Here is a 144,179-nt window from a genome sequence, read left to right as displayed (position 1 = left end):
TCATGGGATATGTGTGAGGCTGAGTTATGAAATCTTGCCAAACCAGAGCCAGGTTTTCGAGTCCTGGGAAGCTCTGGTGGGGATTTAGCAATCCCCTCTATCACCCCAAGCAAGTCTCCCTCAAATGCTGGCACAGTTGCCTTTTAGAATTGCAACCACATCATTTGAATCTAATATTTAGGTCCCAAGTACTATTTTTTATGATGCTATTAATGCCATTTTGCTATAGTGTTTCAAAGATTACATATTGTGAAAATGACTAGTCATCACACAACTATATCTCACCCGCCTCAAGATGACCTGTCTGAAACAAGCGCAATGATTACCAGGCCCAGGAGAAACCCAGCACAGCTGGCTTGTCAGGGCATACACCCTCCACCCACAGTCCCACTTCTTTTCTTGACTTGACTCATCAACCCCTCTAATACTGGGCTGGGATCAGAGCAAGGAATCAATTCCTTGCTTATCTACCCAATATTGTTATTTTTAAAACTGCTGTTCTCTCTCTGTGAGAATAAAAGTGTCTTCCGGGGATAAAGGTGACTGAAGTGGAATAGATACGGCTCCAGGAGAATGTCATCTAGAGCCCCATTGATTGTAGCATCCTGGTCTTTGAGGAATTTAGTCGATCCCGTATACAACCTGCTGAGTCTGTGGGTGTGCAGGAAAGAGTTAACAAAACAGCCCCAAACTGCTGTCCTTGAAAAGGTCTGCTTGCCAGGCTGGCCCTTGGCTGGTATCTGAGAACTCAGACTTTAGGAGAGTTCTCACTGATAGGAGTGGCTCAATGTGCTTAAGCTATTTGTAGAAACAATATGGTTTATGACAAATCTTTGCTTTGCTTCTGGGAGTCTGGAATTTCAGTACATGTCCAGCAGAGGCTGTCTGCAGGACCAGTACCCCTCGCAAAATTCTCTGAGCACTGAGTCTGTGATGAGCTTCCCTGGCAGGCACTATTTCACACCTGTGGTCACAACTCACTGCTGAGGGAATGAACATATTCTATGCGATTCCAATAAGAGAGGATCTGGAAGCTTCTGCCTGGTTCCCCCCGTGTCTCACCCCATGCACCTCCCTTTGCTAATGGCGTTTGGCATCCTTTTGCCCTAATAAATCATAGCCATGAGTATGTTTATATTTATATGCTGAGTCCTGTGAGTTCTCCTAGTGAATTACTGAAACCGAGGGTGATCTTGGGGACTTACCACACACAGGGCAGTAAAAACTCCTCAACAGCAATGTAATGTCCACCACATATGCAATGACTTAAAACCTATCTATCCTATAGAATGCAAGCTCCATGAGTTCAGGGGCTATGTTCTGTTCATCACTATCTTTAGTACATGGTACAGTGCGTATAACACAAATGGTATTGACTACCTTTTCTGAGGAACTGACTGACTACACAGGATGGGAGGAGCAGTTCTTAGCCAGTGAACTGTGGGCAACTATATGCTATGGGTTTGAGCCCAAATTTGACTTCATTTTTGATCATGTAGATAAGTGACCCAAATTGTGGGACAATATTTTAGGCTAAGTACCACATCATACACTGTGCAGCCATCCCTGGCATAGGTCTAGCTCATATTCATATGTTACGAAATGTGATCCTGCCTATTTTCATTCACCTATAGCTCCCCCGTGTACTGGGTTGGAATAGTACCTCCCCTAAGTTCATGTCCTCTTGGAACCTCTGAATGTGACCTTATTTGAAAATAGAATCTTTACAGATATAATGAGTTAAAATGACGTTAAACTGGGTAAGTGCGGTGGCTCATACCTGTAATCCAAGCAGTTTGGGAAGCCAAGGTGGGCGGATCACCTGAGGTCAGGAGTTCGAGACCAGCCTGGCTAACATGGAGAAACCCCGTCTCTACTAAAAATACAAAAATTAGCTGGGCATGGTGGCGGGTGCCTGTAATCCCAACTACTCAGGAGGCTGAGGCAAGAGAATCACTTGAATCCGGGAAGCAGAGGTTGGAGTAGCCGAGATCGCACCACTGCACTCCAGCCTGCCTGGGTGACAGAGTGAGACAACAAAACAAACAACAATAAAAAGAGGTTAACCTGGATTAGGATGGCCATAATCCAACGATTAGTTTCTTTTTAAGAAAAGACAGATGCAGGCAGACACAGAGAGGAGGAGGCAATGTGAAGACTCATAGAGGTGTGGTAAAATGTGGAACTTGACTCCAGAGGTGGGGCTCAGACACCAGACCAGCCTGAGGACTAACTAAAACAGGGCCAGGGCAAAAGCGCTTTCAATCAGTCAGGACCACCTGGGAGTTACCGCCTCTTTCCATGGCAATGACCCAATGATTACTTCTTTCCTAGAAATTTCTGCATAAACTATCCCTTAATCTGCATGCAATTAAAAGTGGATATAATTATGACTACAAAACTGCCCCAAGCTGCTACTCTCTGCGCGCGGAGTAGGCCTGCTCTGCAGGAGCGGTCACGAAGCTGACACACTGCCTCTTCCATAAAGCTGTTTCCTTCTACCTCTGGCTTGCCCTTGAATTATGTCCTGGGTGAAGCCAAGAACCCTCGCGGGTTAAGTTCCACTTTGGGGCTCGCCTACCCTGCATCAGAGAGAGAAGGCCATTTGAAGGGGGAGCCAGAGACTGGAGTGATGCATCTACAAGCCAAGGAATGTGAAGGATCGCTGGCAAATGCCAGAAGTTGAGAAAGAGGCGTGGGACAGATTCTCTCTCAGAGCCTCCAGAAGGAACCAACCCTATTGACACCGTAATTTCAGCCTCCTAGCCTCCAGAACTGTGAGAGAATCAGTGTCCATAGTTTTAAGCCACCCAGTATGTGGTATTTTGCTATAGCAGTGCTAGAAGTGCTGATACAGCCCTTAAATACTGAGCCTTGTATGGGATGAAGATTATTCTTTTTCCTTTGCACTCCTGGGAAACAGGCAAGTATTGTTGAATCACACTGGTGTACACTTTACATTTTTGCCTATATAACTTAACTTAATACTGATATCTGTAAACATAGGCCTTTATTCTTGTGTACAAGCTCCTGTCTCTAATGAACCTGCCTAGATGGTTTTCTTCAGCCAGGTTTGATGTTAAAAAGAAATTACTCTACCAAAACCAATTATCTTGTGTAAATATATCTGGACAACTCTTTGGAACTTAAGTATTCTTTTTTTTTTTTTTTTAATTTCTTGTTTGGAAGAAATGACACGATATAAATCCAACAAGCATATATTCACCAAAGTACATTAGAATTATTTTCCCCTCTGTGAAATCAGTGAAGACATTTGTAGAGAGTGGGAGAAGAATCCTGCAAATGCCACAGCAATAAGCAGATCAGAATAAACTTCAATTTGAAAAAAATATTCAGGGGCAGCTGACCAGCGGTGGGAGAGGGGAGGTGAAAATAAAAGCACGTTTATTTTTATGCATTAATAGATGGATAAAATGTGGCTCCAAAATGCAGCCCTGCTTGGAGTGATGCGCCCCATCCTACTGGGATCAGAGTACAACAATGTTTTCAATGACATTCTTCTCCTGCCGTTGGCTAATCAACAACATTTACTAAGTGCTTATTCTGTGCTTATGACAGGTTAATGATCATCATTATCATCATGAGATAAATTACCAATACGAGATTTTTCTTTTCTTTTCTTTTTCTTTTTCTTTCTTTCTTTCTTTTTTTTTTTTTGAGACGGAGTTTCGCAGTTGTTGCCCAGGCTGGAGTGCAATGGTGTGATCTCAGCTCACTGCAACCTCTGCCTCCCGGGTTCAAGTGATTCTACTGCCTCAGCCTCCCGAGTAGCTGGGATTACAAGTGCGAGCCACCATGCCCGGCTAATTTTTGCAATATGAGATTTTTTCTACCAAACTTGCTTCATCCAACTCAGGCTAGAGGACATTCCAAATTCATTCCCGTAGGGAAGAGCTGTTACAGTAGCAATATGAACCAAAATAAGAGTCAATCTTAGTTTTTCAGTTTTTTTAAGAATAGAAATTTTTCCTTGTTTTATTTACTTACTTATTTTTTAGAGACGGGGCCATTGTTTTGTTGCCCAGCCTGGATATGACCTTCTGGGCTCAAGTGGTCCTCCTGTCTCAGCCTCCCCGCTAGCTGGGAAAATAGGCATGAACCACCATGCCTGGCTTAGTTTTTGGATTTTTTTTTTTTTTTTTTTTAATTTGAGACAGGGCCTCACTGTGTCACCCAGGCTGGAGTGCAGTGGTGTGATCTTTGGTTTACTGCAATCTCCACTTTCCAGGCTCAAGGGATTCTCCTGCCTCAGCCTCCCAAGTATCTGGGACCACAGGTGCCCACCACCATGCCCAATTAATTTTTGTATTTTTAGTAGAGACGGGGTTTCACCTTGTTGGCCAGACTGGTCTCGAACTCCTGACCTCAAGTGATCTGCCTGCTTTGGCCTCCCTAAGTTCTGGGATTACAGATGTGAGCCACTTTGCCCGGCCAGTGTTCGGATTTTAAAATAGACTTTTACTTTCAGAGGGCAAGAATGGCGGATCACTTGAGCCCAGGAATTTGAGACGGGCCTGGGCAATGTGGTAAAACCCCATCGCTACAAAAAATGCAAAAATTAGCCCGGCATGGTGGCACATGCCTGTAGTCCTGGCTACTCTGGAGACTGAGGTGGGAGGATCCCTTGAGCCCAGGAGGTTGAGACTGCAGTCAGCCAAGATCGCACCACTGCACTGCATCCTGAGTGACAGAGCGAGACCCTGTCTCAAAACAACAACAAAGACTTTTGTTTTTAAAATATGGGTTTTACTATTTTTTTTTTTTTTTTTTTTTTTGAGACGGAGTCTCGCTCTGTAGCCCAGGCTGGAGTGCAGTGGCCGGATCTCAGCTCACTGCAAGCTCTGCCTCCCGGGTTCACGCCATTCTCCGGCCTCAGCCTCCCGAGTAGCTGGGACTACAGGCGCTGCCACCTCGCCCGGCTATTTTTTGTATTTCTTAGTAGAGACGGGGTTTCACCGTGTTAGCCAGGATGGTCTCGATCTCCTGACCTCGTGATCCTCCCATCTCGGCCTCCCAAAGTGCTGGGATTACAGGCTTGAGCCACCGCGCCCGGCCTAAATATGGGTTTTACTATTATTCAGGTACGGTGAGGCCAGCAGATGAGGAGAGGACCACCATTGAAAAAGATTGTTAAACTTTCTGATCCCAAGGGGAGGGGGTGCGACCCCCAAGGAGGGCCACAGGGGGAGCACCAGGATCAGTCAGGAGGCAGCAGGAGTGAGGCAAAAACACGGGCAAGGATTGGCTAGTTTGAACAATTTCAGGGGACTCTGGGGTGGAGGGACTGCCCTGAGGTGTCTGGTATCTGGCCCCGTATTGGTCCCAAGTATGGAGGAGGTAAAGGAGGTGGTGGAACGAGCGGGCTCTAGATGAACGCGTTTGCATGTGAAAGGCACACTCAAGGGAGAATCATTTACTGTCTCTAGGAATTGGCTAACCCTGGGAGGGGCAGTCTCTCCAGGGTCAGCAAGACCCAGTGAAACTGCATTTGCAGAATTACAAACAGTGAGAGAAATCTAACATGACTGACTCCATCTTGCTTCTAATCTCACAGGCTAAATTGCTTTTTTGCTTATTCTAGCACAGAGGCCATGATAACTCATGGCTATGGATAACTCATAAGCAATGAGAAGAATTTGGTTTATAGTTAAACTTGGAGGCCAGGGAAACTAACCCCACTCTTTGTCCGGAGATTGAAGCTGCATTCATAAGACAAGGTTAGACTTATGGACTTTGCTAATGAATAGGCAGAGTTAAACAATGACCTGCCATTGCTTAGCTTGTTTTCCTATAAGCTGCTGACTGCCCCAGAGTCATGTAACTGGGATTCCCGAGATTTATAACTGCCCCAATGACTCCTCGATAACAGCACTACTGTGAAACTTAAAAAACTCGTTTTGAGATATTTTCGGTAGACCAAGAGATGCCACCTAGTCCTGAGACATTCCTCCCACTCACCCCTCCTGGAAACTGACTCAGGGGCATGAAGACAGTTTTAGATCCCCTTGTGATTTCATCCCCAGCCAATCAATTGTTGCAGTTCCCCAGCCCCGTGCCCTCCAAAGTACCCTTAAAAAATCCTAGCCTCCAAATTCTCAAAGAAATGGGTTGAGAGATTTCTCCCTGTTCTCCTCACCTGGCCGGCCCTGTGATTATTAATCTCTTTCTTTGCTGCAGTACCTGCTGTTCTCTTTGGAGTATTTACAGGGCAGCGGGCAAGAAGAACCTGTCAGCCTGTGACACCAAGATGTCAAAACATCAGAATTATAGAAAATTAAAAGGCATGATTATTACGTCGGGTTTTTTAAGTTCAAATGGATACAAAAATAGAGACAATAGTATAAGGAACTCCATTTACCCATCTTCCAGCTTCAATAATTATCAACAAATCCTGTTTCATCTAGTCGCTACCTACTCTCCATCTTCCCCATCATTGGGTTGTTTTGAAACAAATCCCACACGTCTAATCATTTCATCCACAACTATTTCACTATTGTAAAAGAAAAGGACTTTTTAAACATACAACACTATTATCATACATTAAAATTAACAATAACTCTTTACTACCATCAAATATCCAGCCAGCATTCAAATGTCCTTAGTTACCTTATAATATTTTTCAAAGTTTGCTCAAGTCAAGATACAAATAAGATCCATATTGTATTTCATTGGCGTATCACTTGAGTCTCTATTAATTTTAAATTCTCTTCCTTATGGTATTAGGGTAGCAATATAAAGAAAAGGTAAGAATCAAGTCTCATCTTACGACTTTCACCATAGCCTTTTAAACATCACAGTAGAGATAGTAGTTAAAAGTGTTTTGAATCTTAAGCTTTTGAATATCCTGTTTTTTAAGGATTCAGAGTATAATATTCATACCATAAACAGCAGATGCGGAGAAATACTTGCTGAGCCATTTTTTTTTCCTTGCCTCAAAGGAATTTAAACTATCTGGGAACTGGGAGAAGGGTCAGAGCTGGATGGGAGAACAACTGAGTTGGAGAGCAACTGTCTGAATGGGGCTTCAAGCCTGCGTCGGCGCCTCTCTGATAAGACCACCAGTGGAGAGTGTGGAAATAGAATCCCTAAATATGTTTGGGGATCAGAAGTGTGGAAATAAATAAAGAACAACCAGATGAGAAGAGGCAAAGGCTATTTATTCAGAGCTTGCTACAGCAGGGAGTCAGCCGCTCACTGTTACTTGCGCTTGGCAGCAACTCCAAGGCCGGCAGAGGAGTGGGAAAGCTTTACAGAGGAAGGAAGGGAGGGCTTCAGGTGTGCATGGATTGGAGGCTGTTGGTGTGGGAAGCTGGATTGACTCCCTAGAAGCGGGGTGTCCTATGTGGTTGCTTAAGGGTATTTACCTTTCTCTGGTTAGTACTGAATTGGAAAGAAGGACAAAAATTAGGGAAGCATCAGTTGTTAATCAAATCCTGACCATTTTTGGCAGAACAAAAAGAATTATTGTTTGCGTTCCTGGATTATTACTAGGCATAGTGATCCGACTTCCTACAAGTCTGAGTTCAGGCAGGCTGACTTCCTGGCTGGCTATTAGAGGTAAGGGGTTGGTTTCCCGGGCAGGTTGCTGCAGGCTGTGGGTCAGTTCTTTTTTGTTTGTTTGTTTTAGAAATGGAGTTTCACTCTTGTTGCCTAAGCTGGAGTGCAACGGCGCCATCTTGGCTCACTGCAACCTCTGTCTCCTGGGTTCAAGTGATTCTCCTGCCTCAGCCTCCCGAGTAGCTGGGATTACAGGTGCATGCCACCATGCCCAGCTAATTTTTTGTAGTTTTAGTAGAAATGGGGTTTTACCATGTTAGCCAGGCTGATCTCGAACTGCTGACCTCAGGTGATCTGTCTGCCTCAGTCTCCCAAAGTTCTGGGATTACAGGTGTGAGCCACTGCTCCCGGCCCCTCTTTTTTTTTTCTTTTTTTGAGCCAGACTCTCACTCTGTCACCCAGGCTGGAGGGCAGTGGCTTGATCTTGGCTCACTGCAACCTCCACCTCCCAGGTTCAAGCAATTCTCCTGCCTCAGCGTCCCCAGTAGCTGGGATTATAGGCACGCACCACTGCGTCCAGCTGATTTTTGTAGTTTTAGTAGAGATGGGGTTTCACTATGTTGCCCAGGCTGGTCTTGAACTCCTGACCTCAGGTGATCCACTTGCCTCGGCCTCCCAAAGTGCTAGGATTACAGGTGTGAGCCACCACGCCCGGTGCCAGTTCTGTTTTTATACAGGGTCTGGCCATCGTCTGTTTATATATTCAGTCTCTCAGAGGGTGGAGAGGCTGCCTGTGCTGCACTTCCCAGGTGGGCCTTGCTGAGTTCTCCTCCTGCCAATCAGCTGTGACAGGCATAGAGCAGATAGGTAAGGAACCGATAAAACTTCCTGAGTGAGTGGCAGGGAAACTATCCAAAGTTCCCAGGCTCTTTCTCAGAGCTTGGCAAGTGCTGAGAGAGGGCCCTGCTGTCCTGGGAGGCCATGTCCTCGGAATAAAGAGCAACTGGCCCGGTTCCATCACCGGAGACCAGATGGGAACAAGGGGCTTGTTACTCAGTGCTCAATCTTTGCTCTTTAACGGTCTTCTTAAAAGCATTTTTTTTTTACCGTTACAAACATTACACCATTTCAGTCTGATATGGTTTGGCTTTGTGTCCCCACCCAAATCTCACCTTGAATTGCAATCTGAATTGTAATTCTCTGGTGTTGAGGGAGGGACCTGGTGGGAGGTGACTGTTCTCATGATAGTGAGGGAGTTTTCAAGAGAGCTGATGGTTTTACTTTGTTTATTTTTATTTATTTATTTATTTGAGATGGAGTTGCGCTCTGTTGCCCAGGCTGGAATACAATGGCACGATCTCAGCTTACAGCAACCTCCACCTCCCGGGTTCAAGCAATTCTCCGGCCTCAGCCTCCCGAGTAGCTAAGATTACAGGCACCCGCCACCATGCCTGGCTAATTTTGTATTTTTAGTAGAGAGGGGGTTTCACCATGTTGGCCAGGCTGGTCTCAAACTCCTGATCTCAGGTGATCTGCCCGCCTGGGCCTCCCAAAGTGCTAGGATTACAGGCGTCAGTCACCACGCCCGGCCACGAGAGCTGATGGTTTTGAAAGTGTTTGGAAGTTCCCCCTTCACCCTGCTCTCTCCCCTGCTGCCATGTAAGACGTGCTTACTTCCCTTTTGCCTTCTGCCACGGTTTTAAGTTTCCTAAGGCCTCCTAGCCGTGTTTTCTGTTAAGCCTGTGGAACTGTGAGTCAATTAGACCTCTTTTCTGTATAAATGACCCAGTCTTAGGTATTCTTTATAGCAGTGTGAAAGCAGACTAACACAAGTCCCATGGTGGCCCTGTGTATTAGCTACATTTTCTTATTTTCTGGCATGTGGGGCCTTGGTCCTGCAGAGGCTGCCCCTCTGGGGCTAGCTAATTCCTAGACAGTAAAAGACTCCACCAAGAGCATGCCTTTATACAAATCAACCAATCTGGAGCCCACACCTCCAACCGTCTCCTTCATCAAACTCTCCCAGCCAAGCCAATAATCCCCCTGCCCCAAATTTCCACTGTACCAGGTACCCAGACAACTAGGGATTACCCCTATAGGCCAGAGCCCTTTGGAGTTACTCACACAATGCAATCCTAAACTCCCTCTGCATATGTGTGCTTCTTGCGACAACCCTGATAAAGGCTCCAGGCCATGCTGTAGCCTTTGTCCCTCTTCTGCCTCCTCAGGGTCCCTGGTGCTTCCCTGTGTGGCATGCCACACCTCCCATTACTAGGAATCTGGGAGTAGGAAGTCCTTCCTTCATGACAATCATTTCTGTGTCTGCAGGTCTCACTATACCTGATTAAAACAAGTCCCAAGTACATTTTAACATACCCTGTCAGAAGATGCTATGGTCTGAATGTGTGTGCCCCTCAAAACTCCAGTGTGATAGGATTGGGAGTGATTAGGTCACGAGAGGGGAGCTCTCATGAGTGGGATTACTGCCCTTATAAAAGGGGCCCCAGAGAGATCCCTCACTCCTTCCACCAAGTGAGGACACAGATAGAAGGCGCCATCTTTGAACCAGGAAGCAGGTCCTCACCAGACACTAAATCTGCCTGTGACTTCATCTGAGACTTCCAGCCTCCAGAAATGTGAGAAATCTTTTTCTTTCTCTCTCTTTCTTTCTTTCTTTCTTTCTTTCTTTCTTTCTTTCTTTCTTTCTTTCTTTCTTTCTTTCTTTCTCTCTCTCTCTCTCTCTCTTTTTCTTTCTTTCTTTCTTTCTTTCTTTCTTTCTTTCTTTCTTTCTTTCTTTCTTTCCTTTCTCTCCTTCTTCCTTTCTTCTCTCTCCTTCCTTTCTTCTCTCTCCTTCCTTCCTTCTTTCCTTTCCCTTCCTTCCCTCCTCCCTTCCTCCCTCCCTCTCCCTCCCCTCCCCTCCATTCTCCCTCCTCTCCCCTTCCCTCCCCTCACCTCTCCCTCCCCTTACCTCTCCCTCCCCTTACCTCTCCCTCCCCTCCCCTCCCCTTCCCTCTCCTCCACTTCCCTTCCCTCTCTTTTCATTTTTTTTCTTTCAACAGGGTCTCATTCCTTTCACCCGGGTTGGAGTACAATGGCATGATCTTGGCTCACTGTAGCCTTGACATCCTGGGTTCAGGTGATCTTTCCACCTCAGCCTCCCGAGTAGCTGGGACCACAGACACATGCCACCGTAGCCAGCTAATATTTGTATTTTTTATAGAGATGGGGTCTCCCTATGTTGCCCAGGCTATCCTCAAATTCCTAGGCTTAAGTAATCCTCCTGCCTCAGCCTCCCAAAGTGCTGGGATTACAGGCATGAGCCACCGCACCTGGTGAAATAAATTTCTGTTGTTTATAAGCTACCTGGTTTGTGGTATTCTGTTATATCAGCCTTAATGGGTTAAGACAGAAGGTTTTACTATTCTCATTTAAAGATGGGTTAACTGGAAATTGGAGCAGTGCAGTATTTGCTAAGCTGGTGAATTGTGGAATTGGAATACAAATCCAGATGATTCTCCTACCTTCACCCAGATGCCTAAAGAGGATGGCCTCCACCATGTTCTTCACAGATGCTTCCTCTGCTACTCTCATTCTCAAAGCTTTGGTGAAGGCCATGTCTTCTGGCCTGCTGAGAGCCACAGTTAGGGGCGGGGCAGCAGGTATGAGGTGTGATGCATGAGGTCACACATCACTAATCTGCTACACGGTCCCATCTCCCCAAGTCCTCAGGTTCCTTCCTCCACACCAAGGAATTTCTGGCCTCTCAACTTCAGTTGGAGGCAACCTCCACTGGATCCAGTGTTTAGTCCATCCAGTGAGAAAGCTGCAAGAATCCCTCCTAGGTGTGCAGACTTCCTAGCACCGTGAATCCAGAATCTCAGGTAATCTCACCATATACTTTCTTCCCTTTTTGGTCTAGCCTCTTAAGGATCCATTCCCACACCCATTCTCTAGAGTATTGGAAGGTCCACAGACTGGGCATTTCTTCTGCTGTGAAACTAAACGTTGTCTTGGAGCCGTCTTTTTTTTTTTTTTTTTTTTTTTTTTGAGACAAGATCGTGCTCTGTTGCCCAGACTAGAGTGCAGTGGTGCAATCATAGCTCACTAAGCCTCCTGAGTTCAAATGATCCTCCTGTCTCAGCCTCCTGAGTAGCTAGGACTTTAGTGTGCGCCACCATGCCCAGCTATTATTTTTTGTAGAGATGGGGGTCTTGCTATGCTGCCCAGGCTGGTCTCAAACTCCTGGGCTCAGTTCATCCTCCCGCCTTAACCTTCCAAAGCGCTAGGATTATAGGTGTGAGCCACTGCACCTTGCCAAATTGTCTTGAATTGACCCCCCAGGGCAAAGTAAGATCTGACTCTATCTAGGTTAGGAGATGAGAGATGAAGGGAGGGTCATGAGGACAGCTGACAGCTGAGGAGGTCATTCCAGGGTCTTCAGGCAAGTCTGGGCCAGCCTCATTAGAGAGGGGAGGAAGTCTACTTCTTCTAGATGGAGGGACTCTAGATGGAGTTTTTAGAGATTCAAATACTCTGAATCACCCAATTTTTCAACATCTACGTTTTAAATAGATTTTTGGAAATTCTGATTTTGAGAGGCCATTTCTTCTCTTAATAGCTCTGGTTAGATTATTGTTTTTATCTTGTTTTATGGCTAATCAGTAACCTGCATGGGAAACAACAGTTCTGCCGTGTTCTTGTTATTCCCTTGTGCTAACATCATACACATCTTTTGCCTGAGGTCTATCCATGGGTGTTTTAATTTGCCAAGGCTCTGTAACAAAGTACCACAAACTGGGTGGCTTAAATAACAGAAATTTGTTGTCTCACAGTTCTTGAAGCTGGAAATCCAAGATCAAAGTGTCAGCAGGGTTGGTTTCTTCTGGGGCCTCTCCCCTTGGCTTGTAGATGGCATCTGCTCCCTGTGTCCTCACATCATCTTCCCTCTGTGTGTGTCTATGTTTAAATGTCCCCCTCTCATAAGGACGCCATCATATTGGATTAGGGCACTCTCATGACCTTACTTGAATTTGATTACCTCTGTAAAGACCCTGTCTCCAAAATAAGGTCATATTTTGAGGTACTAGGGGGTTAGGATTTGAACACATAAATTATGAGGAAACAAATTCAATGCATAACTTATACAAATACATTTTTTATTCCAACACAAATGGGTGAAAAGTCCATTGGGAGAAATGTAGAGCCACACAAAAGAAAACATCTTGTAACTTGGCAGAGTTATTACCAACAGAATCAAAGCTTTGGATAGTCAATGAAAAGCAACATTTTACAAAACAGTATTAAAATAGCATGCATTTAGGCCTTGCCAATTGCTTCAATTTTCAATTAAAAGGATATCAAAAATCATTACAGGCCAGGCGCGGTGGCTCACGCCTGTAATCCCAGCAATTTAGGAGGCCCGGGTAAGTAGATCAACTGAGGTCAGGAGTTCAAGACCAGCCTGGCCAACATGGCAAAACCCCATCTCTACTAAAAAAATACAAAATTTAGCTAGGCATGGTGGCAGGCACCTGTAATCCCAGCCACTTGGGAGGCTGAGGCAGGGAGAATTGCTTGAACCCAGGATAAGGAGGTTGCAGTGAGCCAAGATTGTGCCACTACACTCTAGCCTGGGCAGCAGAGTGAGACTCCATCTCAAAAACAAACAAACAAAAAAATCATTACAAACAAAGAAAATAGACAAGTGCTTCAAAACAGTGGTTCCCAAAGTGCAGTCCCCACACAGCAATGGCAGCGCCTTGGAACTTGTCAAAAATGCAAGTTCTTAGGGCCGAGCGTGGTGGCTCACACTTAATCCCAGCACTTTGGGAGGCCGAGGTGGGTGGATCTAAGCACTTTCGGAGGCCGATGTGGGTGGATCACGAGGTCGGGAGTTCGAGACCAGCCTGGCCAACATGGTGAAACCCTATCTCTAAAAATAATACAAAAATTAGCTGGGTGCAGTGGTGCACACCTGTAGTCCCAGCTACTCAGGAGGCTGAGGCAGGAGAATCACTTGAACCCGGGAAGCCGAGGTTGCAGTAAGCTGAGATCGTGCCACTGCTGTATCTTGTGTTTGGTTTAGGGAATTGCGGATAATATTAACTTTAATATACATTTCTTTGTTGACAGTTCATCAAAAAGGAGGTTTGCGATTGTTCCCTCTTTATTTAAAAATTGACATTTTAGGTTTCATTTCTGCATAGCAGATGTTGCTTCCTTAATGGTTGTGTTAAAATTCATTTCTATTTTAAAAACTTGACCATATGATGTTTCCAGGGAGTATAAACCTAACCAAACACCTGTTCTAATTTTTCTTGGTAAAATCATTGCTGTTGCATTAACATTCAATAAGATTTTTCCAATGGATATCTTCTTAAGATGCTAGGGTATTTAGTGACACCAGTTCCATCGACTTATGTTAGTTTAGGTAACATTAGATATCATAATTCTTAAATTGGGTTAACTAGCTGATAAACTAATTATCAACAACTCTTTCAAAATAAATGATAGTGGGAGGGGCTGCCACAATTTCTTATTGTAGTAAATTTCCTACTTTCCCCTCATGGCCCCTCACCTGCTATCTATGGCATATGACCTTATTACCTATGCACCATGTTGGGGCAGAGTCAAGCTACATATTATGGGTGGACAGTGCAGATGGTGGCATTACTACAGTGATGTGATGGGAACTGACAGGGCAGCCAAATACAGATTATTGTAACTCAGCCTAAGTTTTTCTTGTAGCTGGTGGGCGTAGCAATGATTCAGAAAGAGCCTTTCTAGAGACACATAATCTAGAGATTTATTTTTCTTTATTTATTTATTATTATTATTATACTTTAAGTTCTAGGGTACATGTGCATAACGTGCAGGTTTGTTACATATGTATACTTGTGCCATGTTGCTGTGCTGCACCCATCAACTCGTCAGCATCCATCAACTCATCATTTACATCAGGTATAACTCCCAATGCAATCCCTTCCCCCTCCCCCCTCCCCATGATAGGCCCCGGTGTGTGATGTTCCCCTTCCCGAGTCCAAGTGATCTCATTGTTCAGTTCCCACCTATGAGTGAGAACATGCGGTGTTTGGTTTTCTGTTCTTGTGATAGTTTGCTAAGAATGATGGTTTCCAGCTGCATCCATGTCCCTACAAAGGACACAAACTCATCCTTTTTTATGGCTGCATAGTATTCCATGGTGTATATGTGCCACATTTTCTTAATCCAGTCTGTCACTGATGGGCATTTGGATTGATTCCAAGTCTTTGCTATTGTGAATAGTACCGCAATAAACATACGTGTGCATGTGTCTTTATAGCAGCATGATTTATAATCCTTTGGGTATATACCCAGTAATGGGATGGCTGGGTCATATGTAGAGATTTATTTTTCAACGAAAGTAGTGAAACAAATGAGGCTATATTCTACTTTTTTTTTTTTTGAAACGGAGTCACCCAGATTGCAATGATGCAATCTCGGCTCACTGCAACCTCCACCTCCCAGGTTCAAGTGATTCTTGTGCCTCAGCCTCCTGAGTAGCTGGAATTACTGGCACCTGCCACCACACCTGGCTAATTTTTGTATTTTTAGTAGAGTCCAGGTTGTACCATGTTGGCTAGGCTGGTCTCAATCTCCTGACCTCAGGTAACCTCAAACTGCCTGCCTTGGGCTCCCAAAGTGCTGGATTACTGGCGTGAGCCATTGTGCCCAGCCTACATTCTGGTTTTAAATGGGAGAACCTCCTGGTAAATAAAATTTCTTATCTCCTATACAACATGGTAGTAAATAATTAACGTCTTTGCTTTAAAAAAGGAAACTGTTGAGTAAGCAAGACAGTTACTTTAACTTTAAAGTATTTGAGTATATTTATCATGACATTTAGGGATCAATGTGAAAAAATATAATGAAAATAAAACTTTTTGGTTACAACATGATGAGTTAATTAAGAAACAAAATTTGCAATAATCATACCACTGCTGATTATTATAAACCTATTATATTTTAGGATTCACATAATCCATTTCTAGAATTCAAAGAAAAAAAAGCCCATCCAAAAAGTAATAGGTTAGATTATATGTAAAAATTGACATGTAATAGCTTAATGTAAAAATGGACAATTTCTGCATTATACAATAAAACCCTGTTTTGAAGTATAGCATATTCATAGAAAATTTCAGGTACAGTAAAGCCAACAGATCAGGAGACGGCTGCCATTGATACGATAACTTGTTACTCATAGTTCCCAAGAGGCAGGGGCATGACACACCATGGGAGATCACATGAGAAGCACCAGTGTCAGTTAATAGTCAGAGGGAGGGAGAGGGACTGTGTACAAGGGCCTTTATTACGGTTTTTCAAGAAAGAAACAGGTGAGACAGGGTAAACAGGCTTAGGATTGACTACTGTGAATAATTTCAGTCAGTTCTGGGGTCTAGGGGGCTCTCCCTGGTTTTCTGGTACCTAGTTCTTGTGTTATTAAGACAGATGGGTAGGGGGCCTGGAATGTGAAAGCTAGATAAAGGAGGTGGCTGGTGTGTAGGCCCTGGATTTGTTTGTTGACGTTTGACAAGTATGCTCAAAGGTGAGTCATTTACTATCTCTAGGAATTAGTTAACCTTAGAATGGGCCAGCTCCTTCAGGGTCAGCAAAGCTCCGAGAGGTCAAAGCAACAGAATAGAAAATAAAAGACATGCTTAACACATTCTACAATATCAATTTAAAAGCTAAAAATATAATATAAGCTTCCCAATGTATAGAATATGTTCACCTCAAAGAACTCTAGACCGAATGACTACTCATACCTAATAGTCCCACGTGGTCACAAATTGATATCCTCATTGTCTCTATGTCACATGGAAGTAAGATAAGAAATAAAGGAGCCTCAATTCTTACATAATTGTAATTGTTTTAAGAGAAAAGGAGGGTTAGGAGGTAGAAGTTATAGAATAGTAATTTTTATAATAAAAAATTATTTTTCATATAGGCATTTCAGTATAAAGGTGCTGTTTTTATTATAAAGGCAGAGTTGAACAACCAAAATACCACTGGGCAAATCCAATACTTGATTATATCTAGTTTTTTTTTTTTTTTTAAGGTTTATCTTTTCCTATTATTACCACTACTCTATTGTTGGGAACACTCTCTTTATACATATTTCTCATGTTTTTCACATTTATCACTCAATGTTATGATAAAGAAAACACAAACTTTTAAAAAAATTTTAATTTTTTATTTTACTTTAAGTTCTGGGATACATATGCAGAACATGCAGGTTTGTTACATAGGTATACATGTGCCTTGGTGGTTTCCTGCACCCATCAACCCGTCATCTAGGTTTTAAGCCCTGCATGCATTAGGTATTTGTTGTAAGGTTATCCCTCTCCTTCCCCACCAACCCCCGACAGGCTCCGGTGTGTGATGTTCCCCTCCCTCTGTCCATGTGTTCTCATTGTTCAATTCCCACTTATGAGTGGGAACACGTGGTGTTTGGTTTTCTATTCCTGTGTTAGTTTGCTAAGAATGATGGCTTCCAGCTTCATCCATGTCTCTGCAAAGGACATGAACTCATTCTTTTTTATGGCTGTAACACAAACATTTTTGAACAAAATAATAAAATTACTCAATCAACAGCATTTTTTAAAGCAAAGAACATTAATTTTTATTACTCTGTTGTTGTATAAGGAGGTGCGTAATTTTATTCACCAGGAAATTCTCATGTAAGAAGGATACTCTTTACCAAGGAGTTTAGTAGAGATTAGGGTTTGACCAAGAGGAAGGAAGTTCTAGAGAAGGAGAGAAGGAAGAAAGAGAGGCACCTTGGAAGGAAAGTGTCTGGGAGAGTTTCAGGAGGGAAGTGAGAGTGAGAAGAGGTTCAGAGGCGCAGCGGCCACTGAGGAATTTGAAAGAAGTAGAAAGAAGAAGCAATGGAGCCTCCTCATTGGTCTTGGAACTATAAAAATAACATCTGGAATTACTTTTAGTGACTTTTTTGGTGTTGTTTTTTTCTTTGAATCCTAGAACTGGATTATGTGAATCCTAAGATATAATAGGTTTATAGGAATCAGCAATGGTATGATGATTGCAAATTTTGTTTCTTTATTAACTGATTCTGTTGTCACCAAAAAGTTCTATTTTGGTTATATTTTTTCACATGTATCACTCAATGTTATGATAAATATACTCAAATGCTTTAGAGTAACTATGTTGCTCACTCAACAGTTTCTTTTTTTGTTAAGGCAAAGGTGTTAATTCTTTGCTACCTTGTTGTATAAGGAGGTAAGGAATTTTATTCACAAGGAAATTCTCATTTAAAACTAAAATGAAGCCTCATTTGCTATTTTGTGTCCTTAACTGCTACAATATGGTACTTTTCAAACTAAGGAAATTTCTTTGATTAGTATAGTGTTTTTTTTTTTCTATATTGAGTTGAGAAATCGTTTATTTGGAGACAAATTAACTTTTCCTTTTTATATACATGTTCAAAGTTTGTTTTTCTCTGATAATTGCTACATTTCTATTTTGAGTAGTATAGTTGTGTTCTTTTAGTGGCTTGTAATATGGTTAAAAAGATTATACTTTTTGCTTTCTTCCCCCTTAACATATGTTTATAATAGACTTCAGAGATATTTGTGTATTTTCTATTTCAGATGTATGGTTTAAATAACTATATGGAATCTATGATAATTATTGTTCTTTGAGAATCTAATCCATGTGGTTACAAAGTAGTCATATAACTATAACTATCTGATACTGGTGAACCTGGAGAACACATTTCTTTTTAAGTTTGACTGTGTTTTTGTCTTGATAACATGCCATTTTTGGCAGTTGTTCATCAAAGGAGATCCCCATGAAGTAGCCACTGTAGGCATCAGATATTAAGTAGGTATTAAAGGAGGCATCTCTTCTAATGAAATTCAGGAATCTTTGGGGTTTGTGAGAAGAGGAAGAAGAAGAAAGAGCACAGCCCCTTTCCCAGACAGTGTGGCTGGCCAGCATTACCATCTCAGAGCTGGCCGTGACAAGCGCCATCTGCCATGGCGGTTCAGCTCTGGCCTTTTTCCAGAATGGCAACATCAATGCTCTAGTTCCCTGTGAAAGTGGAGAAGTTAATTATACTTTAAAACTTTTTTCTGTTGCCTTAAAGATGCTGACTTTCATATATAGGTAAGAATATACATGTATAAAATGCAAGAATTATGTGATGAATTTTCACTTGAACGTGGGCATTAAAAGTAAGTTCTAGAGCCAGATTGGCTGAGTTTGAGGCCTGGTTCTGTTGCTTACCAGTCCTATGACAGGGGAAGTTACACAATCCTTCTGAGCCTCAGTTTCTCATCTGCAAAATGGGAGTGGTAAGAGTACCTACAGCACAGTTGTGAGAGCTAAATGAAATTGTGTAGGTAAAGCATTTAGGAGCACACAGTAAGCATTCAATACATGCTATTATTATTATTATCATCATCAATATCACCAGTCATTTAAATAACAGGCTTCTTTATTACATTTGAAATAATTTGTTGTATGGTATAATGGGAAGATCACTGGACTTGGAGTCAAAATCAATGGTTTCTTGGTCCCCATTTTACTATTATTCCTCTGTGATGCTTTCAGCATGCTTCTTATCCTCTCTGGGCTTCAGCTTCCTCACCTATAAAATAGAATGAGATAATGCTTAAGTCCTCTTTCAATATATTATTTGCTTCTTTTTATGACTTGTATTAAAACTTACAGTTGTCTTTTTAAAAAAACCCTGCCCTAATACTAAACCTAATACTAAACCTAATACTAAAAGACAACTAGTAGTATCTATACATGCTCTCTCTCTCTCTCTCTTTCTTTTACACACACACATGTGCACACACACACATAGAGTGCGAGAGACAATCTTACTGCGGGATTTACTTTATATGTCCGTAGGCTGATGTGAATCATTGAGCAACATAAAAATCGTATTGGAGGCCAGGCACGGTGGCGCATGCCTGTAATCCCAGCACTTTGGGAGGCTGAGGTGGGTGGATCACAAGGTCAAGAGATCAAGACTATCCTGGCCAACATGGTAAAACCCCATCTCTACTAAAAATACAAAAAAACTGGTTGTGGTGGCGGGCACCTGTAGTCCCAACTACTCGGGAGGCTGAGGCAGAAGAATCACTTGAACCTGGGAGGCAGAGGTTGCAGTGAGCCAAGATCATGCCACTGCACTCCAGCCTGGGCAACAGAGCAAGACTCCATCTCAAAAAAATATATATATTGGATTTTTCTTAAGGTCATAGTGATACTGCACTGCAGAAAATGACTAGTGTTTTCTAGCTTAATACACACACACACACACACACACACACACACACCCCAAACCCCTAACATCTTACAAATAAGACCTTTCCATATGAGTCCATAATTTTTTGGCCTTTCAACTTGATTTTTTTTTAAGATGGAGTCTCGCTCTGTTGCCCAGGCTGATGTGCAATGGCACCATCTTGGCTCACTGCAATCTCCGCCTCCCAGGTTCAAGCGATTCTCCCAGCCTCCTGAGTAGCTGGGACTACAGGTGCACACCACCACACCTGGCTACTTTTTTGTATTTTTAGCAGAGATGGGGTTTTGCCATGTTGGCCAGGCTGGTCTCAAACTCCTGGTCTCAAGTGACTGGCCCGCCTCGGCCTCCCAAAGTGCTGGGATTACAGGCGTAAACCAGCACACCCAGCCTAGCCTGGTCATTTTGATGTAGATTAGTTTTGACTTAGCCTTCAGAGCTAACACCGTTAATCAAACAACTGACACTAAATGTGTATGTTTTGAAAAAAGTTACCAAGATAGTTTGAGTTCTCCTGAAAGTTGAGCCTGAATCAAAGGCTTGGAGGAGGGGTGACCCCAGGAAATAAGGGAGTGGAGAGAGGTAGATTAGGAAGTAGGGAAAACTGATATACAGGTGAGTTATCCAGGTGATAGAAGTACAAGTCCACCTGGATCTCTGAGTAGTGTGGGTCTCTGAGTAGGTAGCCTCTCAGAATTGTCTCTCTGTTGGATGAAACCCTGGGGCATTCATCATCCACCACCAGTTCTGTCCATCCATTGGTTGGGGTTGCCCTAGGAGTGTTAATTGTCTTGTACGTCCAGGCTGTGTTTTGTAAGGGCCTGGTGGGCTCCTGGGAGTTCAGTGAATGATTTGAGGCAAGATGTGGAGACTAAGGTGAGAGTGTGGGGTGGGCTCCATAGGCGTATCTGAACTAGCAGGAACTGTTTACTGCAGCTGTGACCAAAATCAGAGGTGAGTCAAGAGGATGGGACACAGGGCACCAAAACAGGCTGCTACAATTTCCCCTTAATGTGGCCACCTGCTGTCTCACCCTGTTTGGGACACCCAACTTTTCCTTGGGCCTCTTGCCTTCATTGTGGTGGGAGTGAGTGTGAGGAATGGGATGTGGGGGGCACTGGGTTGAAGATTAGGGATATCCATACGTCTCTGGTGAAAAGTGTTTAATTTTAAAAATGAAACTGTTTTTACAATGGTATATTGTTATTTTGATGTGGGGGTGAGGGCAGGGGAAAGGCACAGACAGCGTAAGGCTGAGGGTGAGGGGCATGCAGTGTCAGGGATGTTTGTTTGAAATATTACTAGGCAATAAAAAATGGTGTTTCTTTATTTTGATGCAGCATTTTGATAGGATTGACAAATGGCCGAGGAAAATGTCATGCCTTCCACCCCCATGTCAAAATGCCTGTTCTGATCAGCAGCGTAAGCACATTCCATCCAGCTGGATCTAAAAGAACTAAAATGTAAATGATTTTGGATAAGTTAATATTTATGCTAAGTTTTAATTGTATATATTTAAGGTGTACAACATGATGGTTTATATACCTACCTTGATATACATATACCTAGTGAAATAATTAGTCAAGCAAATTAATATATCCATCATCTATCTCATAGAGTTACCTTTCACGTACATGCACGCTTGTGTGTGTGTGTGTGTGTGTGTGTGTATGCTAAGAGTATCTCAAATCTACTCTTTTGGCAAATTACCCATCTGTAATACAATATTAACTATAGTCCTCATGTTGTACATTAGATCTCTAGACTCATTAATCCTGTGTAACTGCTTTATGCAAATATTTGTATTGAAAAGACAAAGATACTTGGAGATGCATATTTGGGTGACATATCATTCTTTCCATAATTATGAAAAGGTTGATCAATATTTTGACAGAATCATTTTGACAATGATAATTCATTGCAGGCTAAAAAAAAATCCATGTGACTTTCAACTTTTAAAAATTACCAGATAACATTCCTAATAGATACTGCCACCTCTCCTGGCCCCATCCCCTCCCTGATTCTCATCTTTTCCTTCATTCCTTCTCTCTTCTATAAGAAAGTTATTTTAAATATTTATGTCTTCATTTATTGTTTTTCCCCAATAAATTTACCACATTAGCCATTTTTAAGTACAGAGCTGTTAAGTACATTTATACTGTTGGTTGTGCAGACATTACCACCATCCATCCACAGAGATATTTGCATCTCGACAAACTGAAACTCTGTACCCATTAAATAATAACTCCCCATCCCCATACCCCAGGCAACAACCATTCCACTTTCTGTCTTTATGACTTTGACTACTGTAAGTACCTCATATGAGTGGAATTATACACTATTTGTCTTTGTGTGACAGGCTTATTTCATCTAGCATAATGTCCTTGAAGTTCATTTGTATTGTGGCATGTATCAGAATTTCCTTCCTTCTTAAAGCTGAATAATATTCCATTATATATATATATATATATACACACACACACACACAAACAAACACACATCAAATTTTGTTTATCCATTCATTTATTGATGGGCATTGGGGTTGGCTTCTACCTTTTAGCTGTTGTGAATAATATAGCTATGAAAATGGGTATACAAATAATCTCTTTGAGACCCAGCCTTCAGTTCTTTTGGATGTATACCCAGTCATGGAATTGCCAGATCATATGATAATTCTACTCTTAATATTTTGAGAAACTGTCCTTCTGTTTTCCATAGCAGCTACTCCGGTTTACATTCCCATGCACACAGCATGAGAGTCTAAATTTCTCCATGTTTCCTCATACTTATTATTTTCTGGTTTTTCAACAGTAGTCATTCTAATGGATGTGAAACACTCTTTCTCCTTCAACTGGTACAGGATGTGAGGATTCCAGTTGCTTGGAATCAGTTGTCCTGGAGAGCCTCTGGGTAAAGGAAGCCAGTAGCTCTTGGCAGTGGTTACAGAAACAAGACACAAGATACCCTGAGCTAGAAAATGCATTGCTGTGCAGAAGTTCATTGGGATCACACGAAATAGGCTCACCACAGTCATTTATTGTGTTTTAATAGATTCGCTCAGGATAAATGGGAAAACAAAACCTCTTCAGTTATGGTGCTGTGATAGGCATGAAGAAAAGCTGTCTACCTTGGTTTTGCTCCAGTAGTTTTGCAAGAAGTCAAAAGTAGTGAAGATCTAGATACTCTGGAGGGTGTCTGGGGAGTGGGGTGGTGAGCAGTTAAACTTGCTATGAGTTATACTTCGGTGAAATGCTTCCTTGGAACAAACGCATCTATAATTCTCATTAATGTTTTTCATGGAGCCTCACGGCAGTGAAAGAAAAATTTCCAATGTGACAGCATATTCAAGGTGTGGTCTTGGGGTTTCAGCCAGCTCCAGGAGCATTGGCTTTGACCTTCATTTTTTTTTTCTTCGCTTCTGGTGAGGGTGATTCCAGGGACTTTTTAACCTCCTGTCTGTACTTGTGACTCACTCTCTTTGCACACACAGAAGCAATTTCTACTGTATGGGAAAGGTTCATTTCCCCATGACCCCCACATTTTGTTTTTCAAGTGCTCAACAATTAGGAACAAGTTTATTGTCATCCAGCTGAGGCAGTTAAGTGGGAGCATCACACCAGTATTTGTGAAGGAGGGGGCTTAAATATGGGTAACAGAGGAATGTGATGTGTTTACGCCGGAAACAACCTAAGACATTAAACTTCCTCTTCTCCTGATCCTACACCTCTCCTTCCCCATCACCAGTGGTTAGGCAATAGGGTGACTGTTATGGGCTGAATTATGTTCCCCTCCCCCCCCCAGTTTATATGTTGAAGCCCCAACCCCTGTATCTCAGAATGTCACCATATTTGGAGATAAGGTCTTTACAGAGGTGACTGAGGTAAAATGAGATCATTAGGGTGGGCCTTAATCCAATATGAGATGTCGAATGGAGACACCAGGGGTCCTGGGGCACAGAGAAAAGACCATATGAGGACATAGCAAGAAAGTGGCCATCTACAAGCCAGAGAAGGAGGTCTTGGAAGAAACCAACCCTGCCAACACTTTGATCTTGGACTTCCAGTCTCCAGAGCTGTGAGAGAATCAATTTTTGTTGTTTAAGCCCCTCAGTGTGTTGACTTCGTTCTGGTGACCCTAGCAAACCAATATAGTGGCCTTGTGCAGGTGAGACAGTTGAGAAAAAAAAGCAAAACTGGTTTTCCCTCTTTTCCGGGGTGTGTGTGTGTGTGTGTGTGTGTGTGTGTGTGTGTGTGTGTGTGTCAGAGAGAGAGACAGAGAGATTAGAGGGCGGGGAGGGGAGAAGAGAGGAAGCAAGTTAACTGGAGAGAGAGCAGGTGAGTTTTCTTTTGCAGAACAGAGTTAATGAAGTGGCCACTCTGCCTTCCCTGTGAACCTGGGAATTTCCACTCGTCCCTCCCACCGCATGCAGCGGCTTAATTGCCAACCCACGAAGCCCCAGTAGGATCCCCCAGGCCCGGCAGAGCCTGGCCTACGGTCCTGCGGGCTCTCCGCCTAGCTGCTCGGTACTCCTAGGGTGATGGGTCGGGACTTGGTGGGAGGCAGAGGGACTTCGGAGGGCAGGGCGGGGGCGAGATGGCCTCTGGTTTCTGTGGACAACTCGCTCAGGGTCTCAGCCACGGACTCGCGGCGCGGCTCTGCAGAGCGAAGCAGGAGCTCGACCCTTTCGCAGGGAGGGAGGGGGCGGAGGTGGCCGCACTGCCTGAGGGGTCCTACCCCTCCGGAGGACGCGAGGCAAAAGCCAGGAGGCTCACGACGCCCCCTGCGTGTCACATGACAAGGTCAGCCGGGTTGCCACCAGAGGGCACCAGCGGCTGGGACCCGCAGGAAAGGGAGGAAGAACAGGTGAGGCGAAGGCGAGAGCACCAGAGGGCGGCCTGCGGCCCGCGCTGCTTCGCAGAGGGGCCTCCACCTGGACAGTGATGGAAGTCAGAGCGACTCAACAGGACACATTCGCACCATTTGCACAGCTGGGTGAAACGACAACCCCTCAGCTGGGCTCAAATTACCTGAAGGGTCTGCATCTCCAACTGATTAGCTTTCGGTTTTCCTCCCGGGCTGCTCCTAGGGCACCCAGGGGGAGAGTTCCACACAGCAGAGTCATTAAAATTACCAATAAAAAGAGGAAAACTGCTACATATTTGTTCTGATTGAGCTGAGAATCCTGAATCCCGAGAATCCTGAAGTAGAATTGGTTCAGGGACCACCATTGGACAACTACTGTGTAATCCTCCGTCATACAAATGAAAGTCTTCTTATGGGTGTGCCCCCCATGGTGTGTCTAGAGGCTGGATTTTAGGACTAACACGAGCATGGCTGTGCTGTAGTTTAACGCAGAAAATTCCAATGTTAGGGCAGAACACTACTAGACGTAGTAAAGAGGGCCACTTCATAATAATAAAACATCATATTTAGCAGGAAGAGAGAATACTTGTGTGTGCTTAGTAACAGAGCTTTGTGATATACCAAGGAAGATGGACAGAACCATTAGGAAAAATAGACAAATCCACTCTCGTAGTTCAATATTTTTAACACACTGTATTAAGTCATTCTTGCATTGCTATAAAGAAATACTGGAGACTGGGTAATTTATAAAGAAAAGAGGTTTAATTGGCTCACAGTTCTGCAGGCTGTAAGGCAAGCTTGTCCAACCTGTGGCCCACAGGCCTCATGTGGCCCAGGACAGCTTTGAATGTGGCCCAACACAAATTCATAAACTTTCTTAAAACATTATGAGACTTTTTTGCGATTTTTTTAAAAGCTCATCAGCTATCGTTAGTCTTAGTGTATTGTATGCATGGCCCAAGACAATTCTTCCAATGTGGCCTATGAAAGCCCAAAGATTGGACGCCCTTGCTTTACAGGAAGCATAGCGGCAACTGCTCAGCTTCTGTGGAGCCTCAGGAAGTTCACAGTCATGGTGGAAGGTGAAGTGGGGTAGGCATCTCACATGGCAAATGCAGAGGCAAGAGAGGGAGAGCTGGAGGAAGGTGCCACACACTTTCAAACGACCAGGTCCCGAGTGAACTCAGTGTGAGCGCTCAATGATCACCAAGGGGATGGCCCAAGCCATTCATGAGGGATCCATCCCCACGATCCAAATACCTCCCACCAGGCCCCGCCTCCAACACTGGGGATGACAATCAACATAAGATTTGGGTGGGGGCCGGGCACGGTGGCTCACGCCTATAATCCCAGCACTTTGGGAGGCTGAGGTGGGTGGATCATGAGGTCAGGAGTTCGAGACCAGCCTGGCCAACATGGTGAAACCCCGTCTCTACTAAAAATATAAAAATTAGCTGGGCGTTGTGGCACGCACCCATAGCCCCAGATACTCAGGAGGCTGAGGCAGAAGAATTGCTTGAACCAAGGAGGCAGAGGTTGCAGTGAGCCGAGATGGTGCCACTGCACTGCACTCCATCCTGGGCGACAGGATGAGACTCTGGCTCAAAAAAAAAAAAAAAAAAAAAAAAAGATTTGGGCTGCGACAAATCTCCAAACTATATCACAGACTTTTCTCAATTATTGAAGATCAAAAGATTGTAAATCAATAAGGACATGAGTGATTTCAATAATACTACTAGAACCAATAATACTATAATATAACATAAAACCTTGCATCTAAAATTTGGAGGATAAATATATTTTTTACCAGTACACCTGGAATATATACAAAAATTGACCATGAATGAGCCATAAAACTCATCTCAACAAGTCTCAGAGATCACCTATTTTGACTCTAGTGCAATTAAGGTAAAAATCGACAGGAAAAGATAACAATTTTGTGTGTTTGGAAATTAAAAAAATAAAATTCTAAATACCCAGTGAATTAAAAGAAGAAAGCATAAATTCGAAAATATTAAAAATAGAATGGTAATAATACTACACATCAAAATTTAAGTATACAACAAAAGAGGTATTTCACGAGAAATTTTTAGCCTTTAAAGGAAAAGCTGAACATTTAAGAAAGGAAATAATAAAGAGAAAAGTAATAAAACAGACAATGAAGAAACAATAGTGAGTATCAACAAAGTTAAAAGCTGGCTCATTGAAAAGGCAAATTTCTGGCAATGTTAAATAAAAGAAAATCTGCAATTAGACATATGGTAATAAAATTGCAAACCATCAAAGACAAAGAAAAAATGTTAAAAATGTATTACCCAATAAGAACAAAATTATACTGTCAGTAGAGGTATCAAGAGCAAAAATAGAAACCAGCAAAGAAGGAAACAATATTTTTAAAGTGCTGAAGGAAAATAGCATCAATGTAGAATTGTACACCCAGTAAAACTTTTTCAATGAGAAGACTGAAATACAGATTTTTCTGATAAATAAAAGCTGAGAGTTTATCACCCACAGATTGTCACTAAGGAATTTCTAAAAGATATACCTCAAGAAGATGGACAACAACTTCAGAAGAAAGAGCCAAGATATCTAGTTGGGAGGCCGAGGCAGGCGGATCGCCTGAGTTCAGGAGTTCAAGACAAACCTGGCTAACATGGTGAAACCCTGTCTCTACTAAAAATACAAAAATTAGCCAGGTGTGGTAGTGGGCACCTGCTATCCCAGCTATTCAGGAGGCCAAGGCAGGAGAAATGCTTGAACCGGGGAAGCTGAGGTTGCAGATCGTGCCACTGCACTCCAGCCTGGGGGACAGAGCGAGGCTTTGTATTAAACAAAAAAGAAAAAAAAAAAAAAGCCAAGATATCTAAACATATCTAAACATAGAAAAGGTACAGTAAAATATAGTATAAAAGATAGAAAATGGTACACCTCTAATAGAGCATGTGTTAGTCTGTTTGCATTGCTATAAAGGAACACCTGAGGCTGGTTAATTTATAAAGAAAAGAGGTTTAATTGGCTCACAGTTCCTCAGGCTATCCAGGAAGCATGGCACTGGCATTTGCTCAGTTTCTGGTGAGAGCTTCAGAAATCATGGTGGAAGGCCAATGGGAAGCTGGCATATTGCATGGTGAGACAGGGAGCGAGAGAGAGAGACAGCAGGGAGGCGCCACACTCTTTTAAACCACCAGATCTTGCATGAACTCAGAGTGAGAACTCACTCATTATCATGAGAGCAGCACCAAGTCATTCATGAAGGATCTGACCCCATGACCCAAACAACTCCCACCAGTCCCCACCTTGAACACTGGGGATTACATTTCATCATGAGATTTGGAGGGGACAAACATCCACACTATATCAGGCACTTGTCATGAATGGAGCTTGCCAGAGTGGAAGTTGCTCTGGATGAGTCAGTGAGTGGGTGGTGAGTGAATGTGAAGGCTTGGACATTACTGTACACTACCAAAGGCTTTATAAATGTTGTATACTTAGGCTACATTAAATTTATATTTAAAAATGTGCTCTGACGTTGGCTACAATGTTACTAGGCAATGGGAATTTTTCACCTCTATTATAATCTTATGGGATCATTGTCTTATATGCAGTCTGTCATTGACTGAAATATTGTAAAGCATGTGACTGCAGAATGTTTGTTTTCAAATCAGTCCAAGGGGAAAAATAAATTGGTAAAGAACCTTAATTAATCCCCAGGAATTAAAAAAAAGAAGAAAATATACACATAAACACACACACACGTGTGTATATAAATGTATAATAAATGTATTAATTTAAATCTTATTTGGTACTTTTTGTTTACCCTACTCATATAAGATGTTGGAAGTAATTTAACTATATCAGAAAAAATACAATGATATGCTATTTTTAGAGACACACCTAAAAGTTAAGGACAGAGAAAGATTGAAAGAAAAAATCTCTATAACAAAAGAAAAAATATGTATATTTCAGGTAACTTCCTTCACTATTAGAGCCAGAATTCTGGAGTCAGGCTAAAGGTTTCATGCTTCTTGCCCAGATGCTTGTTCTCCCAAGTGCCATGTGTGTGCCATTGCTCCTGACAACACAAGAAGTCAGTTTTCTAGTTTCCTAGGAAACTTGAGTACAGGGTCTTCTCATGCTGGGGCCCCATCACAACTGCTGTGGATCTCCTTGGTGGTTCATCAAGAGGCATGGAAGGATGCTCTTTTTCTCAAGTATTAAGAAGTCAAGGATGACAATATATTTTAAGTGCTGAAGGGAAAGAATTGTCAACCTAGCATTGTATACCCAAGAGACCTGTTTTTTCAAGATAGGTGACTTCATCCCTGTAACGTTGTTTAAAATTATGTCTTGGCCAACGCCCTTTGGGTCCCCTCCCATTGTATGGGAGCTTTGTTTTCACTCTATTAAATCTTGCAACTGCATACTCTTCTGGTCCGTGTTTGTTACAGCTTGAGCTGAGCTTTCACTCGCCGTCCACCACTGCTGTTTGCTGCCATCTCAGACTTGCCGCTGACTTCCACCCCTCCGGATCCGGCAGGGTGTCTGTTGCTCTCCTGATCCAGCGAGGTGCCTATTGCCATTCCCAATTGGGCTAAAGGCTTGCCTTGTTCCTGCACAGCTAAATGCCCGGGTTCGTCCTAATCGAGCTGAACACTAGACACTCAGTTCCACGGTTCTCTTCCGTGACCCACGGCTTCTAATAGAGCTGTAAAACTCACCGAATGGCCCAAGGTTCCATTCCTTGGAATCCATGAGGCCAAGAACCCCAGGTCAGGGAACAAAAGGCTTGCTGCCATCTTGGGAGTGGCCCACCACATCTTGGGAGCTCTAAGAACAAAGACTTGCCGATAACATTTGGTGGCAACCATATGGGAATTCTCCAAAGCGTTGGGTAATATCAGACCACTTTCACTTGCTATTCTGTCCTATCCTTCCTTAGAATTGGAGGAAAATACCAGGCACCTGTTGGCCGGTTAAAAACCATTAGTGTGGCCGTGGGACTAAAGACTCAGGTGTGAGGCTTCCTGGGAAAGGGCTTTCTAACAATCCCCAACCCTTCTGGGTTGGGAGTGTTGGTCTGCCTGGAAACAGTTTCTGCTTTCACAGTTTTCCTGGGGAAGCCAAGGGTCAACTACAGGCAGAAAGCTATCATTCCGAACTCCCAGCATTAGCTGCTTGAGATCATGGCACAGCCAGAAGTCTCTACTCAACAGTCGCCCATGCGTGCGCCCCTACCTTTCCTTTTGACCCACATCTCCTGGGTCCCTACCACGACTTCAAAATTCTCCTTACCTCTGAATCTACTTCCTCTGATCCCTGCCTCCTAGGTACTGACGGTTCAGACTTTCATTTCCTCTAGTAAGTTGTATCTCCAAAGGGATCTAAGGAAGCTCTATGCTGCATCCTTAGGCATCTGGGCTATGAACCCAGGGAGTCTTGTTCCTGGTGTCCCTCCCAATTTAGGCATATAGCTCTTGACATGGGCAGTTATGTGGGACCCATTCCCCACCACCCTTGCCAGGGCCTTAGAACGGATGACCCAGTATTTTAACAGCTGGAACTGGGTCTACAGCAACCTAATAGATCAGGATGAAAGCGAATTGAGTAAGTCAAGGCAAAGAGAGAGAGGGAGGAAAGAGAGGCAGAGAGGGGGGTGTGGGAAAGAGAGGCAGAGAGAAAGAAAAAAAAAAGAGAAGTAGTAAAGAAAAAAACAGTGTGCCCTATTCCTTTAAAAGCCAGGGTAAATTTACAACCTATAATTAGTAATTGAAGGTCTTCTCCGTGACCCTATAACACTCCAATACTACCTTGTTGTCAGTGTAAACAAGGGCATAGCCTGAAAACACTGAGACCACTGACAACCTGTAGCCTTCCTATCAAAAATTCTTAACCCAGTAACCTGCGGATGGCCCAAATGCATTCACTCTGTAGCAGCAACTGCTTTGCTAACTGAAGAAAGCAGAAAAATAACCTTTAGAGGAAACCTCATTGTGAGGACACCTCACCAGTTCAGAACTATCCTAAGTCAAAAAAGCAAAAAAGTAGCTTACTAACTCAAAAATCTTAAAGTATGGGGATATTCTGTTAGAAAAAGGTGACTTAACGTGAACCACCGAAAATTCCCTTAACCCAGCAGATTTCCTAACAGGGGATTTAAATCTTAATTACCACACAAAGGTCCGACCAGACAGAGGAGGAACTCCCTTCAGGACAGGACGATGGATGGCTCCTCCCAGGTGATTGAGGAAAAAACACAAGAGTTATTCAGTAATTGACAGGGAAACTCTTCTAAAAGCAGAGTTAGGAAATTTGCCTAATAATTGGTCAGCTCAAAAGTGCTAGCTGTTTGGACTCAGCCAAGCCTTAAAGTACTTACAGAATCGAAAAGACTCTATCTCGATCCTGACTCAAAAGGTTACCTACACACTCTCTGAAACGAATTTGCAATTTGCGTAAGAACTGTTGTTTATGGGAATGCATCTTGATGGGGCAGCTGGGTTGTTATGAAATACTCAGGAACCCAGCCCAGCTCTAGGACTCACCCCAAGCACAAAGGCAATGTTGGGCACGCTGGTAAAGGACCACTAGAATCCAGCAGCCTGGACCCCTTTCTTTGTGGTCAAGAAAGGCGGGAAAAGGGGTGCAGGACTGCGACATCGGTGAGCGTAACTAATCCGATAACCAGAGGTCCATGGGTGGTTATGCACCATGGAAAGGAATAAGCATACAGAACGCTCTAGGACTAATGTTAATCGGAAAATGATTAGGGGTGCTGGCATCCCTATGTTCTTTTTTTCAGATGGGAAACATTCCCCTCAAGGCAAAAATGCCCCTAAGATGTATTCTGGAGAATTCGGCGCAGTCAGAGTGTATGTACCTTTTACCCTGTCAGACTTGAAGCAAATTAAAATAGACCTAGGTAAATTCTCAGATAACCCTGATGGCTATATTGATGTTTTACAAGGGTTAAGACAATCCTTTGATCTGACATGGAGAGATATAATGTTACTGCTAGATCAGATACTAACCCCAAATGAGAGAAATGCCGCCGTAACTGCAGCCCAAGAGTGTGGCGATCTCTGGTATCTCAGGTCAATGATAGGATGACAACAGGAAAGAGAGCAATTCCCCACAGGCCAGCAGGCAGTTCCCAGTGTAAACCCTCATTGGGATGCAGAATCAGAGCACGGAGATTGGTGCCACAGACATTTGCTAACTTTCGTGCTAAACGACTAAGGCAAACTAGGAAGAAGCCTAGGAATTACTCAATGATGTCCACTATAACTCAGGGAAAGGAAGAAAATCCTACTGCCTTTCTGAAGAGACGAAGGGAGGCATTGAGGAATTATACCTGTCACCTGACTCTATTGAAGGCCGACTAATCTTAAAGGATAACTTTATCACTCAGTCAGCTGCAGACATTAGAAAAAAACTTCAAAAGTCCGTCTTAGGCCCGGAGCAAAACTTAGAAACCCTATTGAACTTGGCAACCTCAGTTTTTTGTAATAGAGATCAGGAGGAGCAGGTGGAACAGGACAAACGGGATTAAAAAAAAAAAAAAAAAAAGAAGGCCACCACTTTAGTCATGGCCCTCAGGCAAGCGGACTTTGGAGGCTCTGGAAAAGGGAAAGCCTGGGCGAATGGAATGCCTAATGGGGCTTGCTTCCAGTGCGGTCTACAAGGACAGGTCCTTTTAAAAAAGATTGTCCGAATAGAAATAAGCCACCCCCTCACCCTTGCTCCTTTTGTCAAGGTAATCACTGGAAGGCCCACTGCCCCAGGGATGAAGGTTCTCTGAGTCAGAAGTCACTAACCAGATGATCCAGCAGCAGGGCTGAAGGTGCCCAGGGCAAGCACCAGCCCATTACATCACCCTCACAGAGCCCCGAATATGCTTGACCATGGAGGGCCAGGAGGTTAACTGCCTTCTGGACACTGGCATGGCCTTCTCAGTCTTACTCTCCCACCCTGGACAACCATCCTCCAGATCTGTCACTATCCGAGGGGTCGTAGAACAGGTAGTCACTAGATACTTCTCCTAGCCACTAAGTTGTGACTGGGGAACTTTACTCTTTTCACATGCCTTTCTAATTATGCCTGAAAGCCCCACTCCTTTGTTAGGGAGAGACATCCTAGTAAAAGCAGGGGCCGTTATACATTAGAATTAGGAGAGGGAAAAAGGGTAAATATATATATACAGACTCTTAAGTATGCTTACCTAGTCCTCCATGCCCACGCAGCAATATGGAGAGAAAGGGAATTTCTAACTTCCGAGGGAACACCTATCAAACATCAGGAAGTCATTAGGAGATTATCATTGGCTGTACAGAAACCTAAAGAGGTGGCAGTCTTAAGTTGCCGGGACCATCAGAAAGGAAAGGAAAGGGAAATAGAAGGGAACCACCAAGGGGATATTGAAGCCAAAAGAGCCGCAAGGCAAGACCCTCCATTAGAAATGCTTATAGAAGGAACACTAGTATGGGGTAATCCCCTCCAGGAAACCAAGCCCCACTACTCAGCAGAAGAAATAGAATGGGGAACCCCACGAGGACATAGTTTCCTCCCCTCAGGATGGCTAGCCACCAAAGAAGGAAAAATACTTTTGCCTGAAGCTAACCAATGCAAATTACTTAAAACCCTTCCCCGAACCTTTCACTTAGGCATTGATAGCACCCATCAGATGGCCAAATTATTATTTACGGGACCAGGCCTTTTCAAAACTATCAAGCAGATAGTCAAGGCCTGTGAAATGTGCCAAAGAAGTAATCCCCAACACTTCAGGCCGTACGTTTCAATCCCTCTATCTTTAACCTCCTTGTTAAGTTTGTCTCTTTCAGAATCGAAGCTGTAAAACTACAAACGGTTCTTCAACTGGAGCCCCGGATGTAGTCCATGACTAAGATCTACCGTGGACCCCTGGACCAGCCTGCTAGCCCATGCTCTGATGTTGATGACATCGAAGGCACCCCTCCCGAGGAAATCTCAACTGCACGACCCCTATTATGCCCCAATTCAGCAGGAACCAGTTAAGAGCAGTCATCAGCCAACCTCCCCAACAGCACTTGGATTTTCCTGTTGAGAGGGGGACTGAGAGACAGGACTAGCTGGATTTCTTAGGCCGACTAAGAATTCCTAAGCCTAGCTGGGGAAGGTGACTGCACCTACTTTTAAACATGGGGCTTGTAACTCAGCTCACACCCAACCAATCAGATAGTAAAAAGGGTTCACTAAAATACAAATTAGACTAAAGCAGGAGGTAAAGAAATAGTCAAATCATATATCGCCTGAGAGCACAGGGGGAGGGACAATGAACGGGATATAAACCCAGACATTCAAGCAGGGAGCGGCAACTCCCTTTGGGTCCCCTCCCATTGTATGGGAGCTCAGTTTTCACTCTATTAAATCTTGCAACTGCAAAAAAAAAAACAAAAACAAAAACAAAAGAAAGAAAACAAACAGAAAACCCCAAAAAAACAAACAAAAAACAAAAAACCAAGAAAATAACAACTATGTCTTTTTCTCCTTGTTTCAACCCAACCACTCTGAACATATTTTTTTAATCATAGAACTTATCCCCATCTGACATATTGTATATTTTTCTTATCCATTTAATTATTATCTCTTTTTGTCTTCCTCTCTCCCCCAGGAGAACACAAGCTTCAGGAGGGCAGAGATTCCCAGGGAATAATACATAGAGTCCTTCAATAAAGATTCCTGGAAGTTCAGGTGTTACTCATGTCATAAGTACAGTCTTAACTTCACAGAAGGATGTACAGCGATAAAAAATAATTGTTTTTTACAATCCTTCCTGTTATCCAGTTATCACAGGATTAGGTCCTTACCAAGGAGACTGTGTCTGACTTCTAGGCCAGCTCAGGCCCTGGCTATCTCTTCCTTCATCACTGCTTCAGAAGGAACCTGTACAGATAACACAGCCATTTATTCTTTCTCTTCTGAGTTTAAGTGGTGGTTTGGCTTGTTTTAGGAGTGACTTTTAAAGACAAAAGTTTTGAGATCCTAACCAATTGGAGATGAATTAAAATTGAGATAATGCATTTCTGATTGAGTCATTATTTTTTTCCCTCAAAGTGTCGTTTATACAGTAACAGGTATTTCCTTGGCCTCTTGCTTGAATCTTCAAAATAGTTACAGAAAAAGGTGATTAACAATGATTTTAAGGCTCCAAGCAGTCCAGCTAGTGGAATTACCAGGAATGCCTTAAAATTCTGCCTTGTAGCCTAGTGTGTACATGAGTGTGTGTATGTGTGTGTGTGTGCATGTGGGGTGTGTATGTGTATGTAACTGTGTGTGTGTGAGCATGTGGGCGTGGTGATATGCATTTGTGAATGTGTGTATGACTGTGTGGGATGAGTCTGTGTGAAACTCTTTGGGATCCCTCATGACCACCTCTCCTTCCTAGCAGGACCTGACTTAACGCTCAGGTCACTGTGGAGATAACCCCTGCCTGCCTCCCTCTACCCCTGTAGCCTCTGCTGCCTAGTGCCACACAATCTTGCTTAGGAGGCTTTCTCCTTCCACTAACACCCTGTGACTCCAGGCTGCCATTGCCTCTTCCTTTGAGCTTTCTCTCAGTATTGCCATCAACTTCTCAGGGAGCTGCTACCTGGAGTCTCGTTGGTCCAACCCAGTTGCTTGCTTGGCTGAGCTATAGGAAGTGGCATTGCATTTGTCTACCTTAGGACCACCTCTTCCTCATCCTCCCTCTGTCCTATCCCTTCCATTTCGACCTTTAGGGAGTGCTCCACTCCTTCACATCTAGTTTCTTCCTCTCTATTTTGGTGTTTATTATAATCATATCTTTTCAAGAACACACTATTCCACAAAATAATACATGAGTAGTTTCCTTAATGCAGTATTTATGCTTCTGTTTCATAATTATTATTATTTCTTTCTTTTTTTTTTTTTTTGAGACAGAGTCTTGCTCTGTTGCCCAGGCTGGAGTACAGTGGTGCGATCTCAGCTCACGGCACCCCCTGTCTCTCAGGTTCAAGTGATTCTCCTGCCTCAGCCTCCCAAGTAGCTGGGATTACAGATGCCTGCCACAACACCCGGCTGATTTTTCTATTTTTAGTAGAGATGAGGTTTCACCATATTGGCCAGGCTGGTCTCAAACTCCTGGCCTCAAGTGATCCACCCACCTCGGCCTCCCAAAGTGCTGGGATTACAAGCATGAGCCACCGTGCCCAGCTTACAAATTATGTTTTAATGGCTGATAGTGATGTTTCCCTCTATTGTAACTTGACATTTTAGCTGCTTAAAACAAGAAGCTTATACTCAGTAAACGCAAACACTTTTCTCCTCTAGAGGCTTTTTGTTTTTTTTGGCATTTATAAACCTCTCTTTGGACACTTCATTTTTTTCCCCATCCTTATGCAGCAGAGTATGTTCAGCTTTTGGAAACAATACTTACCAGTTTTATAATTTTGCTGGTTCTTGTCTCCTCTTAATTGCTCTTTGGATTTTCTCCAAAATGTTAACATTTATTTCCAATTAAAAGGTGCCAAAAACATGGCCACATTTCTTCCCCTATCTTGGAGCTAAGCTGACTTGCTTCCTAATTGAGCAAGGCATGAAACTCTGAATATAGCCAGTTGAGCTGTTAAACCAACAAAGAATCAAATTTCGAGCTCCAAGAAGGACATTTTTATAATATATTTTGAAAAATTTCAGAGACAGAATCTCACTCTATTGCCTAGGCTGAGTGCAGTGGCACAATCTTGGCTCACTGCAGCCTCAAACTCCTGGGGTCATGCGATCCTCCCACTTCAGCCTCCTGAGTAGCTGGGACTATAAGTGTATACCACAATGCCCAGCTATTTTTTTAAATCAAAAAACATTTTTTTAATAAAAAATTTTTTAAATTTTATATGTAGAAATGGGGTCTTGCTTATTGCCCAGGCTTGTCTCGAACTCTTGGGCTCAAGTGATCCTCCTGCCTTGGCCTCCCAAAATGTTGGCATTATTTACAGGTGTGAGCTACCACACCTGGCCTGGTACATTTTAAAATTGGGACCCACAGTCCTTTCTCTAACACAATGGCTCTCAAACTTTAGAATCAGCTGGAAAGCTTATTAAAATGGTGTAAGCCCAGGCCTGTCACATACCAAATTAGAATCTTCAGAAAGTAGGGTCCAGGCAAGTCTGGGAACCACTACCACAACATGTAAATAACTGAGGATTAAGGGCCTATTGCTACAGAATCTTGAGATTGAAATTGTTGCAATTTGAATGATTTTATTCATTTCAATAAGGGAAAGAAAGAAGGGGACTAGCAATTAGTGAGTGCAAACTTCAGCGCCTTTGCACCTCCTGTTTTTGCTACCTGGGATGCTCTTTCTCCACATGTCAATTTCCTGTCTCCTGCTCAGCAGTTAGTGTCAGCTAGAATGTGCTCTGATCAGAGAACTGTTCCATGACAGTCTTTTTTATTTTTTGAGATGAAGTCTCGCTCTGTCGCCCAGGCTGTGGTGCTATCTCAGCTCACTGCAACCTCCACCTCCCAGGTTCAGGCGATTCTCAGCCTCCCAAGTAGCTGGGATTACAGGTGCGTGCCACCACTCCCGGCTAATTTTTGTATTTTTAGTAGAAGTGGGGTTTCACCATGTTGGTGAGGCTGGTCTCAAACTCCTGACCTCAAGTGATCTGCCCATCTTGGCCTCCCAAAGTGCTAGGATTACAGGTGTGAGCCACTGCGCCTGGCCAATAGTCTTGTCTAAAGAAGTATCACTTCTTCTCACTCCCACTTTCTATTATTTCAACCTGTTTCGTTGCCTTTATAGTACTTAATAATCATTGTCTGAAGTTATCTTGTTTATAGCTTTATAGTTTATTGTCCTCTTCCCCTATTGGAATGCACTTCCTAAATCCTCAAGCCTAGGACAGTACCTGGCACGTAATAGGTGCTTAAAGGTGAATGAATGAATAAATACTCTAGGTTTATTTATTCATGATTTCACTGAATCCCCATGGCTACCTAGTAAAGTAGACATTGTTCTGTCTGTTTCATGGTTGAGGAAACTGAGGCTCAGAGAAAGTAAATAACTTAGGCCAGGCACAATGGCTCATGCCTAAAACCCCAGCACTTTGGAAGGCTGAGGCAGGAGGATCATTTGAGGCCAGGAGTTTAAAACCAGTCTGGGCAACGTAGCAAGACCATACCTCTACAAAAACTTAGCTAGGTGTGGTGGTGCACACCTGTAGTCCCAGGAGGCTGAGGCGGGAGGATTGCTTGAGCCCAGGAGGTCAAGGCTGCAGTGAGCTTTGATCATGCTACTAGAGATAGGGTGAGACCCAATCTTTAACAAAAATAATAATAATAATAATAATAAAATTAAAAAAGAAAGGAAAGAAAATCACTTGCCCCAAAGTCATTTGGTTAGTGGCTTATGTTACTGGAATTTGAACCCAGGTCTGCTTGACCTCACCGTCTATGTTTCTTCTAGTAGCACATATCAAGCAGTAGGAGATGCTGTGCCCAGTTAACAGAAATGGAAATGATTTCCCTGTCCTCAAGGTGCCTGTAGCTCAGTGGGATGACAGATTTGTAAACACATATAAAGACAGGCAAGGTTTAAACATGGTGATGACAGCTAATGTGGTAATGATGATGCTTTGAATTGCCCTTTTCTCTGGGAATGGCACCCCCATCCATCCAGTTTTTCAGATAACTGTTTGTTTTATCACGAATGGCCATCCAACCACTAAGTCCTGTTAATTTCTACCTCTTAGTTATGACTCAAATTGCAAGGGATATGGAAATATATCCTCATGGACATGTTCTTCAGAGAGGTGGCCGTGCTTCTTCAACTGATCTACTGCAACTGCCCTGTTACTTCCTCACTCATCCTCTCTAATCCATTCTCAGTCTGCAATCCATCTTTCATTTCATCCATTCCGGAGTCAGACAGTGCTTTGTAAAACAAATTTTATTTCATCTCTTTGCTTAAGACTCAAGAGCTACACACAGCTCTTAATGTAAAGTCAAAACTTCTTGGTGGCCCAGTCACTCTTTATTCTCTCAGCTTCTTCTTCTTCTTTTCTTTTTTTCTATTTTTGAGACAGAGTCTCACTCTGCAGCCCAAGCTGGAGTGCAGTGGTGCAATCGCCGTTCACTGCAACCTCTGCCTCCGGGGCTCAAGCGTTTCTTGTGCCTCAGCCTCCCAAGTAGCTGGGACTACAGGCACATGCCACCATACCTGGCTAATTTTTTGTATTTTAGTAGAGATGGAGTTTCACCATCTTGCCCAGAGTGGTCTCAAACTCCTGAGCTCAGGAGATCTGCCCGCCTCAGCCTCCCAAAGTGCTGGGATTACAGGCTTGAGCCACCGCGCCCCGGCCTCTCAACCTTTTCTCTTATCATTTTGTCCTTTCTCACTCTACATTCCAGCCTTCTGCTACTTAATACAATATCAACTCTTGCCTCCTGACCTTTGCACATGCTGGATGATTCCTTCCCTCACTCAAGCTGAACATCTCCTGCTCACCTAGGAAGCCCTCCCTGATCACCCAAGTTGAATTAAGTGCCCCTCATCTGCGCTTCCAAAAGACACTATTCATCCTCACATCATGACACTTATAAATGATATTGTAATTACTTTTTTGTCTATATCCTTCAAGAAGGCATGTTCATCATTGACTGTTAGTGAATAGCATTGTGCCTGACATTCAGAAAATGCTTAATACTTTGTTGTTGTTTTTGGCACATGAAGGAAGTAAGTTGCTGGTGATATAAAGGCATTTGTGATGGAATTTCAGGCAGGAGGGAAGGACCTGTTTTGATAGACAGAAACCTGGTCCTCTGTCTTGTCTGCAACCACTGCCATAACAAAATACTACAGACTGGGAGGTTTAAACAACAGAAATTCATTCTCTCATAGTTGTGGAGGCTAGACATGCAGGATCAAAGTGTGGGCCGAGTTGGTTTCTACTGAGGCCTCTCTCCCTGGCTTGTAGATGGTGTCTTCTTGCTGCGTCCTTCTGTGGGCTTTACTCAGTGTGGACTGTTGATATGGTTTGGCTGTGTCTGGACCAAAATCTCATTTTGAATTGTAGCTCCCACAATTCCCATGTGTTGTGGGAGAAACCCGGTGGGAGATAATTGAATCACGGGGGCGGTTCCCCTGTAATGTTCTCCTGGTAGTGAATAAGTCTCACGATATCTGATTTTATAAGGGGTTCCCCTTTTGCTTGATTCTCATTCTCTCTTGTCTGCTGCCAGGTAAGGCGTGCCTTTCACCTTCCGCCATGATTGTGAGGCCTCCCCAGGCACATGAAACTGTGAGTTTATATACATACACACATATATATTTAGATGGAGTCTCGCTCTGTCTCCCAGGCTGGAGGGCAGTGGCGCGATCTCAGCTCACTGCAACCTCCACCTCCCAGGTTCAAGCGATTCTCCTGCCTCAGCCTTCCGAGTAGCTGGGATCACAGGCGTGAGCCACCACAGATAATTTTTGTGTTTTCAGTAGAGACGGGGTTTCACCATGTTGGCCAGGGTGGCCTCGAACTCCTGACCTCAGGTGATCCACCTGCCTCAGCCTCCCAAAGTGTTGGGATTACAGGCGTGAGCCACCATGCCCAGCTGAAACTGAGTTTATTAAAGCTCTTTTTCTTTATAAATTACCCAGTCTAAGGTATGTCTTTATCAGCAGCATGAAAATGGACTAATACAGTAAATTGGTACCGGCGTGTCTCTTCCTCTTCGTGTAAGGACACCAGTCATATTGGATGAGGCCCCCCTCATAACGGCTAAGCATATACAGCCTTATTTTAATTTAACTGCACCTTTAAAGGCCCCATCTCCAAATAATCACATTCTGAGGTACTGGAAGTCTGGACTTCAACATATGAATTTCGTGAGGGGACAAAATTTCATAACACTCTCTTACCTCCATGTGGACAAGCTGAAGGTCTGTGCCAGCTCTGGAGCTCCCTGAAGAATGGGTTGAGGCCTCTGTTGTGAGCAAAACAGCTTCTCCTTCACCCATTTCCTGCCTTCTTCATTTCTACCAGGTGGATCTCCTGGTATGGCATTACATTACTAAAAATGGCAGATAAATGGACTCCATGCCACTCTGTCTTAGAATCTGTGTCCAGAGGGCCTTTCTATGACCCTCAAATTACAGGACACGATGGCTACTTATCTGCATATATTACAAATTCTGATCTCTGCTTCGGCAGTATCACACTAAGTAAGATTGAAGAATTTATTCTCTGAGGAGCAGCACCATTTAAAAAGAAAGATGTGATAATATTACCAGTCTGAGGGGTGACATTTGTATAATCCTCAGTAGCTGAAAAATGACAGAACAAAGAGTATCAGATGAAGTTTCAACACTGAGACCCATTTTATTACCCGTTTTCTGTCTCTTTAGTTCCTTTTTGGAGTCATTGCATTGCCAAAAATATATGCAATCCTATTTTACCTTTAGAGATTCCTTTCCAACAGGTTGCTGGTTTTGTTGATCAAATAGGCCTATTCACCGAAAGAAAATCTGAATGCTTACCACTGCACATGTACTTTTCTGTTGGTCTTTAGGTTGTGGTTTTTGAAATCTCACGTTATTTGACAACACCTTCAAGAGAAGAAGAGTTATGCCTGACTAGTACTGGCATTGTAGATGGCAGAATATCTCAGGGTACGTAGGAACTGGTTTCATTGATCCAAAACCTAGCTTTCTTCCCCTCCCTGAAGGCGTTCCTAAAAAGTATGGGAAGAAAGTAGTAATCAATAAGTTTGAAAAAATTAAAATTCTTACTATATGTCTAGGTGGATTCTGGCTCAGTGTTTGTTTGGATAGCCCAGGAAGATTCATGTAGGGAGTGATGGAAGGTTCTATAATAGCTCCTCCAGCATCTTCCCTTTCCTGCTTTGCTCCAGGTGATGACTTGGTTCTTAGAGGGCTGCTGTCAGCTATTATGAGATGAGGCATTAGCTAATAATAGCCTGTCCTATGAGCATCTTGCCAGGAATTTGTGTAGCCCTGCAGTCATTAAAATTGTGAATTCAATTTTGGATTGACAGACTGTGCCAAATACGACTTTATCCAGAGTATACTTATTGAAGTCAAAACCTGTTGAGAACTCTAAAATTACCAGAGCTGATGCACTCTGAATCACATAGTCCTGAGAATTGAGGTGTCCTGAAAGCACAGGGTGTTTTTTTCATTAAACCAGTAATGAATTTATTAATTCATATATTCACTCATCAAACATTTCCTGAGTCCTGTATCAGGCACTGAACCTGATCCTGGTAACAAAGACCAATAAGATGGTCTTCACCTTCTAGGAGAGGGGTTGGCACACATTTTCTCTAAAGGGCCAGAGAGAAACTATTTTAGGCTCCGTGGGCCATACGGTCAATGTTGAAGCTGCTCAATTCTGCCATTGTAATGCAGAGGCAGCCAAAGACCATACATGAATGAATAAGAATAACTGTGTCCCAATAAAATATTATTTAAGGATGCTGAAATTTAAATTTCATGTAATTTTCATGTGTCAAACAACATTATTTATTTTTAAAAACGATTTAAAAATGTAAACAACGGCCGGGCGCGGTGGCTCAAGCCTGTAATCCCAGCACTTTGGGAGGCCGAGGCGGGCGGATCACGAGGTCAGGAGATCGAGACCATCCTGGCTAACACAATGAAACCCCGTCTCCACTAAAAATACAAAAAAATTAGCCGGGCGTGGTGGCGGCGCCTGTAGTCCCAGCTACTCGGGAGGCTGAGGCAGGAGAATGGCGGGAACCCGGGAGGCGGAGCTTGCAGTGAGCCGAGATCGCGCTACTGCACTCCAGCCTGGGCGACAGAGCGAGACTCCGCCTCAAAAAAAAAAAAAAAAATAAAAAATAAAAAAAATAAAAATGTAAACATCATTTTTAGCTTATGAACTGTACAAAATCAGATGGTGGGCTGAATTTGGTTCATGGGCCACAATTTACAGGCCTCTGTCTAGGAATGAATTATTGATCTCTTTGTGGGGATGGACATGCAAATAGGTAATTCCCATATGACTTGTAAATGTGTCAATCAATTAAGACTGTGCTATGGGAATACAAGGAGGAAGCCATGAATTGTGCACCAGGGTATGAAAGGAACTTCACAAGGGGCTAGATGTTAGATCTAGATTTTGGAGGAGGGAAGGTTTGCCAAAGAGAAGCAGTGAGAGGACCTTTCAGATCATTAAGATATATAGTGGAATGAAGGGCACTGATTTTGAGGCATAATGAGTGGCTCAGAATAGCTAGAGCATAGAATCTAGTGTGATGGGAGATAGTGAGGTAGGGGAAGGAATTTGAGTGGGATGAGCGATGAGGCTAAAAGGACAATGAATCAGCAGTTGTGTCAAGCCGTTGAGCCTGACTTTATATGCAATGTGAACCAACAGAAATTTAAGCAAGGAAAGTAGGGTACTTTTTTTCATAACAAAAGTTTTAGGCATAGAAAGGTTAATGAATTATATACTTGTCAAGCAGCTTCAGAAATAAAGTTTTTAGACATGAAAAGGTTAAAGAATTATGTAATATACCTATCAAGCAGTTTCAGAAATAACCTTACAAATACTGCTGATAGCCACTATTACCTCTCTCTGATCATATTTACCAATCTCCTTTTCTAAAGGTAGCTGCTGTCCTGAATTTGGAATTTATCATTCTTATTCTATTTTTGTTTTTACTTTTAATACGTACATATATGGCTATGTAACCATGGCCATATACATGTGTACACACATATATTTTATACACTTATATTTTATAAATTATATTTTATAATTTATAATTTACATTTTATAAATTATATATTATATAATTTTATAAATTATAAAATTATATTTATTTTATAAAATATAAATTATATTTTATAATTTATAAAATGTATAATTTATATAAAATTTACAATTATATTTATAATTAAATTTATATTTGTAATGTATTTATAATTATAATCTGCATGAGTACCAAAGATATAGAACTAGTTTTCATGCTTGGTATGGCTAATCTTTTGTTTTTCTTCACAATTATCTTGGCTATTTTTGTCCCTTTTGTCTTCCTTGTGTACTTGGAAATTAGATTGTCAGGTCTCACCAAAAATGTCATAGAGTTTTGATTGAAATGGTATGTATTTAGAAACTAATCTGCAGAATACTGTATTAATCCATCCATGAACTTGGTACATCTCTTCATTCATTGAGGTTTTCTGTCAAGTGGTTCAATAAAGTTGTATTGTTGTTTACTTAAATGTCTCATACACATTTTGTTAGATATATTTCTTGTTACTTTGTGGGTTTTTTATCAGATTTGATTTTTAAGAAGATAATTTGGGTGAAATAAAGGATGGGAAGAGACTTGGAAGCAGAGTAATCAGATGGTACTTTCAGTTTAATTAAGTTAAAAGAAACTAAGAGTTTGAACTAAGACAGTGGTGGTAAGTTTAGAAGAAAGGAGTCTTCCTGGAGTGATTGCTGTAATAGAGGTTTAATATTGACTGTGTATGAGAGATGGAGTTGTCCAACAGGAAATTGAGAATATTTTTGATATGGAGTTAAGATAAATGATCTGGTTGGAGATGTGTGTTTGGGAGTGATTAGCATATTCATTTGATTTATTTTTAATTTGTATTAGAACTTAAGTGGGGAAATGGGATGCTCATTATTGGATAACCTTAAAGATCCCAACAGTATGGTTCTGCTATGATAAAGTATAGCTCCAGTATACTATGTGTGGGGCCAGGCGTGGTGGTTCATACCTGTAATCCCAGCATTTGGGGAGTCTGAGATGGGAGGGTCACTTGAGCCCAGGAATTCAAGACCAGCCTGGGCAACATAGTGAAACCCTGTCTGTATAAAAAATTTGAAAAAATTTAGCTGGGCATGGTAGCGCATGTCTGTGGTTTCAGCTACTCGGGAGGATAACCTCAGGAAACAAAGGCTGCGGTGAGCTGTGATTGCGTCACTGCACTCCAGCCTGGGTGACAGAATGAGATCCTGTTCCAAAAAAAGGTATATTATGCACGGAGAAGAGAGTATTCGTTTCCTGCCATAACAAAGTACCATAAACTGAGTGGTTTAAATAACAGAAATTTGCCTGGGAGCAGGGGCTCACGCCTGTAGTCCCAACACTTTGGGAGACTGAGGTGGGTGGATCACCTGAGGTCAGGCGTTCGAGACCAACCTGACCAACATGGTGAAACCCTGTCTCTACAAAATACAAAAATTAGCAGGGCGTGGTGGCAGGTGCCTGTAATCTCAGTTACTCCAGAGGCTGAGGCAAGAGAATCACTTGAACCCAGAAGGTGGAGGTTGCAGTGAGCCAAGATTGTGCCACAGCATTCCAGCCTGGACAACAGAGTAAGACTCACTCTCAAAATCAGTCAATCGATAAATAACAGACATTTATTCTCTCATAATTCTGGAGGCCAGAAGTCCAACATCAAGGTGTCAGCAGGACTGTGTTCCTGGACCTGCTCGTGGGGAGGATCCTTCTTGACCCTTTCCAGCTTCTGGTAGCCTCAGGTGGTCATTTAATTGTGGCAGCATAAATCCAATCTTTGCCTTCATCTTTATGTAGCCCTCTTCTCCCTGTGTGTCTGTGTTTTCACATGACATTCTCCTCTCTGTCTCTCTTTCACCTCTTCTTCTAAGGACACTAGTCATATTGGATTAAAGGCTCATTCCACTGCAGTATAACTTCATCTTAACTTAGCTAATTATATCTAGAATGACCCTATTTCCAAATCAGATCACATTCCGAGGTACTGGAGGTTAGGACTTCAACGTAAGTTTTGGAAAACACAATTTAATGCATAACAAAGAACAATATCTACCTTTCAGAAACAGATATTAAATCAATTAGTCATACAGTTGCATATTTAGACAGATGAGAGGTATGAAAATATGGCAAAATTTCTGCTTTTTGGTGCATAGGACACGGCCAGAAATTTGAAGATTATCATATTTAAAGTCAATTTTTTGGGGGGAAAACAGTTCTTCCCATGAAAACTGGTTGCTTTTATGATGAGGAGTCTATTCATTGATGAAAGTCTAGATAAGGAGGACTCTTTTTTACCATTATAAGCTCTGGAAAATACTTCAAATATCTTTGAGTGCTCACTTTATTTAACTCACTAAATCACAGCAGGGGTTGTGTTGTAGCAATTAGTAGGTGTTAATGAGGGAAGGAAAAATTTAAAATTTCTTCTAACAAAAGGCTACTGTATTGACTTACATAGCCCTCAGCACCCTCCCTACACATCTCTGCATGTACATGGTGGGTAAAGTTCCTCTGTCATTAGGCTCCAATAGCATTTCTGAAGTTTCCTGTGGAAAGTGGACTCAGGTAAAGGATATGGTTTAGCAGCATTCATGTGGTCTCTGGGGTGACAGGCCAGCAGCTAAAGGTGGATTTTGCTTCCACCTCCACAGTGACCTCTCCCCTCTATGCAGTGGCTGCCACCTACTTTCAGACTGACTTATAGTTCCTAGCTGATATAACTGAGAAAGGGGGAGCAGGGAAGAGAGGGTCAAAAGACGGCAAGTGAGCAGAGTAAGTGGGCTATGTGGGGCTTTAGGTGCCTCTGCTTGGATCCCAGGCCATTGCACTCACTACAAAAGAAGCCTGTTGTCCTCAGAAATATGGGAACCCAAGCCTGTAGATGCCTTAGGAGACTCAGGGATAAAGATACCTACACACTTGGATGATTCTACTCCTTGGATGTGTTTGCCTCAGGTTGTTATTAAGCTTCTTACCATCACCAAAGGGGGAAAACCAGAACAAAGCACTGGGATTTTTATTTTTTGGATTTTTAAAAAATTAATTTTTAAATTTATAATTGACACATAATAATTGTACATATTCTTGGGGCACATAATGATGCTGTAATACATATAATATATAGTGATCAGATCAGGGTAATTAGTATATCCATCATCTCACACATTTATTATTTCTTTGTGATGGGAACATTCAATATCCTTCTTGCTATTTGAAACTATATAATATATTATTATTGACTATAGTCATCCTATGGTTGTATTAGTCTGTTCTCATGCTGCTAATAAGAACATAGCCAAGACTGGGTAATTTATAAAGGAAAGCGGTTTAATTGACTCGCAGTTCAGCATGGCTGGGGAGACCTCAGGAAACTTACAATCATGGTGGAAGGGGAAGCAAACATGTCCTTCTTCACATGGCAGCAGCAGGAAGTGCTGAGCAAAAGGTGGAAAGCCCCTTATAAAATCATCAGATCTTGTGAGAATTAACTCCCTGTCATGAGAAAAGGATAGGGGAAACTGCCCCCATGTTTCAAGTATCTCCACCTGGTCCCTCCCACGACACATGGGGATTGTGGGAACTACAATTCAAGATGAGATTTGGGTGGGGACACAGCCAAATGATATCAGGTAGTATAGAACACTAGAATTTCTTCCTTTTCAAATTTTTTTTTTTTGTTGAGACAGAGTCTCACTTTGTCGCCCAGACTGGAGTGCAGTGGCCGGATCTCAGCTCACTGCAAGCTCCGCCTCCTGGGTTCACACCATTCTCCTGCCTCAGCCTCCCGAGTAGCTGGGACTACAGGCGTCCGCCACCTCACCCGGCTAGTTTTTGTATTTTTTAGTAGAGATGGGATTTCACCGTGTTAGCCAGGATGTCTCGATCTCCTGACCTCATGATCTGCCCGTCTCGGCCTCCCAAAGTGCTGGGATTACAGGCTTGAGCCACCGCGCCTGGCCCTTTTCAAATTTTTTATCTTTTATTTTTACTGAGTTAAGTTTTTTTTTCCTGAATTTTCCTCCCCCTTTGCCCATTTTCCCCTCTGTAGCAATACCAGATTGTCTGCAGTCTCTTTCATAGAAAAAATTTTCCAACATTTGAACACATCAATCATGTGGATTCTCAATATCTCTTCACATGACATGCTCCCAGGCTCCTTCACTACTTGCCAGTACTATTGTTACCTTCCATTTACTGAGCACTCACTGTGTGCTAGCCAACATGTTAAGCACCGGACAGACATCATCCTGTTTAATCTTCAGAAAGATGCTGTGAAATAAATATTGTTATCTCCATTTCAGTGATGAGGAAACTGAGGTCCAGAGAATTAAGGAACCTGCCCAAAGACACACTGCTGGCGAATAGCAGAAGTAGGATTTCAACATGTGTTTGTACATGTGTTTATTGAACAGTCCAAATGTGCTGGAGTGTGAACATGAAATAGTTTTATCTTTCTCTGAGTCCTTGTCTCCAGACTGTACTATGTTGACCCTCCCTTTCTTATTGGCAGATGGATTCCCTACAGGACTCACGAGCAGACCTCATAATTTCTGGGCAGGTTCCACACCTTGGAGTAGGAATCAGTTAGGGTTGTTCTTGGCTGCAACTAACAAACTACTAGCAGTGGCTTAAGCACTGAAGAACTTAATGATATCACAGGTGACCTGGGTAGGGAAGGGCCCTGGTCTACTCTACAGCTCTTCCAGTCTCTCTCACCTTGGAGTCCAAAGGCAGGGCCTTTCTTTGGAACACCTTCTCTCTCTCTCCCATTTCTGGGCTCAGCTCCTTTGCAGTGAAGGATTGGAAAGGATAAACGTCTCTTACTCAATGATCCCCTTTCTGCTTTTTGTCTCTGCTTTTCTTGCTGCCATGGACTGGCCTTTGAGGTCAGGTGGGTGGCAGGATCTGAATGCTGGCTCTCTTGAGCTACATGTATGGTTTTTGTTTTGTTTTTTAGAGTCAGGAATGCCCCTCCAGGGAACAATTCTGATACTGGGGAGTGGGATCAGCTTGCCCATGTGCACTCTTCCTCAGTGCCTGCCATCACCTCTACAACCAGGCTTTTTGCTTCTTGGGTTCTTTTGCCTGGTGGATTGCAATAAGAAAATGACTCAAGGCTGACCTTCTTCCAGTAAATCTGTTGGCCGATGGGGCACTCCTGCACTCTTGCTGCGCCGTATGATGGAAAGCAGGCTGATCCGCCGTGGTTTCTTGCTCTGCTTTACCATCTCACTCTAGTCATTATTGTAATTCTTTTAATCTAAGGACATTCAATTGGAGTTCTATTTAGAATGCCTCAGAATTCCAAATGAATCAAATCTCAATGATAGGGAAATGGTTTAATAAAATGTAATTCAATTTTACAGTAAAATACTTTGTGGTTGGCCGGGAGCGGTGACTCACGCCTGTAATCCCAGCACTTTGGGAGGCCAGGTCAGGTGGATCACGAGGTCAGGAGATTAAGAGCATCCTGGCTAACACAGTGAAACCCCATTATTACTAAAAGCACAAAAAAATTAGCCGGGGGTGGTTGCAAGCGCCTGTAGTTCCAGCTACTCAGGAGGCTGAGGCAGGAGAATGGCGTGAACCCGGGAGGGGAGCTTGCAGTGAGCCAAGATGATGCCACTGCCCTCCAGCCTGGGCGAGACAGAGCGAGACTCCGTCACAAAACAAAACAAAAAACAAAACCTTTGTGGTCATTAAAAATCATGTTTTTAAGGAAAAGTTAATTTCATGGGACTATGTTCACAATATAGTAGGAAAAATGGTTAGTGGTTTACAGTTAATCCCGATTTTACATAATACACATGAACATACACACACACACACACACACACACACACACACACACATGCACTAGTACACCTTAGAAGAAATACAACACAATGTTGATAGAGGTCTTGTCTGGGCAGCGGGATTATAGGTTACTTTAATTTTCTTTGTTATAGTGGGGTTTTTATTTTTGTTTTCCTTCTCCCATTTTCTGCAACCAATATACATTGCATTTTTCAGCAGGGGGAAAATATTTTAATTCTATCTGAATTTTAAGCGATATTACCACGAGTCTTATAATTTTTTGCCACTTGTAATAAAGGCCATGATCTAGGACTTTTCCATTAGAAGTAGTGTGGAAACCATTGTGAAAATGAAAACTGATGAGGATGAGCAAAGAAATGCCTGTCTAAGCATTTCGCCAATTGCTAAAGGGATCTGTAGTTAAGATCAGATACTGCTCTATGTTATTTATAACTGTGATATGTAATAATAATTCAATTAACTACACAGTAAATTGAGTACACTTCTCATTCCATAGTGTGACTCCAGTTGTTCTTGGTAAATCCTCTTGCTGTCTTAAAAGTTTTGAGATAAAAAATCCTTTCTGCTGTCACTATAGATTCCAATTATTTTTTAATTAACAACTTCATGCCCTAAGCAGATGTTGGACCCAAGAATGAGATGCTGCAAAGCGCTTCCTTGCAGATACCCACAATCTCAGTGACTGATTCTCTTGAAGAGCCTCTCAGTTTGCTTGAGAGTGGAGAGAAAAACTTCCTTCCCATGAAACTGCACCCTCTACTACGCCAAAGATTCTTCCTCTCTGTTTTCTTCAGAGGGAGACTGGGTGGTAGCAGGGGCAATTCTTTCTTTCTTTTTTTTTTTTTTTTTTGAGATGGAGTCTCGCACTGTTGCCCAGACTGGAGTGCAGTGGCCCAATCTTGGCTCACTGCAACCTCCACCTCTAGGGTTCAAGCGATTCTCCTGCCTCAGCCTCCCAAGTAGCTGGGTCTACAGGCGCCCACCACCACACTCAGCTAATTTTTGTAATTTTAGTAAAGATGAGGCTTCACTGTGTTGGTGAGGCTGGTCTCAAACTCCTGACCTCAGGTGATCTGCCTGCCTCAGCCTCCTAAAGTGCTAGGATTACAGGCGTGAGCCACTGCACCCAGCCCTTTATTTCTTAATAGGTCAAAGAGGGATCTCTGTTGTTGGCAGCTCTCTTTAGGAACTGGAGGTCTTAGCACTTCTCTATACCATCTTTCGGTTTTAACTGTCAATTCAGGGTCTACAGGAAAAGGCCTAAATATCCTGTTAAACTCTTAATCACTATATCATATAGATTCTTGGTTATGCTCCTCACCTTACATACTTTACTGGAGACACTATTAAAATATATTGCTTCCCAGAGCAAACTTCCCCTTACTGAACTTTTATAGCTCTCTGAATCAGAGGTTTCTTAGCAGAGCTGTAGGAGCAACCAAAGAAAATTGTAGACTTGGCTAGGCGTGACGGCTCACACCTATAATCCCAGCACTTTGGGAGGCCAAGGTGGGAGGATTGTTTGAGCCCAGGAATTTGAGACCCGACTGGAAACATAGTGAGATCTTGTCTCTACAAGCAAAAAACTAAAAAATAAAAAATAAAAATTAGAAAAAGAGAAAATTGTAGGCTAGATACTATGAAGTGGCTAACACAATGCCTAGCTTATAGTTGGCAGGGTAAAAATGGTAATTATTCCTTTATATTTTCTTTTTCTTTTTCTTTTTTTTCTTTTTTTTTTTTTGAGACAGAGTCTCACTCTTGTCACCCAGGCTGGAGTGCAATGGCGCAATGGCGCAATGACGCAATCTCTGCTCACTGCAACCTCCACCTCCCAGGTTCAAGCAATTCTTGTGCCTCAGCCTCCTTGGTAGCTGAGACTACAGGTTCGTGCCACCATGTCAGGCTAATTTTTGTACTTTTAGTAGAGATGGAGTTTTGCCATATTGGCCAGGTTGGTCTCTTGACTTAAGGTGATCTGCCCGCCTTAGCCTCCCAAAGTGCTGGGATTATAGGTGTGAGCCACCGTGCCTGGCCTCTATATTTTCAAGTCAAAAGAATTCAAGTACGTTTCCTCACTGTTGACCTTTTTTTTTTTTTTTTTTTGAGACGGCACTTTGGGAGGCCGAGGCTGGCGGATCATGAGGTCAGGAGATCGAGACCATCCTGGCTAACATGGTAACCCCGGCTCTACTGAAAATACAAAAAAAAAAAAAATTAGCCAGGCGTGGTGGCGGGCGCCTGTAGTCCCAGCTACTCAGGAGGCTGAGGCAGGAGAATGGCGGGAACCCGGGAGCGAGGCGGAGCTTGCAGTGAGTTGAGATTGCGCGACACCACTGCACTCCAGCCTGGGCCACAGAGCGAGACTCCGTCTCTTTTTAAAATTAATTTACAGGGGTTCAGTATTGCTCCTTTTGATAAATGACAGCTCACTTTAGGGCACATATTGTTAGGAATACTTTTGGCTGTAAGTAACATAACCAATAAGTAGCAACTGATGCCGCGAAGTATTGAATTATCTCACTTACCAAGAAGTTTGAGGGTGGACATTTCCAAATTTGGTGCAGCAGCTCAAAAATGGCTTCAAGGACACTTCAAGGACACTTCCTACTATTGTTCTGCTCTGCTGTTCCAAGCGTGTTGCTTTTTCATGCTAAGCTGTGCTGCTTCATGGTTGCCAGATAATACAACAGCTCCTGACACTGTGACTACATTGAAGGTAGGAAACAAGTGGAGGGGTGGCAAAATCTTTTCTTCTTATCAGAGGTCCTTTTTAAGGGAGATAAAATGTATTTCCTATAATCCCTGTTCCCCCAAGGAGCAAATATTTAGCCAGAACTGGGTTATATAGCTACTGTGACTGTAAAGTAGGTTGGCAAGGCAAATTTCTGAGGTTTTTATCCTTTATAATTTGAGGCAGGTAAGAAACAAACAGGCAGAGAATGGTTTTGAACTAGGAAGCCAACAGCATCTGTTCTAGTGGGGATGTTTGATGGAGGGGAAAAAAAGTAATTTTACCTTTCCACTTTCCTGGTGTTATGTTTTGATACAATTAAGTGGTTGGAGAAGCAAGAATTTCTTTTAAACTGTGATTTAGGTTTATCATTTTAGGGCTGAAATATTTATTTTTATGATATTTTCAGCATATAGCATAAGCAAATCATATATACTTTTCCTCTAATATAAAAAACACTGACAACAATGTCTCATTTGTTTGCTTCCTGGTTTTTAATTACACACATAAAAGTCAACTTCCAGGCAGGGTGCAAATTCGAAAATCTAGCCAGCCCATGAGCTTCAAGCCTGAATTCCTTTCCCGTTCTCTTAAGTGCTGTCCAGATCTGAACACCTCCTAGAGAGAAGAGGGAATGCTGAGTTCAGGCTTCTTCCAGGAATAACGAAATACACTTGGAGGTGACCATGCTCATGAGGCCTGCCTATTTTGGGAGAAGTGTTTTCCTCATTGCATGAATGAAGATAAGACAGTCAAGTAACACATTCTGAGTGCCAGTCCCGTGGACCCTTATTCCAAGATAGGAAAAAAAAAAAAGGAAGAAGAAGAAATAAAGAGGTTTGTTATTCCCTAGTAAAAGCTCACTATCTTGGGATCGTATCCTTTTCCCAGGAGGCATTAGAAATGTAATAGAGGCCAGGCACGGCGGTTCACGCCTGTAATCCCAGCACTTTGGGAAGCTGAGGCAGGCGGATCACGAGGTCGGGAGATCCAGACTATCCTGGCTAACACGGTGAAACCCCATCTCTACTAAAAATGCAAAAAAATTAGCCGGGCGTGGTGGCCGGCACCTGTAGTCCCAGCTACTCGGGAGGCTGAGGCAGGAGAATGGCGTGAACCCAGTAGGCAGAGCTTGCAGTGAGCCGAGATTGCGCCACTGCACTCCAGAACAAGACTAGCTCTCAAAAGAAAAGAAAAGAAAAAAAGAAAAGAAAAGAAATCTGTAGTAGAGGGCAGGTGCGGTGGCTCACGTCTGTAATCCCAGCACTTTGGGAGGCTGAGGTGGGAGGATCACTTGAGCTCAGGAGTTCAAGACCAGCCTGGGAAACGTGGCAAAATGCCATCTCTACAAAAAATAGAAAACATTAGCTGAGCATGGTGGTGTACACCAGTAGCCCCAGCTACATGGGAAGCTGAGGTGGGAGAATCGATTGAGCTCAGGAGATTGAGCCTGCAGTGAGCCAGGATCATGCCATGGCACTGCAATCTGGACGACAGAGAGACCCTGTCTCAATAAAATAAAATAAAAATAAAAAAGGAAAATCTGCTGCAGAAATGCTCTGGGCTGTGGTGCCTGACAAATTGGGACCTCAGACAGTGTCCGGTTTCCTCCTCCAGCCCCAGCCTAACCCTGGAGGTGGCAGAGGTATTAAATAAACATGCGAGTCTGAGAAAGTAGACAGCAGAGATAACCCTAAGGAGAGTGAGGATGGGACCTGGTGGGGGAAGAAACGGGAGAGAGGCAGAGGAAGTTTGTGCTCATCAGTTTGGGAGAAATTAACCACAGTCTCTTTTTCCCCCTGCTCTATTGCCTTGGGAAACTCACAGCCTGCCACCTGTGGGACGAACAGCAGTATCCGTCCCGTGCTGTGGACATGGGGTAGGGATAACATCAGGGAGACAGTGGAACTGGCTGATCTGTCCACTAATGAGCATTCCTTCCTCTCTTGCTCCCCCTCCACACCCTGAGCAGTAGGTGATTACAATCAGGGGGAAATTTATCGTGAAGAGCAATGCCTGGGATGGAGAACAAAAAGCTTGTCTGAAGGTCAGGATTGTGCTGAAGCGGGGAAAGTGAACAAGGGGTGTGTGTGCGTGCATGTGTGTGTGTGTGTGTCTGTGTGTGTCAGAGACAGTGGTGAAACAAACTCAGATTCTGATTCAGGGGTCTTTATGCCTTGTCCTGGGCCTTGTCCTTGCCTTCCTTAAATCTAACAAGAATGCCACATGCTAGGGCCTCCCACAAGATCCACATTTCTGGGCAATGTAGGGCTGTGGAGCAAATGAGCTGAGGGACATCTGGGGAGCATGGCACAGTGAGAGACAGCACGCGAAGCAAGCAGATAATGAGTGCTCACCAAATGCCTTTGTGCTCATCTGCCATGTTCCAGCCTCCCTTGCAGTTGGGTTGGGTCCACTTGGCTAGTTCTAGCTAATGGGATGTGTGTAGAAGTGAGTTATCTGTGTTTTATTTTGTTTTTGCCACTACTTTTGTGACTTGCAGTGAAGAACTTTAAGACAGTGCAGCTGTAATATGAAGCAGTCTGGGTCACAGTTGCTAGAGAGTAAGGAAAGTCGTGTGACTGTGAGTGAGAAATAAAAATTTGTTGTGTGAGCCACTGAAATTTCCGGGATTGCTCGTTACTGCAGCATAATACAGTTGTATTACTATAGGAACCAGAAATAAACACATAGACCAAGAATTTAAAATAAGCACAAAAAGAACTTCAAAGAAGTGAGTGGATATTTGTGATGATGCAGAGATAAGAAGTTATAAAGGACCACATGCTGGAGATACTGATTATATGAAAAATGATGGTTAAAATCAACCTGAGCGATGGGATACATAGTGGAAAGTGTATACAGTAGTTGAAGAATTGATTTATAAGCTGCAATATCAGATCGAGAAACACCCCCAGAAGGCAACACACAGTGTGGATAGAAAATGAGGGGAAAAAGTTAAAACAAAACAAAAGAGGGGCAATACAGGTGATTTATGATCATGAACTATGAATTGACTACAAGGAACTTTATAAAAAACAGAAAAAAGAGAAAGTAAACAGAGAACAGGCCTCACCAGATCTGTGTTCTGGCCCTGACTCTGATGCTAACTTTCTGTGTATCTTGGGCAAATCATTCAGCCCTTTGAAGCTTAATGTCCTTAACCTAAAACCCTTACAGAGTAAGAATGGTTTGGTGGAAAGAGTTAGATAGCATGGGACTGAATTTTTTTTTTTTTTTTTTTTTTTTTTGAGGCAGGGTCTCACTGTTGCCCAGGCTGGAGTGCAGTGGCATGATCATGGCTTGTGGCTCACCAGTGTCAACTTCCTTGGGCTCAGGTGATCCTCCCACCTCAGCCTCCCGGGTAGCTGGGACTACAGGTGTGTGCCACCTTGCTCAGCTAATTTTTTTTTTTTTTGGTAGAGATGAGGTCTTGAACTCCTGGGCTTAAGAAATCCACCCGCCTCAGCCTCCCAAAGTGATTACAGGCATAAGCCACCTCTCCCGGCCCTGGGAATAAATCTTAACTTTGTCACTACCTTGGTCTACTTCTGACTCTCTTAGAATATTAATTTCTTTTATGTCAACTGAAGGTAATATACCTATCTAGTATGTTCCTGGCACGCAGCAGATACCTTACTATACTTTCCATTTCCTTCATTTTAGGAAAATTCTAAGACTAAAATTAAGATTCTTGTTCAACACAGTACTCTCACAGGTGAAGACACTGAAAAAATAGAGAAATTAAATAACTGGCAGAAAGAATATTCACCAAGGAGGTGTCTGCCTCGTGGCTGGTATTCAATTCTCTTGATGTGGAAATTGTTGACTTCCCCAACGATCACTTCTTGCTCTGTTGCGAAGCTAAGCTTAGTCATAAGAAGAATCTATCTTCTTTTGTGGAAATCTTATTTTTCATAAATTATTCAGTCTCTCATTCAGCCTAGTGAAGTAGTTGAATTTCACAGAAACCGAGTGAGAGATGACTGGTTGCTCCAGAGCAGCAGAAAAGCTGGTGGCAGTGGGTTAGAACATGCTTTTCCTCAACACAAAGCCAAGGGTCAAGTGAAAGAAAAATGTGAATACATTTATATGTCTGGCCAGTGATTTAAAAAGTTGTTCTTTTTAATATCTCATCAACATCAATGATTGCATTATTTTCTGTTGCAAATGTAGTAAGTGGTTAATTTGAAAGTATAAAAATGTGTAAGGAAGAAAAACAACCAAGAGTGATACCATTTAAACAATATTACTCAGTGCTGGTAAATTTCTTCCTATTTTCTTTTCCATTAAGATATTTACCAAGCATATTTGAATATATAATTTTATATTTTGCCATTTATCCTTAACATTATAACAGAGGCATTTTATGTTATTTCATAGTCTTCTTTACCATTGAGATATTTACCAAGCATATTTAAATATTTAATTTTATATTTTACCACTTATTCTTAACATTATAACTTAAGCATTTCATGTTATTTCATAGTCACAATATTAATGCAATATTCAATGGCTGTATAATATTTTATCGAGAATGTCAGTTTAACTCTTCTATTAATCATTTGGTTTGCTTCCAACTTTTTACATTATATTAGTAATGTAACAAATATCTTTATGAGTAAAGTTTTTTTGTATTAAAGCTTACTGGGATAAAGAATATAAACATTTGTAAGGCTTGTGATACACAGTACTTCTCCAAAAGGATCATATTCAGTTTACATATGAAGTGTCATTTTAAACTTTCAGTTTCATTATTAATTCTCATTTTAAATGTATTTATTATACTTATTTATATTTAAAACAAAATAAATCAAGCATTTCTTAAATTACAGATCATTGTCAACATTTTACATGGTGCAGAGATGTATAGTTTAAAGTAAGGCTGGGTGCGATGGCTCATGCCTGTAATCCCAGCACTTTGGGAGGCTGAGGCAGGCGGATCATTTGAGGTGAGGAGTTCGAGACCAGCCTGATCACATGGTGAAATCCTGTCTCTACTAAAATACAAAAATTAGCTGGGTGTGGTGATGGGCACCTGTAATCTCAGCTACTCGGGAGGCTGAGCCAGGAGATTCGCTTGAACCCAGGAGGCAGAGGTTGCAGTAAGCCAAGAACGCACCACTGCACTTCAGCCTGGGTGACAGAGTAAGACTCTGTCTCAAAGAAAAAAAAAGAATGCATAAAAAAAGTGAAATTGTCCCATAATGTTATTTCCCAATGTAATTAGTTTGTAGTTTATTGTATATTCTTCCAGAATTTTTGATATGCACATACTGACATTTATTGCAGTCATTCTCTGTATTAAAAACACGCATGGCGTTTTGCATCTTGTTTTTTTTTTTTTTCCCGTTTATTGTGACGTCTTTGACATCTTGTCACATTGGCATATGTAGATTTACCTCATTCTTTTTAATAGCTGTATGGTATGAACATAACACAATTTTTTTATCCCATCTTCTTTGATGGACACTTGGGCTCGTTCCAAGTTTTTTCCTGTTACAGACAATACTGCAATGAGAGTTCTTGTATATATGGTTTAATGAGCATTTACTGCTGTGAAAATGTGACTTTGGAAATAATTGTTGGCAAGATGACTCTCTCTCAGCATGCTGAAACATACAATATTGAAACATCATTTAAAATTTTAAATTTGAATTGAGTCATTGTCATTAAAACCAGGTTAAAATCACAATGATCTTTTCTTCTTATATAGGAATGAATCCTCTTGCTCCAGATGGGACATAAAGCTCCTTAAATTGAAATTCATTGCACGGGGGCTCTGATGGCCCTTAACAGATGGAAGAACAATCTCATTTGGGTGGTTATGTAATTCAGTGATTATCATGGAACCGTTCAGATACCATCAGACAGAAGGTGGACAGAGTGAGGCTCTGCGGCAAAGGCAGGTGCCATGGCTATAGATTCACTATACTTGTTTCTCTGCATTTATTTGCATCAATAAGACCAGAATCAAGATCTGAGCAGTATAACATGATATGGTCTAATGACCAACTTTGGAATCTCAGAAATCAAACATTGGGATGCCAATTGGAATTCAACTAGTTTCTAGTTAAACAACCTTGAGAGGGTTGTTCCATCTCTCTGAAAGCCTCATTTTTACAAGTATGCCAGACAATGCCTCTAGTGGGAGGGTATAATATTAATATTCATTCAATAGATATTAGTTGAGGATTATGTGGCAAGAATTTTTCTACATTCTAGAAATACAACTGTCAGTAACATAGATGAGAATCTATTTTTATTTTTCTCAAAGGTGACATTGTTACCTGCCTTAGCTGAAAGTAATCAACTGATCTGCTTGGATTTAGCCAACTAAGTTTGGCCTTTATGCACTGCATTTTCTTGGTAATGCAGGCTTGCATGAAGACAGACTATTAGCCAAATCAAAAGACACTGTTTGAGCTTGTCTATTCTCCTGTCTTATATTATGGCTAAATTTAGAACTCATCATTTCAACACACACTGAAACAAACCAGCCTTCCTGCCTTCCCTTCCTTCCTTCTTTCCTCCCTTCCTTCCTCCCTCCCTCCCTCCCTCCCTCCCTCCCTCCTTCCCTCCCTCCCTTCCTTCCTCCCTTCCTCCCTCCCTCTCTTCCTCCCTCCCTTCCTTCCTCCCTCCTGCAACAATGCCCAGAACAAGCATCTAGAACAGCAACTGGCACATAGTAGGTACAAAATAAATTTGACCAACTAGATTTCTACAAATATTTATTGTCTGAATTTCGTGCAATGGAATGGCTGTGGGGTATACAAAGATAAATAAAATATAATTTCTACTTTCTAAGAGCTCATGCCTAGTTAAGAGATAAAGTTATATCAACCAGAAATATGCTGAATGCTTTAAGCATTATGTGCACAGGTCATCTACTTCCATATTTCCAAGTTAAGTTGCCATTTTCTCTCTTCATTGTTCTATTCAACCTGCCCTAGACTTTATCTAAATTTATGTAAAATTGGCACACCAGATAAATCAAACAACTTTGTGTGTGTGTGTTGGTGAATCAGAGATTACATTTTGTATCCCTTTCTAGAGAGTGTTTATAGGCAGCATTGGTAAATGTTTGATTCCTGTTTGCAAAGCTGGTATAAATATTTCAGGACACAACTGAGCTTTTCTCATTAAAGCCCATTTTTCTGTCTCTATATGCAGAAGTTTCTAGCTGTGGAGAGAAAATACTATTTAAAATAATTGTGAAGATCCTAATTCTATGGCAACTGTGACAAATGGACCTTTTCTGCTCTATTAGGTTTTGATGAGCTTATTTTTAGTTAAAACAGTAACTTTTGTTGCTAAAAAACTCTTAATTTGGTCTCTATTTTTCAATATTTGTTCCCAGTTAAAGTCTATACTGAGCTTGAAATCAGAATCCATTTATTTTTCAAACCAGTAGCACAATCTGAATCACAGTTCTCAGTCAGATTTGATATTTATAGTAGGGTTTCTAGATATCCTGAAGCTTCCTTCTGATATTTCTGCAAATTAGGAAAAACAGTGTGAATAAACAACAAACTACTTTCTGTGGAGCGACATTTAAATGTAATGCAGGAATGGATGTGTGAAATTTTAATTTCCCCTTAGGTCACTTTTAAATTTCTACCCATAGATGGCAGCAAGTGACCAGGCAGCTAAAGCCCCGGGCCTTCTAGCCAGTCTTTATCAGGTGGATCTGTTGTAAAGCCACAGGAAAGGAAAGCCATGGCTGAGAACAGATCCCATCTCTGGAGAACGTTTCATTCAGTCGTCTTAGATGGCTCTTCTCTTCAGATGTGGAGAACTTTGCTGTGTTTGGATTCTTCTTCTGAGGCTTAGGAGAAGTGTCCTCGTAGCACTGAAGGAATGGCTCAGGCCCATCAGAAAGGGCATGAGGCTGAGGGCTTCTCTGAACTGCTCAGTGCCTTCTGCCTTGGCTTCTTTATCTGTGAGCATGATGAAATGGAAATTCCACTGAAAATTCAGCCTTGCCTACATGGTCCCTAGGAGTCTGGAGTTCCTCGCTCTTGTTTTTCAACCTCTCAGCAAATCGTATTCTTGGGCAGCTCGTATCTTGAGTCCTGCTGTGCACCATTGGCCCCATGGGGTTGGAGGGTCAACCTGCAGGTGACTTTAAACAGGATAACCTAAGGTAGGCATAAACTGGTTGACAAGTATACATACATTTATTTTGTGTTTTGTTATTTCTTTAGCACCGTGCCAAATGCTTTATATACATCATCCTATTTGCTCCTCACAAGAGCTCTACAAACTAGTTATGAATCTCATTTGGTCAATGAGGAAATAAAAGTAAATTAATTTGTTCAAAGTCACAAACCCAGTGTAAACGGCTTTAGCTACTTTAAGGAAGCTGCTTCTTAGAACATGGTAAGACTTGGATCACATTCTCAGCCAGTAGGTACAGATTACTAGCGTGTGCATAATGAGTGATGCACATGTTCCATAACCTTGAAGACTTTACAGTGAGAGGTTCTACACATAGGAAAAAGATAGAAAACAGCAGAAGAATTTAAGAAATTCAAGTTATGATAATTGGAACTTCTGGAAGACCCTGGGCTAAAAGGGATGTCTTAGGGTTTTCAGGTTTTCATAGAAATGAAAGAAGCCAGAATAGAAATGGAAGCTAAACAAGGGCCTGATCAAATTCAAGATGGAATATCCTACTCTTCCAGTTTCGCTTGGAGTGGTGTAACATCAAGAATTTGGCTAATCATTATCCTCAGCAAACTAACGCAGGAACAGAAAACCAAACATCGCATGTTCTCTCTCATGAGTGGGGGCTGAACAATGAGAACACACGGGCATAGGGAGGGGAACAACACACACTGGGGCCTGTATGGTAGGGGGCAGGGAGAGGGAGAGCACAGAAAAAAGAGCTAATACATGCTGGGCTTAATACTTAGGTGATGGGTTGATAGGTGCAGCAAACTACCATGGCACACATTTACCTATGTAACAAACCTGCACATCCTGCACATGTACCCTGGAACTTAAAATAAAATAAAAAGAACTTGGCTAATAGCCTCATATTGTAAGGACCAAGATGTAGTGGACTGGATCCTCAAACTCTCATGGAAATCTAGGATCTGGATCTACTCTGGGTGTCTCCGGCTGTATAAAGTCTCCTGAAGCAACAGAAATAGATCGTTTATAAGAATCCAAAGCTTACAAATGGCCAATAAGCGCATGCAAAAAAGTTCAACATCATTAGTCACTGGAGAAACGCAAATCAAAACCAAAATGAGGTACTACTTCACACCAACTAAGATGGCTAGAGTCAAAAAGTCAGAAAACAAATGTTGGTAAAGATGTAGAAAATTGGAACCCTCATACGCTGCTGGTGAAAATGAAAAATAATGCAGCCAGTTTGGAAAACAGTCTAGTGGTTCCTCAAATGATTTAACGTAGAATTACCTATGAAATTCTATTTCTAGGTTTATACCCAAAGAAAATGAAAAACCAGGTCCACACAAAACTTGTACATGACTGTTCATAGCAGGATTACTCATAATAGCTAAAATGTGGGAACGACTCAAATGTCCATCAACTGATAAATGGGTATATTCATACAATGTAATGCATGAAGTACTGATTCACACTACAGCACATATGAACCTTGAAAACATGATGCTGAGTGAAAGAAGCCAGCCACAAGAGGCCACATATTGTATCATTCCATTTATACGAAATCTCCAGAGTATGCAAATCTGTAGACATGAAAAGCAGATTAGTGATTGCCTCGGGCTGGGGACAAAGTGTAGGAGGATCAGAAGGTAATAGCTTAAGGGCATAGGGTATTTTTTTGAGGTGATAGAAACGTTCAGAAATTGATTGTGCTAATGGTTTTCCAACTCTGTAAATATACTGAAAACCATTGAGTTATACACTTAAAGTGAGTGAATTGTGTGGCATTTGAATTATATCTCGAGAAAGCTGTTTTTTAAAAAAGAATCCATAATCAGCTACAGCTACTTATGTAGAACTTATTTGCCAGGTAGTATTCTAAGCATTTTGCATATGTTAACTCTTTAAATCTTTAGCACAATCTCACCAGGTAGGTAATTTAATCTTGCCCATTTTACAGATGGAAAACTCAAGACACAGGGGTATGAAGATTTCTTCTTACCTAAGCCTGGGTATGGTATTATAATTACTGGGTATGGTATTATAATTACCATTATAATTGCCTAAGATTTCTTAGTTTACAAGAAAGGCCGCATTAGAATCTCTTGTGTAAAACTGGAGGGACTTCAGAAATTCTGCTCTTAATCATAGGCCATACTGCTTGTGAGAGAGGAGATCTGTGTGTGCGATTACCTAGTTAAACCCCCTTCATTTTATATACAGAAAAGCAAGGCAGGCTTAGGGTGGAGCTGCCATAGAGCCAAGGCTACTGCACCTGGTTTGAGTCTCGGTGGTATCATGTTAGCTAGGCGCTAAAGGATTAGCCAGGACAAACTCAGAGTCATCCACTTACACAGGGGATCATTTTTTCTTAGAATTTATTATTATTATTTTTGAACCTGGGAGATGAGTCAGGTCAAAATGCACAGATGGTGGTGGTGGGGCTGTTAGAAAGAAGAAAATGAGGGTGCAGGCAATAAAATTGGTTGGGGATTTGGGAGTTTATAGAAGTAAAGTGAAATAATATGCAAGCATGTCCATGAAATATTGCCTGTTTCATTTTTCATTATGTATTATCAGAAGATTTCAAGGGAACTAAATCTGCAGAAAGATCTTGCTTGAAGTCAGAATGGTTCTTTTTCTGTGAGAAACTATTAGGTGTTCCACATTCCTCTTCTGTGTCACGGTTGTGTCTAAGGATGAAGGGAGTGGATCCCAGGCTATGGAGAAAGATGGGGAAGTAGAAACAAGCCTTGGCTTTCTATTAAGTGACTTAAAGTTACAGAGTATCAAAGAAAGCCTGAATTAGCATATAATCACATTCTCTACCATTGTTTCTCCTCGTAGTTATCTTTTTTCTTCTTTTTTTCTTTTTGTGAGACAGAGTCTTGCTCTGTTGCCTAGGCTGGAGTGCAGTGGCACGACCTCAGCTCACTGCAACCTCCACCTCCCGGGTTCAAGCAATTCTCCTGCCTCAGCCTCCTGAGTAGCTGAATTACAGGTGCCTGCCACCATGCCTGGATAATTTTGTATTTTTAGTAGAGATGGTATTTTTCCATGTTGGCGAGGCTGGTTTTGAACTCCTGGCCTCACATGATCAGCCCACCTCAGCCTCCCAAAGTGCTGGGATTACAGGCGTGAGCCACTGCGCCTGGCCAGTAGTTATCCTTCTTGCAACGTTATCTTCCTTAAATCAGCTTTCCACAACCGTCCTCCGTCAGCATTTGTGCTCCTCCTGTCTCTTTACAGTATTGGCAGCTAGTTTGCTCCGAGGTCCTCTGAGTTTTCTTTGAGGCTGAGCTATCTTTCTGTTCCCTGGCATTTCAGTCATCCTTCTTGAATTGCTCAATTGCGCTGTTCATTCCCACTGCAGTCTCTTAAATGGCTCAAAATGGAGCACAGCTTCAAAGAGCACTCTGATATTTGTAGTCTTACATGTGATTTGTAACCTTGAAGGCTTCCCATGGAGGAATTTATATATCTGTGGGCAATGTTAGATTACAACGTGTTCAAAAAGAACATTGCAGTAAACGTGTGAACGCCAAGACATGGGGGATGAGTAAATCCATGCAAAAGTAAATAAAATAAATTTGAGGCGAGAAAGAACAACACAAAAACGAAGGACACAAGGAGGCATACTGTGAAGCAGTGATAAGAGATAAATGACAGCTATAGTCAGGCTAGCAGGAAGTGATAAAGGTTGGGTGACTCAGTTTGAATGAATGAAAGCTGATGGTGATGGACAGATTGAGAGGAATTTTCCCACAAGTCAGGACAAGCCTCCACGTCAAATAATTATACATAAGCCCCTATTTAATTTAGCAGTCAACATGAAAACAATGAATAGTGATAGCCTTTCAGCTTAATTTAGGTGAATATAAGATAAGTGTTTTCGGTAACTGTGTATAAAAATATCCAGGACAATAAAACAAGCTACAGCTTAAATCAAGTGGACAATCCTGGTCTTTTACATTCAACCTTTCATCATGATCCCTGTTGATGATGATGATGATGATGATGATACCAATGTAGGTTATTATTGTTATATGACTGGGTTTGGATTCATTTACATAGGAAATTCTTCATTCGCTCACAAAAGTGCTGATTTACTGTTTATAAGAACCTTGGCATTGAACTAGATGGAGAGCAGTAGCAAGCATTTGGCAGGTGTTGCTCAACAACCATTTCCTTTTTCATACTCTTAGAAGTCCTTTTTTTTTTTTAACCTGCCAGTGTGTCCAGCCCCAGGGAATGATTTGATTGGCCCATGCCAATCATAGTTTCAGAAATTCCCTTTGACTATGATTGGCTCAGGGATGAGCACGTGACCCCATTCAATATATTGAGACTTCAGCCACTGAGGGTTTCTGGGAAAAATGTTGCTCCCTAATGAAAGGGAGTAGGAGGATGAGAAATGCATTTGTCACCTTCCACTTCCTTCTGTTTGGATGTATTTGTGTGAAGACATGAAGTTCGCAGCCATGCCAGCCATTTTGTTCTCGTAAGGGAAGCTCCTGCCAACCAACTGGGTAAACAGAGCGGAGATCACAAGAGCCCAGCCTTTGCTGACACCATGAGCTGCTGGAATCGCCTACCTCTGGATGTCTTGTTTTGTGAAATAAACACCTATCATTTGGACTGCTTTTATTCAGTTATTTCCCTCCTCATAGTTAAAAGCATCCTACCTGACAGGAGAACTTTAATAATTTAACATTTGCTACCACAAGCGTGAAAACAACCAGTGCATCCATCTGAGGTGTATGCAGTGAGTTTGTCCCCACATCCCCTGAGGTGAGCTGGCTTTCTCCTCCCCAGCACTTCAATCATCTTAGTCATCTGATTTTGTGCACATGCATTACAGTTTTACAAATAAAGTCCCTGAAGAGAAAAACAAAACCAAATTAAAAGTTTGCTTAAGCAAATTGATCCTGTAAAATCCTTTTGGAGTAAAAGCTGATGAAAACAAATGTGTCTCCAGTACTAGGGTGTTCAGGGCTGTTAAACAGGGCAAAAGTCCAAGAAAGGAAAAAGACCTTCCCACAAAAGAAGCACCCATGAGTAATTAGGGACTGGGGAAAGGAAGCTCAGACTGCAATTCCAAAGCTGTGCTTTGGTGCCAATAAGAGTGCTTTTGGAGCAATGAGGCAAGTTAATTTCCAGGCCACATTTTACAAACTGGCATCTCTTCAGTTTGCCTTAACCCCAAAACAAACAAAACCCCAACCAACCAACCACCACTTCCCATACAAAATAGAAAGACAAAACAAACCTTTGATGTGCGCGTTCACTGGTCAGCTAAACATAATGCCACAGCAGTGACCCCTGATGGAAGTTACACCTGGGGTGGGAATTCTATGTCGAACAAAATACATAACTCATTAATTCAGCAAAATAACTGCCAAGGGAGGGCAAGACGCCACACTAGGGGCTCAAAGATAAGGCACCAAACTTTTGTTCTTGACGTACGCAAATGCCACTTGAGCACAAAAATGTAAGGTTGTAAGCTCTGCAAGAGAGATACAAGGTTATATGCTACAGGTGATGATAGATGAGACAGAATCCATCCCACCCAAAGAATGAGAGATTGTTTCCTGCCAGTGAGGGCATTTGAAGTGAGCATTGAAGGGTGGGTACTATTTGAACCTGGGAGAGTGGGAGGAAAAGGGCACTCCAAAGCTGAATGAACATGTTGTTACAGAAGAATACTGTATCTTAGTTTAGGCAGGGCATGAAGACAATATAATGGGTGTTACAATGGGAAAAACGGAGACAGCAAAAGAGTTGGGTAAGATTGTCGTTCTGTAGGCAATGGGAGTCATGGAGTATTTAGGGGCAAGGCATGACATGTTCAAAGCTATGTGAAGGTTAAGCCAGCAGCAAAGAGTGGGAAGACCAAAGATGGGAGAGATGGAAGACCACATGACCAGTTAAGAAACTATTAGGATGTTTCAGATAAAATACAGAAAGTCCTTACTAGGATAGTGGAAATGAAAGGGTGTAGGAAGGTCAGTCTGAAACCTGAATATGGAGTTGATAGAATGCAGCAAATGGCTAGAGCCAGGAGAGAAGTTTCACCCCGGCTTGCATCTGTAGTGTGAGTTTCTGAAAGAACAGGGTACCCTTCCAGACTAAAGATTTGTTTTCATTAAAATCCAACAGTTCTAGTGAATGTCTTTTCTGTTAAATAAGTTAACTGAAGCCCCTTGTGAGTCTAAGGTCTCCATCAGCCAAATCAACAGGCAGCTTTGGGGGATTCCTGGCCCCCTGCCTGTCTCTGGCAAGCTGTCATTGATGAGGCTAACAATGGTGCTGGTCTTGGCGACACTGTATATCTGTCCATGGAAACCAGGACTAAAACTGTCCATGGAAATCAGGACTGAAACCAACAGGCCTGTTAACTTCCAATGTACTTAATTATTAATCACATTGGGCTTTTAAATTTGCTAAACTCATTTGAATGCAGTTTCATAAATAATGCCAAAGAGCCTGCAAGAAAGGGTGTGTGCATATGTGTGGTCACTAACGGATAAAGTCCCAGCTCCTCAGTGCGCAGGACAAGGGAACCCTCAGGCCAGCCCAAGAATGACAGCATAAGCATTGAGAGTTCCAAGGGGAGGTAAAATCTGGGAAGAAGCAGTGCCATATTCTGGTCACCAGTGAGGTCTTGGTAACCAGGAAAGCATTTTTCCAGGGTTAGATTTTACTATTCTGGATTTTAATGTTACTAAAGAAAATGAGTTTTCTGCACACAGGTCCATACAATCTGGGACCTTGCTACTGGCCTGGTGTCATTTCCTGCCATCAGCCCATGAACACCCTGAATTCTGTCCCTGTGGAATTGAGCCTCAGAACTTGATATGCTGGCTCAGTGTCTCCACGGCTTGCATTTGTTGCTTCCTCTACCTGGAATGACCTCCCTTCTTCTGTTGCCTCAGAGGCCAGTGCCAACATCACCTTCTTAATACCCTGCAGGGCCCCAAGCATGATCTTCCAATGGTTACACAGCACATACCACCTAGGCTGTTATTAACTGTCACCCTTTCCTTATCTGCAGACAGCCTTTCCTCAGGGCTGGGGCCACCCGTTATTCATCTCTGGATCTCTGGCCCAGCCCAGAGATTGTACAGAGAAGGAAGAAGGAAGGCAGTACATAATATTGCATGAAGAAATAAAACCTTTGAATTGGCCAATGTTCATCAACAGGTAGTAAGTTAGCATCTCACATGATGGATTTTCCTTCTCTTGACATACCTGTTCTAACATTTACAAACCTATAGCTCTTCTTATTAGAGGTGTTAGAGGCTGACCTAGTTGACACATTCCCTGGCCTTCATCCAGCCCTTCTGCTCACTTAGACTCCTATGTGTGTTCTGGTTCAGCCCTTTTGTTGGTATGAAAAAGAAACCACTCAAAGGATATTTTAAAAAAAAGTTATTTTAAGGACATGGCTATTTTATAGCATCCGAGGGCAGGAAAGAAATGAAAGCTGGCTCCCTGTGAACTAAAACCGGGCACTGGGAAGCTGTCTGTTTGCCCTTCGTCAGGTGTTTACTGAGTGATCACTGTACCTGGTGCTGTTCTAGAAGCTGAGTTGTCAGCATGAAAAAAACAGGCAAGTCCCCTTGGACTCACATTCTAGAGGGTGTGGTGGCAGAGAAGGACAATACACATGTGAGCATCATGACAATGTCAGAAAATGGTAAATATTTGGAAAACAATAAAAGAGGGCAATGTGATAATGAGAAACTAAGGACTATTTCAGATTAGGTTGTCAGGGAAGTTCTCTTTGAGTAGGTAACATTTGAGTGGAAAGCTGAGAGCTGAGAGGCACAAGTCTTGTGAGACAGTCTTGTGAGAAGCTGGGAGGAAAAGCATTCCAGGCTGGGGAACGAACAGAAGGGCAGAGGGCCCAGAAAGGAATGCATTTGATGAGTTCCAAGACCAGAAAGAAAGAAAGGCTACCCTTTGTGACTCATAGGAGCCACAAAGCTCTTGTCTCTGTTTCTCTCTTTTTTTTGAGACAGAGTTTCACTCTTGTTGCCCAGGCTGGAGTACAATGGCATGATCTTGGTACACTGCAACCTCTGCCTCCCGGGTTCAAGCGATTCTCCTGCCTCAGTCTCCTGAGTAGCTGGGATTACAGGCATGTGCCACCACGCTCAGCTAATTTTTGTATTTTTAGTGGAGATGGGGTTTCACGATGTTGGTCAGGCTGGTCTCGAACTCCTGACCTCAGGAGATCCACCTGCCTCGGCCTCTCTGTTTCTCTTTGCAGTTGCTTATCTTCCCCCTACCCAGGGATCAGTACAGCGGTTAGTCTTAGTCATGTATCATGACATCTCAGCTATATCCACTTCTACCAACTGATCCCAGTCTCTTCTTTCAGGAAAGATCATGAAATTGGCTCAGCCTTTCTCCCATAACACAGAATCCTTCATGGAAGGCCAGAAACCTGTGAGGGATTCTTGGCACTTTCCTCTCCCTTATGTCTTGGAGGAGGCCCCTTAGCGAGTCCTCTCTGTTCTTCCTCCAAAATGCTTCTTTAGAGTTTTTACCTCTCTCTGTCTCCACCGCTACACACCTTGACAACGTCCCATCCACTATTTTCTTTTACTTAACCTCCTGAACTACTCTGCTCATGGGTCTTCTTGACTTCATCTTGCTCCCCACAAATCCACTCTCCACAAAATAGAGTGGTCTTTAAACCATTAATTAGGGGGAAGGTCGCCTTCATGGTGGTGGTGCATATTTGGGGTGAATTTCTTAGACTCTACCTCCTTGTTGGGCAATCTGATACATCTCCAGGGAAATAGAAGTGAGGTGTCTCTGATGGGAGGGTTTGGTTTTGTGAATGGTACAGAGGCAGAGGCCACCCCTTGAGCCTATTGTTTTGGGCCTCACTGTCAGTTTGCTTTGGTTAATGTGACCTTAATCTTGTGCCATTTCTAATAACTTGCTCTTCCTCTCCCTCAGCCTCCCTACTTACTTTGCTGACTGCTTATCTCTTATTGGCCATTGACTAATACTGTGTTGATCTGGTTCTGCTCACTAGAATAGGATCTTCCTAGGAGCCACATCTACAAATATTAAAATCTTCCCTGAGCTCCCTGTCAAGGGTTAGTTGATTTAGCAAATAATAATACAGGATGCCCAGTTAGATTTGAATTTCAGATAAACACAAAGAATAGATGGTTTAGTGTCCTTATGTTCCAAGTATTGCATGAATTGTATTTCATCTGGCAACTCTACTCTCCCCCTTTCTAGATCCACCCCACCCCAGTGAGCAGAGCTTGTTCCAGATCTTCACTCTGACCTAATCTGCCACATCTGGCTGCAGTTTACAAGCCTGTGTCTGGGTATTTCCTGTGATCTGTAGCTATCCAGCAAAGCAAGGTACACTCTCAGCTGGGTGGCCAGGTGTCAGTGGAAAATGCTGTGTTGCATCTTTCCCTTGACACACTGAGTACCTCATCCATGAAGAGCCTGTCTGGTCACAACACCCTTGGCTTGCCTTTGATGGTGCAGACTTCTTCATTTATAATGTTCAAAAGATATAGTCACAAAGAGGGCCTTTAAAATAGTTTTACTATTATAATGATGATGTGTACCATGTACAAATTTCCTTTGATAACGCTTCTAGTCTCTCACTCCAATAGTATTGCAACATTAGTCTCAAAGAGCCTTTGATCAGTGAGCTTTACTGAACGATCTAATTCTTTCCTGGAGATAAGAACAGACCTCACCACCCTCATTTTATAGATGAGGAAACTAGAAACAAATCATTTCCATTCTGCTAAGAGCTAATTTGCAGCTGTGTCAGAGATCAATAAGTGAGTAAACAGATAATGAAATTTAAAACAGATACTATTGGAACTAGGTCATATTCTGACACCTTTTTGCCACTGAGATGAGATAAACTGTGAGTGTGGGGAAGGTGGGATGTGGAGGGGCCGTGAAAAGAGATGTTTCTACTTAATGACCCAAGAAAAGAAATGATATCTTTACACTAACTCTCTAAATACAACATTTTTCAAGATAGCCCAAAGTTAATGTATTTAAAACAAAATTTACTTAAAATCAGGTTAAAGTACATAACAAGTTTACTTTCATCTGATCTTATCAATATCAAATTATACGTTCAGTTGAGATATCATGTTGGATCTCTCTGTAGAGAGCTCTTGGCAGAGAACTGCAATGTATTAGTTGCTTTCTTTTCTTTTGCTAAAATTTGATGACCTGCAGTTTTTTAACTCTCTGTTTCCATGCCGTTTTCCCCTTTGTTAAAACATATATATTTTTAAATGACTTATACAACAAACACAAGGGCATAAGAAATGATGAATAAGACAGTGCTTCTCAATCCCATTTACTTTTGGCTATATTTTCCAAGATTCTCAGAGGATACACTTCTGCAATCAGTGGCAATTACTGATGTGCCAGATAGTTTGGTGATTAAATGTATCACCACTATCAATTATTGACAACATTTTTCACAATACTTGGTTTAGTAGCAAGGATATTTCAAAATTTATCTTATCTCTGTGGAATGGACTGAAATGAGAAGATAGTCTCCTTCGCTTCTATCAGCAATTATGGGACTGTTTGGCATTGATAAGAAAGCTGGGTGTTCTTTAATTTCTTTATTGCTAAAGCCAGTAGGGTAGACCATAGTCTTTGTAAACCAAGGCATCATACACAGAACTAATTTCAAGTTGGGTAGAATTCTTCTCATTTGGCTGAATCTTTAATTTCTCGAAGAGATTCACCTATGATTAAGGAATTGAGAAGGTTAATTGGGCACCCCTTGGAGCCTTTGAAAAAAATTTGATTTAAACTCCCCACTATGGCCACAGGTTGTTGAATTTGAGGGACCAACATAACTCCTTGGAACAAGGATGTTCAAACCACTTAGGAGCAGTGTATTAAAAAGTACATTTTTCTTTACTTACGGGCATATCTTAGTCAATATTTGCCTTTTAGAACAGATTTGCCCAGTGCCCTAAGGGTGGCTATTGGGAAGATAGGAAATTGTGAGTTCTAAGTTTCTGGCTTCTATAGACTCAGCTGAGATGTATTTTTCTTTTTCAACCCTTTTAAATGGCTGGGGCTAGGTTTTTCCAGTCAAATTCAAAAGCTATCCATGAAGAAAACTAATTTTAAGACATAAACAAGTATTTTAACAAAAAATCTAAGACATAAACAAGTATTTTTAAATGTGTTTTGAATGTATTGATATCACCTCATTAAACAATGTCAGAACATGGCCAGAAGGCAGGGGCTGAAGGAGTTGTTGCTTAATGAGATAGTAATGAGCAAACATCAAAGCTTGCATTTTCCTTCTGCTTATTCCAAAATGCATGACTTAGTGGGATAAGATAATTGAGCTCAAGCTCTTAAATAATTTTAAGATATTTCTTAGGATAGTTGCTTTTCCTTTTAGTGTTTGATTGTGTCAAGAAGTGAAGGTTAAGAAATGTTCTTTTCCCCTTTGTTGAAGCTGTAGGATGTAGTGGTTAATAGTCTGGTAATTCTGCTACTAAATAACTGTGCAACCTTGGACACAGTGTGCAATAAATGCCAGTTATGATTATGATGTATAATTGAGGAAAAAATAAGGATTTGGATAGACAAATTTCAAGTTAGGGAATAGGAAAATTTTTATACAAATGTTTTAGTAGGGATGTATTATTTACTTTAAACATTAGAAATCTGACTACAATAAACTGACTTTAAACCACTTGATAACATGTGCTGCATTTTGTTAAACCTAAAAAATTTAATATTTATCAAAATGAAATTATTATAGATGCTGATCTGGTTATTGAAATTTCTGGTTTATTTTACTAACTTGAATCAAAATATCTCTTTAATTTTGATAACTTTACAGTTAGTTCAAGGGTAAAGAGAATGAACTTTTGATGTCTCAGTTACAGTTCCAATCAGATCATTTAAAGGAAGATGAGAGATTTATCTATATATATAGATGAATATATATAGATTTATATATACGTATATAGACTAACTTGAATTGAAGGTTAATAGAATAAGTGAGAGAGCTGGCCAGGCACAGTGGCTCACTCCAGCACTTTGGGAGGCCGAGGCGGGCCGATCATGAGGTCAGGAGATTGAGACTATCCTGGCTAACATGGTGAAATCCCATTTCCACTAAAAATACAAAAAATTAGCTGGGCATGGTGGCACGTGCCTGTAGTCCCAGCTACTCAGGAGGCTGAGACAGGAGAATTGCTTGAACCAGGAGGTGGAGGTTGCAGTGAGCTGAGATCATGCCACTGCACTCCAGCCTAGGCAACAGAGTGTGACTCTGTCTCAAAAAAAAAAAAAAAAAAAAAAAAAAAAGTGAGAGACCCAGCAAAGTATAATAATAAAAGTAATAATAGTTAACATTTATTCAGCATTGTACACAATCAGGCATCTACTTTTTACAACTCAAGGAGGTAAGTACTATTATACTATTATAATCGCTATTTTATAGGTAAGGAAACTGAGGAACAGATGTATTAAATTACTTGCTGAGGTCATGTAGTTGATAAACAGAGCTGGGATTCAGGTCCAGGTAATCCAACTTTAGTGTCTGTGCTAAAATCTTTCTAAAATATAAACGCATAAGCTAATGCTTGCATATAATAGTATTCTAATAAGTTGAAATTATTTAACAGAAATTGCCATACTGTGGCATATTTATGAGTTGGGGAGCATTAATGAGGTAATTACATTTTCACTGAAGGTTAAGAAGAATAGCTAACTTTAGATTTCTTAATGATATTTTGCTATAAACACTAATTCTAAAACAGAGCTGTCCAAAATGTCAACATATATAATTTAAAAATTTCTAATAATCATGTTAAAAAAGTGAAAAGGAACAAATGTTAGTGATTTTAATAACACATTTTATTTAACTCCATAAATTCAAAATATATTTTAACATGTAACCAATATAAATACTATTAATAACATATTATTTTTTAAAAGTTATTGTTCCAAGTCTTTAAAATCTGGTGTGTATTTTGCACTTACTGAACATGTCAATTCAGTAGCTAATTCATATGTGGCTAGCAGTTACTGAATTAGACTGTGCAGCTCTAGATCTTTTTAGGAAAGCAAATTCATTATTTTAACCTCATTTCAAAAATGGTGAGAATAAGAAAGACTAGTTATGTATTCACACATTAATTTTTAAGTTTTAGTACCTTCATTTTCAGTTTGGCTAAATAGACTAAAAGCTGCCACTTAACCTATTCAAATGATATCCCCTGGTAGGTAAGGTGGCACATTTTAAGATGGTTTCTTGATAAGTCTTTTAATTTTCTCCAAGAGGCAGAATGGAAGCAGATCTTAAGATAAAGCTAAACATCTTTTGGAAAAGTGAATGTCTGGAAGAATGTCTCACAGAATAAGGCAGGACCAGGTCACTAAGCAATTCTCTAAGTGCGGACACAATGTGGACTTTTCCAAGCCTTCAGCTGAGGGCAGGGATGGCCAAGTTAATGGTCCCTCCCTGTTCCGTATTCAGGTTTTGATCAGGCAGTAATGTGCATGTAGGTCAACAAATATTTATTAAAGCTCTTTGTTTTTGATTCTTCATTGATAAATTACTAATAAATGCTCATTTTAAAAAGCCAAACCAACCAAATATATGTACCAAATTGTGCATCGTAACAGGTAACTATCCCTTCAATTTTTTTTGTAGTTGACAGGTTACCACCGGTAGCAATTAGGTAGCCATTCTTATAAACCTTTATCTCTATGTTTTTGTTCCGTTTCTATCTATCTAGTTTTTTTCTTTTGTACAGAATGGGATCACCCACACATACTGTTCTGAGTCCCCCTTTTCCATTTAATAAGAAATCAATATCTATGAATTTTATATATATTATTCTTATTAATGGATGCATAGTATTACATGGTATGAATGTGCCACAATATTTAACCATATCACGATTGATGGGCATATCAGTTGCTTCAAACGTTTACTATTACAAAACTTTTGCAATGCATATCCTTTTATATCTATCGTTACACATCTGTGTGTTTCTGTATGACAGATCTCTAGAGTTGAGATAGCTGGGAGAAATGTATGTGCATTTTGAATTTCGGCAGGTATTGCCAAATGCTTAAGGGCCTGCCAAAAAGGCTTGTCTTTTGACTTCATCTGGAATATTTTTGACTTCATTCAGAATATTCCCACTACAAGAAAGTGGCCAGTCTCTCCGAGGAATAAACTGTTTTCTTTTTTCACCATGAAATAGATCTTATCTTTTCATTAGTTAATATATGTGTACTTTCAAATGGCAATCACATTGTTCTGCTTTGTGACTTCTCAGATAAGTAGGAAACCCGGAAAACATCAGCTACCGTGGATTGTATTATAAGTTATTGACATTCCTTTGGTGATTCACGAAAGCCAAAAAATAAATGTCATGTTCCCCAGGGTTTAGAGAAAGACACTGTAGCTTTTGGATTCAGCAACGGATCTTTGAAGAAAACAGTATGGAGGGGATGACTCACGCCCCCCATGGAGGCTGTCCTCTAGCTCGTCCTTTAGAGGAAGCATGACCAAGGGTCTGCTAGTACTTTTCTCTCCCTAAGAATTTCCTCAGGAGGGGAAAAAGTTAGCTTTCTTTTCTCTGCTCCTGAGTGCCATGGCCTGCAGTACGTGACCGGTCCTTGGCACAGAGTCACTCAGGGTTCATGGTAGATGCTTAGGCAGTGACGGCCAGTAGCTGCGCATTGTGGCAGCAGCTGAGATCCATACTGCAGCCTGAAAGTTATGTTTCAGCTTGTGAGGTTACAAGTGTATCCTGTGTTTACATCAGAGATAAAGCCCCCTTTCCCCTCTCTCCTACGGGAGCCCTCAACAAGACAGATACACGGTTTGGGTGGAGTGAGACCAGATCCAGCAGAGGCAAAGCTTGGTAGAAGAGGGAGGAGGAGGAGGGGGAGAGGGAGAAGGCGGCACAGCGTCCCTTGGCAGCTCCGTGCATGCTGCGGCAGTTGCAACAGGAGCACCGAGTAACAGTTGCTCAACACTTCATCACTTTGCCTTGCTCTTTCTCCTTCCTTAAGTTAATTTCCATTTTGAGGGTACAGCTCCACAGGAGAAAGGTGTGGTGGTGGTGGTGGAGGGTGTGTGTGGGCGGATGGTGGAGCGACGGCAGTTGGAATGTCCAGTGTGGGAAAGCAAAGGAGTGCCTACTAGGATGCGAATACCACTTGGCCCTGGGCTCGCTCCGCTTTAGCCTTCCGCTCTCGCTGGGGAGAAACAGGCGGTGTGTGAGGGAGACTGAGAGAGGGGCGTGTTTGTGTTGGTGGCGGCCCATCGGGGGTCCTTGTCCCCTCCGAATACCCGGACTGCTGAGGGGAAGGGCTGGGGGGCCCCGGCGGTTGCCATGGTGACGCAGGGTCGGCGGCTCCGCGCAGTGGAGACAAAGCAGCCCGCCCGCCAGCCCGCTAGCTCCTCGCGCGAGCTCCTCCTCCGCGGGAACCTCCCTCCCCTCCCAGGAGCCGCCGCAGCCGGAGCGGCTCCCGGGCCCTGGGCCGCCGCCGGCCAGGTAAGGCGAGCGCGCCCGCGGCCGGGGAGGGGTCGGCTGGACGCCGGGTGGGGTGGGGCACGCCCGGCGCGCGGAGGGAGGGGTGCCCGCATCCGGCTGCGCCCGAGTCCCCGGGGGCGCGTCCCCACCGAGGAAACGGCCGGCGGTCGCCCCCGACGCCGCTGCCGCCGCGGCCTCCCCCACGCCGGGGCAGCCGCCAGCCCCGCAGTCCTGGACCGCGCCGGGCCGCCTGAGCGCGCCGAGGAGAGGGGGCGGCAAACTTCAGGCCGAGCGGCGCCGGGGCCGGTGCGCGGAGTCTCCCTCTGGGCACCGCGGAGGCCGCCGTCCTGGCACCAACTTGAGGGGCTGCGCGGCGGAGGGCGGTTCCGGAGCGCGGTTCCGGAGCGCCCGCGCTGGCTGCACCTGCTCAGGGAGCTGCCCCTCTGTTGTTGTTGTTGTTGTTGTTTTTCCTTCTTGGCGTGCCATCGAGGCTTTTAGGGGAAAAAAAGGTATGAAAATATTTACCTTTGGATTTTCGTGTTTCATGGTATTCTCTTTGAGGAGGGCATGGAGGGACAAGCGAAAGATTTTTACAAATCTCTGAAAAGCGAGCCCATTTTTATGCCTGTGGCTGAAGCATTTTGAGGGGACTTCTGAAGTTCGTTTGGATATTGAATCGAAAGACCTTTTTCTTTGGACGGTGCAGTTGCACCTATAACTAGATAGTAAGAGTAGCCCGGGTTTCCCCGGCTGGCGAGACCAGAGTGTAGAGCTGTACCGATACTTTGTCGAGGAGATACTTGGCACCCAGGTCATTGCTTTTGTTTCTGGAAGGTATTGTGTTCATGCTGTAAGGAACTGGAAAGTGCCTTGTGTTTTTTTATGTGTAGGGAGGCAATCCAAAGCACCTCTGGAGGCAGGTAGCTGGGCGGTGTTCGCCTCGGTGTTTATGAGTTCTCGTGATGATAAGGACCACGATGCGGTTGCCATTGGGGCACTGGATATATTAAAGGTACCCCTGCCCTTTCTCAGTGGCCCCAAGCCTTACAATCATTTCGTGATAATTAGTTTGTTGCAGACGCGAAGCACAGATTTAAATTGTGACTGTGAAGACTTATTTTTTTGGTACTTAGACATCATCTTACATGTAGTAATATGAAAGAAAACATACATTTTCAGAAATACAGTTGATCAATTCAGAAGGAAATTGTATATATGTTAATAAGATCTGTTTTAAATCATATTTAATATGAGATGTCATATTGATAACTGGGAAATTATCTAACATATAAAATTGTATATCCAACTTAGTAAAATAATGTATAAGTTGGAATAGGTCAGTTAAAGAACTCTATATGGAATGCAAGAAGTTATATTTTTGCTAAAAAGTAATTAATGAAAACAAACTACCAGTGATCATTTTGAATTGCAGTTAAGTTGATTGGAATTCTGGATATTACAGCTATTTGAAGTGTCAGGCAAAGAGTGGTTATCTAATATTCCTCTTCCCTCTTTTGGGATTTCAACACCTGTTAGCCTGCTGATTACTAGGTTTCTCAGTCTGTTCATATTTGCCAGCAACTTTAAGTAATGTCGCTTCATTAGAAGATTGTATTGGAAACTAAAGGATTGAAGTTGCAATAACAGTTTGCAGGTTATTTCACAATTGGGCTTGTTTTTAAACTGAATTTTACCTGTGGAAGATTCACAGATGCTCTGCTAAATACTCTTTCATGACGGTAATGAAATGGTACATTGATTAAAACGAAGTAGATCTGTTTTGAGAAGATAAACAGGAGAGAAAAGTATTTTCTCACTTAAACGTGAACAGCAAACAGGATATTGAAGGCTAGGCACATTATATAGACAGAGAATGTAGCTTTATGTTTTGTACTAAAAATAAATTATTTGTATGTGTGTGTGTGTATGTGTGTGTTTTTCCTAAGGGACCAAGAGAACAGCTTTATTCAGATCTTTGTTAGCAAAATGAGCATTCAAGTTAAAGGACTTGGTCCATGCTTTCAGCCAGATGAAACCCACACTGTGAATTCTAGCCTCAACATTTATGTTGAGGCCCTTAATCTGAGTGACGAAGAATGGAGATATCCATGGTGAATTTAGCAGTAAGAACTGGTACTTTGCCTTTCCTGCTAGCTCACGCAGGCACAACATTCAGTATAGTTTGGCTTCTTCAAAACTGCATCATTTTCTGCCAAAATATAAAGTCAGTATACAGAAATCAATAATCATGTATTGCATGCACTGCTTGGTTGTAGTTATAAGAGCTCTGAAGCATGAAATGAAGCTTGTGTCAGTGCAGTGGAAAACAATAATCTGGCATGATTATATGTGTTACTAGTGTTCTGAGGTATGTGCATAACCAGATAATGAAACAAAAAATACTATGATATCTGCAATATGTCCTTAGAAAATGCAAACAGAAAATGTGCTTTCTGTCCATGGTGTAGCCACCTGGTGGAAGCAGGCAACAGCGCTGCATATCCCCAGGTGTAAAATGCTAGTCATCACTCTTGCTGATTCACGGGACTTTTCCTGCATTTCTAGCTTCCGAGTTTTAATTTTATGAAGTAAAACTGGCCCTAATTTTTGGTATAAGCTGTAAAATATGGCTTGATAATCATCACCATAGCTGTATTCTACCTGAAAGATTTTTGTAATTTAGTTTATGAAGCATATCCAAAGAAAAAAAAATGAGTCACAAATGTTCCTGTGTAAGTTAGGATTAACATTATATTTGTGCCGTTGAAAGTCAGTTGTTTGTAACTACATAAGCCTACATGGGCAGCCTAAAACCACTGAAGCCTTTATTAGCTGTTTCTGGGTCAACATTCTCTTGCGATTTTTAGTTGCACTGTGATAACATGATTACTGGTTGGTAATTTAGTATGTAGTGCAATGTGTCGTAGCATTTATAAAAGCACATTTGTGAAGGATGGTAGTTTTTAAATGATTTCTTCATTACCAAAACACTTAGGTTTAGATTTGCGGCTGGGGAGAATAATGTGACCCTGAGACCTCAAGACAAAATGCTCTAAGTATAAGATATTGTTAACTGACCTGCTGTGCACAGTGGGTATTGGTCAGAACTACTGTACTGCAAAAAGGCACAGGAGACACATGGTCATGGTGATAGGATGTGGTGTTTAGTAACATGGATCATTAATAGTGATTGATAGAAGCTGAAAAACTTTTGTGGGCATGTGTTTCATTTTTCATGTTTTCAGTTCAAATGGAGATAAGATGTCTTAAGCTGTTTGGTAAGCCACAAGTGCTTGGGGAAAATATATACTTTTATACAGTATTATACATAATTTAAGTGATATAAACATAGTTCAAGGTAAATGATTGTTTTCCTTATGTGCCAATTGTTTGTAGCAGTTATATAGTATGGTTTTGGACATCAGTCATCAAATGTTTATCAAATGTTTCCTTCTGTATATTCTGTGTTGCTTGATGAAAGTCAACTGACCTCTTATAGTTGGGGACTTACTTGTTTTTCAACTATTAGGGTTATTTATTTTATATGTAATTCTTTATGTATGATACCCAGATATTCTCCTTTGGTCTTGTTTTCAGCCTTCCTTTTTTCCGAAGTCGTTAATTTTGTAATGTTTTTAAAAAAATGTTTTATATTTCCAGAGCTTATTTTAAAAATGATTTGGTTAATGTGTAATTTGATCAGAAAATAGTGTGCATAAAAAACACATTATAATCTTTATATTTTGCATTTTGAGTATTTATAGACATTGTATGTTGGAGAGTAGAATTTGGGATCCTGTTAGGTGATGGCTTATTTCCATACATGTTTTGAACTTGATCCTTGCTTCTTTATCTTACAGTCGTTTGAAGTGAAAACCAAAGAACTAGGAGGTGGAGGCAGCAGTGAGTTAAAAGGTGTTAAAGAGATCAGTACACACTGAGAGTCTGCGGGTGTAGTGGCCAAAAGTGGTGCAGGGGTGGGGGTGCAGTGCTGGGGGTTGGGAGGGCAGGGTCAGGGAGTCTGGGGTTGGAAGCTGGGAGACAGTGATGGCTCTAATAATCTCTTTAACACTTTATGGTCCAGACTCTAAAGCAAATTACCTGAGGTCTTTACCTAGTGACCATTTCCAAAGGCTGGCCAGTCCTACAAAAGAGGTGCTGGTGCTGGTCCTGGTCACTTGCCTCCATTTTTCCTCCCAATTAACTAAAACATGACTCTCTCAAATTGTGATTTAAGTGCACTTTAAATATTGTAAACCACAAATTAAGGCCCAATAATAAAATGTTTCCACATGAGTAATGTTATCTAATTGGTCAGGTACATGATTTAGATAATCAAGATAGCAATGGAACTATAAAATAAAACTGTGTGTGTTTGGCTAACATATTTGATGTATTTGAGTGAGAAGTTGTGTTTCCGAGCAGTCTGTTGTGAACCATCTTCCCTCTTCTATAGCTATGGTCATTCAAGGCAGACATGGTGTTTTACGTAAGTTGATCACCATGTGATGTGTCAGGCATAGTTATACTGAAGAATTGTTGTTTCCTCAAACTCTTGAATTTTAAATCTACAATAAAAGGTTTCTGTGTGGTCTTCTCTGGCCTTTTTTTCTTCCTGTATATTGGTTTCCTGAGACCTTGTTTAGTCTGATTGCAGTAATTTTGACTTCCAGCTCTTCTCTGTCAATCAAACCCTTATGAATTCTTCCCTATGGGCCACTTTTCCAAGCACTTCAGAAATACCAACTCATTTAATCCTCACAACAACCCTTTGAAGTAGGTACTATTATCCCCATTTTATAAATGAGGAAACTGATATGATCTCTTTCTGTTATGTTAACCCAAAGGTACACAAAATATACCAGAATCCTGGCTTTGTGTCAAGGAATGCAGCAAGCTTTATTTTCTATTTACTGATATCTACTAAGTGTAGAAATAATGACACTAATTATTATGCTTGGGCTTTCCTCCCCCATCTTATATTTTCTTTTTGCTAAAACTAAAACCTAAAGTCATAAAACAAGAAGCATTTCTTCATAGCACATTGTGACATGTACCAGTATTTTTTTCTGTACATAGAAACTAGAATAATTTATGAAAAAGATATTTTCCGAAGGTGGTTGTTCTTTAATTTATTATTTGTATTCATATATTTAAAGAATATAGTCAGCCTTGCATAGCTGCAGATTCTATCAATTATGGATTGGAAATATTTGGAAAAAAATAACAATACAATGATAAAAAAAATACAAATAAGAAACCCAGTCTAAGAACTATTTACATGATATTTACATTGTATTAGGTATTATAAGTAATCTACAGATGATTTAAAGTACATGGCAGGATGTACATAGGTTACATGCAAATACTATGCCATGTTATACCAGGGACTTGAGCATCCTCAGATTTTGGTATCCTTGGGGGTCCTGAAGCCAACCCCCCTGCAGATATTGAGGGGTGACTACATATTTTCTGTGGTATTGGCCGTGCTATATACATGTAAATCTCTCTTGGAAATGTTGATCCATTTGCATTGCCTCACGGGGTTATCCTCAATCTGGGCTCACCTGCTCTTCCCTAGGCTACCTCTTACATGTGCTAAGGACTAAGTGATACTCCCTTCTCACTCTCTCCCAGTGGAACTCTGTGCATGTCCCTCCTCTGAAATAACACATGTTCTTACTGTCTCCATAGAAGAATGAGTAAGCATTTTAATTTCAGGAGCCTTATTTAAGCTATGTGAAAAGTAGTACTAAATAAGAGACAGGTGTTCATAAAAGCAAGTGAGTAAACATAGTTCTGTAGGTTCATTTAATAGTAAATTTTGTAATAACTACTATTTATTAAGCATTTACTTGGTGCCAGGTACGCTATTAAGTATTCCACACAAGCTGTCTCTTTTGATCATCACCATAATTCTTGTTTCCTTATCTATAAAAGGCTAATAAATAGCTTATCCAAGATGGTACAGAGTTGGTAGATTTAAAAACATGATTTGTGTGGATAAACCACAATCTGAATTTGACTATGATTGCGTTGTTAATTACCAGCAGACAAAGAATGCCTTCGTGCTGCAGTGAAGATGCTTTGGGATTATGTTACTCTGGAAAGAGTGGCAGTTGAGGACTGCCTGGTGGAGCAAATTCAGAGTGGCAGGTATGGATGGCTGAGAAGGAGGAGGTAGTTCTCTGGAGGTAGCCAAGAAAAAGACATTGTTGTTTACAATTATTGCTGCAGACCTCAGATGGGCTTTTGGAGTAGAAGGAGGGAGAGAACCCCTATCCTCAGGTCGAATTTTGGAAAAAAAGCCAACAAAATTAAATGGAGTTATTTTCTGTCTCCTGAATTTGTGTTTTGTTTTATACTGTGTTCCGGATTGGAAATGAACAAGGGCAAGGGCTACCTGAGTGGTATAGGATGAAATGAAATGAAAAGTAACTCAATAAATGTCATACACCGCAGGCTAAATTCTCTGAGGGTCAGAGCAACATGCTCTTTGTTACAGTGGGAGATTTCCTTGTTTTAGGATGCTGAAGGTCTGGAGCGTGGTATAAGGGATGAAGTTAGAAGTTTGGAAAGATGTTTTCATTTGGGTCATTCCCCTGCATGGCGTGGGGTTTTCCTGGAATTCCTGGTGCATACTTTTCTTGATAACTCCTGGGGGAAAAAAGGAATAAGAGACTTAGAATCTTAATACTATGGAATAAAACCACTTTTATGATCATCTAATTATTTAGATCACTATGACCTTTTTTTTTTTTTTTTTTTTTTTTTTTTAATGTTCAATGCCAATATGAGAAGCCAGACATCCTGGATTTGAATACTGGCTCTGCCACCTTTTAGTGATATGACCTTGAGGTAGCTGCTTAATCTCTCTGTGCCTTCATTTCATTACTGCAATGGACAGCATTCTTATGTGCCCTCCAAATTCGTATGTTGAAATTCTAACCCCCAAGGTGATCATATTAGGAGGTAGGGCCTTTGGGAGGTGATTAGGCCATGAGGGTGGAGCCCTCATAAATAGTATTAGTGCCCTTATAAAAGAGACCCCAGAGAGGTCATTGGCCCCTTCTGCCATGTGAGAACACAGTGAGAAGGCACCATCTGTAAACCAATAAGTGGTCTTTTACGAGATACCTAATCTGCCAGCACCTTAATCCTGGACTTCCCAGTTCCCAGAACAGTAATAAAGAAATTTCTGTTGTTTATAAGCCATTCAGCATATGGTATTTTGTTATAGCAATCTGAACAAACTAAGACAATTACGTTTAAAGCGGAGACAATAATATTACTTCACTTGGTGATTGTAAGGATTAAATGAATTAACATTTCTAATGTAATTAATAGTTATTAAGGGTAAGTTTTGTGTGGAGAAAGGAAAATTAATATTTAATTTATTTCAGGTAGAAACAAAAATCTCATTTTCTTTGGGCCTTTAAGTTCAACTTGCATATCTTAATGCTCTGTTTATATATCTGGTGAATATGAGCAATCATCTTCACTTTTTCTTTGACTAAACTTTAATTCAAATTGAACATATTGGATTTCTTAAATTATCAGCCTCATTTATGAACTTAAATTTCAAACCTTAAATATTGTAAATTGCACATGTTACTTTAATTATTGATTGTTCTATTTAGATAAATCATATGCTTATTGGGCAAATTTATGACTCAAGTAAGTAAAACCTTACCAAATACTTAGGTGAAGTTCCTTTGAATATTTTGTCACTTACAAAATTAATATTGTATAGACATAGTCAAATACTCCTAAACATTTCAATCAAAATAAATCTTATCTAAAATCTATTACACATTTTGAACTAGAATCACAAGGCTCATCTGTCAGTTTGATGTCAGATTCTTTTAAATTGTGCACAGGCTGTTCCAATTAATATAAGACATATTTCTAAACTTTTCTAAAAAGTAATAATACAAGTCTGATTTTCCTCATCTCTACATTTAATTCTAAACCTTCTCTAGATGGGAGTTAGTTACCCACTAGAAGGAAGTTTATAATCTCAGATAAACTAACTGAAGATGCCATTCTAGGTGAACTTTAGTTATCTTACCATCCCATATTGATTTGAAATTGCTGTCTGACCATTTTTGAATTAAAATATGGTTGCTTATTGATCACTCATTTAAGGCTTGAATGCTGCAACTGGACGGCACACATTCTGGAGAATTCTTCCTATGACATAGATGGACAGGCTTGGCCCTCCTGTGTAGTCATCATAACAATAGGAGACTCCAAACCCTTCTTTTCAGATAGTGTTGGTTTTTTAATCCTTAGACCAGTGCTGTCCAATATGTACTTCTAAGTTATGGGTAGTGATATTAAAAAGTAAGATTTGGCCAGGTGCGTGACTCACACCTGGAGGCCGAAGCAGGAAGATCACTTGAGGCCAGGAGTTCAAGACCAGCTTGGGCAACATAGTGAGATTTCCACCTCTACAAAAAGTGCTAAAATTAGCTGGGCACAGTGGTGCGCATGTGTAGTCCCAGCTGCTCTGAAGGCTGAGGTAGGATGCAGGAGGATTGCTTTAGCTCAGGAATTCAGGTTTCCATGAGCCATGATTATTCCACTGCACTCCAGTATGGCGTGAGACTCTGCCCCTTAAAAAAAAAAAGAGAAAGTAAAAAGTAATTATTTTTAGTAGTAGATTTTATTTAACCTAATATATCAAAATTACCGTAATTTCAACATGTAATCAATAAAACAATTATTAATGAGATATTAAACATTTTCATTTTGCACAAACTATTTGGAATCTGGTGTGCATTTTACACTTAGAGAACATCTCAATTTGGATGGTAAATTTTTAGCAATTAAAGTGAGGCCGGGCATGGTGGCTTATTCCTGTAATCCCAGCACTTCGGAAGGCTGAAGTGGACAGATCACCTGAGGTTGGGAGTTTGAGACCAGACTGGCCAACGTGGTGAAACCCCGTCTCCACTAAAAATAGAAAAATTAGCTAGACCTGGTGGCGCGTGCCTGTAGTCTCAACTACTCAGGAAGCCGAGGCAGGACAATCGCTTGAATCTGGGAGGCGGAGGTTGCAGTGAGCCAAGATTGCACCACTGCACTCCAGCCTGTGCAACAGGAGGAGACTCCGTCTCAAAAAAAAAGGAAAAAGAAAAAAAAAGAAAAGAAATGTGGTCTTACCAAAAGAGTAATGTTGTATTTGCAGGAAAAATATTTTTCATTGGTTCAGTTTCTAAATTTAAGTTAATTGAAATTAAATGCGATGTAGATTTCAGCTTCTTAGTTGCACCAGCCACATTTCAAGTGCTCAATAGCCAAACATGACTAGTGGCTGCCATGTTGAATAGTATAGTCCTAGACTTGATTCAGAGTCACTCCTCACCCTGTCTCTCATTGTTATGGAGTCCCTTGTTGTTATGATGACTATACAGGAGGGCCAAGCCTGTCTGTCTATATCAGCTTTAGGCTTTGCCCACCAATATTTGAGATATCTTCTTTCATTCTGTTGGATTCTTCATTTCCCTTGCTCACAGTTATGTTAGTCGTTTTAATGACATCTCTTGGTTTGAAAGGCATTTTAATGTGATTTCATTAGATCCAAATATTCTATACTTTTACCTATTTTTCTGAGTGACTTCTGCAACAATGTTTTTTTGATTTGTTTACAACAGTTGTACTTCCAAAGGTAGTGCAGTGGGGTAGGCTTATGCCATCTTTGTTTCTTCATAGGTAGTTTGCCATTTAGATAGGATTATGAAGACTGAACTGTGATCTAAGCATGAGCTCGTAATGCTGGCTGGCAGCCCCACTCCTTTTTTCTAGTCTGTTCATTATTCTTCTGTCCTGGACAAACAAAATCCAAATAAACAAGAATATTAGCAGAGATAAATAAAATTGAGATAATTAAAATAATGCAAATGAGTGGATGAGTACCTTAGATTAAAAGGTAAGGTAACATTTAAATAGGGATTTGAGTGACAAGAGAAGATCTGCTCAAGAGCAGAGCATTTCAGACAGAATCAGTCAGTGCAAAGGCCCTGAGGCAGAGAGAGAAGGCAGGAGAGTCATATGAAATGAGGTTAGAAAGAAAAGGGGTGGCCAGATTGCTCCAGACTTTGTTATTCATGGTAAGGACTTGAGTTTTATTCTATGTGGAATAGGAAGCCATTGGAGGACTTTTTGTAGAGGTGGTCCAGGAAAGATGGGAGTAATTTGGTTAACATTTTAGAAATATTATTCCATGTAGAGAACGAATCTACATGGAAGATGTAAGGGGACAAGATTGGTACCAGGGAGACTTGTTAGGAGCCAATTTCAATAGTTCAGGTGAGAGATGGTGTATTTACCACAATTTTAATTTTACATTTATTTATGTGATAGATTTATACCATCCTCAGTAGACTGTAAGCTCCAACAGGGCAGAAACAATGTCTTTTTTTTTTTTTTTGCCTAAAGTTGTAATCCCAGTGTAGTATTCCCAGATGTAGTCCCCGTATGTTGACTTAACTGTCAATTCAGCATTTTCCATATTTCACACATAGAAGATATGTGTATGTATCATGACCAAATAAATTACTATAGCTAGCAGGAAAGTATTCCTAAAGTCAGAATATCAAGGCCTTTATTCAGATGTTCAGATTAGAGTTGGAAGTCCTTCACTCTGATTCTGACAGTGAAATGACTTACAAACCACTTATTAACAAGTAGAAGATATTTTCACAGGAAATCAGAACATTTGATGATCCCAAAAGATAGCACATTAGTTATAACCATATGATGTCACTGAAACTTTTGAAATTGTTATGATCTCTTAATCATGATAATGTATGGATAGAAAATTTACTCAGCAATGTATCTTACATTGAATATATACAAAAGATGTTTAAAAATAATACATCTTGCTATGATTCGTTTGAGATAGACATCACTTATCATAATGGGGTACTAGAAATGCACTATGCTGTTGATACAGTTTTGGTGGGTGAGTGTATTAGTCCATTCTCACGTTGTTATAAGGAACTACTTGAGAGTGGGTAATTTATGAAGAAAAGAGATTTAATTGAGTCACAGTTCTGCAGGCTGTGCAGGAAGCATGGCTGGGGAGGCCTCAGGAAACTTAACAATCATGGCACAAGGCGAAGGTTAAGGAGGCACATTTTACATGGCCAGAGCAGGAAGGAGGAAGAGAGATGGGAGAGGTGCCACACACTTTCAAATAACCAGATCTCCTGAGAACTCTGTCACGAGACAGCACTATGGGTATGGTGCTAAACCATTAGAAGCCTCCTCTTTATCTAATCACCTACCACCAGGCCCCACCTGCAACTTTGGGAAATAAAATTCAACATGAGATTTGGGTGGGGACACAGAGCCAAACCATATCAGTAAGGAACTAGCATCATAGAAAAATTAATGTTTTCCTTTTTCCCTGTCTTTATAGACAATGATGGAAGAGTTAGAAATCCTTAAACAGCTTTATGTAGACAAATGGACACATAATTAGGAGAAGCTTAAAGCATTTTAGAACTCAGGATAATATCTCTATTGAGATTCAGTTATTCTTTGATCTGCAGTAAATTTAAATGGTCGTGGTTGGTCTATAAATATAAATTTTTCTTTCACAGACAGTTTTAAAAGGGGAAAATTTAGACAGCTCTTGTAAAAATCTCACATTGTAGAGTAGGAAATTTCTTAAGTAACACTGTGCTAGGCTCTAATGACTCAAAGATGAACAAATCAAGTGTAGCCCTACCCTGCTGATGCGAACAGAAGAAATTACAGGTAAGTGTCTGGTCGTTACACAAGTGTGTATCATGATAGGGCATATATATGATGCCTGTGGGATCTGTAGGAGAGGCATCCAAGCAAGATTTGGGATTTGGGAATAATTGATGTCTATACTGGATGAAGGATGACCCAGGAAAGCAGGCAAATATGGGACAGTTTGGGGTGGTAAGAGTGGGTAAAAGAGCTATAAAGAGGGAACTGGGCATCGTAAAAGCTTAGAATCCATTTGAGATAATATGGCTTCTTTTGGAGAGTAAAAAGAACTGGGGAGGGGATGGAGTGGGGTCGGGGAGGAGAAAGGAGTAAGGGATGTGGCTGGTGAGGTAGACAGAGGCCAGATGAGGAAGACGGTAAAATATTTTAAGCAGGGGAGTAAATGATCAGATTTGAGTTTTAGAAAATCTCTCATGGTGTTACATGTAGACTTTTCACAATCACAACATTACCTGTTTTGTGTTGTATGTATCCTGTATAGACATAGGAAGCATTACTTTTATTTTTAGATACACTTGTTATTGAAGGTTAACGTACATATAGGAAAGTGCACGAATCATAAGGATATACAGCTTTCATGCATTTTCAAGTGAGTCCCCTGTGTAACTACCTACTCACATCAAAAAATAGAAGATTACTATCACCCCCAAATCCTTCCTTTGCCTTTTTTTCAGTTATTACCTGCCCCCAAAGGTGACCCATAGTCTGAATTCTAACACTGTTGATTAGTTTTGCCCGTTTTAGAACTTTATACAAATGGAATCAGGCAGTGTGTACTTTTATGTGTGTTTGTATGATAGCTTTCACCAACTATTTGGGATATTCATCCTTGCTGCTGGATGTAGTAATAGTTTGATTTTTGTCTCTGTCATTTTGGTATAGTATTTCATTGTTGCCTGTAGCACACTTTTTAAAATCGTACTGTTCATAGACATTTGGGATGTTCCCATTTTCAGCTATTACAAATAGTGCTGCTACAAACATTCTCATACATGTGTATGTGAGCAATTCTGTTGTGCATCTCTGTAGAAGTAGAAAGGTCATGGGTTATATGTATGATTTAGCTGTGATATTGCTATCAAACTTTTGCCAAACAGTTGTCCAGGTGGTTATATCAGTGACATTCTCAACATCAGTGTATGAAAGTTCTAGTTGTTTCTCATTCTTGCTCATAGTTGTATTGCCATAGTGGCAGATGAAAAATGGTACCTCACTGCAGTTTTTGTTTGTACTTTCCTAATAAGTGATGTTGAGCATTTTTTCATGTTTTATTAGCCATTTGGATAGCCTCTTTGATGAAATGCCAGTTCAAATATTTTTGTCCATTAAAAAAGATTGTCTTTTTCTTACTGATTTTTATGGAGTTCTTTATATTTTCTAGATAGAAGTCCTTTGTGTGATATATTTGTTGTGGAATTCTTCCACACTATAGCTTGCTTTTAACTCTTATAATTTTTCAATCAGAAGCGTTTAATTTTAATGAACTCATTTATATATATTTTCTTTTAATGTTAGTGCTTTTTGTGTCTTAAGAATTTTTTGCCTGCTCCAAGATCATGAAGATATTCTCCTATGCTACCAAGAAGTTTTATTGTTTTACTTTTCACATTTAGATTTATAACTCCTTTGAATTGATTTTTGTGTATGGTGTGAGGTAAGGGTCAAAATGATTTTTATCTATATAAATATCTTGTTGACCCAGCATTATTTATTGAAAGGATTATTCCTTCTCCATTAAATTGCAGTGGCATCCTTTTCATAAAAATAAGTAATCATATGCTTATGAATCTCTGTCTGGATTCTGTATTTTGTCCTTATGATGCATTTGTCTAATAAAGTGCCTTACATAATCCCAGCACTTTGGGAGGCCAAGGTGGGTGGATCACTTGAGGTCAGGAGTTTGAGACCAGCCTGGCCAACATGGTGAAACCCCGTCTCTACTAAAAATACAAAAATTAGCCAGGTGTGGTGGTTCACACCTGTAATCCCAGCTACTTGGGTGGCTGAGGCATGTGAATTGCTTAAACCCAGGAGGCAGAGGTTATAGTGAGCCAAGATTGCATCACTGCACTCCAGCCTGGGCGACAAGAGCAAGACTCCATCTCAAAAAAACAAAAACAAAAACAAAAAAGCATCTTACATTGATGTAATCCTGATATCAGGTAGTATAAGTTCTTCAGTTTTGTTTTTTGTCTTGATTTTCTTTTAGCCCATTTTTAGTGTTTGGCATTTACATACAGATTTTAGGATCATCCTGTCAGTTTCCACAAACAACCTGATAGATTTTGATCGGAATTTGCATTGACTCTGTAGATCAATTTGGGAGAGTTGACATTTTTGTAATATTGAGTCTTCTAATAAATGAACACAATATAGCTCTCCATTTGTTGTCTTTAATTTCTCTAAGTAATGTTTGGAAGTTCTCTCTGTAGTATTCTTGTACTTCTTTCATTAGATTTGTTCTTTTTATTGTTATTGCAAATGCCATCTTTTAAAATTTCACCTTGTAATTTTTTGTTTCTTGTGTATATAAATACATTTTTGTATCTTGACCTTGATTCCAGGGATTTTGCTGTATTCAGTTCTTAATCTTAATAACTTATTTGTAGAATTATTTGGATTTTCTATGTGCATAATCACTGTATGTGATGGATAAAGAGCTTTGTTTCTTTCTTGTCTGATTCTTATCTCTTTCACTTTTTTTATTGCCTCATTGCTCTATCTAGGACCTCAATTATAATTTTGAATAGAAATGATGATAGTATGTACTTTGTCTTATTCCCAATTTCAGGGGGAAAGCATTCAATATTTAAAATACGGCTCTTGCTTAGAAGTGTTGAAACCTTTTTATCGATTAAGAAAATTCTCATTTCTAATTAATGGTTATTTTAATCATGAACATGTGTTGAGTTTTAGCAAATGATTTTCTGCATTTATTGAGATGATCATATGATTTGTTTCTCCTTTATTTTGTCAATATGGTAATCACATTTTTAAAAATGTTAGAACAGTTTTGCGTTTCTATCATAAATTCAGCTGATGTGCTATTATTTTAGTGTTTTGTTGGACTCAGTTTGGTGATATTTTGTTTAAGAATTTGTTTAGGAGAGAGATTGGTGTAAGTATCTGAATAGTGCCTCCCTTATCATTCTTGATATTTACGATCTGTGCCTTTCTTCCCCCCTTGCCTGGGGTTTATCACATTTATTATTTTATCAGTGAACTTACTTTGACTTTTTTTTTTGCTATTGTATGCTAATTTTCTAATTTATTAATTTCTGTTCATAGTTAGTACTTTCCTAATATTTTTGGCTTTGGGTTTTCTGTTTTTTCTAACTTTGTGAAAAAGATACTTAGATTATTGATTTTCAACTTTTCTAACATATGCATTCAAAGCTCTGCATTTTCCTTAAGCATGGCTTTAATAGTATCCTCTTAAATTCTGTCACATTTTTTCTGCTCAAAATATTTAAAAATAGCCATGTGTTTTTTTCTTTGACCACAAGTTATTAGACATTTATTGCTTAATTTACAATGGTTTAGGATATTCTAAAAATCTTGTTGATTTCTAGCTTAATCCAGCTATTGTCAAAGAACATGCTATTAACATTTTAGTCTTTTGATATTTTTGAGACTATTCTTATGGCCTGGATATGATCATTTTTGCTGAGTGATAGACATGCACTTGAATAGACTATACAACATATTCTGTAGTTGTAGTTGCAGAATTTGGTGCACATAGATTGGGTCAAATTCATTAATTGTATTGATCAAAGTTTCTATCTACAGTTTTTCAGTCTGCTTATTCTGTCAGTTATTGGGATGGATAAGCAAAATTTCTCACTGTGATGATGAATTTTTCTACTTTTCATTCTGTCAGTTTTTAAATATATATTTTGAGGATATGTTATTAAATACATACAAACTTATAATTGTTATAATTCCTTGGTGTATTGTACCCCTTTCGTCTCTGTACCTCTCATAATGGTTCTTGACTTACTGTTTACAGGTCTTATAGTAGTATATACCAACTCTCCTTTGTTAGTTGGTTAGTGTTGCATGGTATATCTTTTTATATACTTTAAATTTCCTGACTCTATTTTTAGTTGTTTGTTTTATAAGCCGCATATAGCTGGCTTTTGTTTACTTATCTCACCTGACAATCTTTGGAGCAGCTAATAGTTCATTTACATGTAAAGTACTTGATAATATAATTGAGTTTAAACTTCCCATTGTACTATTTGTTTTCTAACTGTCCTATCTGTTCTTTGTTCTTCTTTTCTTCTTTCTTGCTTTTAAAAAAATTAATAAAGCAATTTTAATTCAGTTTTCTTCTCTCTTTTCTTGATAGTTATACGTTGTGTTTTACTCTTTTGGCAGTTATCCTAGAGATTATAGCATCTATTTTCACTTATGAATATACTTTAAATTAGTATTTTAATCCTTCCGTGATGATGTAGTGTTATTAGAATACTTTGACTCTATAAACCCCTTCCTCTTTTTGGAATGGTTGTATCATTTTAATTCCACACATGAATAAAATAACCTGATACATTATTATTGCTGTTTTATACAGTATTTATTTATATTTATCATTTATTTTCATTCCTTCATGTAAGTCTGTGTTTCCCTTTGGGATTATTTTCTTTTTGCTGAAAGAACTCCCTTTAGTATTTCTATTTTTACCTGTTTGAAAGTATTTTGTCTTAATTTTTGAAGCATATTTTTGCTGCATGTAGAATTCTAGATTGACAGTTTCTTTCAGTACTTTAAAGGTGTAATTTCATTGTCCTCTGTTTTCCATTATTTTTGTTGAGAAATCGGCTGTCAGTCTCACTTTAGTCCTTTAGAGGTGATGTGCCTTTTTCCTCTGTGTGTTAAAATTTTTTTCTTTGTCTTTGGTATTGAGGAGTTCTATTATGATGTGCTTGAGGCACTTTTTCTTTACTATTTTGTTTGAGGATCATAGAGGTTCTTGAATCAGTTTTAGAATATTCTTTAATTACAAATTTTTTTTTTTGAGACAAAATCTTGCTCTGTGGCCCAGGCTGGAGTGAAGTGGTGTGATCTCAGCTCACTGCAACCTCTGCCTCCTGGGCTCAGGTGATCCTCCTTCCTCAGCCTTCTGAGTAGCTGGGACTGTCTACATGTGCCACCACACCTGGCTGATTTTTTTTATTTTCAGTAGAGATAAGATTTTACCATTTTGGCCAGGCTGATCTCAAACTCCTGACCTCAACTGATCCACCTGCCTCAGCCTACCAGAGTGCTGGGATTACAGGTGTGAGCCACCACCCCTGGCCAGTTTTAGAATATTCTTAGCAGCTGTCTCATCAAATAGTATTTCTTCTGGTCTGATCACTTTCCTCCCCTCCTAGAAGTACAATTTTATATCCTTTAGATCTTTCACCCTGTTCTATTTGACTCCTAAACTCTTTTTCCTATTTTCCATTGTATTTTTTCCTCTTTAGTTTGGAAATTTTCTAATGACATATGTTTCAATTCACTAATGTTCTCATCTTCTGTTCTTATTTTTATTTTATTTTGTTAGGGCTTTATGGAAGTATAACTTATACATCATAAAATTCAGCCATTGCAGGTGTAGCATTCAATGATGTTAGTTAAATTCACAGAGTTCTGCAACCAGAGAAAGAAAATCTTACCTTATTCTTTGTCTTTTCTGAAATTCTTATTTGGTAGATTAGTAGATACAAACAGACCTGATAGAGCTATAATTATTTAATTACGTTCAGGGAATATCAGGGAATACTAATGGCTACCTTATCTAAATGGTGAAAGTAGTTTCTAAATTATAAAGTACTATTAATATATACTTTTACTCATCCAAATAAAAAATTATATTTAATAACATATATATCTAAACCCTTGGTAAAAATAAAATGCTAAAATGCTATACAATGTAAGGTGTTATTACCATGTGCGTAGAGGTGGTTCCTGCTGGGTTTTTTTTCTTTTTCTTTTTAGAAATAGGGTCTCACTATGTTGTCCAAGTTGTTCTTGAACTGCTGGGCTCAAGTGATCCTCTTGCCTCAGCCTTCCAAAGTGATAGCATTAGAGGCCTGAGCCACTGTGCCTGGCTGAAGTCTATGTTTTTTTGATGGAGATACAAAAATAGGACTTTTTTTTTTTTTTTTTTTTTTTTTTAGCAGTAAATCATGTAGGCTACTGGGTAAGTGAATATTGAGGTGCTAGTAGAACTCTGTACCATTGGTACTTACCTTACTGCCTTGGAACTCCTATATTTTGCATACATGCCTGTCCCCCCCTGTGAATTACAGATTTTTTGAGGAAGGTAACAATGTCTTGCTCATTGTTAGTATCGTTGTATGGTACCTCGAACATGGGACGTATTCAACAAATGTTTGCTAAGTGAATGAAGTTTTGCAGCCGACACTTTAAAAAATGATAAGACATATTTTATTCAGTACTACTTCAGCAGGGGAGAGACCTCAGCGTTACCAGAGCTTAACTGAACTGAACAAAAGACAGGAGCCCTTTTAAATGCTGGGATATACTAAACAAAAGGTACCAAAAGACATTAAGGGTGATTTGTGTGTGTAGTTAGGCAATGTGGGTTTGTTAATTGGTGTTTATCTGGAGAAGCAATTGGTTCTTGTGTCTTTAGGACAGGAAATATAGCTTTGCAATTTGGGACAAGATGCCCACCAGCTAGGCTCTTGCCCTCCTACAAGAACTGGGCAACAGGAGAGGTATCTCTCTGGATGTTTACATTTCAAAGAGGTGGCTCCCAGGTCCTTCAGGAGCTGTTTCTGAGTAGTAGAGGATTTACATCTCAAAGGTACAAGGAAAAGATTTACAGTTGCAAGCTTTCAAGAGTAAACGCTCTAGAAAAGGAAGGTCAGGGACCTATTATCAGGTGTTGGCTAGAATGAACAGAAAGTTATTTTGGCTTTAGAAATAATTTGAGAAAGCTCTGAGCTTTCTCAGCTAGGCACGTCCAGGAGGTGGTGATGTCATCGTAGGGACATGGCCTTGAGCTGATAGAACCTGAGCTAGTGTTTGTTCAAATGTCTTAGTATGGAGGGTTGATGAAATGGGTTGTGCTGAAACTTGCAGTTTGTATAGGCCAAAGTGGAGGCCTAGTTGAAAAGAGGACTCAGAGGAGCCTGACTAAAGGTTGGTCAAGGAGAGGGTCTTTGTCAATAATGCAGGGCAAGGAAAGGTAATTTATGCATGGAAATTCAGGATGAAACCAGAAATGGGGTGGAAATCAGGCATACCTATAAGAATTTAACATCCAGCACTGGCCAAGAAAGAACTAGTGTTTAGTTAACCAGGTCTGCTATATCTGTTATTTCTACTTAATCATTTCAATACACCTGTGAGGTCAGTACTGTCTGTATGTTACAATCAAGAGACAGAAGCACAGATATTTTAAATAACATGTTCAGGGTCATATAGTTAGTGATCAGTGGAGTTGGGATTCCAACTCAGATTTTTTTTACTTCAAATGACTCTGATCATCAGTATTTATTTTAATATTGTTATATAGCAATTTGCTTTCCTCAGAAGTGATTTACATTAATAACAGTTAAGATTGCTAAGCTGCTTACTAAGTGGCTGATCCTAAGAAGAACATTTAGCCAGGCTTAATAAACATTGAGGAGTGAGAACATAAGAGTGTTAGTAGAGCTTTGCTTTCTTAGGGTGGAAATGCCCTCAGTTGTCACTTGAATTCCTGCTAACACCCCAATACATGTGGAAAGGTTACTCTTAATTATATATGATATATATAATGATCTATATATATAATGATCACCCTATAATGTTGGAGCTGGAAGGTCTTTAGCCATCAAGCCCAGAATCTTAATTTCTCAGATAAAAAAGCCATGACCCAGAAAGTTTGATTTACCCAAGTGATTTACTCAAGATCTCAGTCTGTGCATTAGAGAGAGCTGGGCTTGATTTAGCCAAAAATTATTGTGGCCCACTTTGGGGATTTACCCTCAGATGTTGTCATGACAAAATGTATCAAACGTGAAACTGCCACTTCGTTGCCAGTGCATTCTTTTAGCAAATAACCTTAAACGTTGGAATTGCCCTTATGGGGAGATGATGGTACCTCAGCAGTGCCCCTCAGAGCCCAATCAGGTGATTTTGCAGAGCTTTCTGTTTTAAACACTTCTGTCTAAAGTGTTTAGTATGATGCTATAGGTCAGGCAAAAATATAGTAACAGCAACATGACAACAACAACAAAACAACCAACGTGGATAAACAAACGAACCTTAAAAATTTTTTGTCACTACAATGTTTTAACAATTTCAAAGATTGACAGACCTCTTCCCTTACTTATGTTAATACCTATTAGTTTATGCTGTTTTTAGTGTTAAACGGTAAAATGTTTATTCCCTTGTTATAGTCCATTACTGCTGTGCCTTAATTTCATCTTGACAGTTTTCCTCTGCCTTTTTGGCATCCCATTCATTCTGATTACACCAGTGAATCTGTTACCAGAAAGGGGTCCCAACCAGACCTCAAGAGAGGGTTCTTGGATCTTGTGTAAGAAAGAATTCGAGGTGAGTCCACAGAGTAAAGTGAAAACAAGTACTTTAAGAAAGTAAAGGAATTAAAGGGTGGCTATTTCATAGACAGACTAGGGCATTCTCAGAAGCAAGAGGAGAAACACGTCTGCCTTAGGTACAGTGCTTATTTCTATATAACAAAGGAAAAAGTCATGGGGAGATGTACTTTACTGCAAGGGTTTGTGACAAAGTATTGTTAATCTTTGTGTAACTACTTTGGAAAGAATCTATATTATCTTTAAAGCAAAATATTATTATTATTATTATTTTTTTTTTTTTTTGAGATGGAGTCCCACTCTGTTGCCCAGGCTAGAGTGCAATGGCACGATCTCAACTCACTGCAACCTCTGCCTCCTAGGTTGAAGCAATTCTCCTGCCTCAGCCTCCTGAGCAGCTGGGACTACAGGCATGTGCATTATTACGCCTGGCTAATTTTTATATTTTTAGTAGAAACGGGGTTTCACCATGTTGACCAGGCTAGTCTCAAACTCCTGACCTCAGGTGATCCACCTGCCTTGATCTCCCAAAGTGTTAAGATTCCAGGCATGAGCCACCGTGCCTGACTGCAAAACTTATTCTTAAACTAAGAATGCTTTTGTTCATAAGATATTGGGACATCAGCACATTTCCTGGGTCTGTTATTTCCTGGGTTTGTTATGTCCTGGGTCTATTCAGTAAACATTACTCACTTCTTCCCTTAACTGTAAATATCCTATGACTAAAAAGTCTAGCCTCCTGGGAATGCAGCACAGTAGGTCTCAGCCTCATTTTACCCAGCCCTAATTCAAGATGGAGTCACTCTGGTTTGAATGCCTCTGGCACATTTCCCGCCTCCCATTTATAAGGGGAGCCTTAATCCTAAAGGTTGCAGAGGGATAGAAATTTATCTTCTGTAACTTCTTCAGGCTGAACAGGGGCTATGATGTTCCTGCCTAACAATATTTAGGGTCTCTTGTATTTAGAGTTGGGAGGAGTTTAGTCAGAAAGTGTTAGTATGGTGAAAATCATTCAAAACTCGGAGTCCTGATGAAAGATGATACCTGGAAGATTAATAAGTATTTAAGAAAACACTGAATAAGCTTCTTCTAAATTATAGACAAAGAGTACCACAGCAATATATTCTAGAACTGTAAAGCGAAATCAGTAAAATTGTCTCAAATAAACTAAATAAGACAGCTTTCTATGAACTGGGGAATTGTGGGAACCAAGGTGATATGGGGTTGCTAGCTGATTTCATTATGTGTGCAGAATTAGAATATTAATTCAGATTTTTATGTTACTTATCCCGCTTGTTTCTTTTGAGCAGCAACCAGAGATCACTGGTTGGTTCACAGGAATAAGCAGGGTCAGTCTAAATTGCAGAAAAAACTCAAAAACAATGGACGAGACTAGAGTCTAATAACAGGTGTTCCATAGTTTGTGAAACGTAATTTTTCTATCTCCAGTCCCTATTTTTATTAAAACAAACCATGGTAGGACTGATTTGTTTGCAAAATAAATTTTAGTCTTATTGTATGTGGCCTGGTTGTTTGTATAAAGTGAAGCAAGAATAATAATTTGCCATATAGTGTCTTTTGACTTTGATGGAACTGTGTTTTATAATCTAATCTTAGGTTAGACTTTTTAAAGCCTTGAGACCAGTCATGGATTTATATGTGCAAATATGAGCTGGGTAAGTTTCTCTCCTCTGGGGGGTCCCAAGATATTTGGGGCCCCAGGGCCTGTCAGAAAGTGACATTCTTTACTTACCACAGGTCAGGAGCCCTGTACAAGGCTCAAGAGTCCTGTACAAGGCTCAAGATATGAGGTCAGTTTTCTTAGGGGCTTTAATTGGCTCTATAAATGAATTTTGATTCCTTAAAGCAGTCTGTTTACATTTGAAAGCATGTCAGTCATTCCAGTCAAAGCCTTGGTAAAATAACTAGCGTCTCCAATTGTGTCTTGTCACAAAGGAAAAAGTCTTACTGGACTTACGTAAATAGCTATATCACTGTAAGTTAAAAATACTCACAAATAGTTGCCAAATTTGGGAGAAATCAGGTAGAGAGAATGAAACGTGCTCTAAATTTTGTTTACAGTGGTATATAATACTCAATTGTTAAAAGCTGTAAATAGCTCAAAATAAAAGTTTTCTTGACTCTGAAAAACAAAACAGAAAGGCAAAAAGTCATAAATAGATTATTTTGGTCTTTTATTAGTTGTCTATGCAATTCCCGTTTTTCTCAATATTTATGAATACATTAGTTTTCCAAGAATCTTGGAAGTTTTCTTCTATTTTAATAGCATACATTTCAAAGCTGTCAAAGTCCTACTTTATAAGAGTACTTGTCAGAGTCCTATAGCTGATTATAAACTGCCTTTTGAAGAGAATCAAAACAGGACAATTGCTTGTGGATGACAAAAAGTCTTAGGGCAGCTATAGTCAGAGACACAATTGACAAGGAAATTTGGCTACCCTTGTGCCACATAATAATTTAAGACAACAATTATAACTATTAATGATAACATATACTAAGTTATACAAGAATTATTGTAGTTTTGCATAATTTTGGAACACATACCAATGACACATATAAATAACCCAAGGAATGTCCGATGCCATTTTGTATTTGACAATACTTCCTATATGATTTTAGTATGTCAAATAAGTCAAATATGCCATTATTTAACTTCAGGGGACCTCATATCTAAAAGGATTATCAAGTCAGGAAAGAATTATAATTTGATTTTGGAAAGTTTGTTAAATAGCAAAAGTGTAAAACATGTTACGTTATAAAATAGAATCTCAGGTCACTGTAAGTCATTTATTTAGCCAAAATGATAACTTAAAGATTTAAAAAAGGCAAAAACTTTTACCCATTGATAAAGGGAAGAGTTAGCTTTCCAAATAATGTCTCTTTTCTCTCCTTTCTTTTTTTTCTTTATTCAAAAGGCAAACAAAAATATTTTATATTTTAATATTACATGAAAATCTTGTTCAAAAGAGAAAGCCAAATTTCGCTTTTGTGTTAATGTACTATTAATGTCAAATCCAATTTTTAATAAAATCATACGGATCAAACCTACTCACTCCGAATCAGTTTGACCGTAAAGTAAGATTCTCATAAATCTTTTATAATCCTTTACATTTTTTGTTGATGGCAAGATGGCTGCCTTTGCCTTTGCCAGTGTAGTGAGAGCAGCTTCAGGAATCTTATAGCCCCTGAATGTTTTGGCATCTTCAGCCTACCAAAATTGTGTCAAGAATGCCTCTCTTATTTCTGCATTGTCTACTGGACGTTTTAGTCATATTCAGACACCAGTTGTTTCCTCCGCTCCCAGACTTACCACATCTGTCAGAAACCTGACATGTGGGCATCCTGCAGTGATCTTTAATAGAGCGGCCCTTTTGCTTCCAAGTGTTCTGAAGCTGCCAGTCAGATCTCTAACATTTGTCTGTACACAAAAAGGCAAGAGAAAGACTGTGAAAGCTGTCATCTATAGGTTTCTTCGACTTCATTCTGGCCTTTGGTTGAAGAGAAAGGCTGGTTATAAGAAAAAATTATAGAAAAAGACACTTGCAAGAAAAAAAAGCGATTGAGGGAATCTGTGTTCTGCAGTAAAACCCAGAGTAAACTCTTAGATAAAATGATGACTTCCTTCTGGAAGAGACGAAAAACTGGTATGATGATGATCCTTATCAAAGTATTATGATTGAACAAACCTGAAAGTATAGATCAGAAGTTTCACTTGTTTCTCAGCTATTGAATATGTATCTTTGTGTACATGATATCTTCGCAAAAATGGGTAAGTATAAAACTTCATGTAAATTGTACCAACAAATAGGTAAACATACAGTGCCAATGTTAAACTTATAAAAGTTTTAAAACTTAAACAATTTTTTGCTGAAGAGTAGGTCAGTGCTCTAAGCAAACCCTGTTGTGCGTTTTTCCAGTATTCAATTTATGGAAAAACTAAATAATATCCTTTTAATTTTAATCACTTTGTTCACACACAGAATTTCTTTTACAAGATTAATTTTTTACAAACCTTCTACCATTTGCTCAAATTTTTAGCTTTATTCTATCTAAGTTAAAATAATTATTCAGCCCTCTTTCCTTTTCTTTCTTTCTTTTTTTTTTTTTTTTTTTTGACAGAGTTCTGCTCTGTCTCCCAGGCTGGAGTGTGATGGCACAGTCTTGGCTAACTGCAACCTCCACCTCCCGGGTTCAAACAGTTCTCGTGCCTCAACCTCCCAAGCACCTGGGATTATAGGCACACACCACCACACATGGCTAATTTTTGTATTTTTAGTAGAGATGGGGTTTCACCATGTTGGTCAGGCTGGTCTTGAACTCCTGACCTCAGGTGATCCACCTGCCTTGGCTTCCCAAAGTGGTGAGATTACAGGCATGAGCCACCACACCTGCGCCCCCCTTTATTTTTTTTGAGATAGAGTCTTGTTTTGTTGCCCAGGCTGGAGTGCAGTGATGCAATCTCAGCTCACTGCAATTTCCGGCTCTTGAGTTCAAGTGATTCTCCTGCCTCAGCCTCCTGAGTAGCTGGGACTATAGGTGTGTGCCACCACACCTGGCTAACTCTTGTATTTTTAGTAAAGATGGAGTTTCACCATGTTGACCAAGCTGGTCTTGAACACCTGGCCTCAGGTGATCTGCCCACCTCAGCCTTCCAAAGTGCTGAGATTACAGGTGTGAGCCACTATACCCAGCCACTTATTTTTCTTTAAGTCAGTTAACCAGAGCTCTTTCATATGTAAACATCACACACGTAACACATATAAATACACAGATGGAAGAAGATCTAATAGTTATAATTTTTTTTATTTGCCAGTTTTAAGTTTCTTAATTGGATTACTGGCTTCAGGCTGAAGCCCTTCAAGAAATAGGGCTAGAAAGGCGTGGAATTTCTAGGGCCTAATAAGCAGGCACAGTTGGAAGTCAAAACAGATCCTCCAAAATTAAAAGTCCCATTTTTATACTGGATCCTTGATCTCCAAAAAGAGAGAATTAGCCCATCCCATATGGGAGTCTTATCTCTCAGTAGGGTTGGGGACATTTTCATACCTTCCAGGTGGTCAAGAACATGCTTCTCTGATCCCAGTGTGCCAAGTGCAGAGTATTCCTCCCTCATAGCTGCCATTAGCTATCCCTAAAAGTATATGTCCTACCTGGTTATTAGACACCAAGGCTAAAAGCTCTCAAAATGCAAGTGATTTTGACCATTAATTTAACCAGTTTTCACAGAGAGACCAGAAGCCTGAGTGGTAGGAAATTCTTACCTTTTTGCCAGTGTGATAGGTTTCTGAGTTACCTTTCTCTGAGTGGCTTTGATAGTCTTGCTTGTTGCCCCATAGCTGTGGGGTCCAAGCCACGTTACAAAAGAAAATCATCTCTTTCCATTTCATGGACGCATAGGCAAAGCCTCTCAGTTTTGCAAGATTCCACCCAACAGGCTCTGTGGGGGAAACAAATGAACATTTTCCATTTTGTCCGGAGCAAAATACACATGACAAACATAGATACCAGTCACCCCAGTCAGCACCCAGCATCAACCTGGCAAGGCTCAAACTTTCCCCTGTTGGCCCCTGTCAACCCCTGTCATCTTTGATCCACTTAAAGTGGGGTGGAATGACCTCTAACCAGGAGTTTCAACATGTGGTCTCTGGGCAAGATAGAGAAGCGGACAGTTGCCCTGCATGACAGAAAAGATAGTAAAGAGAAAGGAGAGAAAGAGAGAGAGGAAAGGGAAGGGCGAAAAGCATTGCCTGTGGTGGGGCAGGGAGGCAAGGAGCTCAGGGAGGCCAGGGAAAGACCCACCCAGTGCAGCAACACTGAATCAGAAGTCTAGGCAGCTGCTTGTCAGTTGTGAAGAGATCTCCAGCAGGCCCATCAGCTCTCACATTTCCCCCTTTGTGGGAGAGAAAGCTTCCCAGTGTCCGACAGTCCTGTACATGCCTAATCCTGTCACCCACAGCCGTCAGCAAAGAGTTCAAGGCAGATTAATCCAAAGAGAAAAGCGGTCAACATCCCACAGTGTCAAATCCATTTTTGACCAAAAGAGGCCTTACTGAGAGGATTCTCTAACCCCTTATGTCTCAGGAGGGATGCTAACCCTTCTGAGCTGGGCCTTTAACCCAACTTTGTCCTTCACCTGGGATGAAATGTATCCTACCACTTATCCAAAGTCGGCCAGTTGGTGCTGTGCAGACGATTTTCCTTTGGTTAAGTGAGGGTCTCTCCAGTATCATCCCTTCATGGCTCATCACAGAATATGTTACTGAAAAGGGGGTCCCAGTCCAGACCCCAAGAGAGGGTTCTCGGATCTTGCGCAGGAAAGAATTTGAGGCGAGTCCACGAAATAAAGTGAAAGCAAGTTCATTAAGAAAGTAAGGGAATAAAAGGGTGACTACTCCGTAGAGAGACCAGGGCATTCCCAAGAGCGAGAGGAGGAACACATCTGCCTTAGTTAGGTACAATGCTCATTTATATATAAGATAACAAAGCAAAAAGTCATGGGGAGATATGCTCTACTACAAGGACTTGTGACAAAGGATTGTTAATCTCTGTGTAACTACTTTCACAAGAATATTATTTTTAAAGCAAAACTTATTCTTTTTTCTTTTTGAGACAGAGTCTTATTGCAAAACTTATTCTTAAACTAAGACTGCTTTTGTTCGTAAGACAGGACATCAGGGCATTTCTTGGGTCTGTTATTTCCTGGGTTTGTTAAGTCCTGGGTCTGTTCAATAAACATTATTAACTTCTTCCCTTAACTGTTAATATCCTGTGACTAAGAATGCCTAGTCTCCTAGGAATGCAGCCAGTAGGTCTCACAGCCTCATTTTACCCATCCTCTATGCAAGATGGAGTCACTCTAGTTTGAACACCTCTGACAGATCTCTTGGTGTGGAAACTGTGTGGCGTTTCATTCCATTCAGTCACACAGTGGACAGGTGAGTTAGTAGTAAATATGTAGAACAAAGGGATTAGTACCGCCCTGGGTGTATGTGTATGGCGGGGGGTGGAGGTGGGGTGTCACTTGTTACTGACTATGGAGCAGGAAGTAAGTAGGATAGCACTGGGTGAGGATGGGATTTTGGGGCTGTCAGGGTACTTACCACAGAAGTCAAAGGCATGTGGGGGACAGAGTGGAGGAAGAGTCCAGTGTTTTATATTAATGAGTCATGGCATAGGCAATGTGAAGCCTCTGGCTTATAAGTCACGGCCACTTAAAGAAAGGAAATCTCTCCTCAGAAGAGCAAAGTAGACAATCAGGAGAGATTAGCCATACTGTTAAAGAATATTAAGGGATGGGAATGAGGAACATGGGAAGGCATAGATGCCCCTTCTCTGCATTTCTTAGCACCCTGTGGGTCCTGCTCACGCAGCATTGACCATCAAGTGTGGTTAGGCTGAGTTCCTTATTGGGCTCCCCCTCTAGAATGTACACTTCTTGAAGGTGAGGCCATCGCCAGCACCTAGCCCAGGGCTTATGCTGTACTAAACATTCAGTAGGCATTTGTTTAATGAATGAATATACGTGGTAGATGGGCAGGGGGAGAAACAAAGCATCCATGAGCACAGATGTTGGAAAGTAGAGAGAAAGCTTTGCTAATGATTTTATTTTTATCTTTTTATTATGGAAAAAGTTTAAGCATATTCAAAAGTAGAGAAAATGGTATAATGAATCCCTTTTTACTTATCATTCAGCCTCAACAGTGATCAACACATGGCCAATCTTGCTTCATTTATCTGCCCCCCTCCCCATTGGATTATTTTGAAACAAAGCCCAGATGTCATATTATTTCATCTGTGAAACCCCAGTATGTATCTTCAAAACATTGAAGAGACTTGCCTTTAAATAATATGACCACAATGTCATTATCACACCAGAAAACAATTGCAGAGTAATTCCTTACTGTCATGAAATATTGGTATTCAAATTTCCCTTATTGTCCTGTAAATTCCCCCCTTCCCCATTGGTCAGTTAGAATTAGAATCCAAACAAGGACTACTCATGTATTTAACTAATAAATCTCTTAGGCTTCTTTTAGTCTATAGCAAGCTTGTCTAACCTGTGGCCTGTGGGCCACATGCTGCCAGGACAGCTTTGAATGTGGTTCAACACAAATTCATAAACTTTCTGAAAACATTATGAGATTTCAAAATTTAAATTTAAATTAAATTTAATTTTTTGTAGCTCTTTGGATATCATTAGCATTAGTGTATTTTATGTGTCGCCCAAGACAATTCTCCTTACAATGTGGCACAGGAAACTGAAAGATTGGGCATCCTTGGTCTGTGGGTTCACCCTTCTTTTTTTCCTTGCAATTTATTCATTGAAGAAACTGGATCCTTTGTCCTGTAGAATTTCCCACAGTCAGAATTTTAACTAACTACATCCCCATGTACTTTAATTCATTTTTCTGTCCGCTGTATTTGCTATAAACAGGTAATAAGAACCTGAGGTTTGATCGTATTTTCAGATTTTTGGCAAGAAGGCCTATGAAGGTGGGGGTGCCGTACTCTTCCCACTTAATGGCATCAGGAGGCACCTGTTGCCTTGTCCCTCCCTTTGTTGTGTGAAGCCCCATCAGTGAGCACAGGTGTTGTAAGCCTGACCCGTGTGTCATCCGCCTCCTTATCTGCTTTTTGCTTTGTGATTTTGGCAGCCATTGGTAATTAATTTCTAGGTTAGGGGTTAGTAAACTTTTTATGTAAAGGGCCAGATAGTAAATAGTTTTGGCTTTGAGGGTCAATATGGTCTCTGTCATTGTGGTAGGAATGCAGCCTTGGACAGTATGTGCATGAATGGGCACAACTGCGTGCCTATAAAACATTTACCAGATTAGATTTGGCTTACTGGGAGTTATCTGCCAACTCCTGATCTAGATTATTTTACTGAGGATTACAAAATAATACAGTTCCATCATCATTGGTTGAAATGCTTCTATAAAGAATTTTACCTCATCAATTATTTGGTTACTTTAAAGGCATAACAGAAAGGAAGCTGCATATAAAGAAAAGGCAGAATAAATTCTTGGGTCTTTCCCTTGGTTATTTGGTTTCAGAGTGGGTTATTTTCCTCACATCTTCCAAAGGAGTTCATTTTATTTTTAAAGTATCATCATGAAATCATGGCTTTTTGACATACTTGGTGTTTCAGTCTTTCTAGACTTAGGTCCTCTGGGTACGCAGGAGGAGCCCCATGGCTGCTGTTGGTTAACAGTTGCACTGCAACCACAGGGCCTTTGATGCGTTATGTGCTGCATGGCAGAATGGTTTCCATGTCTCAGTTGTACTGTTACTGTAAATTCTATGAGTGGTCTCTGTCTGCAGCTTTACGATCCATGATGGTGCCATTTTAAAAAAGTTTTATTAGGCCAGGTGCAGTGTGGCTCACATCTGTAATCGCAGCACTTTGGGAGGTTGAGGTGGGAGGACTGCTTGAGGCCAGGAGTTCAAGACCAGCCTGGGCAACATAGCAAGATCTTATCTCTGTGCCCTCCCCATTTTCATACCTTTATTAGGTATGAAAATATATTGTTTTCAAATTCAGAAATTTGATTCTTTCTAACAGTTCTACATAATATTTAAAATTTCCATGGGCTAAAACTTTATTTTGCTCCCACATTTGAGTGAGAACATGCAGTACTTCTCTTTCTGTGCCTGGCTTATTTCACTTCACATAATGTCCTTCAGACTTATTCATATTGCTGCAGATGACAAGATTTCATTCTTTCTTAGGGCTGAATAGTATTTCATTGTGTATACCTACCACATTTTTAAATCCATTCATCTGTTGATGGCCACTTGATTCCAAATATTAGCTATTGTAATAGTGACCAGCTGTCTATTTTTATCTTCTGCTGCATATTCTCTCTGCTTTGGCCTAATATATCCTGACTGTTCTTTGCTTTTTTTTTTTTTTTTTTTTTTTTTTTGAGATGGAATCTTGCTCTTGTCATCCAGGCTGAAGTGCAATGGTGTGATCTACGCTCACTGCAACCTCCACCTCCCGGGTTCAGTCGATTCTCCTGCCTCAGCCTCCCTACTAGCTGGGATTACAGATGCATGCCACCACACCCGGCTACTTTTTGTATTTTCAGTAGAGACGGGCATTCACTGTGTTGGCCAGGTTGGTCTCAAACTCCTGACCTCAGGTGATCCACCCGTCTTGGCCTCCCAGAGTGCTGGGATCACCTGCGTGAGCCACTGCTCCCAGCCTGTCCTTTGCATTAGACTACTCTATAATGTTCTTTCTCTGCTTAATGTATCTTGGCTCACTACAAAAGTTTCCTAAGTTTCACTTCTTTCCATGGAGGTTTTCCAGACTAATTATGACCATCTTCAAGGATACCAACGGCTGAGCTCTTTTTCTCTCAACCACAAATATAGGAAGAATTTATTTATAATTTAAAAGCTTCCCCAAATTCATCATTTCCTGGGCTGATATGAAAGGAAGCCATGCTCTACTTTCTTCCTGCTCTATAGTCAGTAACAAGCACTACCCCCTGCCCCCACCATACACACACACCCAGGGCAGTACTAATCCCTTTGTTCTACATCTTCACTAGTAACTCACCTGTCCATTGTGTGACTGGAATGAAATGTCACACAGTTTCCACACCAAGGGATCTGTCAGAGGTGTTCAAACTAGAGAGACTCCATCTTGCATAGGGGCCTTTTAGGAGTAGAGTATTTAGAATGTCTGTCACACGACAAAACAATCTTAGTATACAATAAATATAAAACTATCTTTCCTAGCAATCTTCTTTTTATGTAAGTATCATTTTGTCTCATTTAAAAAACACTACGGGCTTTTACTTTATCCTAATCTTCACAGTTGAATATATGTCAATCAATAATGCCACATTATGTAGCTGTGTTGCAAAGTGACACATTCATTAAGATTGATTCTAAAAGGCCTATTGAGAAAAGCCACTGAGGGCAAATAAATTCAATAAAATTTAATCTATAGAGTTCTTTTTTTCTTGTCAAGCTTGGATCAAGGCATATATTAAATGTGGTAGAATATAGAATGTTTTTATTTCCTTTTAAAACCTTTTGCCCATTATTAATTGAGGCATTTCATTAATTGGATTGGTGACATTTTTGCTGAGTCCAAGTACAACTGGACCTTGGTAAACAGAAATCTACTTCATCTCATGAGATGTTGTAGCCATTTTTATTAATGCTGAAAAAGAGCTGGTGTATTCTTTAGAATTACAGAAAGTGAGCAAAACGTTTTGGATTGTGACTTTGTTTTTATTTTAGGATAATATTATAAAAATAATACCTTTCTAGCTTTAACTGTATTTATAATTTTTAGAACATTGTGAATATTGAAATATTGTAGTGATAACTATTTTGCTTAGTATGTAAAGAAACATTTGTAGAAAATTTAAACGCCTTAAGCACAAAGTATACTTCTTCAGGTACATATCTGAACATTTACAGAGAAACAATCCTATGGGAATTTTATTCTCTGAATTGTATTAATAGATACTTTCGGTGAGCCTAAACCTGAAGCTGATTGTGGACAAATATTTATCAAATTGGAGATTTTAAATGATAAAGACAAATAATGTAATTCTTTTATTTTTTCAACATGTATTGAGAGCTTCCTAGATGCTATAAGTCTTTAATGTGTTTTTTAATGTTTATAGATTTTTTGGGAAGTTCAGCTGATTTGATATTTTCATGGACATTTTAGATTGTTAAATTTATAATCTGTTGGGAGGCCGAGGCAGGCGGATCACGAGATCAAGAGATCGAGACCATCCTGGCCAACATGGTGAAATCCTGTCTCTACTAAAAATACAAAAATTAGCTGGGTGTGGTGGTGCATGCCTGTCATCCTTGCTACTTGGGAGCCTGAGGCAGGAGAGTTGCCTGAACCTGGGAGGCGGAGGTTGCAGTGAGCCAAGATTGCTCCACTGCACTCCAACCTGGTGACAGAGCAAGACTTCATCTCAAAATAATAATAATAGTAATAATAATATAAAATCTGTAATCTGAAAATCTACATTATAAAATGTGTCACATTCAAGAATATTTATCAAGACAAAGTGCTGACTTCACCACATTCAGAAAGGTGTGGTATACCATTCACGGATAGGAAGAGATGGGAGGAGTCTTGGAAACATTTCAATATATTTATATGGCAGGTATTTATTGAGTATCTACTCTGTGCTAGCTTATGATAGGTGCTTGTGCTAGAATGGTAAGCAACATATTAGTGGTTCTTATATTCTTACAATTTACATTGTAGTAGTAGAAATTTAGAACAGACAAATTAGTTAAATTGGGCTTCTTGAAGTTTGTTGAAGGAAGTAAACAGAGTGCCATAATAGAAAACAAGGGGTAAGTGATTATGAAAACAAGTAATTGGGGAGTACCTCCTTGAGGACTTTATATTGAGATCTACTGTGGTTTTGGATATTTGTTACTTCCAGACCTCATGTTGAAATTTGACCAGATCTCTCATGAATAGATTAATGCTCTTCTTTGGAGGTGAATGAATTCTTACTCTGTTAGTTCCCTTGATAACTAATTGTTACAAAGAGCCTGGCACCTGCCCTCTCTTTTGCTTCCTGTCTTGCCATGTGATATCTGCACATATCAGCTCCCTTTCATTTCTTCCCATGGTTAGAAGCAGCCTGAGAGCCTCATCAGATGCAGATGTCCAGTCCTGAACTTGCCAACCAGTCAGAATTTTGAATCAAATAAACCTCTTTTCTTTATGATTTACCCAGCGTCAAGGTATTCCTTTACAGCAACACAAAACAGACTAAGGCAAGATCTCTAAGAAGGAATGAGATTAGTATGACATTTCACATTGAGCAAACAGCCTAAAACATGAAAGACTTTGGACTGTTCATGGAACTTAACAAAGGCCAGTGTGCCAAGAAAACAATATGTTCAAGACAGGGTTGGAGGGAAGGCAGAGGCCAGATCATACAGTACCTTGCTGCGTAGAGTTTGGATTTTAATCTCTATGTAATGAAAAACAATTTAAGTGTAATAAACAGATGGTAGATATAATCTCATTTACATTTTTAGAAGCTTACTTTGGTTATTGCAATGAAAATAATTTATAACAGGGCAAGATTAGAAGCATGAAGATAAATTAGAAGGTTCTGCAATGAACAGGGTCAAAGCCTGGATTAGGATGTTCATGATGAAGATGGAATGATATTGGAAGATTGGAAACATACTTCGGTTGAATTGACTGACTTGCCAGTGGATTGGACATGAGGAGTAAGGTATAATGTAGAATCAAAGGCGACTCCTAGTTTTTGAAAAACTAAGAGAATGGTGGTGCCATTTATTAAAATGGGGAAAACTGCAGGAAACAATTGGGTGGTAGTGAGAGGTGAGGATTGAAATTTGTCTTAGACCTGTTAAATTTGAAATGTTTGTGTTAATACAAGTGGAGGTGCTGTAAGCACTCTGGAACTCAGAGGGAAGGGATAGGCTGCAGACACAAATTGGGGGGCAGTCATCATGTCATGGTATTCAAAGCTACTAGAGGAGATGGAACAATCCAAGGGAAAGACTGCATGCAAGGGCTACGGAGTTCTAACATCTAGAGATTTGATAGAAGAGGAGCTAGAAGAAAAGATTGAGAATAGTGATCAGTGATCAGTGAACTAGGAGGAAAACTGGAAGACTGTGATGTCATGAAACTGTGAGAATAGATAGTTTCAAGAGTAAGGGTATAGTCACTGGGAAGAAGGTGAAGAACAAATGAGACAAGGTAAAGGCAGGAAAGGATCTATTTGCCTTTACAATCAGCCTCTGCTTTCAGGAACCTTGTCTTGATTGTCTTTGAATCCCCAGCATCTTGCACATGGTATGACACTTAAAAGATATTAAGTAAATGCTTGCTGAATTATTAAATGAAAGTGATAATGTATCAAAAGAGGGCTACATCATGAGTCCATCAAGAATTAAAATCTATCTTGGCCAGGTACAGTGGCTCATGCCTATAGTCCCAGCACATTGGGAGGCCAAGGCAGGAGGATTGCTTGAGGCCAGGAATTTGAGACCAGTCTGGGCAATATACCAAGACCCCATCTCTACAAAAAACAAACAAACAAATCAAAAACCAAACCCAGCTGTTACTCTTTTAAGTGAGTTCTATAGCAGTTGAAGATGACTTTTCTGTCAATCACAAATGTATTGATGAAGGACAGTTGGTGATTTTCAGCCATGGCTTTGGGAGTATTATGCACTTTTTTTGACGGAGGGAGAGAGAGAGAGAGAGAGTGTGTGTGTGTGTGCGTGCGCATGCGTGCATGTTATATACACTATTAGTTCCATTTAGTGAAATAGGCATCAAAATAATCTACTTAAGTTTGAAATTGTAGAAATGGTACATGTAATCTATGCTAATTTCTTTAGACATTTTAGTTTTTCTTGATAAGGTTAGAGAGTTTTATTAAACTTTGGCCAAAGGAAATTATGAAGGAAGAAATTAATAGGAAAGAAATTAGTCTAATGGAACAGGATTCAGTCATTCTTAATAACGTAATTTTCCGGCCATATTCTTATTAACCATGATCTTATAGCTTTGCCTCTTCCAAATAAAGAGTAAGGTACCAAGCAAAAAATCTAAACTTACGAGCTTTATGTGTTATTTGTTAGTGTTCCATATAGATAGTATAAACAAAAGAGAAATAATGACATTTCCCTCTCCATTCATCAGGTAGTGGAAGTTAGTACAACATTGATAAATTGTGCTTTGCTTGCTTTACTTATTACCTGCTCTATCTATAGACAGAAAACCTGTGTACCTTCTGATACTGTGTTCAATGCATATTCTATCCACTACCAATTTAGAATGCTGAAGTACCATATCATTGGATCCATTATTTCTAAATTTCTAGTCGCATCCATATAGTGCTTATGTATGTAAAATATTTACACCTAAATGATTTCATTGAATCCTCACAACCACTTTGTGAGGCAGGTGTTATCTTTTAGTCTAAGATCGCAGTGTCAGAGCCAGGTCCCAAATCTCAGTCTCCTGACTCTAGATGCTATGTGCTTCCATTGTAGACTGCCCGCAAGGGATGGTCATGCTCCTGGCTGCACTTCCAGAGTCTTGAAGAAGAAAGCAGATGTGGATACCTAAATATAGGGTGCGGAGTACCTGTTTTTTTCTCTCTTATTCCTGAACATTTATTCGTTTAAAACTGCTGGCAAACAGCACAGCATAAATCACAACTCCATATATAAAAATAGTGGCCTCTCTTCCAAAATTAATAACTTAGATTGCTAGGTTATTAACTTGGCTGTATCCTAATAAATAGATTATGACTCTCCATCAAATTAAATTGCTTGTTCTTGGAGAGGGGGGAGGTAAGAGTTTTAATTGTCAAGGGAGGCTTTCTGGAATTGCTCCTTATGCTGCCAAACCACCATTAGGGGTTATGAGTATTGTGGGTTAAATTCTTCTAGAGTCAGCTAACGGTCCTTCCAGAACGAGAGCTTGGCATTTGTTGAGCCTATTCTTTTTAGGTTTTTGAGTTTTGGAGACTTTTATTATAGTGAGAAGGATTGTTTTTAATGAAAGGTGTACTAAAACCCTTAATTCTGAGACCATAATCTCTACAAAGTTCAACTATTATTAATGTTCCCTAAGGCATAACTGTGAAAATTGGGACTGAGACCAGCATATTATTGTTAGTAATTATTAACAGTAATGCGGGTCTTTCAAGCTCTAACTAGAATCCAGCTTCTGAATCTCTAGGTGGAAAAACTGGACTTTCTTGGAGGTAGATGCCACATGTGTGGTTTAAGCTTAATTTGAGACTCAAGCTCCATAAATGATGAGGTTAGGAACATCAGGTTTTGTGAATGAACAATTGGGTGTCAGAGAGATGGCAAGCGTGTGTACTTTATCAATAGCTGAGCGTAAAAACCAATGTTCTGCCTTGATAGTCACAAAAATGATGCTACAAGTGCCAGAATCTCTCATATGTTTTTGAAGATAGAGTTATTAGTCAAAGAATTTAAGACGTCATAAAAACTGATGATCAAGAAGTCAAAGTGTTTGAAGAGTGATTCTCCATTTTGCACAAAAATAAATTGAACATAGAAGCAGGTATTTAGCACCATTTATAAAAACAGAAACCATAGTTAATGAAAATGGCAATACCTTAACTTGTATCAGTTTTCTTGTTACAGAGCCATTTAAAATATATTTTCTCATCATCTAGAGAGCAATGTTTACAACATTTATTTTCCAGGATGGGAGGAGTATTTTTGGAAATGAGAGTTGAAATTTGAAAGTTGTCTTTTCATAAGGGGAAAAATATATCTCCTGTTGATGCCAAATTAAAATGGTTGATGGATTCTATAAGAATAATTCAGGCTACATGAAACTGTATATGAAATATTTTGAAGAAACTCAACTCACCCTAAGACCTATACAATTAATTCATATGGACAGTGGAGTAATACACAGCATAGAGCCCTGGATAGACAAATAATAGGATCACAGTGACAGCTCTGTTTTGTTTTTTGTTTTTTTGTTTTGAGCTCTACTTATGTTGACTTTTTTTGTCCTGACTTCTCATGTAATCTTAGGAAAGGTACTTAACGTCAATGGATGTTCATATACCTATTAAGTGGGAATTATAATTTCCACTTACTGTAGTAGAGCTTATGCAGTGTTTCTAAAATTTTTGAGCTTTTTAAAAAGACTTGAATTAGTAGAAGTTATTATAATACAAATTATTGAAGTTTATGCATGGAAGAATACATAGAAACTGTATTTTGACTGACAAAACTTGCAAGATGTATGGATTGGACAGCTTCAAAGGTCATAAAAGAGTCTTCTAGGTAGGCATGACACTCATTGATAAATGAGGGAAATAATTTCTTTGGGCAGAGATTGGCTTTGGATTAGTTTGGAAATAAATAGTTTAGCATGCTATTTTGCTTATCTATTGTTACAAAAGCACCTCAAAACTAGTGGCTGGAAACAACCACCATTTTATTGGTTCATGAGTCTGTGGCTCAGCATTTTCTACTGGGCTCAGTGGGGCACATTCTTCAGCTGTTATTTCATGGTGACACTCATTCAAATGGGTGTTGTCCCTGGTGGTTAGTTGAGGCTGGATGGTCTCTAATGGTGTTACATGACTGGATTTGGTGCTGGCTTTTGTCTGGGCCTTTCTCTCTGGTTTCTCATCTTTGGAGAGGCTAGCCTGGGCTTCTTCGATGGTGGTCTCAGAATTCCAGGAGAGCAAAGCAGAAGCTTCAAGACACCCTGAGGTCACAAATTTGCTTCAAACTCTTAATGTTGGTCAAAGCAAGTCACAAGGCCAAGATTTAAGGGGTGGGGAAAAACAGATTACCTGTTGATCTGATGAAAAGAAGGTCGCATTGTAGAAAGTGTTTGTACAGGTCTGTGGAGAATTATTGCAGCCATATTTGCAGACCAGTTGCCACACATGATAGGGGCTAGGGCAAAGAGTATTTAGGGGAGATGGTCTACTAATAAATTTTAAAAATTGAAATAGAAGGGTAGTATCATGAAAAAGTGGGGAAGAAGACCCAAAAACGGTTCAAGATCCAAACAGCAAAGACTCAAGACAATTTCAGTTAAAAAAACACAAATGTTTTTAAAATGTAAAAAAAAAGAATTATTATCTAACTAGTATATAGCAATATAGCTCTTTGAATTAAAAGGTAGAACTTGAAAGGCATTACTTAAAGATAGCCAAAGGCAAAGGAAAATGATTCTCATGCCGTTGAGTGTCCAGTTTATGGATTCTTAGAATGAGACAGTTTACTATAGAGGAAGTAAAACAAAATAATGTGCAAAAAGGAGAATTCTAAAAAGTGAATTTCAAAAACAGTTAACTTAGGGATGAGTATCAGTTTGGTATATATCTTTATGTAATAGTCACTGAACATGATTAGTATTGCCAGTGTTCTCCCCAAATTAAACTTTTATCACAAATTTCCATTTTTCCATCTAGGTAACTATTTGGGAAAAACTCCAGGAATTATAGTTGGCAAGGATTCTTGAAAGATAATAAGCTAAAGTGGCTTGCTATCTTGCTTTCTCAATTCTACTCTGTCTGCCTTTCCTGATCCCAACTACTTCTGGAGCCAGCAGACCCCTGAGTGCAAGTGAAACCCCAAGCTTTGTGAAAGCTGAGGGTAGGGGAGTGGGGAGCAGATGGGGGATTCCCTTCTAGGCTTGGCTGGTACCGAGGGCTGGCATCCATTGGATGAGTCCCACCAGAAGATCAGGATGCATTGGATACTGTGATGAGCTTGACCTACAGAGGATGGGGAATCCTGGGAGGAAAACTGAAACTTGCCCTCACCCCATGGTGTGTGTGTTCCACAAGAGACCAAGGAGAAAAATCAGTAGTTGGGGGCATCCTTTGGAGCAGGAGGCCTTGGAAGGGTCCTGGCAGCCCACCTGTCACACTGCTAGATCGCAGGAGAAGAGATCATTGTGTTTCCCCTACTCATAGAACTTCAGTTCCACAAGTCCTTCAACAATCAGACCTGAACCCCAGTGATATAACAAAGAAAAATATTGGCACTGCAGCCAAAGGGAAGACAGTCTATGAGAAAAGACAACTCACGCTGAATGAGATGGAGTGGCAGCCAGAGACAGATGACAACCTGACAAAAAATAGAAAGAGCACATAAGGAGATGCAGATGCAGCACAAGAACACTTTCTAGAGATGAAATGCATGATTTCCCCATCAAACATTTTAGTAAATGAACTGAAGGTGATAATGATCATTCCTGGGGCTTGAATTGGCAGCCTAGTTGGTCAAGTAGAAGAATATGAAAGTACAGAACGAAAATATAAAGGAATGGAAACCACAAAAGAAAATAGATCCAGGAAATATAACATGTGAGTAACAGGAGAGAGCCAGAAAGAGAAAAAGGAACAGATGGAGGAAAGGCAATAATTAAATAAATATAAGGAACAAATTTTTTGAGCTTAAAAATCTGCACTTGAGTCTGTAAATTCAAGTGGCCTATTAAGTTCCAGGTAAAATTTATGAAAAAAGACACTCTGGATTTATTGGAAAAGTTCTTGAACTATATATTAAGAATAAGAGGCAAAATCTTAGAAGCTTCTAGACAGAGCAGATTACTTACCATGAAGAAGTATCAGACTAGCAGCAGATTTCTCATCTGTGACACAGAAAACTAGAGATAGCAATTTCTGCAGGCCATGGAGATGTTACCAAAATACCAAGGGTTTGGTCTAGGCCCTACTTGCTCACCGCACAGAAAGCCAATCACGAGACAATGAGTATTGCCAAGGAAGAAGGCTTTAATTGGGTGCTGTGGCTGAGGAGATGGGAGATCCTTCTCAAATCCATCTCTCTGAAGACTAAAACCAGGGGTTTATATAGCAGGGAAGAAATGTAACAATGTGTAAGAAAACAGGAACTAGAGAGGGGCAAGGAAGCAATCATGATCAATGAGGGGCCCCTCATCTGGTGTGGTGATCTGGTGAGTTTCAATTCTTTGGTACTTTTTTTGAGAGGCATGAAAGTCCTCTCCTGAGGAAGGAGCTCAGATAAAACAAAAAAGTTTTAAGCTTTAAGATAAGAAAGGGCAATCTATGTTTATAAAAAAGATTAGTCTATAGGACTATTGGGTTGGTTTCAGAGAGAAAAAGACAGCAGCCCGAAAATCCCATACATTTCCCTGTCAGGAGGAAATTTGTTACTATGTAAGCATTCAGAAATATCACGTGTTTTCTGACAAAAATAATAATACAAAACAAAAAGTAACTGAACCAAAAGTTAACCAGAAACACATACCTTGAGGTGAAGGAAGATGACAGGAGGGAAATACTTAGAATTGAATCAAATAAATCAAGTGAGAAGGAAAGAATGAGTTAATACATGACAGCCTTTACATTAAATGTGAATGAACTTGGAAAATTCACAAATTTTTATAATTCATTAAATGTTTTAATGGGAAAATTGTCAGACTGAGTTAAAAACCAAAACCCAGGTCAGGCATGGTGGCTCATAACTGTAATCCCAGCACTTTGGGAGGCCAAGGTGGGTGGATTGCTTGAGTACAGGAGTTTGAGACCAGCCTGGACGACATGACAAAACCGTGTCTCTACTAAAAATACAAAAATTAGCTAAGCATGGTGGCGCACACCTGTAATCTCTACTTGGGAGGCTGAGGTGAGAAGATTGCTTGACCCTGGTGGGTGGAGGTTGCAGTGAGCTAAGATCATGCCACTGCACTCCATCCTGGGTGACAGATCAGGAACCTGTCCCCAGGTTGTCAAATATAAATGTCTAAATTTAACCTAGGAAGAAATGGAACATTTGAATAGGACAATAACCCTAAAAGAGATGGAAAAATTGTTAAAGATCTACTATTGCAAATGACAATGGAATCATATGAAATTACAGCTGAGTTTTATGTAACTTTTAAAGAACACATAATTTTATCAGTATTTAAACTGTTCCAGAAGATGAATAGCTCCTGTTTCACTTATAAAATAAGCATATATTTAATGTCACAACTTAACAGCACAAAAAAAATCTAGAGACCAATTTAATTTTGAGTACAGATGCAAAATTTCTAAATAAAATATTAGCGAATAGAACCCATGAATGTATTTGAGGACCCAACTGTGACCAGGTGGGGTTTATTCCAAGAATACAAAAGTCAAAATCTATCAGTGCAGTTTATTACGTGATCTATTTAAAGGTAGAAAATCATATGATCACATCAATAGATGCTGCAAAAGCATTTAACAAAATGTATAGATGCTAGTAATAAAAACTATTGGAACAGACAATGGAAAGAAACTCCATAGGCTGGCAAAACTTAAAAGTTCAATAACTATTGATGTTCAGGAGAAAGAATACTCATATTACTGGTCGAGTATGTGTTACAGCCTTTTTGGAAAGCAGTCTGGCAAAATAGATTACAAGTAGTATCTGTTTGATCCAGAAATTCTACTCCTTGTTCTCCTAAAGAAATAAAAGCACCCACATGTAGAGATATATATTATGAGGTTGTGTTCGGCATTACTGTTTGTGTTGGGGGAAAAAATTTAGACAAATAAATAGCCGCCAGGAGAGGAATGGTTGGATATATTCTAGTACATCCAAATGGTGAAATATCATGCAGCCATTATAAAAGTAATTTAGGGCTATCTCAGTTGAATGAGCTATTATTGAGTAGGAAAAGCAAGATACAGAAAACTTGGTATAATATACTACTAATAAAAAACAAAAAGATTGTGTTTATTTGTGTCCTTGCAATTATATGTAGATGGAGAAATACAGATGCTTTTCTACTTATGATGGGGTCACATCCCAATAAACTCTTTGGAAGTTGAAAATACTTAAGTTGGAAGAAAATGCATTTACTATACCTAACCTACCAAACATCATATCTTAGCCTAGCCTACCTTGAATGTGTTTAGCACACTTACATTGGTCTGTTGGGCAAAATCATCTATCACAAAGCTTATAATTGATACAGAAGGGGGTCAGGGAAGTGCTGGGTAGAGGAGGGCATGGTCCCTGGTTAGGGCTCCAACCTCAGACCTGTCACAGACCTAGAGAGGACAGGCCCTCCTGCCTTCACACCCAAATGTTCCATTTCCCAAGACCACCCTGGCCCACCACATCCCCATCCTGTACCTATAAAAACCCTGAGACACACAAGCGACTGGACGTTGAGAGGAGCACTGCGACACAAGAGCACACTGACAGACGCTGGCAGGCTGGCAGTCCATCAACCGGTAGAAGGACAAGAAGTTTGGCCGGGGCAGTTGGAGGAGAGCCCAGGCGCTGAGTTGCCCGACTCCAGGGGAAAACCCCTTCCCACTCCATCTCCCTTCTGGCTCCCCATCCATCTCCTGAGAACTTCCACTCAATAAAACCTTGCACTCATTCTCTAAGCCCACGTGTGATCCAATTCTTCTGGTACACCAAGGCAAGAAACCTCAGGATACAGAAAGCCCTCTTTCCGTGCGATAAAGCAGAGGGTCTAATTGAGCTGACTAACATAAGCCACCTACAGACGGCTAAACTAAAAGAGCACGTGGTAACACACACCCTGTGGGGCTTCAGGACCTGTAAACATTCAGCCTTACACACTGCTGTGGGGTCAGAGCCCCATAACCTACCTGTCTTCATGCTCCGCCTAGAAGTTTGAGCAGTGGGGCACTGAAGAAGCGAGCTACACCCCCATCACATGCCCTGTGAGAGGGATAAGGGAACTTTTCCCGTTTCATAATGAAGTGTTGAGTATCTCGTGTCATTTACTGAATACTGTAATAAACGTGAAAAACAATGGTTTTGTGGATACTCAAAATATGGTTTCTACTGAATGTGTATGGCTTTTGCATGAGTGTAAAGTAGAAAAATAGGAAGTTACGAACCATCTGTATGTAGAAGAAGACATACCAGGTAGTTAATATGGGTTCCTGGGGGAAGTGGAACAGGGAAGGGTGGTATTCTGGCTGATACTTGTGGAGGAGAAAAGAACCAAATAAAAAAGAATGCACACACACAAAGGCCACTAATAAATAAGCAACAATATGTCTGGTGACCTTTGTGTATTTATATATGTAAATGTGTGTTTATGTGTACATGTGCATGCGTGTGTGCACACATGTGCAAATGAAATCTTAGAGAATGCCTATTGCCTCTGAGTTGTTTTGTTGAATTATTTATTTATATAAATTTCTGTAATACTAAGTAGCAACCTAGATCTAAAACAACAATAAATTCTCAACGTCAAGTACAGCATGGTAACTGTATTAGGGCACTTTGGGTTGTAAGTAACAGAAATCCATCCAGAAAACTAGCATAAGCATAAAAAGGAATTTATTGGCTCACAGAAACCTTCATACATTAGTGACTTCAGAAACTCAGTTTAGGTCTCATCAGGTTTGTCTCTGTTTTTTTTTTTTTTTAATCTCTGCCTCTTGTTTTCCTTTACTGTCTTCATAATTTTGGCTTTGTTCTTCTTATTCTCCCTCTTGCTGCCATGGCAGTTCCTTGATACATCTTTTTCTGGTTCTGTGTCCCCTCCCCTGGTCCCTGTCCTGTCCTGTTTTTCCCTAGCTTCAAATAAAAAGAGTTCCAGGCAGGAGCTTTGAGAAGTCTGGTTTGGCTCACATGCCCATTAGACTAATCCTTGTGAATAGGGGAGTAGTGGAGTATGTGATCAGTCAGGCCTGGTCCCAAGTCCACACCTTTGGAGAGAAGGGAGGTACTATGATTAGCACAGCCCACCCACCATTTTGTAATTTGAGTAAGTAGGGAACACTTCGCCAAAGAAGTGGGGGCAGTTGGGAAGGGAGCAGTGTGATATAAAGGAGCAAAAAGATCCTAGGTAGATACAAACAACAGATGTCCACTGGAGGGACTTTGCTTTAAAATATAAGCCAAGTTTGCATCTTCACCATCAAGGGAATTAAGTAGCAGAGTAAGATGGATTTGAGTCTAATAATAAGTGGTAAACATTTAGGGCTGTGAAAACAATCATTTGCCCAATAGTCCAGGAGCTCAAGCTAATTTATGAGAATAATAGTAGGTAATTATTTGTATAGTCTTATCCCCAGATGACTTATAAAAGGATGAAAGACTGTGAAGTGTTAGTTAGGTATACCAGCTTCATATATTTGAAAATATATGTATTTTTCTAGGAAAAGAAAACTTTGTATTTATTTTTAAGGCAATTTTAGCATACCAGATTTTTTACTCAGTGTCTGGTGAGACATACTTTAGCCCTTGTTCTCACCAAGGCATGCACAGATATGTCCGTCCTGGAGATTCCATCCACTTTCCCTCTTTTCTTAATATATAATAATTTACATATTTATGGGGTACATGTGAGTGTTTGTAACATACAAAGAATGTATAGTGGTCAAGTCAGGGTAATTGGGTTATTCATCACCTTAACTGTTTATTATTTTTATATGTTGGTATTTCAAGCTTTCTGGTTACTTTGAAATATACACATTATTGTTGCTAAGTATAGTCACCCTAGTATGCTATCAAATATTAGAACTTATTACTTCTATCTACTTGTATGTTTGTACCCATTAACCAACCTCTCTTCTTTCTCCCTCCCCTACCTCATCCTGAGATAAAGTTGTTTAGCTCCCATATGAGTGAGAACATGAGGTATTTGTCTTTCTGTGCCTGGCTTATTGCACTTAACATAATCACTTCTGGTTCCATTCATGTTGCTGCAAATGACAGGATTTCATTCTTTGTTATTGCCAAATAGTAGTTCACTTTTTTAATCTATTCCTCTGTTGATGGGCATATAGCTTGATTCCATATCTTTGCTATTGTGGATAGTCCTGCAATAAAAATGGTAGTGCATATATCCCTTTGATATATTGATTTCTTTTTCTTTGGGTAGATACCCAGTAGAGGAATTGCTGGGTTGTAAGGTATTTCTATTTTTAGTTTTTTGAGAAATGTTCATACTGTTTTCCATAGTGGTTGTACTAATTTATATTCTTACCAGCAGTATTGATTCGTAGTAATTCATGAAAATTAAGATGATAGATAAGTGACATTTCAATTTTGTGAAAAAGAATTAATGAACTTACGTACAGATCATATGGAAAAAGTAAGTTGATCCAAAATATGCATCTATACATTTTGAATGTAGAAAAATCTGTATCTATAAAAATAGCCAAAAAAGTCATAGATTCCCTTTCTTTCCTTTTTCCTTTTGTTTTTCCTTTCCTTTTTTTATGGTGAAAGATAACACTAGTACAGAAAATGGTACTGTGTAATGGAGTAGCACAAAATGAACCCTTGTAAGTACCACCCCAGTCAAGAAGAGCGCATTGTCAGCCACTCTGTAGCCTGCACTGAGTCTGCTTGGACATTGTCCTTTCTTCCCTTCAAGGCATTGGCTGTCCTGATAATATGGTTTGGCTCTGTGTCCCCACCCAAGTCTCATCTTGAATTGTAATTCCCATGTCAAGGGTGGAGCCAGGTGGAGATAATTGAATTATGGGGGCAGTTTCCCCAATACTGTTCTCATGATAGTAAGTTCTCATGAAATCTGATGGTTTTATAAAGGGTTTCTCATTTAACTTGGCATTCATTCTCTCTTGCCTGTTGCCACGTAAGACGTGACTTTGCTCCTTTTTCGCCTTCTGTCATGATTGTGAGGCCTCCCCAGCCATGTGAAACTGTGAGTCCATTAACCCTCTTTTTCTGTATAAATGGCTCAGTCTTGGGTATATCTTTATTAGCATAAGAATGAGCTAATACAGTAAATGAGTACCAGGAGTGGGGTACTGCTATAAGGATACCTGAAAATGTGGAAGCAACTTTGGAACTGGGTAACAGACAGAGATTGAAACAGTTTGGAAGGCTCAGAAGAAGACAGGAAAATGTGGGCAAGTTTGGAACTTCCTAGAGTCTTGGAGGGCTCAGAAGGCAGGAAGATGCAGGGAAGTTTGGAACTTCCTAGAGACTTTGAATGCCTTTGACCAAAATGCTGATAGTGATATGGACAATAAGGTATAGGCTGAGGTTGTCTCAGATGGAGATGAGAAACTTGTTGACAACTGGAATAAAGGTAACTCTTGCTATGTTTTAGCAAAGAGATTGGTGGCATTTTGCCCCTGCCCTAGAGATCTGTGGAACTTTGAACTTGAGAGAGATGATTTAGGGTATCTGGTGGAAGAAATTTCTAAGCAGCAAAGCATTCAAGAGGTGATTTGGGTGCTATTAAAAGCATTCAGTTTTATGTATTCACGAAGATATGGTTTGGAATTGGAATTTATGTTTAAAAGGGAAGCAAAGTGGCCGGGTGCAGTGGCTCATGCCTGTAATCCCAGCACTTTGGGAGGCCGAGGCGGGCAGATCATGAGGTCAGGAGATTGAGACCATCCTGGCTAACATGGTGAAACCCCGTCTCTACTAAAAATACAAAAAAAAAAAAAAAATTAGCTGGGCGTGGTGGCACGTACCTGTAGTCCCAGCTACTCAGGAGGCTGAGGCAGGAGAATGGCATGAACCCAGGAGGCGGAGCTTGCAGTGAGCTGAGATTGCACCACTGCACTCCAGCCTGGGCAGCAGAGCAAGACTCTGTTTCAAAAAAAAGGGAAGCAGAGTATAAAAGTTCAGAAAATTTGCAGCCTGACGATGCAATAGAAAAGAAAAACCCATTTTCTGAGGAGAAATTCAAGCTGGCTGCAGAAATTTGCATAAGTAATAAGGAGCCAAATGTGAATTGCCAAGACAATGGGAAAAATGTCTCTGCATGTCAGAGGTCTTCATGGCAGCCCCTCCCATCACAGACCCAGAGTTCTAAGAGAAAAAATGGTTTTGTCAGCTGGACCTAGGGCCTCACTGCTTTGTGCAGTCTCGGGACTTGGTGGCCTATATCCTAGCCATGGCTAAAAGGGGTCAGTGTACAGCTCAGCCCATGAGTTCAGAGGGTGCAAGCCCCAAACCTTGGCAGCTTCCATGTGGTGTTGAGTCTCTGGGTGCACAGAAGTCAAGAATTGAGGTTTGGGAACCTAAATTTCAGAGGGTGTATGGAAATGCCTGGACGTCCAGGCAGAAGTTTGCTGCAGGGGTGGGGCCCTCATGGAGAACCTCTGCTAGGGCAGTGTGGAAGGAAATGTGGGGTTGGAGCCCCCACACCGAGTCCCCACTGGGGCACTGCCTAGTGGAGCTGTGAGAAGAGGGCCACCGTCCTCCAGACCCCAGAGCAATAGATCCACAGATAGTTTGCACCATGCATTTGGAAAAGCTGCAGACATTCAATGCCAGCCTGTGAAAGCAGCCAGGAAGGAGGCTGTACCCTACAGAGCCACACGGGCAGAGCTGTCCAAGACCTTGGGAACCCAACTCTTGCATTAGCATGACCTGGATGTGAGACATGGAGTCAAAGATTTGGCTGCCCTGTTGGATTTTGGACTTGCATGGGGCCTGCAGCCCCTTTGTTTTGGCCAATTTCTCCCATTTGGAATGGGTGTATTTATCTAATGTCTGTACCCCCATTATATTTTGGAAGTAACTAACTTGCTTTTGATTTTACAGGCTCATAGGTGCATGGGACTTGCCTTGTCTCAGATGAGACTTTGGACTGTAGACTTTTGAGTTAATGCTGAAATGAGTTAAGACACTGGGGGACTGTTGGGAAGGCATGATTGGTTTTGAAATGTGAGGACATGAGATTTGGGAGGGGCTAGAGGTAGAATAATATGATTTGGCTCTGTGTCCCCACCCAAATCTGACCTTAAATTGTAATAATCCCCACATGTCAAGGGCAGAGTCAGGTGGAGATAATTGAATCATGGAGGCAGTTTCCTCTATACTGTTCTCATGATAGTGAATTCTCACGAGATCTGATGGTTTTATAAGGGGTTTCCCATTTTGCTTGGCATTCATTCTGTCTTGCCTGACGCCATGTAAGATATGCCTTTGCTCCTCCTTCACTTTCTGCCTTGATTGTGAGGACTCCCCAGCCTCCTCCACAATGTGGAACTGTGAGTCCATGAAACCTCTTTTTCTATATAAATTACTCAGTCTTGGGTATGTCTTTATTAGCAGCATGAGAATGGACTAATAAACCTGACATGTAGTCTAATCACCTCCAGACTTTTCATAATAACTCTACTACCTAAGCTTGCACCCCTAAATGCTACAGCTTGATTTTGTGTGTTCGTGAACTTTATATAAATGGACTCATGTAGTATTACTCTTTTTGAATCTGGCTTTCACTGAACATCATGATTGTTGTCCACAGCCTTTGACAGAAGTGAAGACAGGGTGGAGATGGGATGGAATGGCTGTATTTTAGAGGCCCAAAGAACAACTCTGACTAATTATAACCCTAGAAAGGTTTAGATTTTTGGTTATTATTCAAGTTCTTTGAGGGATCTTAAAATCATAATGACATAGATGAAACTTTTTTTTTTTTTTTACTCTAGCAGTTGGTAGCCTGGCTTTTCAAGAGGAACAATCACCATGCTGTTTTCTGCCGTTCCAGGAAGAAATACTTGTGTTGGCTGCATTTCCAGGGATGCTGCCAGAGCTCAAGGCTGTCACCTGGTCTTGCCCAGAAGAGCCATTCTTAGAGGCAGGACTTGATGAAGGCTTTCCTGCTGGTGGAATAGGTTTGCTAGAGCTGGCCTTGGAATTAGAGTAGGTATATTTTTTATTGGATATTTGAATATTGAGTATTTTCTTTGCATGTTACCAAGAAGTCCCTTATATAAATTTTTATAAATATGAACATTATAATCACATAACACTCTATCTTAACATATTCAGTAATCTGAAAGAGTATTTCTATGACAAAACAAAGCTTTGTTTCAAATAATAGCTCAATATTGTCAAGGAAATAATTTAGGTTCACACAATTATCAGATAGAAATTGTGGCTGGCTCAACATAAAGTGTTATTGCTACTCTTCTAATGGTTGGAAGCTTGGTACCGAAAGGAGGAATGTGACCCGCTGACTGTCAAGTGCTGATGTTCTAATGTGTTCTCACGTATTCATAAACACTTATGTGTCTACTCTAGCTTTCTGTGCCTCTAGATGTAATTTTGCCTAGTTATCCTCACTGGATGTTTTGCTCTTTTTTTCTGATGTCTTTATGCATATGTTTACATACTTTCTTTTCCTTTTTCCACATGACTTCACATACCTCAGTCCTTTCTATGGCAGTGGGGACAGATAATGCTGCTAATCCTACTGGGACCGTCAGCTTCCTAACCTCTGGATTCAGGAGAGCGTTATGTCTGGGTGGGCATGTAGCTCCAAAGAACAAATTACATGTTCCATTTGGGTGGGCTGAAGTCTGTGTGTGGCTAACGGGGGTACTGTTGTAAGAGCCCTGTGTTCAGCAGGGAATGAATGGGAGCTTTTTAGGTGGCAGATCACCAGTGAACTGCCCAGGGCTAGGGGCTGTCCCATGAAGTGAGCTAGGACTGTGTGTGTTGACCAGGATAGAACTCCTTCTTGTTCTTTGGCTATCATCCTGAAGATGTTCATCCCATAGGAGGAAAAATGCCAGCCTTGTGGAACTGTGAGCAGGACATAGTCATGTTTTGCAGGGACATGGACCTGCATATCCTGAATGGGATCAGCATCAGGAATGAGGAAAATTAGGGCACATGGAAGGAAAGGAGAGAGAAGACTTGATGTTTGTGTCTGTATATCTTTTTTGTGTGTTACGCTGGATGCATAGAGATTGGGTCATGGTAGCAGTTTTGAAATACAGGCATACATATACTATATTTTAAAAAATCCTACCAACATTTTTGGTTACCAGAGATTCTATAGATTGATGTCTTTTTGCCACCAAGTATACATCTTGCCACTGCTGTCCATTACACATTCTTGTAGAATAGGAAGTCGATTAAAAATTAAAGTCGTAAAATGAAGACAATATGTATTAATAAGTCAACTATTCATGATTTTTAAAATTATCCAGATTCAGCTACCCACTGCCTTTCTCTGTTAGTGCAGTATGATCCATAGCAAATTTAAATGTCTAGCAGTTACTCTCTGCCCTCAGAGCTGTTATGACAGCTTTTTGCTATTATTGCTTGGAGATGTGCTCAGAAAATCAAATACATTTTGATATTTTTCTAAGCCAAACATAATTTAAGGTGAATCAACTACCAAAAATACCACATATATTAAAGCTAGTTAAAAATAATTTGGAGATTTTCTATTAACACTGCTTCCTTCCATTAGTACTGAAAATTGAAAACTGACTGTGCATATGAAATTAACCTTCAGCCATTTGTCCAAAGCCAGTAATAACCAGTAATAGCAATAGTAATAGTAAGGACTGTAGATTGTATTACACTTTCCTTTTACTAAAGAGTTTGTGTGAAATAAAGTAGATGAGTAAGTGAATGTTGAGTATTTATTGATAGCCATGCACAAGTGATTTCTTCATGTCTAGAGACATAGCTATGCATGTTTTATCTGTATTTAGTTCTCTTTCTTGGGACTTAGACTTGACTTGTTTATAGTGCTTATATTGGGTGTTACATGCCTCATTCTTCCTTTAGTGAATGTATATGCACAGCTGTGGTTTTCAAGACTGGCATTGAAACAAAAAAAATGGAAATGGAATAGTCAAACAATAAAGGCTTTTATATAACAGATTTCTTTACACTGAGAAGGTAAGAACAGTCTGCTCTACTTAAATATGCTCTTATCTCTATCAAAGCACTCTCTGAAAACACATTTTTAACATTTGTCCTTAATATTCCCTTTTGTGTATTCATGAGCACTATTGATGGTATTTAGACACCTGGTATTTACACCAGCAATACTCGAATTAGTCTTCTGTTTCCGATACATGTCCCATTCTGTTTTCAGAGGCCAGAATTTGTTACAAGTTTCAGAGTGAAAATCTCTTGTATCTAGACTAAAGTATGTTCTAGAGCACATAGCTAGCTCTACACTGTCCTTTACACCCATTAGGATTCTTAACTCTTTCTTCACTATCATGCTTGTTGACTGAAACAGCTAAGCATGGAGATAACACTTTCCTGTTCTGATGACAGAAGTATGTGAAAAGATGAAGGGGATTTAACCTTCTAAGTTTATTGCTTCTAATCCTTGAAGCTCAGAAAATTCCATAAAGCACTTTTCAGAAACACCTTTTCAATGAACTGTTCATTATATTAGAATCTCTCTTCTTCTTTACAGATTCTTCATGTGGCCTTTATAAATATGCATTTGAGACAGAGTTATATGCAGAAGTTGAAAATGCCTGGAAGACTTCTGGTTTCTTTCACTACTTGTCCTGCCTTTTTGTGTTGCTGCCAGATTTGGATGATATGATATTCAGAGGGGCACCTTAATCAAAGCCATTCTTCAACAAGACCCACCTGGCAGAAGATTGCACACATAATTCAAGATGGCTAGTCAACCTCCCGAAGACCCTGCGGAGTCTCAGGCCTCTGATGAGCTCGAGTGCAAAATCTGTTATAATCGATACAATCTGAAACAGAGGAAACCCAAAGTGCTGGAGTGTTGTCATAGGGTTTGTGCCAAATGCCTCTACAAAATCATAGACTTTGGGGACTCCCCACAAGGTGTCATTGTCTGTCCTTTCTGCAGGTTTGAGACGTGCCTGCCAGATGATGAAGTTAGTAGCCTGCCCGATGACAACAACATCCTTGTTAACTTGACTTGTGGAGGCAAAGGGAAGAAGTGCCTGCCAGAGAACCCCACTGAGCTGCTGCTCACCCCCAAGAGGCTGGCCTCTCTGGTCAGTCCTTCTCACACCTCCTCCAACTGCCTGGTCATAACCATCATGGAGGTGCAGAGAGAGAGCTCCCCGTCCCTGAGCTCCACTCCTGTGGTGGAATTTTATAGGCCTGCGAGTTTTGACTCTGTCACCACTGTGTCACACAACTGGACTGTGTGGAACTGCACGTCCCTGCTGTTTCAGACATCCATCCGGGTGTTAGTGTGGTTGCTAGGTTTGCTCTACTTCAGCTCCTTACCCTTAGGAATCTACTTATTGGTGTCTAAGAAAGTCACCCTTGGGGTCGTCTTTGTCAGCTTGGTCCCTTCGAGCCTTGTTATTCTTATGGTGTATGGTTTTTGCCAGTGTGTTTGTCATGAATTTCTAGACTGTATGGCACCTCCTTCTTGACTGATATGCAAAATAAGAAATTGGACACACATTGCCATGTTTGAGTGTGAAGTTAGATACTTTATAATTTATTTCCTTTTATGTTCTTTATGATTAGTGTCCATGACATTAACAAAGCCCTTGGTCATGTATTGACTTGATTGGTTTTCCTGTAGGTCGGAAGTAAAAATGTTCATTTCTACTTAGGGGTTAGCACAATTGTATAAGCTCACCCTTCATGGAGCACTGACAGCAATGAGTCTTCCCAGAGAAAGGGCAGGGTTTCACTCAGTACAGCCAGACAGACGGTAGTGGTGTGGTATGTTATGCTGTGGGGAGATTTAGGAATGAATGGATCCTTCCTTTCGTATTCATGGATATTCTGTGATGGCGGTTGGACACAAGAGGAAAGTTGCTCTGAGACACATCCATTTACAAAGTGTGTACTCCCTCCCCTCCCCATATTCCTGGTATTGGAACACCCTGGAATTGTCTTCAGGTGTTTTCTGTCTCAAGTCACTCTCTATAGTCAGCATTCCCATTGAGATACCTGTTCCCTCTGCACATTCTCCCTTGCCAAGAGGAAACTCAGTTCCATTCCCTTGGGTGGTTTCAACTGAATACCTGTTTTGCCATATTACTAAAGAGAATGAAAAGCACTGAGGAATTTGCATCACAGTCAACTTCATGGCAGAATGTGGCCATTTGTCCTAGAGACACACTCTTTCCTCCATGTCTATTTTCCTCTCTCCTCAGTCTTCTCTGAGAAGAATGGAGGAGAATGAACTTCTCATAGAGTGGTTACTATTCATGAAAACCTTCATTTGACTCTTTCCTTATAACATCTTAGTTTTGGTTTTTTTAAACCACATTGCCCAATCAGCCTCACCCCTTGTCCTGAAAAGGTTACGTTTAAATTAGTTGCTATAAATTCATAAAGACTTTTTCCCCCATTGTATTTTTGGTTCTATTAGGATTTACTTTACTGAATCTTACAACAATTAGAGGTGAACTGTGGCAATGAAAATCAGAAACAGTTAATGAGATGCTTCAGTTTACAGTTTGAAGTGCTAAGAACCTAAGTATTTTGCTGTACAGTACTGAGTTGTACCAAAATATGATGGTTTAGGTTTATGTGCAAGACTTTATGTTGTAGTCTAGACAAAGGGGTGGGCAAGAGACATGCAAAGCTGATGCCCTACTTGAAAAGACCCTTCAAGGAAGTAAATGGCAGGGACAGAGTGGAGCTTAACATGTTGCTATTCCTGTTGTCTTTGAGTTGGTTTTGAAATGAATTCAAGTTCTTACACAATTTATTTTGAATACAAGCATAACCTAGGTGATTTGAGTTAATCAACTTATTTTCATGATGTAGGAAAAGTTGAATGTATATATTTCTGAGAAGAACTTGTTTAGCAGATTACAAGTTGGCAGAATAGAATAGAATGTTCACAGAAACTAGGCAAAAATTTGAAAAAGCATTCTAGTCTCTAAAACCCATTACTAATTATTAACATTAAAATATTTGTAGCTTAGAAAGGGGGCATTACTAAGACGACTTTAACTTGTTCGTGATGAAATCTTTGTTGTGTGATGCAGGTACAGTGCACCCATTCCAACTGGAATAGCAGTTTGATTTTTATTGTAAAACTAAACTTTGGGAATATGTATGCCCAAAGTTAAGTAGGATGAGAAAAGTATACATGGGATATGGTCCAATGAATAAAAGCCCCAAGATACAGCTAAATACATTTATGATTTCATAAAATCTAGTTTAGATAGCATTGTGATGCAATTTCCAGAAATCCATTTGTGTTTAGAGTAAATATCATGTTTAGAAGATGTTTTGTGGTTTGGATTTATATGTTTATAAGGTTTTTTAAAAAAATGTTCGTTTTTTCTGAATTGTAACATTGAGTAAATTGATGAGTTATATAATGAGATTTCTAGAAAGCTCTGGACATGGGTACTGTGTGTTTTGCTTATCTGTATAATGTCTACAGTGATAAATTTGTGTCTCCATGTATTGTGGCAGTCTTTTTTCTAGTTAATTTGGCTTTAAAGAGCAATCTTTGTATGACACCAGAAAACTCTTCATGCTGTTGAATGAAAAAAAGATAATGCTTTAATATTTTATTCACTGTGATACTGTTTTGTTTGTCTATTAAATTGTTATTATTTCCAAATTTAGAAGTTTGATTTCTCTGACTTACGGTTAAAATTCAGTTATGACTTTGCACCTCTGTTAGTTTTAGATAATGGCAAACATGAACTTTCAGAAACGTTGGTTCAGCTAATGTCTTTATCATGCCCATGAAGACTTCAGAACTTTCCAACAACGGGGACCTAACCCATCACACTTCTAAAAGGCCTTCATAGTTTGTTTTGTTTTGTTTTTGTTTTTGTTTGTTTTGTTTTTAGCAGGGGAGAGGAATTAGGGGAGATGAAATAAAAATACCATCTTTATAAATAAATTCTTCGGTTTTAGTTTGTTTGATTTCATTTCCAGGTTTTTGTCTAACTGCTCAACAAAATAGAATCCAATTTAGTTGGGAAATCACTTACCTTGTATGGTCTGGGAAAAATTAAAAAATTACATGGTATCTAAATTTGACCATTGTTAGGCAAAGTAGAAATAATTTGGGAATATGCAACAGTTCTATGCTTATGATAATCAGTGAATTGGCACCATATGTTAATCAAGAATAATGGCTTCATTCACTTCTGAAATGTTTATGTAAATGAGCAAAGAATCAGCTTAAAGAAAGCAGTTACCTGTATTGGTCATAACTTATGGAGTGAATTCATGCATATCTCCCGGGAGACCTGAGAATGATGTGTGTTTTCCAGATTGTAAACAGATACTAGGCTTCAAAGACACCTTGAAGAAATTTCTTAATATGTCAACCAAGTAGTCCCAAAGCCAAATGAATCCTGGTATTGATAGGCGAACTGATATAGCCATTGTAAGTATGAGCTCTGCAGTAGCTCATATTTATAGTTCATGGGATACAGATGAGCTGCAATTGAGTTAACTTGAGAGTATAATGCAAGCAAACTATGATTTTATGTGTTTCTGCATTTTTTGACACTTGCTCTTTTTGTCTACTCTTCTTGGTAAAAAATACCTCCACTTGCTTTGATTCCTTGGAAATGCCACAGAAACACCACATATTATTCCAGAGCTTTACTCAAAACCTGTGAGAGTCTTGGTGAGGTCCCTGAGAGAGTTTAGCCATTTGCTCTCCAAGTTAGAGTTTTGGGTGCTTTCTACATCTTTGTCCTTTTATTAAATTATTCTCTCTACTTCAGTACCCTTCATGAATTTTTACTCCTTTGTGAGGAGCTATAGGCTTAGTATTGGGTCTTTCCTTACACGTTTACTTTTGTGTAAAAGAGATTTAAAAAATGTGAATAAATGTTGAAATTTGAGTAAATTCCAAATGAGTCCTGGAGGTAAAACAGATTCAGCCCAGTTCCTGATATCATTTCATACTGTGGTAGACTCCAAATCTGCATATACTCAGTGTACATTTATGGTTCTGACATGAAGGTGCTTTAAGCTTATAAATAAAAGAATCAAAAATTAAATTACATCCTGAGTACTGTGTATACTAAGTACGGATCTGTGCTAATGTATTTTTAAAAGTGGTTAAACCTTGATTTAATTAAAACATCAATTAACCGAAAAGTCACAAGCATTTTAATTGAGTTTATTAGATTTGTAACATATTAACACTTTAAATTGAGAGGGTTGGAATTTCATAGGAGAAAAGAATATGCTCTGATTGTAGGTGATTTTAGATCTTGTTTTTCCCATTAAGTGTAAGGAAAGTTTCTTTGTACATTCACATTCACATTATATTTACATTCTTATTAGATAAGAGATCGGGCCTGAAGACAGCTTTGGGAGTCTTTAGCAATTCTTTCTTCTTTTTTATAGTCTGTATTTTAAAAATTTTTAAATTGAAATACAATTGTATATATGTTGTACATAGTAGTGTTTTGATACATAATAATATGTAGTGATCAGATCCGGGCAATTAGCATGACCATCTCACACATTTTTCATTTCTTTGTTGGGAACGTTCACTATCCTCCTTCTAGCTATTTAAATCTATATACTCTATTATTAACTAGGGTCATCCTACAGTGTTATAGAACACTAGAACTCACTCCTCCCATCGAGCTGTAATTCTGTATCCTTTAACAAATTTCTCTGCATCTCTCCCTTCTCTCTACCCTGCCTAGCCTCTAGTATTCTCTTCTACTTTTTACTTCTATGAGATCAACGTTTTTTTTAGCTTCTATATATGAGTGAGAACACACGATATTTAACTTTCTGTTCCTGGTTTATTTCATTTAACATAAGGTCCTCCAGTTCCATCCATGTTGCCACAAATGATAGGATTTCATTATGTTTTATGTCTGAATAGTATTCCATTGTGTACTGTACCACATTTTCTTTATCCATTCATTTGTTCTTAGATACCTAGGCTGATTCCATATCTTGGCTCTTGTGAACAGTGCTGCAGTAAACATGGGGTGCAGATGTCTCTTCCATGCACTGATTCCTTTGGATAAATGCTCTGGATTGCTGGATCACAGTTCTTATTAGTTTTTTGAGGACCCTATTCTCCATAGTGACTGTACTATTCTCCCTTGTGACTGTACTAGTTTATAGTTCCACCAACAGTGTATTTCAATAGCAGTGGAAGGTGAGGTGGTAGAGAAATGGTGAGGCCCAGATAGGACTGAGAGGCTGAGCTCTCCAGGCTATAACTCTGAATGCTCAGTAGGGCAGTGGGCACAGCCCCTGTCATGGTGCAGCCAGAGGGGGAGAATGGCCACCAGAGGCAGTGGTGATGGGGGCAAGGATAGGGGGTGGAGTTAGGATGATTAGATGAACACAACAAGCAGATTCAGTTTGGTGAAAGAAAGGTTCTTCAGGCTTATTTCATGAAGATTTTCAAAGATACAGAAAAGTTGAGAAAATAGAATAATTATCACCTGTACACGTACCACTTAGAGTCAACAGTTAATCTTTTGCAATACTGTTTTCTGTCGCCCTTAAAAATAAAGAACTTCCCTCTAATTTGACTAAAACATTATATTATCTCAGACAATTAAAATACTTTTCTAATATTTAATATGCATTTTTCTCAAAATGTTCTATTCTCAAATATGTTTTGTAACTGAAAAAAAAAAACCAACCAACAAAAATTTTTTAAAAATACCAGGATCTGGTCAAGTCTGGCACGTTGCCTTTGCTTGTTTTATATCTTTATTCTCTTATTCTGGAATAGTCACCCCACCTTGTTTTCCCCATGACCTTGACTTCTTGAAGAAAGTAAGCCAGTTACCTTGTGCAATGTCCCACATTCTGTGTTTGGTGGTGTTTAATTTCTGTTACCTGTATTTTCTGTAAGCCGAAAATCTAGAAGCTTGATTGGACTCAGATTTTGGGCAACAAGTTGTCTTAGTCACCTTTGTATCGCATCACATTTGGAGGCATAAAATGAAAGGTTGCCCTCCCATTGAAACTGATCAAAACTCAGTTTGATCCCTCAGTTAAGGTGGTCTCTCTACTGCCCCTGTGCAACTGTGAAAAAAAATCCATGAGATGACACTTTGGATCCATGCCAGTATTCTCTTCCCTAGCAATTTTCACCTGATGGATTTAATAGCCTATTATGATCCTTGCATGAATCAACTACAGGTACTTCATTTTCCAAAGATTTGGAGTGTTATTCTGGTGAGAACTAACTCCCGCCTCACTGGAGGGTTTTAAGTAAGGGTGATCCAGTTACTGACCGTCAGCTGTGTAGTGGAGGAAATGGGACCATAGAAACCAACCCCTGTCTAAAGCTTCAGTAAATCTTAAGGTTTGAATGCATCGTTCTAGTTAATGAACTGGAATGAAAATCACTTTTATCTTCGAATGTACTTTCTATGATCTCAGAGGAGAAAGAAGCCCAAATCATCTGTGAAGTAACTTTTTTTTTTAACCTTTAAATAATTCACTGAACTCTAGCCTTGAACTGTCTGCTCTCAACCACTCTCTTGTTGACATTTCATAAGCAGCTCTCTGGTCATCTGCTGAATCATTACTTCCTTGAAGACTATGTACTCCTTATTCTCAATCTTTGTCAAATTTAAATTCTTTGCTTTAGACAGCTCTTCTTCCTTGTTACTGTAGTAATTAGTTCACTCCTTATTCTGTTTTTCAGAGTGATCCTGTTTGCACAGAATAACCTCTTGCCTATTGTCTGACCATTTCATCTCTTCTTAAAATCCCTGCCAGGCAGTGGGTTCCTCCGCAGCATCCACTGTGTGCTCTACTATCCTGGAACTTTTCTGTATATGTACTCCCTCTTTTTAGATCTTTTTCCTTTTTTTTTTTTTTTTTTTTTTTTTTTTTTTTTGAGACAGATTCTCGCTCTGTAGCCCAGGCTGGAGTCGACCGCGGCTCACTCCAAGCTCCGCCTCCCAGGTTCACGCCATTCTCTTGCCTCAGCCTCCTGAGTAGCTGGGACTACAGGCACCCGCCACCGCGCCCGGCTAATTTCTTGTATTTTTAGTAGAGACGGAGTTACACCGTGGTCTTGATCTCCTGACCTCGTGATCCGCCCGCCTCGGCCTCCCAAAGTGTTGGGATTACAAGCGTGAGCCATCGCGCCCGGCCCTTTTTCATTCTTTATAGCAGCAAGTAGAATGCGTGCAGGACGCCTATCAAGTCACACAATACTGTAGTCTTTAGATAATGTTTTCAAACTTTTAGTAAGCATTATTTTTTAGTACATATATGCTGTGTAATTCTAAACTTAACATTTGCCCCTAATTCTTGCTAATACAGTCCCAATTTGGTTGAGCCAGTCACAAATGAGGGATCCACCCCATGACTCAAACCTTTTGTTAGGCTCCACCTCCAACATTGGGATCAAATTTTAACATGAGGTTTCAGGGGACAAGTAAGTATCCAAACTATATCAAAAGTTAGGTAATTAGCAGTGCCACCTTTCTCCCCAGTTTCAAGGACAGAATTTAATATTCTTTGGTCTCCCGATGACCACTTCTCCATTCTCCACTCTAGCAGCTCTTGGTTAACAGATGTATACTGGACTAAAGTCAGATAATTCTGAGTTGGCTTAATGGTAAATCCTTCTCAGTAGTTAAGAATAAGTTAAACTTTTTATTGTTCCATGCCTACAAATAAGAGAGCTCATCTTTTAACAGAGTTTCAAAAGAGTTAAAGTAACACTTTAGCTATGAAATGTTATTTTTAATGCCACATAACATCATTAGTCAATAAATGAACATCTGTTTTTGCTATGTGCTGAGCCAAAACCTCCTGCGCTCTTTGCTTTTTCCCCCATTTCCTCTGATTTCTTTAATGTCATTTAGGACATTAGTGACCTAGCGCAGTCAGTGCCACCTTCCTCCACACCTCCTGTGCACACACGCTTTATATTTCAGGAAACAAAGCTCTGTGAAAGAACCACATTAGTCTTCCACTAGCTGGGGATTATCCATTTAAGTACTATTTTAAAATATTTTTGTGATGACTAACAACTACATTTATGAATTCTTGTAGAACAATGGATTCGGCTGCTTGTCTCAGAGGTAATTATGCCCTCTTTTGCAATATTCACCATAGCTGAGCAATGGAGATTATTCCTAGCTAAATGATGGAATGGTTGTTGACACTGCTTCCGTTTGAATTTTTTTTTTTTTTTTTTTTTTGAGACGGAGTCTCACTCTGTCACCAGGCTGGAGCGCAGTGGTGCGATCTAGGCTCACTGCAACCTCCGCCACCTGGGTTCAAGCGATTCTCTTGCCTCAGCCTCCTGAGTAGCTGGGACTACAGGCATGCGCCACTACATCCAGCTAATTTTTGTATTTTTGGTAAAGACAGGGTTTCATCATGGTTAGCCAGGATGGTCTCAATCCCCTGACCTCATGATCCGCCCACCTTGGCCTCCCAAAGTGCTGGGACTACAGGTGTGAGGCACTGCACCCAGCCTGATACAATTTTTTTTTTCCCAAGAGATTCCAGTTTGAACTATGTGCTTCTATGATTAAATTTACTGTCATTACAAATTTTATCGTTGGTTAGAGTTTTATAAATTATGAAATTATTTCTAGCCTATAATTTGACCAACTCTTAATCACCAGTTAAGAGGGAGTAAACAACATGACCTAATTTTGTGGGATTTTTCTGCTGCTAGAGTGGAGAATGGAGAAGTGGTCATCGGGAGATCAAAGAATATTAAATTCTGTCCTTGAAACTGGGGAGGAAGGTGGCACTGCTAATTACCTAACTTTTGATATAGTTTGGATACTTACTTGTCCCCTGAAACCTCATGTTAAAATTTGATCCCAATGTTGGAGGTGGAGCCTAACAAAAGGCTGGAGTCATGGGGTGGATTCTTCATGAATGGTTTGGTGCAGTCCTTCACCTGCTAGAGAGTGAGTTCTTGCTCTGTTAGGTTCCCCCAGAGCTGGTTGTTAAAGGAGTCTGGCACTTCCCCTCTCTCCCTTGCTTCCTCTCTGGCCATGTGATCTCTGCACACACAGGCTCCCCTTTGCCTTCTCTCATTAGTGGAAGCAGCCTGAGGACTTCACCAGTAGCTGAGCAGACACTGGTGCCATTCTTCTTGTACAGCCTACAGAACTGTGAGCCAAACACATCTCTTTTCCTTATACATTACCCAGCCTTATGTATTCCTTTATAGTAATGCAAAAATGGATGAAGACAACCCTCTTGCCTACTTACAGCTTTATATCCCAAATGGGAACCTTGCCAGAGTTTCTGATACAAAACCTAAACCTTCATTATTTTAATTCAAACTATTGACTACTTATGATACATAGCATACAAATATTTCTTGATTCTTTGACAAGATATCCATACATGTCACAATGCATTGGAAGGATATAAAGACAATTATAATGTTTCCAAGGTGTATCTCATTAAAGCAGTAGTTTCAAAATATATGACATAAAACATGTCTCAGTAGCTGGCCCAGGAAGGGAGGACTTCCTGGCTGTGCCTGCTCAGAAGCTGTGCCTATGCATCTTTCTTTTAGAGGTTCTCATGAGTGTTGCTACAGGAAAGGGCCTGAGAAGTAATTTGGTTAAAGAAACTTAGTTAGCAGTCTAATCGATTAATGTTTCCCCAAACTTACGTAACCATGGAAATCTTTCTCAAAACATCTATTAATATTTTGTGGAATTAGTGTTCTGTGGAGCATATTTTGTGAAATCGAGAATTGATAAAACTGTCATAATATAGAATCTGACGGCAGACATAAATCACTATACCAGTGCATGAATCTAAAAGGCAGTCAAAAAGTCACAATTAGGCAGTGCCTCCCAGTAGAGTGGCAAAGTGCAAAGGGGCAAAGGAACGGACCACCAGGAGCATGGATAGTGAAGGAATGTTGATCACTTCACTTGTTCCCAACATAAAACAATTTACAATGAACAATTTTTGTCAGACTTTCATGGAATGACATATTCAAACTTTGTCTCTAGCCCCTACTAAATATCGAAATATATGTGGAAGGGGATTTCAAGTGGAATAATTAAGTGCTAGTTATTTTTTGAGCCTATGAAACTTCCACAGCTAATTCTCAGAGTAGACCTAATATTCCAACTGTTGGAAAACGTGTACCAGATTTTTAAAGTTTTGATCATTGAATGTTAGGGCTGGAAAGGTTTTATATGTCAGAGTCCAATTGCCTTGTTTTACGTTATAAAACCAACACATAGCACTGCCTTGTTTTAAATGACAAAACCAACACTTAGAAATGATCCCTCTCACAAAGGCGAGAGATAGGTTCTAATAAGGGTCACTGGAGTCCCAGTCTGCTTTCTACCCTACATTCCCCTCTTTGTCATTAGCCGTCAATTTATTTTTTCCACGTGGATTACTGAATTATGGACAAAATATGCAGCGGGACAGAGATTATTTTATGCCTAGAAGCTATGTCTAGCTACAAAAATATGTCATGAAGATATGAAATAATCACCTACCTTCTTCATTTTGTTCTCGAGAAGTAAGGTCAAAGCATGTGAGAACAGAAAACTTATTCATAAACAGACACAGAGCTTTATCATATACAAGCAGACAGCTGTAGTCATTAGAGAAAGGAAGAGCGTTGAGGTGAGAGGTCAGTATGTGAGTGACAAATGATCAGAACCAGGAAGCTTTCGCTTAATCTTTCCTTACCCTGTGCACCTCCCTAATCTAGACCCTTACCTGTATAGTTGCAATCATCTTTGAGGCAATTTTACTGCATCGTGTAAAGAGCAACCTATGCCATTCTGACCTCCTCGGTACCCGGGATCATGATCAGACCTGGGAAGATGCTGTGCGCATGCTCTGCTCCCTCAGTGCGCGGACCTCCACTCTGGTGATGGGTCCCGATGGCATCCTCTCACGCTCTCGCTCTCATCACCCATGCATGCTCTCGAGTGGCTTGTGTTTTGGCTTTTACTACTACAACTGCACTGAAACTGCTTTCTCCGAGGGACTGATAGCTCTTTAAAAGAGTAACTTCTATTTTTATTAAAATTATACATGTTCATGGTTTTAAAAGTTACATAGTATTAAGCACTTTTAATGAAAACCAGGTGCCTCTGAACCACCCTTCTCTGTCCTCCTAAGGGCAACCACTTTCTACTCTTAAATATTTTTTTCTCTTTACTTCTATATTTCTGAAAATTGTACTTATATGATAATTTCTTAATTTCTTTTTCAGTTTTAGCCATTATCTATTGATATTCTATTGTGGAAAATGACTTAATTTTCTTATGATCTTCCCTACACACACACACACACACACACACACACACACACACACACACACACACACTTTTTCGCTTCTTACATCTTCCCAATATAATTATATCACAATTTGTGGTAAAATCAACATTTGGTGCTTAGATTGTTATGACTATGTAACATCACTCATAGCTGAGGTTCTAGTGTATTGTGAATACATTTTCTTTCATATACAACTTTTTGTTTTCCCTGGAATTAATTGCCTCATTTTAGAATTTGCTTAGTTTTCTTTGTATGTATAACTGAAGCATCCCCAGAGTCTATGATTATTGAAAAAACCTTTCCTTTCTGTCAAACATGATAGATAATGTGCCAGTTTACCCTCATGGGACAGCCCTCCTGGAGCCCTTCCCTCTCTTGATTTAATCCAGATTAGTTACTTTCTGCACAGCTGCCAGCCAGGCATCGTGAGAATTCTCTGATCCCCTTTTCTTGAGTCCCTTGCCGTCTTTTGCTAGGTTTATTCATTTTTTGACAACAAAGCACATTCTCTACTAGCTTGCTGGGAGAAAAAGATGCATGGAGGTAACAATGCTAAGACCCTGCGTGTCTGAAAATATCTTTCCGTCTACAGCCATACCATTCTGAACGTGCCTGATCTCGTCTGAAAACGTTTTTCCTCTAGCCCTAAGCTTGATCGATGATTTGGTTAGAAATGATCTTTCCTCATTGCTCTGTTGCCTTTCAGTCCCCACTTTGCTGCGGAGGAGTGATTTAACATTCTCATCTCTGATTCTTCATATGTCATTTTCTTTTCCATTTTGAAAACCATTAGGGTCTTCTTTTTTATCCACAGTGTTCCACAATGTCACAATAAAAAAATTACTGTGCGGCTGCTTTCCCCCATTTCTTTTACTAGGGACTCAATAGGCCCTTTCCATTGGAAAATTCATGTCCCTCAGTTCTAGAAATGTTCTTGCAGTTTCAAAAAATTTTAATTTTTTTTACAAAATAGCTTTTTTTTTTTTTTTTTTGAGACGGAGTCTGGCTCTGTTGCCCAGGCTGGAGTGCAGTGGCGAGATCTCAGCTCACTGCAAGCTCCGCCTCCCGGGTTCACGCCATTCTCCTGCCTCAGCCTCCCGAGTAGCTGGGACTACAGGCGCCCGCCACCTCGCCCAGCTAGTTTTTTTTGTATTTTTTAGTAGAGACGGGGTTTCACCGTGTTAGCCAGGATGGTCTCAATCTCCTGACCTCGTGATCCACCCGTCTCGGCCTCCCAAAGTGCTGGGATTACAGGCTTGATCCACCGCCCCCGGCCCCAAAATAGCTTTCTTTATGTTTTCTTTCTTCTTGTTCCTGGAACTCCTGCCGGTCAGCTTCTGAACCTTCTGAGTTGATCCTCTGATTTTCTTATCCTGTTTCTCATCTCTTTCATGTTTAATCTAATTTCAGAGAATTTACCTCAAATTTATCTTCAGCATTTGTCTTTAATTTTATCATGCTTGCCATCATTTTTAATTTCTTAGAGTGCTTTCTTGTCCTCTGAATGTTTCTTTTGTTTTTTTTTTGTTTTTTGTTTTTTTTTGAGTGATACTCTCTTCTTGTTTCTTCTCATTCTTTTGCGACAATATTAATTTTAGAGTTTTTACGTGTTCTTTTGCTCCCTGCGCTATTTCCTCTGAGTCATATTGTCTGTTTATTTTGGTCTCTATTTTTCATGGAGACAATCCCTCAAGTATCTGATCTTTAGCTGTCTTTTCAGTTTAGTGAGGAGCTAAACAAACTAGTTGGAAGCTGTCTATGCATGGCTGGGGCTTGTCAACTGATGGGCCTCCTGGGAGGTGTCTTCTCTTTTATTGGCAGATGCCCAATTCTCAATCCATGTAGGTCTTTCTTTTAAATTGACGCGTCTCCCCGCAGAGGATAATCCTGGCTGCCAGTGTCTTGGAAGCTGAAGGAGGGAGGGTGTCAGACTCACGTCTCCATAGGCAGCCTGTCGTTGAATACCTTTGTTTTCAGCAGGGCTCATTCCACCCTCAGGTGCATCTGGTGTCTCTGAGGACAGACATTCTCTGGTCTTCAGCAGGGCAGGGGAGGAGCAGTTGCCAGGCTTCATGGAGGAGTAGATAAGGGGATCTGCGAGGTGAATTTTCTGGGTGCCAACCCTCAATAGCCCGGTCCTCTCCAGGTTCACAGGTAGCTGGTGTCTTTAATTCTCCAGCTTTTCCAAGGTTCTTCTGCAAGAATTAGCTTACCTCTTTCTGGTATCCTTCCTGTCCTCCGTACTTTTCCACTTGCTCCTGCTGCAGGCTTGGGGGCAACTTTCAGTAAAATGTGTGCTTACTACCTTTACTGGCTGTAGTGATTCAAAATGAGCTCCCATGGGTTCCAGAAATGTTGGAACTTTTTCTTATAATGTATACACACAATGCAGTGAGGGTTAAAAATGTTCCCAAAGCACATACAATGCTGCATACCGATTCTACTTGGAGCATGGATGGGTTCACTTGGAGTTCAGAATTGCAAAAGAGATACACATCCTCAGTAGCAATCTTACCAAAGAGAAAGATTCTTTATCAATGGGTGTTAATATCATCTCACTGCATTAGGGTGTGAAAAATGCACAGAGGAGTCTGGTAGCTTTGTTTTCCAACTCACTCCAACATTCCCTATATTTAATGGAGACATGGAAAAATGGTCACTGACTTAGAAGTTATTTTTAATAGAATTTGAATAACCATGAGCAGAAATCATTCTCTTTTTTAACTTCAGTCTAATAAACATGTCATGGTTCTACGGGTATAAAATAACTCTCGGGTAGAAATGAGACATAACACTTGGAGTGATTAATGATCTCATAATCTGAAAATCTCAGATCATAAAAGCCAGCGTTTTTCTTTTAAAAGGTTTATTGTGGCCAAGTTATTCATCAAAATCTATTTTGCAACATGCTGACATTGTTCTAATATAAAATTCAGAAATAATTAAACATTTGTCAGGCATCATTTGTTTTCAATTGTGCAGGTAAATGTGGGACTAGAGTCTGTTGTGTCTGTACAAGCATCTGACATTGGTACATCAGACAACTACATAACTTTGGGTTGTGAAATTATAACACGCTATATATTAAGAAGTAACAAACCTGAAGTGATGTACTCTGCTGAGCAACAAAGTATTTTTCTGAACTTTTAAAGTTACATTGTGGTTATGAATTATAAGTCATCTGAGAAATGTAAGGCCTTGTTCCCTCTTCCTGTAGCATCTGTAGCATGAGACTTGCAAATGATAGCACTGTCAAATTACTGAGCACTTACATATACTTGGTTCTGGGCTAACTGCCCTTTGTTTTTTTTTTTTTGAGATGGAGTCTCACTCTTATCGCCCAAGTTGGAGTGCAGTGGTGCGATCTCAGCTCACTGCAACCTCCACCTCCCGGTTTCAAGTGATGCTCTTGCTTCAGCCTCCTCTAGTAGCTGGGATTACAGGTGCCCGTTAGTGGAGACAGGGTTTCACCATGTCGGCCAGACTGGTTTCAAACTCCTGACCTCAAATGATCCACCCACCTCTGCCTCCCAAAGTGCTGGGATTACAGGTGTGAGCCACCACACCCAGCCTGGGGTAACTGTCTTAAAATGCATTATTTCAGTCAATCACCAGAGCAACCCTGTTGTGCTCATCTAGAGACTAAATTCAGGATGCTCCCAGGTGAAAAAGAAAAGTTGTCTTTTCCCAAACACAGCTCTTTCCTTCAAGCTGTTTATTATTATTATCAAAAGGTATCTGCTTTACATAGTACCTGTAGATTCCCCTCTTTGAGAGTGGAGGTACTTAACTCACATTACTTTCCACTTTCTCTTCTCTTAAATTTTGTCGATTATGTTTTCTGTAATTCTACCAAATAGGTCATATACTTCAACTTTGATCTAATTTCTCCATGGCTGGATGCCTCTCTTTGTTCCCTAAACTCTGATTCTGAGATCTCAGCTTTTTTTTGATTTGGGATGGAAACTCCGAAAAAGGCCAAATGCTATGTTTGTGAGCAGCCTGAAGTAAATATGTTTTAAATAAACTTTTTTATTTAAAAAAAGCTTTACGCTTACAGAAAAATTCAGAAGACAGTAGAGAGAATCCTCATATACCCTATACCCAGTTTCTCTTCTTCTTAGCATCTCACATTGATGGGGTATGCTTGTTACAATTAATGAACCTGAATTAATAAATTATTATCGAGTCAAGTTCATACTCTATTTGGATTTCCTTAGTTTTGTTCTAATGTCTTTTTTATATCCCAGGATCCCATCTAGGAAATTACATTACATTTAGTTGTCCTGTCTCCTTAGGTACCTGTTGGCTGTGACAGTTTGTTAGACTTTTCTTTTCTTGTTTTTGTTTTGTTTTGTTTTGTTTTGTTTTAGTTGGAATTTCGCTCTTGTTGCCCAGGCTGGAGTGCAATGGTGCAATCTTGGCTTACTGCAACCTCTGCCTCACTGCAACCTCTGCTTCCTGGGTTCAAGCGATTCTCCTGCCTCAGCCTTACAAGTAGCTGGGATTACAGGCGAGTACCACTACACCTGGCTAGTTTTTGTATTTTTAGTAGAGACAGGGTTTCACCATGTTGACCAGGCTGGTCTCAAAACTCCTGACCTCAAGTGATCCACCCACCTTGGCCTCCCAAAGTGCTGGGATTACAAGTGTGAGTCATCATGCCCAGCCAGGTTTTCTTGTTTTTGATGACTTTGGCAGATTTGGTCAGGTATTTTACAAAATGTCTCTCAACTTGTCTGATGTTTTTCTCATCATTAGACAGGGCCTATGGGTTCTGGTGAGCAAGACCACAGAGATTAAGTGCCATTTTCTTGCATTATATCATGATACAGACTATCAACATGACTCATCATGGTTGATGGCCTGGGTCATCTGGCTGACACAGTGTTTATCATATTTCTCCTCTGTGAGGCTACTCTTTTCCCCACTTTTTGCACTGTACTCCTTGGAAGGAGGTCGCTATGAGCAGCCCGCACTTAAGGAATGTGGGTTGTGCTCCATTTTCTTGAGCATAGAGCATCTAGTCAATTATTTGGAATATTTCCATATGGGATATTTGTCTCTTCTCCTTCATTTATTCATGTTTTCAATCTTTAGTTATTTCAACATGGACTCATGGGTACACATTTTATACTTTGGGGTATAATCCAGTACTACTTTATTTATTTTGTTGCTGAAATTCTTCCAGATTTGGCTATTGAGAAGTTTTTCAGTTGGCTTGTATTTCCTTTTGACATGTGCTAATTATGGTGGATTTTTATATTGTTTTTCTTTTTGAGCACTTTCTTACTTTGGGAACTACAAGAAGTTATAGATAGATAGATAGTTAGATAGATAGATAGACAGACAGACAGACAGACAGACATAAAGATCTCCTTTGGCGAGGTGTCCAGATATTTTGCCTGTTTGTTATCAGGTTGTTTGATTTTTATTGAGTTTTAAGAGTTCTTTATATATTCTAGATGCAAGCCTTTTATCAGAGATATGTTTTGCAAATATCTTCTCCTAGACCGTGGCTGATCATTTCATTTACTTAACAATGTATTTTTCAGAGAAGAAAAGATCAAAGTCCAATTTATCGATTTTTTAATAAAATCAAATTTATCAACTTTTTTTGTGGATTTTGGTTTTTGTGTTGTAT

At 40.3% G+C, this 144,179-nt stretch overlaps 1 protein-coding gene and 1 pseudogene across 3 annotated transcripts; both read left to right on the top strand.

The window, feature by feature from the left end:
* The first annotated feature begins 75,697 nt into the window (after positions 1-75,697).
* On the top strand, positions 75,698-129,890 carry RNF182 (ring finger protein 182). 3 transcript variants are annotated; one of them, XM_015135563.3, is made up of 3 exons: positions 75,698-75,749; positions 124,086-124,240; positions 126,771-129,890. In XM_015135563.3, the coding sequence occupies exon 3, from the start codon at positions 126,982-126,984 to the stop codon at positions 127,723-127,725; it is 744 nt and encodes a 247-aa protein (XP_014991049.1). In that variant the 5' UTR covers positions 75,698-75,749; positions 124,086-124,240; positions 126,771-126,981; the 3' UTR covers positions 127,726-129,890.
* On the top strand, positions 99,208-99,777 carry LOC100430215 (large ribosomal subunit protein bL35m pseudogene; annotated as a pseudogene).
* Positions 129,891-144,179: the final 14,289 nt, after the last annotated feature.

Source organism: Macaca mulatta, chromosome 4, assembly GCF_049350105.2.
Source record: "Macaca mulatta isolate MMU2019108-1 chromosome 4, T2T-MMU8v2.0, whole genome shotgun sequence".
Taxonomy (NCBI): Eukaryota; Metazoa; Chordata; class Mammalia; order Primates; family Cercopithecidae; genus Macaca; species Macaca mulatta.
The sequence above is the reverse complement of the archived record's forward strand: the minus strand, read 5'-3'. Positions and strand labels throughout refer to the sequence as shown.

Excerpts from the sequence above, each read along its gene's own strand:
- RNF182 (XM_015135565.3), top strand. The coding sequence starts at position 126,982 with ATGGCTAGTCAACCTCCCGAAGACCCTGCGGAGTCTCAGGCCTCTGAT.